At 39.8% G+C, this 144,179-nt stretch overlaps 2 protein-coding genes across 2 annotated transcripts in view; one reads left to right on the plus strand and one right to left on the minus strand.

Moving 5' to 3' along the window:
* Positions 1 to 4,289: 4,289 nt before the first annotated feature.
* Positions 4,290 to 105,177, minus strand: ELP3 (elongator acetyltransferase complex subunit 3). Its single transcript, XM_008705101.2, has 15 exons — positions 105,077 to 105,177; positions 101,876 to 101,975; positions 98,987 to 99,125; positions 83,320 to 83,390; positions 82,455 to 82,518; positions 81,021 to 81,089; positions 77,740 to 77,894; positions 62,883 to 63,044; positions 58,852 to 58,978; positions 46,660 to 46,853; positions 34,941 to 35,031; positions 32,530 to 32,595; positions 30,683 to 30,910; positions 29,427 to 29,508; positions 4,290 to 5,506 (listed from the first exon to the last, which is right to left on the minus strand). The coding sequence occupies exons 1-15, from the start codon at positions 105,093 to 105,095 to the stop codon at positions 5,427 to 5,429; spliced, it is 1,647 nt and encodes a 548-aa protein (XP_008703323.1). The 5' UTR covers positions 105,096 to 105,177; the 3' UTR covers positions 4,290 to 5,426.
* A 15,452-nt stretch (positions 105,178 to 120,629) lies between these two features.
* The window catches only part of NUGGC (nuclear GTPase, germinal center associated), a 40,576-nt gene continuing 17,026 nt past the window's right edge, over positions 120,630 to 144,179 (plus strand). The window contains exons 1-9 of the mRNA XM_008705102.2: positions 120,630 to 121,192; positions 122,031 to 122,253; positions 122,703 to 122,933; positions 126,536 to 126,745; positions 131,962 to 132,137; positions 133,534 to 133,552; positions 133,842 to 133,931; positions 141,838 to 141,943; positions 143,166 to 143,299. Coding sequence (XP_008703324.2) covers positions 121,065 to 121,192; positions 122,031 to 122,253; positions 122,703 to 122,933; positions 126,536 to 126,745; positions 131,962 to 132,137; positions 133,534 to 133,552; positions 133,842 to 133,931; positions 141,838 to 141,943; positions 143,166 to 143,299 — 1,317 coding nt within the window. The 5' untranslated portion in view covers positions 120,630 to 121,064. The remainder of the gene's footprint in view (positions 121,193 to 122,030; positions 122,254 to 122,702; positions 122,934 to 126,535; positions 126,746 to 131,961; positions 132,138 to 133,533; positions 133,553 to 133,841; positions 133,932 to 141,837; positions 141,944 to 143,165; positions 143,300 to 144,179) is intronic.

Below are 144,179 nucleotides of genomic sequence, written 5' to 3' on the forward strand. Positions count from 1 at the left end.
CCTTTCTCACCCTCCCCCTGCTTTCCCAGCCTTCCTTTCCTTTTCCTCAGATGGACGTTAAGGATCCTTTGCTTGCTGCCTGAGCGCCCCAAATACGTGGTGGTCTGAGACCCTGGTTCTTGGAAAGCTTGACAACAAGGTGGAAACAAGCCTTGACCCCAGGCAGCTAAAAGCCAGGCTGGCTTTTCCCAGAGGTTCAGGTGCTGAGCCCCTGTCCACCTGCCCTGGTGGGGACAGCAGGAGCTGTCATCTTCCTGTGCTCCTGCTGCTAACCTCACAGATAAGATCAGCTCTGTGACAAGAGGATAACCTTCCCTGCAGGGCTTTAGCTGGCAAAGGAATCTGACTCAAAGCAGTCACTTCCATCAGGGGAGGAAAGATAAGGTATGGTCACCTCTAATCTCCATGAATGTTCACGCTCCAGTGCCTTCCCGTGAACCGGCAGCTTGACATTTCTCGAGATCATGGGACTTGTTCACAATCGGGTGTGCTGCAGCTTTCTGAATGAAAAAGGCGAGTGCGGACAGGTGTGCCCCTGCCCCCGCTCCTGCAAGGTGGGTTGTGAATGAGGGACTGAAGGACTTGGGGGCAGACACCGAAGAAGCCTGCCGTGGATGAATGAATGCTTGCAGAGAAAAAGTGTGAAGAAGCAAATCTCAGTGTTGAATCCACTTCTGTGTGCCGTCCCCATGCTTAATGCAGGAGTCTAGCTATTTTGACAGTGAGAATATAAGAGAGTGTGAGATATTCTGCTAACAACAGGATATTAGTTATAGATATATTAATTACAGGTAGTCATTAAAAAGGATTAAATGGATCTCTGTAGAGGCACGGGAAGATGTTTACATTTTGTCAAGTTACAAGGCAACACGCACAGCGTGACTTTATGTGGACCAGATCACACGTGTGCGGGAGATGGACGGAGGACATTTGTCACAGTGTTTCCATGGTTGTCTTTCACGGTGGGAATCGCAGGGGACTTTGGGCTTCTCTGTTTCGATTAGTTACAATGAGCATATATAATTTTTAGAACCACAAGCTATATTCATTGAAAAAAAAAAGCAGACTCTTTGCTTTGCCTTCTGTCTTGATGACGTCATTCACTTCACTACGTGCAGCTTTAACAACTGGGATGACGACAGGGTTTTCCTCACAGAGGGTTTGTTGTGAGGATGAAATAATACGAAAGCATACGCTCGTTGCTGGCTGAACAGCTTTAAACAGAAGTGGACTGAAATGTTTTCCCCCTTACAACAGGAAACGTGGGACCGAGGGGGGTGAGGAAGGCTGAGTCACTGACTTGTGCTCTGATCAGAGCGGACCGGGGCTGCCGTGCTGGGCCGCTTGGGAGCTTTCATATTCCAGTGCATTCGACCCAGACGCTTCAGGACTGGACAGACGGGAGCTGGGCAGTGTGGCGGCCCTGCCTGTGACTCGAGGCCCCGCGGTGAAGACACCAGCCGGTGTCCTTGTCACGTGGGGAGTCTGGCATTCACCTTTGGGCGAGGGCTGCCTAGTGAAGCGTGGGAAGGGCCTGAGCATCGTGGGACTGAGCAGACGCTACTTCCTTCCCTTGAAGGAGTTTTCCGGGTGGACGAGGAGGGTATTCTAGGCTTGTACAATAGTGCCAGGAAGGACAGAGTGCTGCGCATTCAGACATGAAACAGCAGCCAGTTTGTGTCTTCTAACAGGCATGGATTTGATTGTTGATGTTAAAATCAGTTTCTCTGAAGGGTCTGTAAACTTAGTTTTTGAAACTGCTGCCCAGAATGAAACGGAAGTGTATTGCTGGCGTACGTGACTCTACTCTAATGTGGTACCACCCTGCTCTGCATGCTGAAAGGCTGCTGAACTCCGTCGGGGGGGCTCCCTGAGTGGATGCAGCCACCAGCACCCACAGGGGAGACTGGCAGTCCATGTTGATATTGGACAGTGTTCTGGGAAGCCCCCAGAACTACAGTGACTTTTATATTTTTAAAAGATTTTATTTACTTATTTGAGAGAGAGCATGGGAGTGAGAGCATGAGCAGGGGAGAGGGGCAGAAGGAGGAGAAGCAGACTTCCCGCTGAGCAAGGAGCCTGACTCGGGGCTCAATCCCAGAACTCTGAGATCATGACCTGAGCCAAAGGCAGATGCTTAACCCACTGAGCCACCCGTGCCCCAAGAGTGATATTTTAAAATGCTTTTTGCTATTCCAGGTCTCAGCTAGTCTCTTGTCTCTCAAAGCATGGATCTGACAATTTGCAACCCTAGACTTAGATGAATGCGATAGAAGGACCAACAGAGGATGGGAGAAAAGGCCTCAGAGCACCAGAGATACTATTTTTCTCACTGGTTTCTAGCAAAATTAAGAGATTCTAGCAAAAAGCCACATTCTATTGCCAACAGACAAGAAGCTCCCTTTTTAAATGGGCCAAATAGTGTACTTTGTTAGATGTGAGTAACAGCCGGTACTTGCAGGGTTTTATGTTGAACAGAACCTATAGTATGGGCCTTACATACAGGAGCTCATTTAACCCGCACGACTACTGCGGGAGGGAGCTACTGTCATCTTTGGGAACTTGCTGAGAAACAGAGTAAGTTTACGAGCCCAAGGTCACACTTCTATCGAGAAGCCACTTCACTAGAGTAACAACTGTTTGTATGTAAGAGAATGTCATGTTTATGCATTGTGTCTCCAGTGTGACCACATCTGATCCTCGCACTTGCCGGAGGAGCTGGGTGTTTATCTCACACTAAAAGGGGAATCGTAGGGGTACCTGGGTGGCTCAGTTGGTTAAGTGACTCTTGGTTTTGGCTCAGGTTATGATCTCAGGGTTGTGAGATCGAGTCCCACATCAGGCTCCACGCCTGGCACACAGTCTGCTTAAAACTTGTTCTCCCTCCCCCTCTGCCCCTGCCCCCGTACTTTCTCTAAAAGAAATAAAACTAAATGTAGCTCGAAAGGTGAGGGGGCACCCCCAGAGCTTCAGGGTTTTCAGAACCTAGGTCTTGAAGCTCTTTCTTAAACTCAGGGGTCTGTGAGTTCTTTATGAACAAATTGTGTTTTCAATTAGATGACAATCTCTAACACACGTACACACACACCTTTGGAAATAGAAATTTGCAATTTGAAAGATATTTTCATAGAACAGGTTTTAGTTAAGTTATACTTTTCAGTATTCCTTTGGGTCAGTAGAAATCTTTCCATGAAAGGGACTTGATTCATTCCCAACTTTGAGAAACTGTATCTTTACCAGGCCCCTTCACTTGGTGATAGATTTTAAAAATAGGTTATTTTCTATTCAGATTTCAGTCTGTTTTTGATATGGCTTAATTAAAAAAACAACCCTCCAGGTGATTTAACAAGGTGAACTGAAAGCAGAGCTATTTGACTAGGCTTGAGGTGGTTGCTAAGGTTTGTTGCATCTAGATCAGAAACACAAGCTTTATAGCTTTCCAGCTGAGGCTGGCAGGACTCCGCCCACCCGGCCCTTCTCAGGGAGCGGCCCGGGGGAATGAGGGACTCACCGCTTGTGCGGAGGCAGGAGGCAGCAAGCACCACACACGCCAGGAAAAGCCCTGGGCAGTCAGAAGAGTCCCTGAAGCCTCTGGTGGCAGAAAGGCTGCAGGAGTTCTGCCTGCTCTCCCTCTCTCCCATGGAGCTTTGGAAGTTCTGCAGCTTTTACACAAACTTAGGAGATTCACTCCAAAGAAAGCTGAGGACGAGCTAGAAAGAGGTGTTTTCCTGAGCCCTGAGATGAAAATCCAGATGGAGCACTGGCTGATAGCCACTGGAAATGGGCACGTTCCCAGGCAACTTTTTTTTTTAATCTTGCTCTAAATTATTCCTTTAAACCTTTTTACAATTTTACAAGGGACCTGTTTGTACGTTACACACGCAGATCCCTTTAGGGAAGCAGGACAGTGAGGGTGAGCCATTGGAGGCCTCGAAACTCTTGTGCTGGCCGCGGTCACACTGCAGATAGGGGCAGGGCTAGGCCCGCGCACTTGCCATCCCGCCACCCCCAGTTACGTGTGCTAACATCTAGTGTGGTGCGTGCCCCGTCAGTTCAACAGTTTTATTTTTAAAGGAAAAACAAGCACAACCGAGAAGTAGCTAAATTACGCGCGCAGCAAGCCTTCACAGCTCCGCAGCACGCCCCGGGAACGCCAGTGCCGGCCGCCGTGTGGCAGCTGAACGAAAGGGCACGCAGCCCCCGGAGGGAGTAAACAGCGTCACGGATGCCGAGCAAATGTCACTACAGGTGTAACAGGCAGAGGAAAAACACCGTAGGTGATTCTTCTCTGTATGCTGAAGATTTTATTTTTCGAATCTTTCAGGGGAATCAATTCCATTTACTAAACCTTTGTAAAATGCCACAGAAGCCAGGGGGCAGAAGGTTAAGCCATGCTCTTAAGAACTGGCCCTCTCCAGGCGGAGTCTCCTTCGCAGATTACCTGGAAGTTACAAAGAGGCAGTTCTAGAATATGAACCTTTTAGATTTAGGCTCATTTTCCACTTTTTTGTTTTCATAAGAGTTGAACTCTTACCTTTCTTCGTTTAACGCAAACCAAAACCCAGATGGAAGAATTACAGTGCAGGACACGCCTTCTGTGGAAGCGCATCTGGACTCAGGCCACGCCCACCCACACAGGGGCCGGTCAGACTCCGCCTGCTCAGGACAGACAACAGGGGAAGCCAGACGCTTCTCTGGGAAGAGCTGCCCTCGCTGCCTTGCAGGTATCAAGAGTGTGGGGAGTACAGACAAGAAAAGCTGGGAAATAAAGGGCGTTTGTATCGTAGATAGGAGACTCCCAAGTGAGAAAGGCTGGTTTCAAAGCTTGAAACCCCAACCAACACCTTCGGTTCCTCTCTCCCCATCATGCTGTTATTTCAAACATCAGCGCAGGAATCAGAGTGATTTTCATTAAAACAAAAGCTCATTTTCTTGTGCCAGAATGTATATAAAATAAAGGGCCAGAGATCAAAGTCTAACAGTTTTCATATGTTCCAACCTTTTTGTCCCTACAGTATATAAATAACCTCCTCCCAAGTTTATTCCTCAAATGACAATGGCTAGTTTTATTTCATCAATGACGGTGTCCAAATGAGTTAATTTGCTTTCGTCACTGTGCATGAGTCAAAGTAGGTCAATTGCAGGCTTCATGCAGACTTTAGAAACTGGACACGTGACTTGAGAACACGCAGGAGAGGGCGTGCAGGAGGTCTGAGCACCAGAAGCTTGGTGGGCTTGGTCAGCAGACGTCCAGCCTGGCTCTGCAAGCAGTTTCCAGTCTCCGCAGCTGTAGGATGAGGGTGAAGCTCCTTGCCAGGGGACAGGGTGGGTCCATTTGTTTAGCTCAGCCTCTCTGCTGAGTATTCAAAATACCTTGAACTTTATCTTCTGCCGGGGAGGAGACTGCATCAAGGTGGGTGGTGTGGTCACTGCTTTAGCGTCTTTACCATGTATGGCCCTTGTAATCTGTAGCCAATCTTTCGGTAATAATTCCTGGTGCCAACCCCTGGGAAGCAGCAGAAAACCGAAGTCAAGCAAAGTCTCTATGAAGCATAACTTTAGTAAAACCCTCAAGAGCCAGCAAGCACTCCCCCTCATTCACAGACCAAATTCCAGTCCAGACTGAATCCCAATCTTAACAAGTCTGAAACATTTTTATTATTTTGAAATCAAGCCGCATTAAAATACAGCAACTGTATTTTAGAGCCTCGCGTGTTTCAGTCCTGTGGACACGGCACATGAGAGGAGGTGGAGCGTGTGTGAGATGTTCCCACTCTCAGCGGAGCCCAACAGTAGCGCCGTTTCCGGGAAGTTGGGAGAAGAGGCTGGGAGGCGGGACCTCCACAGAGTGCCTGGAGGCAAAGGAGCTGCGTTGTAGTGTCAGCACATCGGTCACATTAAATCAATGCTACTTAATTTGCATTTTATGAAAGTTTTGTTTGTATTAACGGTCATATTTATTTTCATGTACGAGTAGCGTAAGTACCAGGAGTTTATACCAGTTTTAAGTTTGCACGTATTTAAACAACATAGCTGATTTGTCAGTACGAAAGATCCATGAACTTACTTTCTTTAGAGAAACACTATCCTGAGCGATGCCTCTAAACTAAAAACAGTATAGACGTAAAAGGATAATGCACGGCTTCTCGGGTATGTCTACGGGAGTGGGTAAGAGGCTGGGCTTTCCATCGGTTTGCTGTGGGTTGCAGACCTGGACCCGTCACTGCATGTATAGGTCTGTGGCCTGCGCCAGTTACTTCACTGCCCGGATTATTTGATTGCCTGTCATAACGTACTTATGTTTTAAGGATGTCAAATATTAAATGAGACAGTCTATGAAATGTGATTAGTTCAGAGTCTGAAAAAGGCCGATTCCTCAGAAACCCTGGCTGCCGTTGTTATTCTTTTAAAGCATTTTATGGCCTGGTACCTGCTTATATTTCTAGCTTCATCTCTTGCTACAACTCTCTCCCTAAACACTATGCTTTCACCTTGGTGAATTTAAAATTTTTCCAAGTTCTCTGCGCATGTCTGACTCTTTCTCTAGCTTCCAGGTCTATGCTCATGCTGTTCCCTCTAATAATTTAACAGAACCCGAGGAGGGGGGTAGTGGAAACTTCCATTTGTAGGTCAGAAGCACAGGTAACAAGCTGGACTTGCAATCGGCAACTGAAGGCAGACATTCTTGTGGGGCTGAGCCGTCCACCTGTGGGATGTGACGCCACCTCCAGGGAGCCGGTGTCGGAACGGAGTTAAGTTACAGGACACCCAGCTGGTGTTGCAGAACTGCCTGATGTGTGGAAACCTGCTGCATCTGGTGTCAGGAGGGTAAATATTTACAGAGCACCGTGTGCACTGTGATTGAAAACAACAGCGTTTTTCTTCACAGCGCTTTGCCCCCCACGGCTCTCCCCACGGCGGACTGCGTCGCTGCTCTGCCTCCCTGTGTGGTGGAAGTTCTACTGATCTGGTTCCTCACTTTGTATTCCTAGTACGGAGGACTGTGCCTGGAATCAAATAATTGTTAGCTCTTTCAAGTCTAGCCTAACTCTTTAGCCCAACATTTGCTATTTAGGAACAGGCCTTCCCACCATGTTTTGTTTCCCATCCCCTTCAAAATTTTTCAAGTGTTTAGAAATTGGAACTGAAGCTGGCACGACGGAGGTCACAAAACTGGCCCGTGAGAACAGGTCACTGGAGACTTTCCCTTTTAAGTGGAGGATTACTGATACTCCACCTCACACAACTGCGCCTGTCTCTGCGTTCTAATCATTACTTCTGTTCAACACTGTGGCTTGGGGTAGAGCAAGGGGAAAACAAAAACACAGTCCAGGTCAGGAGGCAACTCAGACCCCCTGAATACAGCAAGAAAGCTGAAAACCCCCAGAGGGGCACAACCTCTCCTACAGTTCTCTATTCATAAGCATATCCTATAACCCAGCAATTACACTCCCGAGTGAAAAATGAATGCTTACATCCAACAAGACACATTATTTAGAATATCCAAACAGGAAATATCCCAAGTATCTATCAACAGAATGGGTAAACTGTATTTCCACACAACAGAATGCTACACAGCGATGAAAAAAAGAACTTTAGCATATCTGTAAGAACATGGATGGACCTCACAGACCTAGCGTGGATGAAGGAAACCAGATATAAAAGGGTTAACACAAGTTCACCTGGTAACACGAAGTTCAGACAGAGGTAAAACTAATTTTATGGTCCTAGAAGTCAGAGTACTGCTTACATCTAGAAGATGATATGGACTGAAAGAGCGAAGGAGAAAGTCTTCTGGAGCGCTGAACATGTTCTAGTTTAATCTAGTAGTTACATGGAACAAAATCTACACGCAAAAATCCATCAACTGGTATGCTTAATGTGTACTTTTTGCATGTAATATCTCAAAAAAAACAAAACAAAACAAAACCAAACTCCAGAGGGACACTCCATTTAATACATGTTTCAATGTATTTTGAGAGATCAATTTGTCTGGAGAATTCAGAGAAATAAGGCAGAAGGAATAGGATGAGTGGGCCACTCCACACGTAGCCCCCAACTTGGACAAACCGCCAGGAAACCCTTGCACATACTTCCTCTATGCACGAAGAAGCTAGAAATCATGGCCCATCTCTCCATGCTAGCTGCAGCCCTTACTTGCTGTCCTGTTGTTTTGGTAATCATGCTGTGCTTTCTTTTACTTGCATGTCTAGCTCCCCTCCTAGAATGTAAGCTCTTTAAACTCAATGACTTCCATCATCAGGGCTTAATAAGCGAGTGGCATATAATGAACATGTGACAAATGCTTGCACATATACTGTACTGTATTCAGTTAGTTATTATGTTGTGTACACACAAAGAAATGTGCTCCTGGGGGATGTCTTTAAAAAATGAAAAAGAAAAAAAAATTGCCTCTGTGTGGTTAGGTGCCAGGTAGTGGGAATGACTCAATGTAAAAGGCATTAAGGGCAGGACTTCTTCACCTAGTTACAAATTTTCTACCTTGTTAACTTAAAGATTTAGAGGCAGCTTTTCAATTTATACTATGATCTCCAATAAAACTGCCCCCAAATGTGTTAGAAATATTTCTGGCTTTTTTATATTTTCTAATTTCACAAAGCAGATGCCATTTTCCATGGACTTAATTCATTATGGAGAATTTCAGATATATAAAAGTAAAGATGATAGCATATCGAACCTCCACATACCCATTACCCAGCTTCAACAATTATCAGTTCGTCAACCAGAGTGCTAATGCTTCTAGCTCTCTACTCAGGGGAAGTCACAAAATACAACTGTCTCCTTCTGGTTCTGCTCAGCTTGGTCACTGGAGACATGTTTTGATTGACTTCTTTCAAATAAAGATGATGGCATCTTCCTTACCATCAATTGCCAGACTGAAGCTGTACCGTTGGTCAGAGTGCCTTACTTCCTGAGACGTGCCACAACCTGTATCTGTCCGCCGCAACCAGCTGCAGAGGTAAGACAGCAGCCGCTCCTGAGACAGGACGAGCCAGGCCTTGGATAACTGCAAAAGTTCACTCACCTTGAGTGTGTCCCGATTTCCTAAGCGTGCTGCTGAAAAGAACAGCTTTACAGGGGTCCAACTAAGCATTCCTCAGCCACGATTCCCACTGAGCATACAGGCTCCCTGAGCTCTCTCTTTCTGCCTTTACACAAGACACGGGCCCTAGAAACCATTACTAGCTTGAGAAGAGGCATTCTGGCTTTGTGCTTTTTTGAAAGAAAGCTATATTTTCAAGCTCCTATCCTTGTTTTCAGTAACATGCAATAGCACTGAGATGGAAAATCTACTTCTGGACCCTCTGGGAAGATTTAAGAATTTGGGGGAAAGAAGTCTGACCACCAGTGGGTCTTAACCAACGAAGCAAAAATATTCCCCATTTGTATTTCTTTATGCCTCTCGTTACTTAAAAGATTCCCCTGGCCCCCACTCCACCCCCTGCTGTTTCTACAATCTGCAGAACAGACTGGTAAAAGCATTAGTAGTCTTAGCCAGCTTGGAGGAGAACACACCATCACCCAGGCTGGGTGCAGGCCACACCCTGCTCCCATCCCCCCTCCATGCGAAGTAGGGCTCCAAACAGTCCTGTCACAGTAACTTTCCTCTTGTTATTCGGCCAAAAACAAGCAATTACGTGTCACAGCTGACGTCAGCCAGCCTCCCAGACTGACGTCGGCAGGCTGTGTCACAGGGCTCAGCGTTAACGCTGCTCCTGCCTTTGAGGAGAGACGCAGTGGGCTATTCACGTAACAACCGAGTTCTCGACTCAATCTCCTGGGTGGCTGCGAAGCCCTGGGCTGGGGGACGAGCAGGACTTGAACCGACCGACACGAAGCAGCCCTCAGGGTGCCCTATGGCCAGCTGTTAGTAGAGCAGTCAGGATGGGGACAGTGGGGGTGGGCCAAATGCCTGCTTGCTTTCATCCTCCAAATTCTGTAACCCACAACCAGAAGTTACCTGTATCGTGGGAGCCTGTTTGCTACTCTCAGAGGCGGGATAAATGTTCTATCATCACCACTTTGCAAACTGTGATGATGATGAAATGAGATTAGGTGAAAGAAGAGTATCTTGAAATGTGCTGGAGTGATACTCTGTGATTCTGCTTCAGTGACCAGCCTCTAGTTACCTTCCTGGCTTCCACCTGTGCCCCAGGACATACACCTCTTTTGGGAGAAGAACAGAAACCTTGTTATGTCTGCAAGAACTTTACAAAGAATGTAGCCCCAGGACAGAGGTAAAGACAGGTGATGCCGTTCACTCCGATGGGGTGACAGGAAGAGAGAGCTGTCTGACTAGGTGGGAAAGCCTCCGTTCCCTTTCCCAACTATGATCTGGGGCTTATTGCTCCAAGGCTGGCTGCCAAGAGCTGCCCACCTCCTGGGAATCTGCCACCTAGGGGAGATCAGGGGCTATAGTATTTCTGTGATCCTATTTCTTTACCAAATGCCTTCAAGTCTCAAGCCCCTCACAGTGGGTGAAAATGCCTCTGCTTTTTGACCCCCCTCTCCTCTCTTTCTTTGAAGATGCACACCATTTAGCTTAAGTTCTGCAAACTCTAAATATTGAGGAAAGAAAGGAAATCATATAAAGTGTACATACATGCCAACTGCCTCAGCCACTGGCTAGAGGAGCAGGCTAATTATGGGTTATTTAAAGCTCTTCAGTAAAAGTGGGGGAATAAAAATCACAACCTTAAGATTAATGAAAGAGGAAAATGGAACAAATCTGTTTACTTAAATTCCACTGATTCTACTTTAGAAAACAAAGGGGGAAGAAGTAAGCAAAAGGAGTAAACTAGTCAATGTGGTACCTGAATTGGTACAAAACAACTCTTTGCTTCTCCATATTACTGCAGCCCTTTCCTTCTAAAAGGATAAATCCAACATCAAAGTAGAGGCTGAGAAAACTGAAAACACATTTTCCCTTCAAGAGATTTAAGTCATGAGCAGGAGATGAGCCTACACCCCAACCAACTCCATTTCAAAACAAAGGAAGCAACAACTTAATAGCTGATTGAGTACAAAGTATAAAGCTGGGGGGGGGGGGAGACTTTCTCGAGTGCTTACAAATGCCAGGCATTGCATCTAGATGCCTGACACACCAACTTAAACACCTCACAAAGGGGCACCCGGATGGCTCAGGCAGTTAAGCATCTAACTCTTGACTTCAGCTCAGGTCATGATCTCAGGGTCTTGGGATCGAGCCCCGCATCAGGCTCTGTGCTCAGCATGGAATCTGCTGGAGATTCTCTCCCTCTCCCTCTGCCCCTCCCCTGCTGGTGAGCATGCTCGCTCTAAAATAAGTAAATAAATAAAATCTTAAAAAAAAAAAAAACCTAACAAGGTTGGAATTACTATCCTATGAGGACTGTGAGTTCCAGAAAGGGTCCTAAAAAAACGTCTCAAGAGTTAGGAAGCAGAACTGTAATTCAGACCCAGGTCCCTTGTCTCCACAGCTCACAGTATTTCTGATAAGCTACAGCACTGGTGGCACTGGTGCTGTGGGTAGTGCAACAGTCCCTTCCCCCACTTTGGCTTTAAACATCAAGTCTGCTCTAGTAGCAGCACAGAACAGACAACTAACTGGCTTGTCTTCATCACCTTACCTCTCATATCTGTGTCTAGTTTGTCAGTATCGTTTTTGATAGATCACTAGATGAAATAAACACGGTGACCTTATTTTCATTTCACTAATAGGGCTCAATAAGAAAAGTGACATAAAATGGTCTGATAACATAGGCAGGCAATAACAAACTTTGTAAGCAGATACGGCTTACAAATGTGAGACCTACTGTCACTTTTCAGTAACAACTTGATAAATTGTGGTCACCCTTTCTAAAATGAAGAAAAGTACCATACAGAGTTTGGACGGAAAAAGCAACAAAGATGGAACAATGATGGAAACCAGATCCCAGAGGAAGAGCAGTCAACTCAGGAGGAGTATTAAGCCTATAGAAAAGAAGGTGACTTCAGGCTGGACTGTGGCACACTAAATGATGGGGATCAACTTGCCAGCTGAGAACAATTTAAAAATTTAGACAAATTCAAAATGCTTCCACTAAAACAAAAACAAAAACCCCAAAGGTCTAACAGTTATTATCAGGCAGAGAACAAGGTGAGAAAAGGTGAGCTTTAAGAAGGGAGTAGAGCCTTTTCTGCCTCAGTGGTGTGTGCCAGTCCAGGAAGGGTAGCTGAGAGCCACAGAGACCAGCTGGAGACAAGAGGGACCGGACAGGAGTCACGTGGCCAGCAGCAGCAGAGAGCTAGCGAGAATGCTGCTCATCTCACTCCTCCCCATGAAGGGCTGTGCTCTGCACTGAGAGGAACTGAAAGCCAGAGCTGCTTCTAAGACTCAAGGAGATGAAGGAACAGACGGGGGGTCTGAATCCAGGGCCTGGTAAAGGCAGACTCCAGCGTAACAATCCCCTTTCTGGACTGTCTCTGAGAGGCTCAACTTTGAAGTGGAGAGAGGGACTGCTGGGGAGGGGGTCATTCACACGACCTGGATAACCCTCAAGCCCTGTTCTTGGACAACTAGTGCTCTTAGATGCCCTGGTAAAAGGAAACAGAGATCCTCCTTGGAAGAAGCTAACATCACCTAGGTCTTAAAGTATTCTTGAAAGCAAATTCTCTCATAAAACGCACAGCAAATAAAAAATGATGAGGTATACTTTGAAACAAGGCAACAGGGTAACAAGAGACTGTAGGTACTCTAGATCTGGGGTCATCTAATGCAGACTGTAGAAGAACTACGCTTACTACGTTCGTTGAGATAGAAGCTGAACTTAAGACTGTTTAAAAGCAACAGAAAACTATAAAACATGATAGAACAGTTGAAAAAAATCTTAGAAATTGGAGAATTGAAAAATAAAATGAGGACTAAGGCATCAATGAATGAGTTTAGCAGTAGGTTAGACTGAATTAGAAAAACTATCAACAATGATACACGGAGAAACAAAGCAATGGGGCTAGGGAAAGAGGGTATGAGACACAATGGATACAATGAGTAGGTCTAACATATGTTTAACTGCAGTCCCAGGAAGGGGGTAGAGAATGGGATACAGTCAATATGAGATAGAGGCTGAAAATTACTCAATTAAAAAAAAATCAACTCCCCAATGAAAGGACCCCAAGCAGAGAAAACCCATACTCAGAAACACCATAGTAAAACCAGAGAAAACACACTCTAAAGCCAGACAATATTAAAAAACAAAAACATAAAAGCAGCCAGAAAGATATCCTCAAGACAGACCTGAGAGTTCTTAACTGCATCATTAAAAGCCAAAGACAGTCGAAAGACAGCTTCAAGGGGCTGAAAGCAAATAAATGCAAACCCAGAATTCTTTACTTAGTGAAAACGACTTTCAAGGAGGGCTTCAGAGGGGAGGGGGGCGGGGGAGTGGGATAGGCTGGTGATGGGTAGTAAGGAGGGCACGTATCGCATGGTGCACCGGGTGTTATACGCAAGTAATGAATCATGGAACTTTACATCAAAAACCAGGGATGTACTGTATGGTGACTAACATAATGTAATAAAAAATATTATTAAAAAAAAAAAGAACAGATAATGACATGCCATACAATCAAAACTTGAATAATTTGCTCCCAGCAGATTACTAAAGTAAATTCTTTAGGCATAAAGAAAATAATACTTGCAAATTACCTGATTACCTATCAATAATAAAACATAAACTGTGATATATCCACATCATGCGATCCTATATATCAAGCAAAATAAAGAGCAAAGAAAGTAATAAATACAACAGTAAATCCAAATGAATACTGAGTGTATATAACAATAATATTAGTAATAATAATGTCTTGTGGATTTTTGAAAAAGTATCACACATGGAGAAACTTCAGAAAATATCTGACCAATAAACATATGAAGAAGGAGTCAACTACATCACTTATCAGGAAATATAAATTAAAACTACAGAAAATACCACCACATACATACTGAACAACTAAAACTCTTATATATTCCTAGTGGGAGTGAAAATTGGTAGCAGGATTGAAAACCACTCTGTAGATTCTTATAAACACACGTAACTCCCTGTAATCCAGCAAGCCACTGCTAGGTGCACTGTCCACAAAAATGTGTGCACATGGGCCCCAAGATACATATGTAAGAATATTCATGAGCCCAAACTGGAAGCTATACAAATATCCAGCGAGAATCACACAAACTGTGAGATGTTTGCATAATGGAATCCTACATATCACTGAAAATGAGTGTAAATGAACACAGCCACATGCAAGCAGCAAGAACAACAACAAATTCACTAAAATGATTCCATTTATCTAAAACTAACAACAAAACTAAACTATAGTTAAGGGATTCATAATTAGGTAGTGGAGTATAACAAGAATACATGGAAGAAAATACCAAAAAAGCTGGGCTGCTGGTGGAAAGAAGAAGGAGGTGGGAGGAAAGGATGATGGGAGGGTCAAGAAGGGGCACTTCTTGGATGCCGCATATGTTCTTGACCTAAGTAAGGACGACATAGGCATCGGTTAAACAATTCACTGTTTAGCAGTTAATGAGCTTTCCTATTTGTTACAGTTTACAGTCAACTTTTAAAAATGACAGAGAAGATTTAGTAATTTTAACTACGTGAATGCTTGTTTAAATAAGGAAATAAATTCTTCATGCATGTGGAATATCAAAAAAACTTAAGTTTAGTGAGTCCAACTGGACAAAGGAAGAACATGAAATTACTAATGTGATTTAATACAGGAAGAAAAATGGAAGTTTAACATCAAGTAACTATTGAGTATGTACTAGGAGCTGGAAATGAAAAGTTTCATCTCCTCGAATTCTTCAAGGAAAGAAAAAAGCTGACCTAATTTAGACGCTTTCATGTCTGAAGCAGGAAAATGAATTTGAAATCTGGAGGAGTGTTCCAGTTCTTTGACACTACCTCTGTTAAGACACAAGGCTGTCCCCATCATTGCTAGTCATGTGTTGGACTGAATTAAAATTTAGCCCACATCACATTCCTAAAGCCAAACTTGAAAAGAGAAAATATGCTAAATCTATCCTTTGAAACTTAAATCTGATTTTTCGGAGTAGGTGCAAAAGACTGAGAGGATGATTCATGATCATTTTTAAAAAATCAGTGAAATAAAAATAAACTTTTAATTATTTTTGGGTTCAATTAATCAACTATTGAGTACTTGATATATGTCTAGCAACATTAATACAAGGCAAATTTATTCATTAGTTTCATTCATTTGCTATTGAAATGAGACTTTATTACATCTCATTGATCTCTTAGTTGGATGGCAACATTTCACTCTTCAACAATGCACACATACTGTTGGGGAAAGGTTTTTATTCTGAACGTTTGAAAATGAACCAATTAACTCAATGACCTTAAATCTTTGAGAGAGGTTTTTTTTCCTTGTTCTAAAATTTTTTTTTTTTTACAGTTACCCACATATAATCTTAGCTCTTCAAAGCAGCTGATTTTTGCAAGTCATTAATACAGCACATTAGTACCTTATTCTCTATCCTCTTGGAGATGATGAGAGATACCAGAATATGAGTAGAGCTATAAGATCCAACCTGCTACCCAGCAGCCTAAAAGTTCCTCTATCCATTCTGAAATGGCTATACTAAGATAATAACAAAGACAAATTGAACAAAGAATAAAAGTAGGTAACTTATAAAGCAGTTACAGAGAATCTAAATGAAAGCTACGGTGTTAACTTAGAGTGGGGTGATGGTGGTGGCTTATCCTATAAGCTCTTAGAAAGGTTTTATTTTCCTTCATAGGGTGTCTGATATAGGAGAGCCTTCAATCTTCTAATTCAAAAATGGAGTGGCTCTGTTCATATCAGTGCAGAATATTTGTATATCACAGATCATTCTCACTACTTTGCTCATGTCCCAAATCATTAGTGTGTCTCTGCAGAAATTAAAGACTGTGCCATCTATAACCTGGTAGGAAGTGGGATCCCTTCTATTTATAGTCTTTTAAAAAATAGACTTTAAAAGAGCAAATGGTGGAGTAAGACACTCCAGAGATCAGTCCCTCCACTAAAACAACCACTAAACTGGAAAAAATAGAACCAACTATTTTGGTACACTAGAAATTAATAAGACACTTACATCTGGTGCTTGATGGAGGGGCTGCTGAACTTTGACAGGAGAGCAGCAGATGTAAAGCACCTACTATTCTCCATTTCTACAGTGGCTGGCTGCAGCCACGGTAGGCAATAAGCCCTTTTTCTCTAAAAATTTGGGGTTGTATATTTTGTTTTGTTTGGAAGCTCCTGGGGGGACAAGTGTCTTTGTTTTGGCCCCTCTATGCTGTGCTGGATTCCCTGGGATGTTTATTGTAAGATTTGAAGAGACATACACCACCCTCCCCCATTTTTAGAGATCCAGATATTTAAGAAAATCCCTGTTGGGTCACAGGCTGACTGCAGAGAGAACGGAAATTTTAGTGGGCACATGCAACGAAGAATCAACTTTACAAAAACAGTTTGGAAAAGTCACTATACAAATGGATGACTGCAGACCTTAAAAGCAATCCCTGCAGAGGGGGAGAGTCTGACTCTTATAATATTCAAATGTGCAGTTCTCGACAACAATAGAAAACCCAGGAAAAAAAGAATTTGACAGAAGCTGTGCTTAAGGAAGCCTAGACACTGGCCTTACCAGGCAAAATCCACTGTATTAAATATGCTCAGAAGCTAAAGGAAACCACGCACAAAGAACTAAAGGAGGACAAACAACAAAAGCAAAAATAAGGGGACTGCACAAATTAAAAAGCTTCTGTACAGCAAAAGAAATAATTAACAAAATGAGAAGACAACCTACAGAATGGGAAAAAATATATGCAATTCATATACTGGCTAAGGAGTTAATCTCCTTAAAGAACTCATACAACTCAGTTGTATCTGATTATAGAAAACAATCTGATTACAAATGGGCAGATAAACTAAACTGGCATTTTTTCAAAGAAAATATCCACATGGCCAACAGGTACATGAAAAGGTGTTCAACAACACTATTTATCAGGGAAATGCAAATCAAAGCCACAATGATATGACCTTACACCTGTCAGTACGGCCATCAGCAAGAAGACAAAAGAACAAGTGTTGGCAAGAATGTGGAGAAAAGGGAACCCTTGTGCACTGTTGGTGGGAATGTAAATTGGTGCAGCTGCTATGGAAAACAGTATGGAGGTTCTTCAGAAAATTAAAAATAGAATTACAAAAAAAAAAAAAAAGGAATTACTGTATGATCCAATAATTCCTCTTCTGGGTATATACAACCAAAGGTTATGAAAACAAGATATTGAAGAGATATATGCACTCCACGTTCACTGCAGCATTATTCACACTAGCCAAAATATAGAAACAACTTAAGTGTCTGTCAGTGGGTGAATGGATTAAAAAGTGTGGCATATGGTACATAGTACATGCAATAGAATGTTACTCAGCTGTGAGAAAGAAGAAAATCTTGCCATTTGCAACATGGATGGACCTTGAGGGCATTAGGCTAAGTGATATAAGTCCGACAAAGACAAATAATGTATGATATCACTTATATGTAGAATCTAAAAAAAGCTAAATTCATAAAAACAGTAGAATGGCAGTTGCTAGGGGCTGGGAGGGTGGGGGAATAGGAGACATACTGTATAAGGGTATAAACTTGCAACTTGTAGATAAATAATTATTGGAGATTGAATGCACAGCACAGTGATTACAGACAGCAATATTATAAACATCTAAGAGACTAGATCTTAATTCCTACCACAAAAAAGAAATGATAATTATGTGATGTGTTAAGAGGTGTTAAAAATACTATAATGTGAATCATATTACAATATATAAATTTATCAAATCAACATGTTGTATGCCTTAGATTTATACAATGTTATATGTCAAATACATTTCAATTCGAAAAGAGAACTAAAGGAAATCAGAACATCGCATGAACAAGAAGGAATGTCAACAAAGAGAAATTATAAGAAGAAACCAAACAGAAATACTGGAGCTGAAAAGTACAATAGCAAAAAATTTTTAAATTTACTAGAGGAGTTCAATTGCAGATTTGAGCAGACAGAAAATAGAATCAGTGAACTTAAAGATAATGTGACTGAATTTATCCAGTCTAAGGAACAGAAAGAAAAAGAACAAGGAACCCAAGAGACCTGTGAGACACCATGAAGCATACCAACATACACATCACAGAAGTCTCAGAGGGAGATGAGACAGATAAAGGGTAGAAAAAAAATATTTAAGGAAATAATGGCCAAAATTTCCCAAATTTGATAAAAGACATGAAACTACACTTCTAAGAAGCTCAACAAGTTCCAAACACGATAAACTCAAAAAGATCCACATCGAGGCACATTACAGCCAAATCATCAAAAGCCAAAGAATCTTGAAAGCAGTGAGGAGTAACTCATCATATACAAGGGATCCTCAATAATATCAACAGCTGATCTCAGAAACCATGGAGGTCAGAAGGCATGGGCTGACACATTTAAAGTGCTGAAAGCAAAAAACAAACCTGTCAACTAAGAATTTTACATATAGCAAAATTATCTCTCATGGATAAAGAAGAAATTAAGGTATTCCCATATAAACCAAAGCTAGGAAAGTTTGTTACCACCAGACCTACCCTACAAGAATCCTTCAGGCTAAAACAAAAGGACATTAGACAGTAACTCAAAGAGGAAGGAAGGAAGGGAGGATCAAAGAGGAAGGAAGGAAGGGAGGAAGGAAGGAAGGGAGGAAGGAAGGAAGGAAGAAGAATGAAGAGTGAATGAATGAACACTACTGAAGGTTAACTACACAAGTAAATACAAAAGCCAGTATTATAGTACTGGTTTGTAACTCCTTTTTTTCCCTATATAATTTAAAAGACAAATTCATAAAACAATGATTATGAATTTGTTAAGAGACTTACAGGTATAAAGATGTAATTTATGACAGTAACAAGGCAAAACAGAGACAGAAATGTATAGCAGTAAAGTGCATACTATTAAAACTAAATTCGTATTATTCAAACTAAGTTGTTGGAAGTTTAAGATGTTAATTGTAATCCCTCAAGTAATCACTAAGAAAATAAGTAGTAACCAAAAGAGAGCTGGGGTGGATATACTATCAAAGATATTTTAAGTCAAAAAAATTTACAGGAGATGAAGAAGGATGTTATATATTGATAAAAGGTTCAATTCATCAAGGTTTAACAATTATAAACATATTTACACCTAACAACAGAGCCCCAAAACACATGAAGCAAAAATGGACAGAACTAAAGGGAGAAATAAATAGGCCTACATTAAGAAATTGAGACTTCAATACACATTTTCAATAATTTCCTGAAAAATAAGACAGAAGATCAATAAGGAAATAGAGGACTTGAAAAACCCTTTAAACCAATTAGACCTACAAGACATATACATAACACATCACTCAACAACAGCAGAATATATACTTTCCACAATGGACATGGAGCGTTCTCCAACTTAGATCATATATCAGGTCATAAAACAAATCTTTTTTTTTTTAAAGATTTTTTATTTATTCATTTGACAGAGAGAGAGACAGCCAGCGAGAGAGGGAACACAAGCAGGGGGAGTGGGAGAGGGAGGAGCCTGACGTGGGGCTTGATCCCAGGACCCTGGGATCACGCCCTGAGCCGAAGGCAGATGCTTAACGACTGAGCCACCCAGGTGCCCCATAAAACAAATCTTAATAAATTTAAAGACTGAAATCTTACAAAGTATGAAAAAAGTATAAAGAAAAAAAGACTGAAATCACTAAAATCAGAGATGAAAGAGGAGACATTACTGACTTTACAGAAATAAAAAGAATTATAAGAATACTGTGAACAACAATATGGATGTGTGTGTACACCAACATATTGGATAACCTAGTTAAAATGGACAAATTCCTAGAAACACAAACTACAAAGACTAACTCAAGAAGAAATAGAAGGTCTATATAGTCCTATAACAAGTCAGGGGATTGAAACAGTAATCAAAAACTCCAAACAAAGAAAAACCCAGGACTAGATGGGTTTACTGGTGATTTCTATTAAATGTTTACAGAATTAACACAATCCTCAAACACTTCCAAAAAACTGAAAAGGAGAGACACTTCCTAACTCAGCCTATGAGCCTGGCAATACCTTGATAATGAAGCCAGACAAACACAGTACAAAGAAAACTACAGATCCCTAACCTTTATGAATGTATATGGAAGAAAATACTTGCAAACCACAGATCTTAAAACAGTATCCAGAAAATATGAAGAATTCCTAAAATTCAACAGAAAGACAACCCAATTAAATAATGAGCAAAGGATGTGAATAGATGTTTTTCTGAAGAAGATACACAAATGACAAATAAGCACAAAAAAGATGTTCAACATCACTGGTCATTAAGGAAATCAAAGTTAAACCACAATAAAATATCACTCCACACCTACTAGGATGGTTATTTAAAAAAAAAAAAAAAGGAAAATAACAACTGTTGGCAAGGATGTGGAAAAATCAGAACTCTAATGGAAAGTAAAATGAATGATGAAGCCATTGTAGAAAAGTTTGGAAATTCCTGAAAAAGTTAGAAAGAATTACTGTTTGATCCAGCAACTCTACTTCTGAGTATTTACACAAAGGAACTGAAAGCAGGGACTCGAGTAGATATTTGTACATCAATGTCACAGTACCATTATTCACAATAGCCAAAAGACGGAAACAACCCAAATGTATATGAATATACGTACACACACACACACACACACAGACACACACACCATACACACATGGAATATTATTCAGTCTTAATAAAGGAAGCAAAATCCTTTAATGTATATAGTATGGATCAACCTTGAAGACATTATGCTAAGTGAAATAAACCAGAGACAAAAGGCCACATACTGTATGATTCTACTTTACAGAGACAAAAAGTAGATTAGAAGTTATTAGGGGCTGGGGAGATGGGAGAATTGGGAGTATCAATGAGTACAGAGTTTCTGTTTGGGGTGATGAAAATGTTTGGAAATAGGGGTGATGGTTGTACAACATTATGACTGTAACTAAAACCAGTGAACTGTATATTTAAAAATGGTTATAATGGTAATTTTTTGGTCATAAATAATTTACTACCTCCTCAAATTAAAAAAAAAGGCTTTAAGGTTCATTAACTATTTTCAGGTGTTTGTGGGGGAAAGGGATGTAGATAAGAGTAAGATATCTCTAAAGAGAAACCATGTACCCTCAGCCTAAAGATACTCTTCTATATTCCATAACCTAGAAGAAAGATATAAATGGCCAATATCATAGATCTAAAGGATCAGATAGTATTTAGACAGACTTGTAAAGGGAAATAAAGAAATGTCCTCATGGAAGAGAGATGGCAGACAAAAGGTTAGATGCAGGGGCTACTTGTGGGGGCCTGCCAAAGCCTGCTTAGGACAGTGTTAGGTATAATTGTGCTGCCATGACTGGCTCTATGAAAATCTGATATTGGGTTTGGGACAAGAACCCTTGACTGACTGTATGCCTGTTAATCTCAAGTTACTGAAAACGTATTTAACTTAGGAGGCAAAAATAGCTGTCACCAGATCATCTCTTTAAAAGTGGATGTATTTCCTCTCCCTTTAAATTCGGGTTGGCCCAATGACGCTGGTAATCAACAGTATGGGGCCTAAGTCACATTGTGGTAGGCAGTCTCTAAGATGACTCCCAAAGGTCACTATCTGCTGGTATTCAGTCTTGCATAATCCCTTCCCTTTCAAGGTGGGCTGGACTTGACTCTCTTCTAAGACTAGGTATAAGGACTGTGGCTTCCATCTCAAGGGGCTGTCTCTGTGATCACTCTACTGGGGGAAGCAAGCTGACATGTGATGAGCAGCCCTATAGAGAGGCCTATGTGGCATGGTGAGGAACTGTGGCCCTACAACCAACAGCCTGTGAGGAATTGAAGCCTGCCAAAACCACACGGTAAACCTGGCTGTGGATCTTTCAACCCCAGTTAAGTCCTGAAATGATTACATCCCCAGCTGACACCTTACCTGCAGCTTTATGAGATACTGTGAGCCAAAGAGGTACCCAGCTAAGTCACTTCTAGATTTCTGACCTACAGAAACTATGCAATAACTGCTTGTTGTTTTCAGCCACTAAGTTTTGTGGTTATTTATTACACAGAAACAGATAATGAATATAAGATGTGCCGGGACTTCTAAGCCCAAATCTTTGTTCCCTTCCTCTTAGAGCCCAGCCTTTCACGCTATGAGATGTGCAAGTCATCTGGAAAAGAACCAAGGTGCTCATGTTGACAGTATGAACTGAGCACCTGCTACTGGCTAGAACTGAGACTCCAGACAAGCCAACCTAGTCAGCTGACAGCCATTTAAGCCCCCCCCAGCTAAGGCTCTAGACATCATGAAACAGAAATGAGCCATCCCTTCTATGCCCTGCTGAATTTCTGACCCACAGAATCACTAAGAAAATAAAATAGTTGTTCTATTAAGCCACCAAATCTTGGTGTGGTGTGTTACACAACAAGAAATAACCAAAACAATCACTAATTAGCAGGATTTGCAATAAGAGGTAACAGAGCACACAGGGTCTAGATCTGGGGCTTCTGGACTGGTATACCAAACATCAGTGATTCATTCATAAATAGTGGACAAACTGGACAACTGGATGCTCAGAGGATGGGGGGAGGGGATAAAGAAACATATCCCACCACCACTATCTAAAACCCTAAATCTACCAGTTAATGTCTTGGAAATGTGAACTATTAGTCAGAGACAACAGTTTAAGCCAGGCTGACCAAAGAATAAAAAATTCCCTGTGTTATGCTCTGTTGGAATTAGAAATACTTAAACTAAAAGACTCCATAAAAGCAGCATCTTAGTTGCTAAGGAAAGCAGCATCAATGTTTTCCAGCGTTAGTGATCTGCTCACCCGAAGGGGAAGAATCTGCCAAATCCTTGCCTCTAATCTAAAAGAGGAAAATTTTATCAAATCGAATAGATTATAGCAATGTCAAATATTCACAGAAAAGAACAGAACTAATCATATGAAAGTTACATTGATAAAGAGTTAACATTGCAACAAACTAAAAACAGACTTTGTGACAGACAGCAGATGATGAGTAGTCTAGACTAGACCACTTTGGAGAAGGTTTCCTGCCTCAGAAAAAAGTCTGTGAAGTGTCTAACTTTACAATAAAGGCAGTCAAGCTTCCAGACCTCACGGGAATATTATTAGGAGCCACGTGACATAACACTATTCCTCTTCCCAAGCAGAAGCGCACAGTTGTAACTCCTAATATCCAAAAACTAAGAGGAACAAGAATGGGGAGAAAAAGCAACAAATGTGCATCGACATTAGCAAGGCTGTCCTCTGGGATGCTCATGTGCCTATTTCTGAGACACAAGGCGACTCGCTAGCAAGGACCTGGGAAGAGCAACAGCACTTGCCAGATGCTGTCCCTCAAGGGCCAACAAGCTACTACCTACCCGGATCACTAGCTCCGGCCTAAGAAACCTCACCATAAATCCAGCTGCTGGAGAGATCCAAACAGTGGAAACTCACTAGTGGCTTATTCAGGAACACTTGAAAAACATGCCTTAATTAATATAGTCATGAGATACCAAGGGAGGGATGAGTATAATGCACTCGATATGCAAAGTACTACAATCTGGTACCTGATTCATCTACAAATGAGTAAATGTCAAGTCAGGGAATAGAGTCCTGAGAGGAGCTGGGCAACAATGTCTCCACAGTCCAGTGGCAATACAGACACCAATTAGCAAACACTTAGCTAATTTCTTATCTAGCATCATCAATGCTAGTCTGATTAATAATGATGCTAAAATTAAGAAAATCCTGGTAGCAAAGCAGTATTTTATGTTGTATCTATTGTCTTCAAAAAGAAAGATATTAGCCACCACCATGATAAAATCCTGTGGGAACATGAACCAAAAAAAGAAGGATGTATAACTGTTAGAATACTGAAGTGTGAGAAACAGAGGAATATACAGAACCCTAACAATGTGCATTTAATTAGGGAGTAATTTATTAAAAGAGAAATTATGTAAAGGGATGAGACAGAAACAAGAGCGCACCATCTCTTCCCTTCCTTTCTGAGAAGCGCTATGCACACGCGCATGTGCAGCACAGACCCGTCTGCCTTTCTTTGGCAGGCTTCCTGTGTCCATCAGCACACAGATAAGCCAAAATGAGGAGAAGCTTTCCTAGGCATTTTGGTAAGGATTATGAGTCCATTACCAGACAGATCTAGTTACAAATGCACACTTCTTTCCACCTAGATTATCATGCAAAGAATAAAACTACCCTCACCTTAAATTAAGGGAGAAGGGGTTGCAGCCTGGAATACAGGTGAGGTTTCTGGGGTCCAATAAGTAAATCTAAGCCATCTGTAGTTTAATGAAACCAAACGACTGTTATTTTCTGCCCACATATCACTAAACACTGGCTCTGGGGTACCAGACCATTCATTTCGGTCCTGGGAAACCATATTGGGTTATATAAGGTACAGGCACGTTGATGTTTTTTTCACTGGTTGGAACTATAGATGTAGCCTTAGGATCATATTCTGAGCATCATGATTTAGAATGATCTCATCTCCACAGGGACTTGTTTACTCACTCTATGTTTAAGGCTTAAGGTTTACTCACCCTGTATATTTACCTTCTTCCCTTCCCTCTTCTGTGCCTGTTTAATGGGTTTAAACAAAATGGCTAACAGTCTCTGACTTCAGTGATTTCTGTCATCAACCATTCGGACATTTTCCTCATTTCTCACCACCACTGTGTGATCTATCAGCCTTGTACAATTCTTGGCCAATGGCCATATTAATTTTCTACTTGAAAGAACATAAATAGAATACCGCTTATGACGAAGGTACTAGGGGGAGCTTGGGGAATAGCTGTTCGTCTTGATGCATAGCAATTAGCTTGGCAAACAGAAACGGTAACATGATTGGATCTGATACCTAGCCAAAATTGCCAAAAGAAAAAAAATCATTCTGTCAGGGGTATTAAGTGGCTTTTTAAATAGTAGCTATCAACAGTTATATTTGCCCTTTTGGAAGTGGTACGGGCAGTGTGACATCAGAGATCTCCGGTTTCCATGGTGATTATTAGTGATGGCATTTCAAATGTTGTAGTTAGGTTCTATGGTATGATCACCTGCACTTTACACCATACGACAGGGAAAGAAAAAACTGTTTCATCTTAACGTATTAGAAAGAACGTTCATCATCCACATAAACATCACTGCTTTTAAGTTGATATGATTTGTTAATCTTAAGCAGATGTATGTTGATAGAAGCTACATGAGTAAGTTGGGGAGAGACACTAAAGCACTTGGATGTAATGGGGACTAATTAATTGCTTGGATATTTAGCAGTAATTAACTGCCTACGCATTATTTTGTAAACTGGTTGCTCTTATCCTATCGATTTACCCATTTTTGTATGTAGAAAAAGATTACTTTCTTATTCTGAGGCAATTAATCATGAGTTGAGATGTAAGTAGAGAGAAAAATTTATCTTCCTCTGCAGTTAAGGATAATTTGTGGGGTGAAGACTGAGTTAGCCGTGCAGTCCAATAGCAACATTCCTCAACGACAGGGCAGCATCTTGTACTCCCTGGCCTCTCAGCACTGGGTCCTTGAACTCAGATCTTCAACACGTTTGGTGATTTTGATGTTGATGAAGCCAAACATTTCACTTTTGCTTTAATTTTCACATTTAGAGTTGATGGTTAACTTTAAAACACAGTCTACTAAGACAAATATACATACTTAAAAAAATAGGATGAATAATCTTAAAAGTCTAAGAAAGTGCTTCATTTGACTCCAATAAACAAGAAAATTTTCAATTTTCTCATGTAAGCTATAAAGTTAATCTTTTTAAAAAAGGATCAATCAGCTGTAAAATATTCAGTATATACCCTCTAGAAATAAAATCTATTGAGGTAACAGAGATAAAAACCAATTTATTTTTAATAGGGAAAAATAGAACACATGGAGTCTTTCTGACTAGTGTTTCAAATCAGATCTACTGTGCAGTTAATCATACTGTCTAGAGGCAGAATCAAAGATTATAAATCCAAGTAACAAAAAATCTGCTGGCAAGTTGAGGGGAAGTCATAATGAATCCGAATGTAATTAAAAAAACCCTCTACATAAGTGCATTACTCTTACAGTCACAGTAACCAGAATGATAAATGACCTGTCTCTCCCTTGCTCAAGCTACTAGTTATGCCAGGACAGAATATCTAGGCCACCACTGTGTACAAAAACCTACAGACCAGAACAAGGATGGATTTACAAATCAAGGACAAGGTCAGAAAAAACACAGGACGCTTAGGTCACAAAGTATCACCAAATTGTGACTGAAGTCAATATGCATCCACAAATCATGGATAGGATAACCTACCTATGGGAAACTGTATAATCTTTATCATCAAATACCCAATGCACAAGGAGACAGAACTCAATAACTAATGAAGTTGAAGCGCTTCCTAACATGGTTTTAGAAAAGAATCTACTTAAGATGTAATCAGTAAAACATAATTGGTTACTTTGAGCCCTAAAAGAGTTCGTGAAGACACTGAGGGGCAGAGTTTTAGACTCTAGAACTGTGACAGATAACCTACCTCAGTTGTTTTTAGTAAGGAAAGAAAGGTCCATGGAGATCAAGTGAAATTATCCAAGATCACAAGGAGTGCTACTGTCAACACAGGAATGGAATCCAAACCCTCTCCCCGCCACGTGTCTCCTCCTATACAGCCCGTCTAATGATGCACTGTGAGTAAGCACAGTGCACAAACACCCCTGAGATCGCAGAGTTTTTCATTCCAAGGATCCATTTATGGAGAACAACTGTTTGACTTTTTAAAAAAACGAATTAAAATACACACACACACACATACACACACACACACACACAACCACACCCACTATACTCAAAGTAAAAAATGAACAAACATGGAAGGAAAAAAGCAACATAAAAGACGTGATAATAATACATTAAATCTGCACAACTCAAAGTTCTGCATAATGGACATCTCAGGTGTCTGATTCAGAAACTTAACTGGAATAGTAATATATTTCTAAATTAGAGAAATAAAATGCATCATACAGAGAGCAAATGTTCTTGGCTTTTTCATTTGAAAGGTGATCAGATGTTGAGTCAAAGAGAAAGTCAAGGCCCTATGTGATTTCCTCAATAGAAAGCAATGGTCCAGCTTATAGACTAGAGTAACAGGAAGTAATGCTTCCTTCCTCCTACAGAACTCACTTTGGTTCAAAAAGACAATCCAGGACTGCTTCTACAGAAACTGGCCAAAAGAAACCCCCTATACAGAAATCTAGTGGTCCTATTGTAGTGCTGATAAGGAGAAAGGTTCTTCCCTATTTTCAGTAAGTCTCTTACTATTTTAAAAATTCTACAGGCAGATGATCTGAAATTGAGCTATTATTTAGATTATGATAAAAAGCCATAAAGAGAACAGATGCGGATTTCCACTTAGAAAGACACCCTGCTCATAAAAAACAGTAACTGAGGCTCTTATGGGCAACTGAATAGAACCTCAGGCAAGTCAGGGGCCCTCTGTGCATGTAACACTTCTAAAAAGAGATGGATATTATGAAGGCTAATTAAATAATGTGGAGAAGTGATAGAATACCAATGCTCTTCAGTTTTAAAATTGATGATGTTCCCACAGACACCAGAAAACCATGTGATTGCACAGCAGACTGTGGGAGCACAGGCACTGCCAGGGCCACAGAGACTATCCTGACCTTAATGATTTGGAAGAGAATATGAAAACCTTGCTACTCAAAGTGTGGTCTGAAGAAACAACAGGTGTAAGTATCACTGAGAGCTGGTTAGAAATATGACGTTCAAGCCCCATCCCAGACTGAATGAGTCGGAATCTACATTCTTTTTTTTTTAAATAATATTTTTTTATTATATTATGTTAGTCCCATACAGTACATCCCTAGTTTTTGATGTAAAGTTCCATGATTCATTACTTGAGTATAACACCCAGTGCACCATGCAATACGTGCCCTCCTAATACCCATCACCAGCCTACATTCTAACAAGATCTCCAGGTGAAGCATGGGCACATTTAAGACTTGAGAAGTACTGTGCTGAAAACACTGGCAGTGCTCTAGGCAAAAGGGACCACTGAAATTTCAGGTGCTCTCAACCCTCCACAGTTGTGTGTAGAAGGAGTCCTGAGTCAGGCTGGCCCTTCCTGGTACCAGGAAAGGTTGACTTCTGAACAACCACAGGTTAAACAGTTGAGAGGTAAACATTTTTTTATTACAAATATCAGTATCAATCAGGTGAGCCTCATTTAGTTCCCTCTTCTTTAGTGAAATTAAAGATAACAGAGGAAAATATATAAAAAGCTAAGCCATGTTAAGAAATGCTTTACTAATCTGTCTGGATTATACCAAAAACCACAGCCAGACTAAATGATTAAGTGAGCCTGGGTCATTACATTTTCATAATTATAATTGTTAATATCTAGGCAAGGGTATCGATTTATTGATTAGCAACAACTTATTGATTTAAAAAAATATATTTCAACTTTCGTTTTCAGAAAGATTATTTAAAAGATTTAAAAGAAAATAATCTGCCTTTAAGAGAGAATGTTTTCTAATGGGAAAACAAATGCTGGAGGAAAACAACCAATGTTCTGATCATAGCTTTCTCCCATGTTAGCTTCTGATTGGGAAGAGCAGTTTTTGTAAGGATATAGTACTAAAGTGTAGGAGTGAAAGGGTATATATGTTATTTTTGCTCCATTCATACTAGAATTTCCTTTTGTGCCCACTTCCCCAATTACCTGATGTCCTAGACAAAGTATGGGGAAACTTCCAAACAGGGGAAAGCTGTTTCCCAGAAGCAAAGTCACTGAGGACAATATTTAAGGAGCAAAGAACTCTACCTTTAAACATCTCATACTGGCACCTGAGTTCCATTTTCAGTTTCTGAACAACAATATTGATAATGGCCATATTGGTTTACTTTTTCTTGGATCCTTACCACCAAATTTCATTTTCTCAGACAGAGTGGGCACAAAGTGTAAGAGAAGAAATGACCATAACTAGTGGGCTAGACAGAGGACTGGTGTGACAGACAGCAAGGAAGACAGGATCCAGATTACTGGTCTTGCCACTCAGAAATGGATGCTTCTGAGATTATGCCACCAAACTGCTTGCAGGAATTCTGTGTTTGACCATAGGTCTTTCACTATTATACTCTGCCCAATTGTGAATAATCATAAATAGGGGCAAGAGAGGCCTGAGATCGTTTTAATTGTGATACCAAGTTAAAAATGCGACTGAATCATCACCTCTGTTTTCCTCTAGTTACCTGATATAACAGCTATTTTCCCAGATCCGTGTTCTTCTCTAGCTATTCTTTCTGCCTCCTCCATCAGCAGCATGCCAAATCCCTGGAAAGAGCAAAAGAGAGGTTAGGGAATTAAGAAGGAAGTCATTAAGAAGGGTCTGCAAAACAAAAAGGCTAATATTCAGTAGTTGCTAAAATCTGCTAAAATAAGAGTGACAAAAAAAAATTATGGGGATAAGAAAAGAGAAACCATTCAATTATACCAAAAATACACTATAGCAGACTAGTAAAAAAGGCAATAATTTTGCAATAAAAGCCATCAAAAGGTATTCTGTGGATGATGCAATCTCATCACAGGAAGGGGGCAATTCCCTCTCAACTTCCGTCTCTTTTTAAATAAGCTCTAGGCAATCTCCAGGTGATGAAGTCTGGGGCATCTAATCTTGTCTCTATTAGTCACCCCTCCAATTTCTAAAAGGTTTTTGAAACCAGGCAATATTCTTAAATCACCAAGTTTGGGGTTTATGCTATATCCACCATTAGTGGTTTTAAGCCATTTTCTGGAAATCTGAAAAAGTGAGTTATTTGTTTATTTAGGTTGTTTGTAGGGAGTGGAATAGCATTTCACTATCTATCAGATACAGCTTGCATCTATGAAGAGCTTTAATATTTCACAAGTGCTTTTACATTATCATTGGCTTTGATTTCATAATACATAGTTGAATCATAAGAAATCGCTGGTATTAGACCATTTCTGACTTCCAAAAATAGCAATTTTATTTGGTTCAATCTAATACTATATTCTACTTGACTGAGTCTCAAATTTCTCTCTCAATCCTTTTCCTCTCACACCCAAAAGGGTACAACTTGGAGAGAAAACAACCCTGAACATAAAATTTTAGTTCCTCGGTTTTTGTACTTGTCTTACTTGTCCTACTTCCTCTTTCACGGTCTCTTCCTCTGTACCGCCCAACCCATTCTTTTTCACTTTTCCACCTTTGGGCAATTTTTTTCTCCTTCCTTCATTCCTTCCTTATTAATCTATTTTTGAGAGAGTGCATGCACTTGTGAGAGTAAGTGGGGGGGAGGGGCAGAGGGAGAGCGAGAATCTCAAGCAGGCTCCAAGATCAGCAAAGAGCCCAATGCAGGGCTCATTCTCACGACCCTGAGATCATGACCTGAGCCGAAATCAAGTCAGATGCTTAACTGACTGTGCCACCCAGGCATCCCTGGGCAATTTCTTAATTACAGTCAAATAGAAATGGAATACAGGATACCTGATGCTGAAATTTAGTAGGATCTCGACTGCTCACAGGGACTACACTTCCATACACATGCAGCTCTCGAACTATGGAAACACCTCCAACCAGTTCAAAACGGAAGGTTTCCTCTGAACACTTTCGTAATCGCAGGAGGCCAATCAATATGTCTTGATCTGGGTCTTCATAAGATAAGAATGTTTCCCAGCCACCATTTGCAACATAATCTCTCCTTACCAATTCAACCTGTTTAAGAAAAATTATAAAAAATTTTAAATTAGAGAAAAACATATTTTTTTAATTAGAGAACAAAATTCATTGTTTTAAGTGTTTACTTATGTAGGCTAATATACCCAATTAAGGATAAAGAATGAATAATCATAAATTATGTTTCTTTTTACTTGTCTACTCTCACATATCAATGATTAAATAAGAGTTCATGCCTTGTTCATGGAATATTATAAAAGGAAAACATATTTGAACTTCATTAACCTTGAGTTTCTTGCTGCGATCGGACTTAGTAAATGCTTCTCTGTACTTCAATCTTTGATCCTCCATGAAGAGTCTCTAAGGTAAAATTATACATTATATCACATCTCTAGCTCCTGGGAGCACCACTGAGCCCCAGAACAGTCAGGTGGCTCAACAGTTTCATGTCTAGCCTTTATCTCTTCCACTAAAACCTGCTTTTGGGGGGAAAATGTGTTATTGGTCACTTGTTTCTTGATGGGATTTTAAGAAAGTATGGTATTCCTTTAAAGGGATGAGCCCTTTAAAATATTATGCCTAGTTAGTTATAAGATTTAAACACCAAAGAAAATTCAAGCACTGGAAAGTAGCTTTTGGGGGAAGCCCTTTTGGGAGCAATCTACATAGGCTTTTGACTCTTCAACTCATTGTTCAAGTGGCCCTTGAACTTTGCATCTACATAAGCAATATGTAACAATATGCATAGAGAAACCTACATATGTGGACATGGTCACACCCAGACACATTCCAAAAATGGGTGGATTGTACCCTTAGTGAGGTGAACAATTCAGACTAATGCTTATGTTTCTTCTCAAACTTAATGTTTGCTAAGTAACTTAATTGCAAAGGAATTTGGAAAAAAGATGAACTGTGTTTGGGTCTACTTTTTCCTCACAAGGTCCCAAATGTTAAAAATATCAATGCAGGTATCATCTGGTCTTTCTCAAATGGGGTTCCACAAGAGAGTTAACTCCCACAGGAAATGTGGCACACAGCTAGGCATTATAGGTATATAGGAGAGGAGTTAACTCATTACAGACATGAATGCTTTGGGCATTAAGCTTAAGTTTTGTGGAACCCTGTGGATAAGGGCCCATCCACTCATTTGATTACCACCAATGGGATAGAATTTAATAGCTGTACACACAGAAATAAACATCACATCCAGCTCTACGTGAAGGTAGCCACTAGCTGCATGTGGCTATTTATATTTGAATTAATTAAACGTAAGTAAAATTAAAAACTCAGTTCCTTAGCTGCACTGGCCACTTTTCAAGTGCTTACGAGTCACATATCACATGTAGCTGGTGGCTGACACCATATTGGATGGCGCAGATTATAGAACATTTCTAACCCTGCAGAAACTTCTGGTGGATTGTGATGATCCAGAATGAAGCTCAGACTTGGTTTTCCTAGCCTGGTTCTTCTACGATTCACCCACCCTCATACTTGCCTTTCCTGTCTTGACATCCATATCTGATCCTCAAATTAGTCTTTGCTTAGTTTACTTATTATTAACTTCTAAGGATCAGTCCTGTTGGTTAGAAAGCGTGGGTCCAGGCTTGCCAAAGATTTATGAACAGGACCCAATCTCTCTATAAAATGAAGAAACTAACCTGGTAGGGCCGTACTTTGTGATGAATTTCTTGGATTCCAACCTCTCTGGTTCTTACATCTCGACACTGCCAAAAAAAAAAAAGAGAGAAAAAAAAAAAAGGTGGATGAGAGGGGCAAATACAAAACTGTGGTAACTAATTCAATTTTTATTCACACCTTTCCACCAAACCCTGGGCTGGAAATTCAGTTTGGACATAATTTACAATGAGAGAAAAAGAACTAAATTTAAAAATAAAACCATCTTTAATAAATCTAAGGATGGGGGAAGGAAACAAAGTATAAAGTTAGTACAGTAACGTTTTAAAAACAAGCTTAGAATTCTGAGATCAATATATAATACTCAAAGTAAATAACATATGTCCTAAAATCTGAAAATAGGTTTACCCAGGGGACATAACTATACCTGAAAGTACAATCCAAAACTATGTATATAGAAGAATAAAAAGCAAATTCGTAATTTTTTAAAACCTTCACCATTTTATGGCAGTTAATATTTTTAGCATCACCATGTTCGTATCATTTTACAAAGGTCAAAAAGAGGGATGCTGAAAGACTGGTGTGGGTTTTTTTTTTTGTTTTTTGTTTTCTTTTCAGAGAAGGGCATTGTGGAAGAAAGGATGGGAGGAAGGAAGGGAGGAAAAAAGGAAGAAAAAAGTCTCAGCCATAGTCGCGAGAGTATCACTAGGAGGCACGGAGCTGCCTGCAGATGATACGCACGCAGTGCCTGGTCTCTACACGGCCAAGCTCATGTGACGCGACTCTCACTTCTAGTCCACAACCCAGTGTGCATATTACACAGCTTGACATTTATAATTACAAAATTCTTAAAGTATTCTGTTATATGGTATATTTTCCCCTACAGAACAAATTGTAAAATTATTGTCCGGATTCTAACATTTTCTACCAGTGAGAAAAGATCATGCTAGGAAATGTGATGGTGTCATGCAAGCTATATTACCAAAATAGCATATTTATGAAGTAGTTATATACGTATAGAACTCCATGAGAAAAATAAGAGCTCATTATTCAGTTCTATAAAAACAAAGCTATTTCCATGTCCCAGGAACCAGCCGAAGATGATAATGCTTTGCTGATGTAGCGAACAAGAGTCACAAGTCTCTGTAATTACAAATCTATTACATTTAGATGTTGTCTTTAAGCTACAGCAATTCTATATAGTAGTTTGCATGTGAACACACCATAGTTACGTGCCTTTGGAGAGGGGCTATGAGAGAATACCTTTTGGGGGGGGGGAGCAAGGGCAGAGGGAGAGGGTGAAAGAGAATCCCAAGCAGTCTCCATGCCCAGCGCACAAGCCTGGCATAGGGCCCGATCCCAAAACCTTGAGATCACAGGCCAAGCCAAAATCAAGAATCAGAAGCCTAACCTACTGTGCCACCCAGGCACCTGGAGAATGCTTTTTAAAAAGCAGAGATAGGTGTGTGCTTATTTTCTGGCAAAGACATTGCCTATGTGAAGCAGATGTCTTTGGGCTATCACTGAATTTCAGTCTTCCCAGTTTAAGAGAGGCTATCAAGGTTTAAAAGGGACACTGGGTTAAAGATGACAGCTAGACGATGAGATTATCAGGATAACCAGGCCAGGTCAGTCACTTTGGTTATGGTATTCTCAGAGAAGAGAGGGGTTGGAAGACAAGGACGGCTGGAAACTGGGAAGCAGAATAGGCATAGTCTTGTTTGGTGCTACTAATTGCTATAATACATTGGACAAACAATTCCAAGGCAGAGCCCAGGAATCAATGCTCAGGCCTTGACCCCACTCCCGGCTTTTTCTCTTTAGCAGCAATAAGGAAGGGTTTCTAGGGCACTGTGAATTTATGTCATAACCTTAGGGTGATTTAAGAGTCACCTGCAGAGACTGTTGCAGATTCCTGGGCCAGAAGAAAGATGTTTAGTAAATATCTGTGAAAGAAGTAAGTACCTGAACAGACATGGGGGTGGAGTGGGGCACGTGACATTGGAATATGTGGGCAACAGCATTGTTTGGTAATCATTTTATCCATGTAATCCTTGTTTCTTCAAATGTATGCTCGTATCGTCTATCACCGCTAGTCAAGAATCAAATACCCAGTACTTCAAAAGAAAGAAAAAAAGAAGTACTTCAAAATTAAAAAAGAGAGCTGAGCACACATAGCTGGCATCTGAGTAGGTAAAAAAGCAACTCTTAAATCAGCAAGCCTACATTCTTTTAGAAGACAGCAAAGGGGTGCAAGGGGTAAGATGCAGCCTTTGCAACCACTAGTTTCCAGTTCATGTTGCGGAGTAACAATGCGTTCAGTATGTGAAACTTTTTGACCAAACTTGTGTCTGTAAGTATGTGTCAAAGTTAGTATCAAAATGTTTTGTGCTTCAGATGACTTTGATCTCAACAGTTAGGATCAGACTCTTACCTGTATTCCAAGGTCTTTCATTCTTGCAAATGCCAGCTCTCTCAAATTACCATGCTCTACTCCTGAACTGACTAAGGGCATTGGAATATCTCTGCAAAAGAAAGACATTAGCTGTTGTAAAATATAAATCATTCTCTACAGTAGTAAGGCAGGGATATTACAAAAAGGAAACAAAAACCTACAAAGCAGATCAGAAAAGCAGAATATTGTAAACAGGAAGCAAGGTTCAGGGCTTCTCTGCCCCTGTTTTCCCATCCATGAAATCATGATTTTCACCTACCACTCAGGGTTTTTGTGAGAAACACCCGATGAAAATCACTTCATAAGATTACAAAGTGTAAAACAAATGTCTGAACCATCAGTAATGATTTTTGGCTGAAGACATGTATTTGCACTAAGAGAAACAAGAAATACAACTGTCTTTTTAAATAAAATCCAATTTGTTTAAAGAGGAGAAATAACAATTATTATTAATGCACTGCTTTATTAATAGCTTATAAACACTTGCCCATACAGTTGCTGAATGATAAGTAACCAGGAAGCTCAAAAGCCTGGCTCAACCAACAACTGGTCTCAAAGAATACTCCCCCGCCCCTCCCCATTTCCTAGAAATCTAAATTAGAAGTGACTCTGCATTAGAAGATTAACAGCTTGCCTAAAGTTAAGAGGAGATAAATTTTATTCCCTGGCATTAATACAGCATGAAGTGCCAGGCATCTAGGAGATTTCAATCAAAAGGTGAAGTTATAAGCTCTATTTTAGTAGCTCCCAAAACCCTCTTCTAGACAAAAATCTGAAGATAAAAGTTAAAAAAAATCTGAAGAATATGCCTAGCACATCTGTTTCCTATTCAAAGACAAGTCTCCAATTTGTTTTGTCTAATATCTGGTTCATTAGAAGAAAGATTTGAAGAACATACCAAATATCTTTTCTTCTCATTTGCTCTTGAATCAACTCGAGTCATGTTAAGTATATACAATTAGCTAATTCACCCATTTGATTCTAATAAGATTTCTCACTCTCTCAAAAGTATCAAAAGCCCATCAATTAGCATTAAAAGCTATATACAGTGAATCTATTAGGCTCTGGAAGCCAGTAGAGTTTCCATTAGACATTACATAAAGCAACGATAAGTCAAAATTCTTTAAGAAAATGACACACCAGGGAGTTCAGAATGAGAGTGATATTAAAGAATATATTTTAGAGTGATTAGTTAATATATATGGTTTACTTACAGTTTTTGGTGAAAAAAAAAAGTTTCTATCTTTGGAGCTATAATTTCTTTAAATCAAATACATTTTAAATTAGATGCAGGGGTGCCTGGGTGGTATAGTTGGTTAAGTGTCCGGCTCTTGGTATCAGCTTAGGTCATGATCTCAGGGTTGTGAGATCGAGCCCTGCATGGGGCTCTGAGCTCAGCGAGCAGTCTGCTTATGACTCTCTCTCCCTCTCCCGCCTGTCACACACACTCTCTCTCTCAAACAAATAATCTTAAAAAAAATTAATTAGTAATCAGAGGCAACTAAATGAAGGTTAGTGAAGTAAAAAAAAAAAAAGGTTTATTTCAGCAAGGAATGCACAAATATACTGTCCTAAATATTAAAGTTCAAGTCTTCTAAATGCCCTTTTATACCCTGAAACATTTTTTAAGGTTTTATTTATTTTAGAGAGAGAGAGAGCGCATGCAAGTGCACAAGTGGGGGGAGGGGCAGGGGGAGAGGGAGACCCCACTCAGTGCAGAGCCTGATGTGGGGCTTTGGGGCTCAATCTCGGGACCCTGAAATAATGACCTGATCTGAAGTCAGATGCTTAACCAACTGAGACACGCAGGCACCCCATTTACCCTGAGACATTTTATAAATAACTCACAAATACATGTACTTTCATGACTTAAAGGTAAAATTTAAAATCCTGCGATATATAACATTAATCTGATAAAATCAGTGGCAATCACTGTTAGTACCCATCATAGGACAGATACATTTGATTCTAGTTATTCACTGCACTTAAATTCTATAAAGTGCCATGGGCACTGTAGTCGCAATTATTCAAACACCGCTCTTACAGAAAATGCAGTGTTAGGTTTCTGTGAGCCTTAGTCACATTTTCTTCAACTGATCAATACATAGAACCCTGTTTTATGTTTATTTCGTGTAAAGATACTTTACTTAACATATATCTGATTCATTAACATAATACTTGTGGCTAGCAGCAGTATAATTCATGCCTTAATGAAGCTCATCTAATATTTATTTTCTTCAGAAGGCTCATTACAGCTTTTTTTTTTTTTAAGATTTTATTTATTTATTTGACAGAGAGAGAGAGACAGCCAGCGAGAGAGGGAACACAAGCAGGGGGAGTGGGAAAGGAAGAAGCAGGCTCCCAGCAGAGGAGCCCGATGTGGGGCTCGATCCCAGGACTCCGGGATCCCGCCCTGAGCCAAAGGCAGATGCTTAACGACTGAGCCACCCAGGCTCCCCTCATTACTGCTTTCTTGTGCTTAGGAATGCCAGACAGCACTTCAGCACTATTGGGGCCATTTTAAACAGCAAAATCAACACAAAGCACAAAAATGTGAAAAATGGGTTATTCAGAAGATTGCAAAAAAGGACACCTGTTTACAGTATGAGAGCTCAAACAAGTACACAGTATCAGAACAATATCTTGTTCCTCATCAACCCTCCAGCTACTAGTCTAACATACACCGATGACACCTGTTCCACCGTCCCTATTATGACCGTCAAACTGGTGATTATCTATCATCCCTTCTGCATTTATTAGTTGGGCTTGTACTACAATGAAGAACTTTCTCTTCTCCACTTATTTATTCACTTATGAACTCATGGATTCCTTTTTTATTCAAAGAATTGTAATCTGATGCTAATGTTATTTATTTTGTTGCTTAAATTAGATTTGGCCAGTGGGTATGTATTCAGGCTGGTTTCTGGGTCCTTTTGACATGTCCTCATTCTCTGAATATTTCCTTACTTTCTGGAACAAGACGTTCCAGGTTTATTTTGTATGTTTGCTGCCCCAGCCATTTTTCCAAGCAGCCCTGATTACTTTTACTGGGGAATGGTATTTAGAAATCAAGATCTGGGCATTCGCTGTGCTCATCACTACTGAGGTGTCATTGCCTCCAGATTCTCTCAGTGTAAACAACCAAGAAATTTATGTATATACATACACATTTGTATGTGCATATAGGCGTTCATACATGCACACATGTAAACATACATCTATAACTATTTCTACATGTAAATTTTAAAAATCTGTGAGTTCATGCTGATAATTACAATTCTAATCCAGTGTTCAATTTTCTACCTTTCAATGTTTATAAATCCCTTCAGACAGTAAGAAATCTGGCTCTCTTATCTTTAGTATATTTACTTATTTGCTAAATCAAACAGTTTTTTGCTCAATGTAACCAATCTCCTAACTATTCAAGCTGCCACCACTGCACTCTCTTACCCTTACTCTCCATTTCTTCAGATGACAGACATGCTGTGGTCAATGCCTCCGTAGGCGATGGGAAGGAGAGATGGGAAGGGAAAGGAAGATGGGCTCTCTACAAATATTTTAAATAATGAACCAGTACTTTTTTTTTAAAGATTTTATTTTTATTTATTTGACAGAGAGAGACAGCCAGTGAGAGAGGGAACACAAGCAGAGGGAGTGGGAGAGGAAGAAGCAGGCTCCTAGCAGAGGAGCCTGATGTGGGGCTTGATCCCAGAACACTGGGATCACGCCCTGAACTGAAGGCAGACGCTTAACGACTGTGCCACCCAGGTGCCCCATGAACCAGTACTTTTAAAAGACACTAAAATTTTCAAAGGAAGTAAACTCTCTAAGGCATTGGTTTTATCATATAGTGTTGTTAAGTAAAATTATATGACAGAAATAATTACCAACAGGGCTGGCTAATAATTTGTGGGGCCTAGTACTATGACAACAGCCTCTTGTTAAGAAGTTGTTAATAATTTTAAGATGGTGAAAGCAAAGCATTAAGCCAAGTTCAAGGCCCTATGAGACTGCACAGGTCACACGTCCCAGAAGCTGGCTCTGGTTACTGTGAAGCACAAGTCAGAGAGGACCTGATAATAAAGGGCTTTATAATGATGCTGACAATTCATAAATATCCTTAAATTTATGTCTATCACTACAAAAATGCAACATGTGTATTTTTAAAGATTTTATTTATTCGTTTAAGAGAGAGAGTGTGCACGCACAAGTGAGCACAGCTGGGGGGGGGGAGGAGCAGAGGGAGAGGCAGACTCCCTGCTGAGCAGGAAGCCCTGACGATGTGGGGCAACCGAGATCATGACCTGAGTGGAAGGCAGACGCTTAACTGACTGAGCCACCCAGGTACCCTGCAACATGGTTTTAATAGTCTTTGGCAGTGACATGCTTGGAGTATACCAGATGTGAGTTCTTCCTCATTAAGGAATAGAAATGTGGCAAGCTCCACTTTCAGTGATAAGGTCTTTTTCAATGAAAACAAAGGGAAAGAATTCTATATATCCTGAGGTTCTTCTATGTGCAAAGTAATGTATTAAGCAATCTGGAATATATAAAGATAAACAGATACTGTTATAGTGTTTTAGGAGTTCAAAGCCCAGGTGAGATTACTGACCATCTGAACTCTATCTAGGTAGGAGTTAAAATTATTTTTAGGTTTCTCAATTTGTTTCAATCTAGTTTCACTTTCTTGACTTGAAAAGAGATTACACTCAAGAATATTTATTCACTTTTCTATTTCGATAGGTAACATTTTAAGCTTAGAGGCACTAATATTTGCAATTTGCTCATCAAAAACCTTTCAAAGTGATGTCTAGAGCTTTTTTGGTCTGAAGGTTCTCGAGCTTCAGAAGCATGTTTTGGTTGCAAATTGGTATTCCTATTCTAATGCTTCACAGTGATTTAAATACCACATCAGGGGAGACAGCTGTCAAAAAGCCTGCGGGCAGCAGCACTTTAATGTGGCTCCATCATGTGTCTGGGCAGAATTTTACATTTAATCATTCACTGCATCCTTCAGGGCCACAATACAGAATCATCTATTAGAATAGTGCTTCATAAAAATATCCAGTAAGATGTTACTGACTCAAGTGTCATAAAATTAAAAGTGTAAATTATAAATTAGTCAAGAAAAGAAAAGGTGGGGAAAATATCCAATTTATCAAGTATCTATTAGTAAAATATAGTACTAAAAAAAAAAGCCAAGTATAAAACTTTGTGTTTTCTCTTGAAATACCTTCTCTCCTACCTTCCTTCCTCTCTCCCCTTCTAACACCCATCTGAAAAACAATTCCTAAAATCTTCTCCCTGTATGTTTAGATTCTGCAGTCAACACTAAGTTTATTACCTGTAGTTGGCTGAAGTTGTCACTAGGTGACCCTACATAGAAATAGCCAGATACCCTAAAGGCACAGAACGCAGAGACACATACGATTTGCCTTTACTATGGTTTAAACTAAAAATAAACTATAATTATTAAATTACCTACATTCAACACTCTGGGAGGAGACTTTTCTCCCTTGCCAATGGTTTCTTTAATCAGTTTTCTAAAAGTTTCAAACTGAAGCTAGAAGGAACATTGCAGAGTCAAAGCCATATGATTCTCTTTGCCCAAATCAGGTTTCTCAGTTACTTAACACTGTCTAAAGATCCAGCCTTTTCTTGTACACCTCTGTATATAACACTTGAGCTACCCACTAAAGCTTTCTTTAGCACCACTATTTCAAAATTTTACCATCCAGCTATCAATACAAATTTCCTTCTAGAGGTCCAGATACCAAATTTGAGCTATAACCAAATATAAACATGAGTAAATGGAATATAAGGTTCTTAAGCTGAGACATGAAGCTGTTTACCAGAACACAGCTATCGGTCTGTTATTAAGTGTTAAGTGTACTATGTGAACATGGCTTTTTGTCTCGCTAGTCTTCATAACTGTCCAGAAGAATGAAGATAATTCAAAAGGCCTCTGAAAGGTAAAACTGAGATTTTCTCTGAGTCATCTTAATAAAAAGCACCATCTCCTTTATGATCCAAATTCCATGACTGGCAACTGATATATAAACAGACAACTGATTTGAGAAGAAGCACAAATAATAATCAGTTACATGAAAAGAATGTTAATCTTCATTAATAACTACAGAAATGCAAATTAAAACCCCCAAGGTAAATAAAAAATACAAGCATCTGATTATATAGAAATTGTGATAAAAATCAATAACTACTTATAACTCTAAATTGATAGCTTATCCTAATCCGTTTGGAAAACTGTATCAATATACATAGCAAAAACCAAAAAATTCATTTATACTCCCCTTGTTTCAGAAAGTATATTCATCATCATCTTACTTGGTTCCTTTATCATGAGTGATCCTTCTCCTAGATTATACTAACAGATGACTTCATCGAAATTGAAAATGGATTTTTCTATGTACATGGATTTTAGCTGTAGTGGAGGTCAGGATGATGATTAAAAAAAAAAAAAGGAAGAAAGTTGGAAGCAACCTTAATGTCCAACACCAGGGAACAGTTTACTAAATGAGACAAATTAAAATGCTAGTCTACGGTGCTGCCATTAAAATTATAACTATGAAGATTATTCTAATTCTTTAATGAGAAGTGGAACACAAAAATGCAAACAAAATATTTGCCAGTGTATAAAATGTATTGCTATGTAAAGATGCATCCCAATCATACAAGGACATTTTTGGAAAAATAACATAAGCCTGTTATTAATATAAATTTTGGAAGTGCTTTTAAAGTAGCTTTAAAAAGATGTCATTTTGTTCATGTAAATACAGTGCTTTATGGCTGGAACTTAAGTAGAAGTTCTGGATAGTTAGTAATATTCTACAAACTCTGTTGGAAAAAAAGTATAAAATCACATGCTCCGAAAGAAATGTATTGGGATCAACGAACAGTGGCTAGAATTTCAGTGATTACTGATAACAAAAAACAAGGCAATATAAAATAAATTTGAATAATTTTGCATGCAGTATACACAAAGAAAGTAAACAAATAAAAATGGGTAAAAAGCAAGCAGCAAAACAGAAATCTGAATGAACTCTTACGCAGGTAGCCATAATAATAGTTCAGTAATATTCAGTGCAAAAAATAAGGTAATGTATTTGAAAGAATTCTGTCCAAGCTTATTGGGAAACAAATGCTTTAAATTACTGCATGGTAAGCTACATAAAACAAAAAATTCTCATGGAAACTTGTTTAGCAATATCATAGCTTAGAAACACAAAAAATATAAAAATAAAATAGAAAGTATCATAAAGATTTTAATCTTTATTCTAAAAAAACCTAGAAAATAATCACATTCAAAATTAAGTAAATTATCAGTTCCCAAAGCATGAAAATCTGACATCACAGGTAGACTCTGGATGACTCTCTCCACCAAAGGCATTTGCTGTGTTAGGAACTGAGTCATCATGATCTTGAAATAAATTCTGAGTGAGCCTGAGGACATTACTAATTCCATGTTTTAAAAGAGATTGTACCTCTTGTTTTACAGCATTCTGTTAAGTTTTAATTCACCCACACATTTGTAAGGTAATAAAAGAGTGTCACTTCAAAATCTTAAGCCTACACCCACCTGTACCATTTGTCCTGCATAAATCTTTCAAGTGATGTATTGATAGAGAAATAGAACTGACAGTTTGGCTTCTTGGAATTAGAGCTGGGGGACACTTCTATTGCTGGATTCTCCAGAGAGAGCTGCAATGGGGTCATGATAGAAGAGCTGAGAACAGGGTTTCCTTCATCAGCCTCATGTTGGTTATCCATAATATTAGGCCCTTCTCATCATACAACCTTTGGTTGTATTAACTGACATGTTCTTAATTCTTCTGGTCACGACAATTTTCCTTCAGAGATTATTTTGCTGCTCTTGTTTTCTCAAAGTCTTTATTTTCTTGGTTGGTGGTAGGCCAGGATAATGTCCCATGGTGATATTCCATAGTCTATAAAATTAAGCTTTTAATGTTATAGCAATGTTTCTGTTGCTTTTGACTCACTGGTTACAGCAGTAAGAAATTTAAATCTGAAAGTGAAGGGGGAGAATGCAAATTCTTCATCTGACTGTGTGAGCTATGCCTTGTTACTTATGGTAAGAAAACTATGGTGTCTATCACCGGCCTGGGGTATTAAGGAGGGCACGTATTGCATGGTGCACTGGGTGTTATACGCAAGTAATGAATCATGGAACTTTACATCAAAAACTAGGGATGTACTGTATGGTGACTAACATAATAAAAAATTATTTAAAAAAAAAACTATGGTGTCTATGGCTGTGAATTTTCTGTCTATTCTGTGATATTTGCTGCCATTCTCTGCTGCTGGGAAGTATTATCTTCTGCACTCTCTGGTTGCCCTGTAGTGTAAGTGCCTGACATTAAGCTTTCTGTAGTGTAAGTGCTTGACATTAAGTTTTTGATTGCTGAGGCATCCATTTCAAAAGACATCCATCCTGAGTAAACATATTGCCAGCTGTGTGACACAGCTACTAGCAAAACAATCAGATAAGGATTTAGACTGGCCCTTCCCCTGATAAGTTCCCTCTTTCAGAAAGCCCAGGGAAGCCTAGACAACTGACCCTCTGAGTGTCCCCATTTCTTCCTTATGACACCCTAATTCCCATTCTTATTCTTTCAATTAACCAATAATGAGTGAACCCACAAAACCCTAGACACTTCACCCTTGGATCCCAATAAAGGCAGAGGCCCAGGTTCGTGCTTTTCCCCCATTCCCCCTCAAACTCACTGTGTACCTATTTGGGTTTGCTGGGTACCCTCCAGGACATTTGAGTAACAATTTTGTTTCTCAAAGTCCCCTGATGGTTTTTGCTGATGTGTGTCCTGCAGTTATAATAAGCAGCATAAGAGCAAGTCCAGCAACACTGACCCCATGTGGTAAATATGTGTTGGGGCTCACTATGAGTAATAAGGGCCAGGTGACTACCTGAGGTACTCGGAGCCGATAAGATCACTATCATTAAGTTGAGGTGAACACAACAGATTTGTCGTCCTACTCCGCTCCTGGGAAGTAGTATGTATCCTCACTTGTATCTAGTTGCTGAAGTCAAACGCAAATAACCTTTTTCTTTTGTCTTTGTTAATACTACTTATTGCATCTTTGCTTTCTATTGTATTAATTTACATTTTTTGAAACAATCTCAAAGTTACAGAAAAAGTCCCAAGTGCAGTACAAATAACTATTTTCCTAAATTGTTTGATGGTAAATTGGGAACAAGATGTTTCAACACTCTCAGAATACTTCAAGTATTTCCTACAACAGGTATATTCTCTTACACAACCATAATACAGCCATCAAAATCAGGAAATTAACACCGGTACTTTACTACTGTCTAATTCTGGACCCCACTGCAGGCTTACCAGTGTCTAAATAATGTCCTTTATAGCAAAAGGGTCCAATCAGAACCTTGTGTCGTATTTAGGTGTCATGACTTTTTAGTCTCCTTCAAAATGAAACTCCTTCCTTAATTCTTTTAATTTTGAAGATTTCACACTATTTTTTAGAATATCCCTCAATTTGGGACTGTCTGCTGTTTCCTCATAATTAAATTCAGATTATGAAATTTTGGCTGAGTAACACAGAAGTGATACCGTCATACCATCATGTGGCACATAACTGACTTGTACTTTTACGGGTGATATCCACTTTGATCAGCTGCCAGGCTTCTCCACAGTCAAGTTACTTATTTCTGCTCTGTAATTAATAAACATGGTGTAGGGAGGCATTCTGAAACAACATACAATCAATTCACATTATTCGCAGTAGCTATGTTCTACAAAGTTGCCACGAACACTAGTTAGTGAATATTAAAGCACTGCTTCCTAGGGGAAATACAGGGCTAGGTTCCTGTGAGCCTCTGGTCACAACATTTTCATTAATTGATCAACATATAACCTTGTTTCACATGTGTTTAAGAACACCTTATATATATAATTGTTGATTCAATACTGAACTGCCAGCCAGAAGTGCTATAACTCAAGGCTGAATGAAGCTTACCTAACACATGTTATTTTCTCCATCAGGCACATCACAGCCTTCTTGCACTTAGGAACACTACACAACATTTCAGTAGTACCCTTAAGGGTCATTTTAAATAATGAAATCACCAACAAACAGCACAAAAATGAAAACAAAAACAAAAAAAACAAAACCCGTGGCAGTAAACAGACTGAAAAAGACACACACACTGTATTTACTATTTTACATTTGCAATTATTGCTATATCTACCTATATGTTGAAAACCATGAGTTCACACCAGTATCTTCTATTCTAAACCACCATTCTAATTTTCTCCTTTTTCACACTTGTAATTTCCATTCCAGATAACACAAAACCTAGCTCCCATTATCCTTAATATTATCTACTTCCTAGATCAACCCTCTGCAAGTAACCAATCTTCCGCTGCTGTTCTCTTCTCTGCACCCCCCCCCCCCCAGAGGTATGTTCCTCACCTTGCTCCATTCTAACATCCTGTGCCAGACCAGCCCTCCGTGAGAATGCCCTTTTTACCACATTGGGCTGCCAGAGACCACACCCCACCAGTGCCTCCTCCACAAGAGCAGCCCGCACGCCCTGTGGCTCCCTACTTCTGTGCGGACGCCTGATCGTACTGACAGAGCACCTTCTAATGTCTTTTGAACTGAGTTGTTTCAGAAGGGTTGACAAAGAAGGGGAAGGACAATGCAAACAGTTTTGGCAGCTGAGTTTTCCTCAGCACTTGAAAGAAAAAAATAGAGATCATATAGGCAATTTAGATCTTTAAATTGGGCCAATAATTAAAAAAACCAAGAAATCATTATGTTGTGGCAGAAGTATGGTGCAAATATCCTTCAACTTTTAAAACAATCTGCTTATTTTCAGTACTCACTATTTTATATTATTAGGAACACAATTTTTGTGCTCAGTGGAGTAACCGTCACAGCAACTGATTGTACACGCATTTGCTAGTCACCTTTTCATCTTTTGTTTGTACTAGAATCTAGGCAGCTTTTGGCAAGGTGGTGGAAATGCGCCTTCCTGACCAGCAAATACAGAATGGCTTTGTCAGGATTGTAGGTAGACAGGTCACTTTATGGCTCCTAAAATTTTTCTTCAGTGTTATATTTCTTGTTAAATAAATAAATAAATGTCATGAATGCAACTGAGATCTTAGTTTTTCTCTCCTCTAGGAAAAAAGCAGTTAAGATCATTTCCTTCATGTCATCAGGAATGGGTCACTCTTTCTCCACATTTACATTAATACCTGTAAAGAATGATTATTGCTACTCTTTCTTTTTTTCTTTATAGGCTCTACGACAGGGATAACAGACACATGGCTACACTTCCTCCTTCTGTACTCACTACTGTATCCAGATTGAAAGTAGGCCTGGAAAAGGAAATTCTGGAACCAACATCATGTGTATGTACCATCATAACTCCATCTCCTGGCACATGAATCAATGGAGAGATGAATCCATGAATAAGTAAGATACTGGCAGAGTGGCGTGGACATGCTGTCTGTTCATTTCCATCTCTGTCAATGTATAGACAGCATTCCAGATCTCATCTTTAATTAAAACAAACAGATTCAAACCCCTCAATATTAAGTCGGTCTGTTCTCATTAGAAATGAAACAGACAGGCTCAGCAGTGATTATTTCTGGCATAAAAGATAACACACTACCTCTGCACTCGGTACACTCGAGTCCACGGAGGCACAAGAGCAAGGATCCGAGCCACCAATTCAATCAGGTCGCTAGGAGAATAACTCTTATATCTTCCTGATTTCCATAGCTCATAAAGCCCAGTTCCACGAATTACCAGGGTAGGGTAGAGTTTCAAACCATCAGGACGAAAAGCAGGGTTCTCAAAAAACTCCTGTGAATGGAGAACAGAAAATTACCACTCCATTAGTTATGTAGAGATTGATGAAGTTTCCATGGTCAAGTCTCAGTCCTGGGCCAGCTTCTCTCACATACCTACCAAGTCCTTAGACTGCCTTTCCTTTCCATCAAGGGAGGGGATGCAGACAAAATAGCAACTCATTGTTTTTAGTCTCACTGGAGCAAAATGTGTGTGTGCTGGGTTACAAAGCCCTCGTTAACAGCCCGTCTACTGCTGCAATCTCATCTCATGCCACCCGCACCACCCTGCCTTTCTGCCTCTGCAAAGGCAATTTCCTCGGTCTGGAAAGTACGTCAATTTTACTTCATCTAGCTAATCTCCAGGTCTCGGCATGAATGCCAATTCTTCTGAGAGGCCTTCCTGACCTTCAAATACAAGTTGCCTTGCTTGAAAAAAAATTCATATAAATTCTATATTACTGCTTTCTTAATATCATCACACTGATAATTAATTCGATGCCTGCTTTCACCTCTAGACTGTATATCCTCCTTTCATAATAGAATATACTTAATTGTTTAAACTTTTCAAAAGCTGTGACCGAGATCATCACTTGCCTGCAAAACCTAAAATATTTACTATATAGCCCTTAGCAGGAAGAGTAAGCCAATCCCTGGATATGCCTATTTTGTCTTCCGGCCAACTGGCACCATTCCTAACCTGGGATACACACTATTTGTTATCTAGACACTGAGAAATACATCTAATTTATCTACTTTGACATAGTCATTTCCTGTACTATATCATCCCAGCTGGCTTTATTTGGGATAAAGCAAGGAGACACGGGCATTATCCTTTCCATGACTTTGCACTGCTCGTTTGCTCTTAATTTAGCACAGTGTGTGACAGAAGACCGAAGGTGGACTCAGTTTCCTCTCACCCCACCCTGGCATTAGCATCTATAGAGCTAGCTGTACTATATCTTGTGACTTTAACAATGCTTTTTATCTTGTGCTACATTATTCTTAGAGAGCTTTCCGCTGCTTGCTTTTCAAAGAAACCTAACTACAGACTCTTCGATCTCTCTCATTGATTTCTGTCATATTCTTTTTTTTTATTTTAATGCTTTTTTATTATGTTAGTCACCATACAGTACATCCTTGGTTTCTGATGTAAAGTTCAATGATTCATTACTTGCGTATAACACCCAGTGCACCATGCAATACGTGCCCTCCTTACTAGCCATCACCAGTCTATCCCATTCCCCCACCCCCATCCCCTCTGAAGCCCTCAGTTTGTTTCTCATAGTCCATAGTCTCTCATGCTTCATTCCCCCTTCTAATTACCCCCCCTTTCTTTATCCCTTTCTTCCCCTACCGATCTTCCTAGTTCTTATGTTCCATAGATGAGAGAAATCATATGATAATTGTCTTTCTCTGCTTGACTTATTTCACTTAGCATTATCTCCTCCAGTGCCGTCCATGTTGCAGCAAATGTTGAGAACTCGTTCTTTCTGATAGCTGAGTAATATTCCATTGTATATATGGACCACAACTTCTTAATTCAGTCATGTGTTGAAGGGCATCTTGGTTCCTTCCACGATTTAGCTATTGTGGACAATGCTGCTATAAACATTGGGGTGCATATGGCCCTTCTCTTCACTACGTCTGTATCTTTGGGGTAAATACCCAGTAGTGCAATGGCTGGATCATAGGGTAGCTCAATTTTTAACTTTTTAAGGGACCTCCACACTGTTTTCCAGAGTGGCTGTACCAACTTGCATTCCCACCAACAATGTAGGAGGGATCCCCTTTCTCCACATCCTCTCCAGCAATTGTTGTTTCTTGCCTTGTCAATTTTTGCCATTCTAACTGGCGTAAGGTGGTATCTCAGTGTGGTTTTGATTTGAATTTCCCTGATTCTTAAATGCTGTATTCTTTGTGCATCATTGGTCTTAGGGATATTATTCTGTAATTCCATGTAATTTTCCTTGTAACATTTATATATTAACAATTCATCTGGCCTTTATAAGTATTCTATAGCCACCCAAAAGAACATGTATGCAAGTCATTCTATACCTAGTTTGAATCCGTATTGGAATATGGGATTTCAGAAAAGTAGTTCAAGTGCTTATATGATAAATTTAGAAGACAGGTGGGCTGATAAGAATGATCGATGAAATTGGTTCTGGACTTCTGGTTAAACATGGAGAATTGAAACATGCGTTTTCTTCCTTTCCCTCCAAAATCACAGTAATGTAAGAAACAAACTTTTAAAAAACTATAAACCCAGAAGAACAAAAAGAACATGACAGGAGATGGGGGTTAGGGGTTAGAGGACAGGACCAGTGATGGTAATAAATTTTTGGAAGACAGAAAATGGATGAAGATTGGTTAATGACTTGGCAAGTAAAAAAAACTGTAAACCAAGTATCTGCAAAAGTGGATACCAATGAAGGTTCAGCTCAGTCACATTAGAGTCCTAGAAAGGCTCATGGGTCAAAAGTACCATTAACCAGGGAGGATGGAAGAAATCGTGGGATCAAATCTGAACATGAAGAGATTTATCCCTTATTCCTTCACCCTGCCTATAGGTAGTCACCTGCCCATTTGTTCCCTGGAGAAACTGCGGGATTCTGAGATTTCAGATACAAAGAAGGCCTAGGTGAGGATAAAGGCTGAAAACAGAGATTAAGTGAAAGCCAGCACACTGACTGGTGGATGCCCTGCCTTGCTCCCTGGATGCCAGCAGCCAATCTTCTGTGACCTACTCATACCAGCCACCCTTAAGCAGGAAGTTGGAGAGTTCATCTCTGGATTAATCAAATGGCCCTAAATAGGAGTTCAAGATGCTGACGTTTGAGAATCCCCTAAAGAAAAGGAGGTTTGGGGCACGCCTGGCTGGCTCAGTCAGTAGAGCATGTCACTCTTCATCTTGGGGTTGTGAGTTTGAGCCCCATGTTGGTAGATTACTGAAAAATAAAATATTAAAAATATAAATAAAATAAAACCTTAAAAAAAGGAGAGCTTATTACATGACTATCCTTCAATGAGGTATACTAGCAGCTAGCCACCTAGAGCTTGCAATCTGTTCTTTCAGCCCCTTACTTTTATTTTTTAATTTTAATTAAAAAAAAATTTTTTTAAGAGAGGGAGAGAGGGGGGTGGGTGGAGTAGAAGGAGAGGGAAAGAGAGAATCTTCAGCAGGCTCCACACCCAGCATGGAGCCTGAGATGGGGCTCAATCTCACAACTCTGAGATCATGACCTGAGACGAAATCAAGAGTTGGACGCTTAACTGACTAAGCTACTCAGGGCCCCCTGGCCCCTTACTTTTAAAGTATGACCATTTGGCTAAGGACCAACAGAACCTTGGAGGAAGCCTAGAAAATAAAGGGCAGAACAAAACAAAAAAGAAAAAAAAGGAACTTGAAGGAAAGATGCATTGCATAAAGGAAAATAGAACTTAAAAAAACCCTATAATTCCTTCAAAGAGAGAAGATCTATTACATCCCTTAAACAAGAACAAGATGCTAGAGAAAATCAAACAACCAGAAGGTAAGAAAGAACTCTTGAAAATCAAAGCTATAACAAATATAAAAACATTTCACAGAAAAGTTGAAAGATAAACATGAGAATAGAAGCAGGAAAAAAAAAAAGGACAAATAGGTAAAAAATACAGGAAAATACCTGATGAATCTGGGAGAGCCAACATTTGCTTAATAGGAGTTTTAGAAAGAGAACACAGAAAATGAAAGGGGAAAATCATCCAGTGGTACCAGGAAATTTCCCAGATGACAGATCCTTCCAAAATCCAGCACAATTAGTTAAAAAACTCTTGCCAAGATACAACATAGTGAAATTTCACAACATATGGGATAAAGACAATTTCCTAAAATATTCCAGAGTTAACAAAACACCCAGGTTACATAGATCATAGGATTAAAGAATAAGGAATATAGGATTAGGAATAAAAACAATATTGAGCTCCTTAACAGCAATGCTAGAAGCTACAAGGCAATGGTCAATGCCTTAAAAAAATGTTTTTACACAATTCTGTAAGTGTGAAGGTTGCATAGTCATTTTTTGAGCACACCAAAGGCTTACTTTCTATGACAAATCTTTCCTAAGGAAGCTGGTGGAAAATGTGTTTTAGTAAAGGCAAGGAATAAACAAATAAAAAGGGTTAACTTGGAATCCAGAAAACAAAGAATCCAATCCAGGAGATTGGTGAAGAGAAGCTCTCCAAGGAGGACAGTTGTGAACCAGGCACAGAGAACTGCCAGTCTAGTTTGGAGGTGGAAGACAAGACATCCGTAAGTCATGTCCGCCAGGCTAAAAAAGGAACTGAGAGAATATCGGATTAATTAGGCCACTGATCGAGAGGTCTTAACATTGAGTGGGTGGATACCCTTGAAAGTTACAAGTGCATAGAGAACTAAGTAAAAAAAAGACAATTATTAATTCTAGAAAAAAATCAAAAGGTTATTCAAGAAAAGAATGTTAGTATATTACTTGGCTCTATGTCAGTAATCATTTATGTAAAAAACTATAATGTAAACATTGACTACTAATGTAACTAAAATAGTGACGTAACAATATTGGGAGAATGGGAGCAGAGTATAAAAGAATTAACTTTGGGGCGCCTGGGTAGCGCAGTCGTTAGGCGTCTGCCTTCGGCTCAGGGTGTGATCCCGGCGTTCCAGGATCGAGTCCCACATCGGGCTCCTCCACTGGGAGCCTGCTTCTTCCTCTCCCACTCCCCCTGCTTGTGTTCCCTCTCTCACTGGCTGTCTATCTCTATCAAATAAATAAAAAATCTTAAAAAAAAAAAAAATTAACTTTTCACCTACGATAACAGTAAGACAAAAGAATCCACCCAGCTACAACAGCTGAACGTGGTAGAGGACTACTAACTGTGTTTTGATATGATCTCTGTACGATTTACTCAATTTTCAAATAATATTTAACAGTGATTTTATTATTTAACAACTTTTACATTATAAAGATAAAAAAATTAATCTGATAAACATTCTGGTGCAATGCGAATGTAATACCAGAAGGGAACAGGGCTGGTGGCAGGGTGACTTAGTTCTGAGAAGCTGTTTCACTGTGTAGGTGAGCTGACGACAGCATGAGCTGAAGTAGTGGCAGTGGGGACTGGGAGGAGGGGAGCGCTGAAGGATATGCAGAGAGAGTGACTGACAACCTCCTGTGGAGTTAGATTCAGGGTATGAAGGGAGAGTCACAGCAGCAAAGATTTACTGAGCACTCACTATGTGCCAGGTGTGTTTCTAAGTGTGTCACATGCATTTTTTCAGCTAATCGTCACAATAGGGAGATAATATAATTAACCTCATTCTTGAGATGAAGAAACTGGGGAACAAAGCAGTCAGTCTCCTACTAAGTACTGGGGGCCAGGATCCAAACTAAGCGGTCTAGCTCCAGAGTCCAAATATTCTCTACTTGCTCCGGAATGACTCCTGAATTTCTGGCTAGGGAGAATATGTGGATGAAGGGGCCACCAAGTATGAAAGGAAAAAAAAGAGGATGAGACTGCTGGAGGAAAGGATAAGTATGTCCACGCTGGACATACTAAGTTCTAACTACATATAAGATATCTGGTGCTAGTTCAGAGTATTAAGTAATTGGTCTGAGGAGCCTAAGGCTTCAGGCTGGAGAGAAAATGAGACTCACCAAAGTGTAAGTGGTCGAGTTAGAACAACAGAAGAAAGGCAAGCAGATAGAAGAGAGCTAAAGACAGAACCTACATTTCAGTGGTGGGAACAAAAAGAATAGCAGAAAAGAAAGAGTCCTGGAGGTAAGAAGAGAGCCAAGAGACAGAAGAGAGCCAAGAGACAGAAGAGTCACAAAAGCCAGGAGGGTGAGAATCCCAAAATGGAGACAGTCTTTAATGACAACAAATGCTAAGACTGAATAATATGACAGCAGAGAAGCACCCTTTGCATCTGGAGATTGGCAAGTATTTCACAACATTTGAGAGAAGAGTTTCAGTGGAGGGTGGGAGCCAAACTGCAGTGGGTCTGGGGAAAGAAGGGGAGGAGGAAGCAGAGACACGAGCTTTTGTAAAATGATCTGGGTGCACTCAAGGAAAAGGAAAGGAAGGTATTGCTGTCTTTCATTGTAGGTCTTTTGGTACAATCTGACTTTTAAAATTCTGCATGTATTCCTTTGATACAAATAAAAAATAACGAAAAGCAGAATGAGGTTTAAAGTTTTAAGATCCAATTGACTTGTATTTCAGGTCATGCATAGTCATTCATAGTCAAACTTCTCTTCACCTAAAAAAGCTACCACTAAAAGATGCCATGGAAAGGGTGCTTCCCTAAGAGCTTGGGTTCGACCTGAGACTCACCTCTGACTTGACTCAATCTCATCAGGCCGGCTTCCTCAACTGAGGAGACTACAACAAGTGGTCTTTTCTGACAGAATGCTGCAGTGATAAAAAGCTTCTGCACAGCCAAGAAACAGTTAAAAAAAACTAAGAGGCAGCCCACGGAATGGGAGAAGATATTTGCAAATGACACTACAGATAAAAGACTGGTATCCAAGATCTACAAAGATCTTCTCAAACTCAACACACAAGAAACAAATAAACAAATAAAAAAATGGGCAGAAGATATGAACAGACACTTTTCCAATGAAGACATACAAATGGCTAACAGACACATGAAAAAATGTTAAAAATCATTAGCCATCAGGGAAATTCAAATCAAAACCACATTGACATACCACCTTACGCCAGTTAGAATGGCAAAAATTGACAAGGGAGGAAACAATTGTTGGAGAGGATGTGGAGAAAGGGGATCCCTCCTACACTGTTGGTGGGAATGCAAGTTGGTACAGCCACTCTGGAAAACAGTGTGGAGGTCCCTTAAAAAGTTAAAAATTGAGCTACCCTATGATCCAGCCATTGCACTACTGGGTATTTACCCCAAAGATACAGACGTAGTGAAGAGAAGGGCCATATGCACCCCAATGTTCATAGCAGCATTGTCCACAATAACTAAATCGTGGAAGGAGGCGAGATGCCCTTCAACAGATGACTGGATTAAGAAGTTGTGGTCCATATATACAATGGAATATTACTCAGCCATCAAAAAGAACGATTTCTCAACATTTGCAGCAACATGGACGGGACTGGAGGAGATAATGCTAAGTGAAATAAGTCAAGCAGAGAAAGACAATTATCATATGGTGTCACTCATTTATGGAACATGAGAAGTAGGAAGATCGGTAGGAGAAGAAAGGGAAGAACAAGGGGGTGGGTAAACAGAAGGGGGAATGAACCATGAGAGACTATGGACTCTGGGAAACAAACTGAGGGCTTCAGAGGGGAGGGGGGTGGGGGAATGGGATAGGCTGGTGATGAGTATTAAGGAGGGCACGTATTGCATGGTGCACTGGGTGTTATACGCAAGTAATGAATCATGGAACTTCACATCAAAAACTAGGGATGTACTGTATGGTGACTAACATAATATAATAAAAAAATATTATTATAAAAAAAAAGAATGCTGCAGTGACTTGTATCCTATGCCACTATCTTCAGTAACAAGCCTTTATATTAAAAACAAGTAACAACAAATACCGCTAGCCATCCCCGCCAAACAGTAACTCAATCAGACTGGCTCAGTGGGGAAAAAAAAGAACTCGTGTCAGATGTTAATGAACTTTGAAAGACTACTGGTAACTGACAGGAGATTCTGAAGAGAAACAGATATTCTTCAAGCATTTTCAGCAATCTTAGCTTGGATATTTAAGAGCAGTATAATTTTTAAAGAAATAAAACACCAAAAGAGCTAGTCACTTTGAGTAATAAATAAGTCCTATCTGAGGATAGGTGGAAAGGGTGAACTTAATGCTTTTAAGGTAAATTCCTGAATTTCCACCACAACAAGGACTTTCAGCTTTGTAAGAAAAAAGAAAACTTTATTTCTGAGTTCCTGCAAAACATAAGCAAATGCTATTTATCACACACAGCTACAAGCTCTGCACCTACCACTAGATAAGAGGGTGAATTTGTCACGAACAGATGCAAATAAACAGATACTAAGAGTAGTGAGCCAGAGCTGACCTAAACAACAAGGTGTGAGGTCTAAGCCAATTTATAACTAGCACACTGGAGGCATACAAACCAAGATATAGCTCTGATATCTCAGCAGGCTGGGTAGTAGCTTTATGGATTCATGCCAGGCAAGGCCATCCTGTCCCCTATAAAGATAACATTTGGTACACTTCTGTAATTATATGAGCGGACTCCCGATTTAGCAACCCTTCCTATGGAACAAAACACATTAACTGAAGAAAATAAATCTGTGATGGGACACAGATAAGACAATAAAATAAAGTAGGGAAAAAAAGTTTTTAAAGTATAAAATAGGGGTGTCTGGGTGGTTCAGTTGGTTAAGCGTCTGCCTTCAGCTCAGGTCATGATCTCAGAGTCCTGGGATCGAGCCCTGCATCGGGGTCCCTGCTCAGTGGGGAGTCTGCTCCCTCTCCCCCTGCTAGTCCTACTAATGCAGGAAAGGTTGTGAATTCCAAGTAGGCCCAAACAAGATTTCCTAAACAAAAACTAGTTTTAGAAGTTTTTGTGTAAACTTTTATTGGAGTGTATCTTAGATACAGAAAAGTACACAAACTCTTAAAGTATGTATCTTGACAGATTTTTACACATCTTATAACCAGCACCCAGACACTCAAATTAAGAAAAAGAATATCAAGGGGCGCCTGGGTGGCTCAGTCATTAAGCATCTGCCTTCGGCTCAGGGCGTGATCCAGGCATTCTGGGATCGAGCCCCAAGTCGGGCTCCTCCGCTGGAAGCCTGCTTCTTCCTCTCCCACTCCCCCTGCTTGTGTTCCCTCTCTCACTGGCTGTCTCTATCTCTGTCAAATAAATAAATAAAATCTTAAAAAAAAAAAAAAAAGAATATCAAAACCTTACAAGCCCACCTCATGCCTGTTTCCAGTTACAATTCTACCCAAAGTTTTTGGACTTCATATTAACAGAATTGTATGTTAGTTAGTCTTTTGGATCTGGTTTCCTTTGCTCAATTTTATGTTGAAAAGAATCAGTCATGTTGTTGCATGAGGTTGTAATTAATTATTATTTTTTATAGTATTTCATTGTATGACTACATCACAATTTATTTATCCATTCTATTGTTAATGGATACTTGTTCCACTCCGATGATATTACCAACAGTAATTTGTGACCATTACTTTTGGTAAATAAATGTGTAGGCATTTCTGTTGAGTATAGATCTAGGAGTACAATTGCTGGGTCGTGGGATATGCATATATACTCACCCTTAGTAGATAATGTCAAATATGATATACCAATGTGTTAGCAGTAAATGAAGAATTCTAGTTGCTCCATACTCTTAGCAACACTTGATTTTGTCTTTTTTCATTTTATCTATTCTTAGCTTTTCTGGTGAGTATATAGTAGGAACACATCATAGTTTTAAATTTAATTTATTTTAAGATTAATGACTTTGAGGACTTTTAAGTATGCTTATTGGCTATCTGAATACCCTATTTGTGAAGTGTTTGTTCAAGTGTTTTTGCCCGTTCTCCTATTGGGACATCTGCTTTTTGCTTATTGATCTGTAGAAATTCTTAATTTTAAGGCAATATAATTTTGCAGACAATTTTCCCTCTAGAGAGAAATGTTAGCTCTATTTTGTCATTCATTTATTTGCTGGGATGCAGTCAGAAAAGGCATACAGTCTGTTCATATTCCCTTTTGAGTTTTTCTGAGAAGATTACAAACAAGAAGATAGATGTTTACATAAAGAATTGTCTTTGCAATATTATCACTGAACTATTCTTTATTTTGAAGACACTAAGGAAAATGAATAGTAAGACTCAGCTATTTGCGGTTATTTGAAACATGCCATATCTTTTTCTAAGGATACCTAAAGTTTTGAATTCTGACTATATCTCTGGTCCACTTAGGAGCTGTGCTAAAGAAAAGTCTCTTTTAGGGTCTTCAGGGTCTTTTAGGCTTGGAGTCTGGGTACCTGGCTATTAACTACTGAGGAGAGGCTATTAGACTCAAAATCTTTACACAGCTAACATAGGGGAATTAGTAACAGGTACATTTATGAATTAGTACTATCTTATAAATAGGCCTTCAGTTGTAATTCACTGGCTTAAAAATTACAAAGATAAACTACTGACAAGCAAAGAATTATTAAATATGTCACAAATAAGGCAAGGTGAATTCCATTTTTCTAAATAGAGTAAAATAAAGTATTTTTGTGAATAAAATAACCTGATAATACTTTCACCCTCTTCTCTAAAAGACTATCCCAAAGGCACTTTCCCTAGCTGAGAATCTGAAGGAAAAAAAAAAAAAAAAAGAGTTCTGATCAATCTCATTTCCCAAAACAATGGGAACACAGATCAAGCAAACACGTGATAAAGTGACAACCCCCCTCCCCCAAACAACAAAACAAAGAAGAAAAACCCAAACCAACCAACCCGGAGTTAGGTATTCAAATTTAAAGAACAGAAAACCTAGGAAAAAAACACAAGTATTTTCTTTCACTATTCAATAAAATCCTGGAAGAGAAAAGCAGCTCTAAGTTCAGAAGCATCTGAAGAAATCATAAAGGATGGATTTCACAACAGATACAAAAGTGAAAGCCCAAGACAGAGTGGGCAAAAATATTTGTAACAACTATTTAAAAAAACCAGCGAGGGGCATGTGTGTCGCTCAGTCAGTTAAGCGTCTGCCCTTGGCTAAGGGCATGATCTTGGGGTCCTGGGGTCAAGCCCCATGTCGGGCTCCCTGCTTAGCGGGGAGTCTGCTTCTTCGTCTCCCTCTGTCCCTCCTCTCCTGCTCGTGAGCACGCTCTCTCTCTCAGATAAATAAATAAAATCTTAAAAAAACCCAACCAACCAACCAAAAAAACTCCCAATGAATCCAGAATGTCCTTACCTAGAAAGTTCATCTAAATTAACATTAAAAATATTCATATCCAACAGAGTAATTAGAGAACAAAAACACACAATTCCAAAAAGATGAAAGAATTATGATTATTACATGCAAACCTGAAAAATATATTACTATAATTACAAAATACAAGTTGAAATGGCACTTTAATCCACCAAATTAGCAAAGGTAGAAACATTATATCTGTGTGTGTGTGTGTGTGTAAATACATACACAGGAGAGAATTATTTGAGGATTAAAAGATAACCCTGTTAAAATGACTGTAAATTGTTACAACCCTCTGAAAAGCAACTAAGTAATATGGTGAGGTTCTTGAAGTGTTTATACCTTTACCTGATAATTCTACTCTAGGGAATTTATCCCAAAGAAATAATCCTAAATACTACAAAAAGTTATAGGCATAAAACTGATCACCTGCAGTGGTATTTACAATGTAAAAAAACTGGCAATACCTTCAATTTAAAAAAAATTTGGAAAGAATTAACCAAAGTATGGCATATTTATTCAATGGAAATTAAGTACATATTTAAATATGTTTTTTTAATAATAATATTTTTTTATTATATGATGTTAGTCACCATACAGTACATCCCTGGTTTTTGATGTAAAGTTCGATGATTCATTAGTTGCTGGCGATGGGTAGTAAGGAGGGCACATATTTAAATATGTTAACATTTTAACAGAGACCAGGCTATATAACACAGATAAATGCTTGCATAACATTAAGTGAAAAAGCCATTAAAATAATTACTTACCATATATGTAAGTGTAAGTGTGTGTGTGTGTGTGTGTGTGTGTATAAACCACCTCAACCCTCCGAAAAGCCTAAGCATAAAAAAATCCTAGAAGGAAGTATATTAAAATGTTAGGGTTTTATTTGGTGTTGGGGCTGTGAATGACTTTTCTTTCACTACAGTGTTTCTACTATGCTATAATGAGGACCTACTGCTTAAATAATGAGGTGGAGATTAGTAAATAATCAAAAAGGACAGAGGGCAGATAGAGCAGCATGCAGAGCACTCTAAGTTAGCCTGGTTTAAGGCAATACTTACTGTGAACTGTTCAATGTCTCTCTCTAGTCCCACATTTGGCAGATCAGGCATCATATGAGCCACGACTTTGAAACCAGAATCCTTGGCAAGGTGAAACGACTCACATACTGCCTTCACAGTGTGGCCCCTGAGGAAAGAAAATTCGCTACCTGTTATACAAATAAATGGGCAAGAGGGTTAACACAAGCAACAGAGGGAAAACAATCTGAGACATGTAATGGTAGTTTTAAAATGAAGAATAGTATGATTGGGAAATAAAAATCTCAGAAAATCATTTTATATCTCTAGCTCTGCGAAGGCCTGGAAATAAATCATTTCACTTCGAAGATATTTCTCAGAAATTCCCCACGTACTTACTCAAGGTTGTGACAGTAAATGACTGGGTTGACCAGAGTTAATGTACACTAAAATTATTTGGACTATAAAAAAAATATTTGGTTTAGCATCATCAGCTGAAGTAAGCTTACTAATGTAAATATTTAAGTTAAAAACAAAAATAATGAGCTCAAAACCATGCAGAAGCAGCCTCTTGTTACGCTCTTTCCTTTAAAAATCTTTTGAAATTATTTGGAGAGAGAGATGAAGAATGTCACCTACATACAAAATAGATTTCATTTTGGTGGTCTCCAAGGTCCTTAAAAAAGTGAGAAGAGTGAATGATTTGGTGACAAGGCAGAATCATTTGGGGCCAGCTGGATAAATCATCTTAACATTCTAGTACCACATCCAAGTAGGAAGCAAGCCCTAATAACAGTTTGGGGCTACTATAAACTGAAGCCCTACGCCAATCCTTTCACTTCCAGGACATTCCCATTCACCACACACACAAAAATCCTAGTAACATGGACTCCATCCCACTCTGGATGTTACCATCCACTTCCACTAATCCATTTCCAATCTCTTTTTGCTAGCCACGTTCCAATTTATATGACTAGGTGAGGTCTCTCTTCTGATACCCCAACCAAATATCCAGTACTCTAAAGTTCTACTGTACAATACCACTGTCCCTAGGCACATGTAGTTACTCAGTTTATACCTGAATTAATTAAAATGAAAAATTCAGTTCCTCAGTTGCACACTATCATATTGGACAGTGCAGATGTGGAACACTTCCATCACTGTAGAATGTTCTGCTGGACAGCTCTGCTCTTAAGCAAACCCCCAACTGGTTGTTCTACAAGTATCTAGAACTCAGGACATCCAAACACGAAACTCACCTTCCCTCCAAGACTCCTCTACTTCCCATTTTCTCCTACCCCCATTTCCATTCAGTCACCAAACACGGTCATTTGCTTCTTTTCAAGACATCATTTCTTGTTTAAATGAGCACAACAGCCTCTTAACTGGTCTCTAACATCCAGCCTCTAACTGGATTAGGCACTTCCTAATCCAACTCCATACTATGATCCTTCCAAAGGGATCTAAAATGCAGATATGCTCCTATCACAACTTACCTTACAGCCTGTCCTCAGATTAAAGCCTGTCCTCATAGCCCATGGAATGGGAGAAGATATTTGCAAATGACACTACAGATAAAAGACTGGTATCCAAGATCTACAAAGAACTTCTCAAACTCAATACATGGGAAACAAATAATCAAATAAAAAAATGGGCAGAAGATATGAACAGACACTTTTTCAATGAAGACATACAAATGGCTAACAGACACATGAAAAAATGTTCAAAATCATTAGCCATCAGGGAAATTCAAATCAAAACCACTTTTCTGAAATCCCATATTCCAATACGGACTCAAACTAGGTGTAGAATGACCTGCATACGTGTTCTTTTGGGTGGCTATAGAATACTGATAAAGGCCAGATGAATTGTTAATATATAAATGTTACAAGGAAAATTACATGGAATTACAGAATAATATCCCTAAGACCAAATGATGCACAAAGAATACAGCATTTAAGAATCAGGAAAATTCAAATCAAAACCACACTGAGATACCACCTTACACCAGTTAGAATGGCAAAAATTGACAAGGCAGGAAACAACAATTGCTGGAGAGGATGTGGAGAAAGGGGATCCCTCCTACGTTGTTGGTGGGAATGCAAGTTGGTACAGCCACTCTGGAAAACAGTGTGGAGGTCCCTTAAAAAGTTAAAAATTGAGCTACCCTATGACCCAGCCATTGCACTACTGGGTATTTGCCCCAAAGATACAGACGTAGTGAAGAGAAGGGCCATATGCACCCCAATGTTCATAGCAGCATTGTCCACAATAGCTAAATCGTGGAAGGAGCCGAGATGCTCTTCAACAGATGACTGGATTAAGAAGCTGTGGTCCATATATACAATGGAATATTACTCAGCCATCAAAAAGAACGGTTTCACAGCATTTGCAGCAACATGGACGGGATTGGAGGAGATAATGCTAAGTGAAATAAGTCAAGCAGAGAAAGACAATTATCATATGGTTTCACTCATTTATGGAACATAAGAAATAGGAAGATCTGTAGGAGAAGAAAGGGAAGAATGAAGGGGGGTAAACAGAATGGGGAACGAAGCATGAGAGACTATGGACTCTGGGAAACAAACTGAGGGCTTCAGAGGGGAGGGGGGTGGGGGACTGGGATAGGCCGGTGATGGGTATTACGGAGAGCACGTATTGCATGGTGCACTGGGTGTTATACGCAAGCAATGAATCATAGAACATTACATCAAAAACTAGGGATGTACTGTATGGTGACTAACATAACAGAATAAAAAATTATTATTAAAAATAAATAAATAAATAAATAAATAAATAAATAAATAAATAAAGCCTGTCCTCAGATTAAAGCCCAAACTCCCTGGGCTGACTTTTAAGGTTCCTCATCATTTGGCCACCACAACTTACCTTTTCAGCCTCACCTCTTACCACTCTCCCACCTCGTGCTCTACACTCTTAACTAACCCACTCCAAATCCCCTGAATAAGCCATGTGCTCCCATCCTCAGGAGTTTGCTTATATGTTTCTTTCTGCCTGAAATAATCTTCTTCTTCCCCACCTGAGTCATACTCTTCCTGTAAGTCTCAGGTCTGATGTCATTCTTTTTAGGAAGCTTTCCTGACCTTCATGAGACTCTTCCTATCTCCCCGGGTACAACCCTTGATCACTGCAGCAGGCCCACCAGTGTTTCCGGTTTAAGACTCCCCCTACAAGGGTGCATTCTACTCAGGTTAATCTCTCTTAAGCCTGATATCTGTGTAATTCTTCCCTGTGCTCAAAAGTATCCAACAGACTTCTAGTACTTAAAGGAAAGATTCCTCTCTCTTTAGCCTGGCATCCTTCTGGTGGTTTCTAAGATGCTGACCAGTGCATGTTTCCCTAGTTCCCTTTTACTTCCTTCTCCTACCACAACCCCCAATCCCATCTGCCCCTCCTGGTAAAGTGGCCCTTAAAGTCCAGCTGAACACATACCAACTCCCCGAAGCCCGCCTTTACATCCACAATCGATCTCTGCTGCCTAGTAAACTGCTGAAATCTTTTGTTTTTCTCTAATTTACCAGTTAACCATAAAGTTCCTTGTACAGCTAATCTCTCATGTATATCTTTTCTCCTCAACTCAGTGATCTATTTCTAGAGTTCTACGAGAGAACTTCATATGGCTCTGTTAAACCTTACTTCTATCCTTTCTTACCCTCTCAAATTTCTCAAAGTTTGTACCCACTGCTCACCAACCCTTCTCTCACTACTCTGCTTATCAGCCTCCACTTCACGAAAACTTATCTTTTACATATCACCCTGATTTCCTTCTTGTTCAAACCCTTCTCTTCGTTTCCATGCTCCTGTCCGCCTCTCCTGCTTTAGATGGCTGACCTTGAGCCCTGTCTTCTGTTTTCCATATGGGAAAGGCTGTTTATGACAAGACAAGGGGATGGAAATTAAGAGCAGAGACAGAAGGATGACTCTGAAAAGAAGGAATACCTATACCCCTTTCTCTAAGATTGGTAGGAAGGAGGAGAGGATGAGTATGAACATAGATATGACCAGTGGGAGTTAGAAGGAGGCTTGTGTGAAATCATTTGCCCCCATCTTACCTGTTGGTATCTCTGGCCACATCTTCGTAGACACTCTGCACCCCAATCTCCAACCTTGTGCAGCCATAGGTCAACATGTCACTTAAATGCCGCTTCATACAATAATCTGGTCTGGTCTCAATAGTAATTCCGATACACTTTGTGAGGCTTCTCTCAGAATACCTGCAGAGCAAACCTAAAAGTAAACAACTTACCACAGCTTTAGGACATTTAAAGGACTGTTTTCTCTTAGTCCTTCCTATAAGACAGTGGTTAAAAGCGTGGCCTCTGGACCCAGACTGTCTGAGTTCAAATCCTGCCTCTGCTACTTCCTAACTATGCAAACAGGAATGTTGTTAACCTCTCTGTCCTTTGGTTTCATTATCTGCAAAATGAGGCTAATGGGAGTCACACCTCATAGGACCGACATGAGTGAACTGGCACACAGTACTGTTACCATCACCACGTTCATTCTTATCCTCCTACAGTACGCTACTAACCACAGTTTCCTTGAAAGCTGTGATTTCAACTGTGGAAACCCTAGCAATCCCTTTTCATATATGTGAAAATTATCTGCCTTATTTATTTCCCATTCCATATTTTATGTCATGTTAAATAAAAAAAAAAGGAGAAGGTATGTATAATGATCATAGGAATAATTCAGATAAAATGTCTTCTATATACACACAAGTCATTCTGCCAAGCCTATTAATCTTACCAATGATTTACAAAATTAGGCATCATTTTTCTCTTTCACTAACACCAGGTATCAAAGTAGTGAGTAACACTTTAGATTCTAGTTGCTTGAGTTAATGGCTTTATTGCTGGCCAAGAGTCCAGAGAAGTAAAAACGACTTGCTGAGGGGACTGCTGATGTGAGGGGAGGACCTAACATTTATGGAGGCCACCGTGCCAAGCGCAATGCTAGATACTCAGTACATATGGAATGCTCCATCAGCTCTATGAAGTGTGTCTTCTTATCTCCATTTCACAGATGAAGAAACAGGTTCAAAGAGATGAAGTACCTTGTCCAAGGACATAGAGCTCATAAAATCCAAGTCAGGATTTGAAATTCGGTCCACCTGACTTCCAAATCCTTATTCTACATTTCATTTTACAGCACTGCTTAGACAATTCAGCAAGGAACATCAGATTTCTCTTTTCAACTCTCTAACGTCCTAGAACCCAGTGATTCTTTTTGGTGCACCCTTCTACAACTTTCTCAATTCCTTGGGAGGGTAAGGTAAAAGGTAAACCTCTTTATTTTTTTTTTTTTTCGTTTAATTTCCTTCCTTTCAAAGAAGTTCAAAGTTCTTTCTTGAAGTACAAAAATCATAACATTTCCAAAATTTTGTAACTACTCCTTTAGGTTCACTTCTTCATTAACTGTCAATAAAAGCCAACTTAGTCAATGTTAATAACAGTTATTAACGAAGTTAAGAATCACTGAACTGGAGGACTGATTCTGAAATTTTTCATTCTTGACATTCAAACTCTTTTGCACTGTTTACTACTGTATTCCAGAAGGTTTTATACAAGATTACCACTGGCAACAGAACTAAAAAGTAAATAAGTAGTCCAAAGTTACTAAAAAGTGAATCATAAGAGAGAAAAAGGGCTCAGATTTTATCAAATCTTGCCTAAGACAGGATACTAAATCATTATGCTTCTTTGAAATAAATCTGAAAGTCCCGAGCCTCTCAGAAAGGTGGGTACCAAGACCTACAGTGACAGGAGTACATAATGCCGTGGCTAAATATAATTTTCTTCAAATATCAATCATTGTGTTTGGGGAAAACCATATTAAAAAGTTAAAATACTCCTATGTTATGGAGAAAGGAAATCACATGAAGATTGATTTAAAAAAAAAGGAAAGCAAGAAACTCTAAATTAGTGTATTTAAGAAAGTGAGTAAGAACATATTAGAACCAGGCATTCCAAAATTGTATCATAGATCTCCCTATTAACACTGTTTCATAAAGCCTCCAATATTTCTTAAAAGAAAGCTCAGCAACACAACAGTACCTTGGAAAACTGGGGAAAAAACTAGAGGATGGGCAACTGTGCAAGTGGGAATCTTCGTAGGGGAAAGAGAAAAATCACCAGCTAATCTTTCTATTGTCCAGATCATGGAAGGCATGCAGACACAGAGAAGAAGCCGCTGCAAGGACTGTAAGGCTTCTTCCTAAGTAGTTGGAATATAGTATAAGGACAGAGACAAGCCTTCTTCTCAAACAATAATTTAACACCACTTCAAAAATGTCTTTCCTCTTAAGAGAACTGTCATTACCTTTGGCAGGAGAAGAAATGGAAAAATAAAAAGAAAAAATTCAGTTTCTAAAAGCTGACATTTTATATTTACGAAAAGCTTTTACTACTATCTTTTCAGAATTTTATTTCATTTGAAAAGCAATTAAGCAGAAACTCTTAATTTGGATGACAAAAACAATGGGGTATTTTCCTCAAGAACAGAGTTCAAGGTCATCTTTCCTATAGGAAAGGAAATCCTATTTTTATTAGGATTTTGTTAATGCTACATTTAGTCCTACAATCACTGAACCTACCTCTTTATTTAAGAGAGGTGTAAAGATATTAATGATTGTTCTTTAATATGCAAGTATTTGCATAAAGGCTTTCAACTAGTCTAAGCAAATTACAACTTTTGGGACGACTTTCAGGGCCTGCCATAAACCTCCATTATCATTTTAGGTAGCCATCCAACAGTATGCCTCTCGTTTAGTACCTTGTTCAACTTCCATACCTTCTGGGGGCCACAGAATTCTTAAGTTCTTGGGCACCTGGGAAATGTGCTACACATTTTCCAACCCTGATCATGAACTTTTAAGAGACCAAGTCAGGACTCATATCCAATTCCTTCTTCTAACTTCAATTCCACTGTTCTTTTTGTGATATTACAGGGTCATCTTAAATAAGTCTGGACCCTACCTATGTGGGGCTATGATGAATCCTACACTTTTTGTATGCCACAGTAGTGGCACCAACTATAGAAGATAATATGCTCTGCAAAGCCAAATATAACTTAAACCAATAACTTATGCTGACAGCATTTTTTTTTTTTACAAGGTTGGGGCGTAGGGGTGGGGTGGGGTGGGACAATACCTTCAGAGTTTGAATGTACACAAAAACTAAATGCTACCCGGTCTTCAAAACATAGCTCAAATACATTTCTCCTTCCACAACATCTTCCCAGAGCCTCTCATAACTTTGTGCTCCCATTCCCAGAGCCACCTTGACCATAATATGAATACAGTTTGCCTTGTTATTTGTGGATATTTATCTGTGCATCTAGACAGGAGGCTCGAATATGTTTCAAGGTAACTGCTTAAGGGCTTCAGCACTAAAATCTTTCCTTCAGTGTAAAAAAATACAAATACAAAGAATGAATAAATGAATCAGGCGTAACTGAAGACACAGGTCTCTCTTTACTCCCATAGCAGCCTCTAGATAATTCTGCCGGTTGGTTATCTTTCCTCTTGCAAAGAATCAACCCTAGAGGGTGCCTCACACTGGACTAGGTATTCTATAGAAAGGAATAATACACTAGCTCTTGTCCCAGAGATGCTTCACAACCTAGCTACAAGAAAAAGACAAAGGTAAAATCAAGAACTACTTAAGAACAAGGAGCTAGAAGAGGCAGAAATATATATTATTTCTTGGTCTATTTATGGAAGGAAAAAAGTAAACTATAAAAATGATATCTATTATTAAACTCCTTGCCTAAAGGGCCCCAACAAAGGGGACACTGAAGGAAGACAGCAAACCAATGTTAAAGTCTCTCTATTATCTTCTGGAAACTGTTTACATGATACACTCCAGGAAGGCTATGGCATCAAAGAACACTTCTCATTGCTATCAATTTGTTGCAGTCCTCTGTTAAAGCCTCTGTCATTAATAAGGTCAGATATATCTTAGTCTACTCCTGCGTGAAATCCACTAGAGCTCTAGGCCCAAATTCCTGAAAACCTTATAGAACCCTCCTGCATGGACCTCAACCTGCTTAAATGAAATGGCAAAGTAAATAAAAATGGTACATAGATGAAATGTTAATTTTCATTAGTCATAATGTAAAAAACTCTCTTCCATATCTATAATCCCAAAATCGGTATGTAGAATCTACAAAATTCTTGGACAGCCAAAGATCTGTGTGAATTGCCAAATAACATCTGGGATTATTGATGCAATTCCTCAATAGTAGCATCACAGAACAAATTCTTTTTTGCTATAATTATATCTGGAAAATATCTCAATAAAATTTTATGCTCTGTACAATGACTGAGTTGGGTGTTTGATGATATAAAAATAACATCTTTTTTCCTTTTCCCTTTATTTTTTGAGACGGTGGTCAATTTTGCTTCCTGGATATTGGTTGCTATGTCAAGGGGGTCTATAAAACAGTAAGGTTCTGTCCAACACAAACCAAGGAAACAGAATTCTGATTTTTAAATGAGTACAACCTATGACAAACTAACCTGGTGACCTTGTGGTTTAGAGACTAATCAGGGATCCTTGCTCCCTATCATGCTAGTTGACAAGGTATAAGATATGTATAGGCAAAACAACCCATAACATTTTGGGTTTTGATTCTTTCAACAGCTGACAAGAATGCTATCAGACAGCTGAAGAACCAACAGCAATGCATTATTAATAGAAAAAAACCACAGTTATTACACATTCTCTTAACATTACATTTACATTCAAATTTAACAACTATATAAGGACTATAAATGCATTATAGAAAAGCTGTCGTTGCCAGAAAATAATTGCTAGATAAAAAATAACTTCCAAATACATCTTTTAGATAAACATTCTCATTCCAATAGAAATCTTCAAACTACAGGATGTCAGAGAAAGAAGTAATTTCAGACATAATTTAGTCCCACCTCATTTTTATAGATGAGGAAACTAAAGCACAGAACACGTTAAGTGGCTTAAATCAGGTAATAATGTAAGATAATCACAGAAATAAATGTGGAACCTAAGTCTCCTGATTCTTCATGCACAGTTCTTTCCACTGGGTCATTTCATAACGTTTCCTTAGTACTCTCTATCTGTAAGACATTATGCTAGCTATAAGGGATCTTCTCTCTTAAGAAGACATTCCCTATTAAAGGAAATAGGAAGGGGTGCCTGGGTGGCTCAGACAGTTAGGCATCCAACTCCTGATTTCAGCTCAGGTCATGATCTCAGAGTTGTGAGATTGAGCCCCACATTAGGCTCCTCGCTCAGTGTGGAGTCTGCTTGGGATTCGCTCTTTCCTCTCCCTCTGCCCCTCCCCTGCCCTCTCTCCCTCCCTCCCGCAAATCAATCAAATAAATAAATAAAAATCTAAAAACAAACAAACAAACAAAAAAACCCCCCAAAAACAAAAAACTAAAATCATATAGAACAGGCTCTCCTTGACCAAAATGGCATTAAATTAAAAATTGACGACCATGAGATATCAAGAAAAACTCCATGTTTTTGGAAATTTGGAAATTAAACAACCCATTTCTATATAATCCATGGGTCAAAATATAAAGGATTTAAAAAATATTTTGAATAGAATAATAATTATAAACAACATATCAAAGTTTATGGGATTCTGTCAAAGCAGGGCTTAGAGAAAAACCTAATGGTTTCAATACTTACATCAGAAAAGAAAAAAGGTCTATAATAATGGCCAGGCCTCTATACCTTACTAAGTCATAGAAAAAGAACCATAAAGTACCCCAAAGAAAGTAGAAGAAAACAAACAACAAAAAGTGAAGCGGAAATCGATGAAGTAGAGGACACAAAGTCAAAAGTCAGTTCATTGAAAAGAACAACAAAATTGATAAACCCCTAACTAGACTAATCAAGGAAAAAAAAAAAAAAAGAACACGGATTATCAGTATCAGGTTTGAAAGAGGGGTGATCACCAACATCCTACAGACATTAAAAGCATAATAAGGGAATTATGAACTTAATACCAAAAAGTTTGACAGTCTGGATGAAGCAGACAAATTCCTTGAAAAATATAACTTACCAAAATAGATACAAATAAAACAGAAAATCTGAATATCCCTAGTTAGGAACTGACTTAATCATCTAACACCCTTCCATAAAGAAAACTTCAGCCTTGGATAATTTTACTGGTGAGTTTTAACAAACACTGATGGAAGAAAAAACATTCATTTTATTTGAACTTTTAGAAAACGGAGGAGGACACACTTCCTAACATACTTTATGGGGCTGGCATAATAATACCAAAAGCTAACAAAGAAATTACGAAAAAGAAAATTACAAACCACCCTCTCTCATGAACATATACACACAATCCTTTCCAAAGTATTAGCAAAATTATATATAAGAAGGATAACACATTATGACCAAATAGGGTTTAACCTAGGAATGCAAGGTTAGTTTAAAATTTAAAAAAAATCAAAGTAATCTACCTGATAAAAATATAGGAGGAAAATTATGTAATCGTCTGACTAGATAAAGAGAAGTAATTAGACAAATGAATTAATGATAAAACCGCTCAGCAAACTTCTTCAATCTAATAAAGGTACCTACAAAAAACCCCTCAAGTAACACTGCAGTTAATATTGAAATGTTTCCCCTGTGTTACTGGGAATAAGAAAAAGAGGCCCACTCTCACCACTTCTATTTACCACTGTCCTAATGTCCTAGCCATTACAATAAAGCAAGAAAAAGGATGCAAATCCAAAAAGAAAAATTAAAGCCTACTGTATTTGCAAATTAAGTGATTGTTTATGAAAAAAATCCTAGCAAATTTACAAAAACAACTTTTAGAACTAAGCAGTGAATTTATTAAGGTAATATAAGGTAATATACAAAAATCAATGGTATATCTATATACTATCTGTAAACCATCTGAAAATGAAATTTTTAAGAAGTTCAATTTCTGTAGCATCAACAGACACAAAAATATTTTGGAATAAATTTAACAAAAGGCTAATAACATCTCTACACTGGACATTTCTAAGAGAAATTAAAGAAGACCTAAGTAAACGAAGAGACAGACTATGTTCATGGATCAGAAGACTTAATATTGTTGTCAATTTCCTCCAAATTGTTCTATAGTTTTAACATGATCCCAATCCTAACACACTTTTTAGCAGAAATTGACAAGCTGATTCTAAACTTTATACAGAAATGCAAAGGAACTAGAATATCCAAGACAATCTTGAAAAACGATAAAGATGACTCACACTGCTTGACTTCAAGATATACTATGAAGCTACAATAATCAAGACAGTGTGTTATTGGCGTAAGAATTAAAAAATAGATCAATGGGACAGAACAGAGCCCAGCTCCACGTTTATATTCCATCAATTTTTGACAAAGCCACCAATATAATCCAAACGGGAAAGGGAAGTTTTTTTTTTTTTTTTTAAAGATTTTATTTATTTATTTGACAGAGATAGAGACAGCCAGCGAGAGAGGGAACACAAGCAGGGGGAGTGGGAGAGGAAGAAGCAGGCTCCTAGCAGAGGAGCCTGATGTGGCGCTCGATCCCACAATGCCGGGATCATGCCCTGAGCCGAAGGCAGACGCTTAACCGCTGCGCCACCCAGGCGCCCCGGAAAGGGAAGTTTTTAAACAAGTAATGTTGAAACAATCAGAGGTCTACCTATATGGGAAAAAAGAAATCTTGACTCCTACCTCACATTACATATAAAAATTATTCAAGATGGATCATAAGCCTAATTGGCTAGCTAAATATAAAAAACTAAAACTAGAACTAGAAGAAAACACAGGAGAGTAACTTCTTGTACTGGGAGTAAGCACAGGTTTAATAAAGACAATACAAAAGGCAATAACTATTAAAGCAAAAAAATGATAAATTAGACTTCATCAAAATAAAAACTTCAGCTTAAAGTTAATCTTAATATAATGAATACTCAAGCCACAGACTGGGTTTTCATATTTGTAAAATATAGATCTAGCAAAAACTGGTATCCAGGATTTATAACAGCCCAATAAAAAACAGGCAAAAGATTTTAACAGATACTTCACAAAGGAAATATATACAGAAAGTATAAGCACATGATAAAGTGTTCATCATCATTAGTCATCAGGAAAATGCAAATTAAAGCCACAATGAGATACCATTACACACCTACTAGAATGGCTAAAATTAAAGAGACTGACAACACCATATGTTGGTGAGGATGTGGAACAACCAAATGCTCATACATCACCCTCGGGAGTACAAATGGTACAACTACTTTGGAAAAATGTCTGGCAGTTTCTTATAAAATTAAACATAAAACAGAGCAGTTCTACTTCTAGCTTACCCAACAGAAATAAATACTACATTCACAGTAAGACTTGTACGAGTATATTCATTTAAGTTTTATCATAATAACTGCTAACTGGAAATAGCCCTGGTGTCCATCAATAGAATGGACAAGCTGTGGTCTATGCATACTACTCAGCACAACCACTGAAATACCCAACAACATTGATCAATCTCAAAATATTAAGCTCAGTTAAAGAAGCCTTACACAAAAGCGGATATGGTTATATGGAAGGGGAAAAAAGGGAATAACAGCTGCCTTTGGGAGATACAGGTGAGAATTCACTGGGAAGGGGCACTAGGAAACTTTCTGGGATGATGGTTATGTTCTATATCCTAATAGGGTTTTGATGCACAGGTATATACATTTATTAGAACTCATCAAATGATATACTTAAGATCTTTGCACTTGATTGTACGTAACTTTACTTCAAAGGAAAACACAGTGGACTAGTAATGATGTACATAATGATATATTTGGAAAGAAGTGTACTGAAGTCTGCAATGTATTTTGAAATGCATAAAAAAAAGAGGGATCCATGGATGAGTAGAAAAATGGATAGCTGGATAAGTATGTGATAAAGCAAGTACTGTAGAATCCAGGTGACAAGTTTGTAGTGCTCACTGAAAAATTCTGGGTTTTTGTTTGCTTGTTTCATATAAAATACTGGGAAGAAAAACAGCAGTTAATATGACTGAGATCGTATTTTAGGTTGAACTGCCAATGTCAAGGATCCTGGTCACCATCCATGAAAATCTGGTTGACCAAGGGAGGAAGTAAAAGAGGTCAATATATAAAGTGAGGGGTGGGGAGTAAATTAGAGCCAAAGCCAATAAATGCAAGAAGTCTGAACTGTGCCTGAAAAAACGCCCAGCGCAGCAAGGCAGAAAATAGTCACATTTAAGCCTTCTGAGATTGCTTTTGCTCTCTTCTTAACTTCTGCAAGTCTATGAAACTGTCTTCTAGGCCTAGGATCCAGCATTATCTAGCACTCTAGCTTTTCCAAGATGCATAAGGACACAGCTGGAGGATTTAAAGTCATTGATGAGGGGCAAAATAGAAGAAGGAACGGAAATGAATTAAAAATTCTACTGGGAGAAGGTATGACTCACCCACTTCTTGATGGGTAACTACCCTTTGAAATTGCATCTATTGAAAACAGCCAAGAAGCATTAAAGATTGAATGTAAAATTGCTTCTGGGCAGGACTGATTAAAAAGGAATAAAACTATTTTAAAAGGTTACTCTGAGTTATTTGGCAATATTTGCATTCCAGTGAATGGGTGACTCAGATCCTAATGCTGGTCCTTTTCATCTCCAGAGCTATGATTTTTAAAGGACAACAGTCACCAGTAATTGTTGCTCTCTGGAGACAACTGACGTCTCAGTCTAGCTGATAGAAATGAGTGATTACCACTCTGCTTGATTTTATGCACCTTCACAGAAACCACACCTGCTTTGTCCTTGAACTCTTTTACTTAGCTTTCCAATTTTTCTATTTGCAAGGATAGAACATACTTTTTGCTACTAACTTGCTGTAAATAATAACCAGGTTCACTTTTGGGGACTTTTCCTTACCTTAACTTTTAATCTTTTAAGTAAAAAGCAAAACTTTAATCAGGTTTAAACATCGCTTAAACTTTGATCAGGTGAGACACTGGCTACCAAAGGAGGGTAACATGAGCTAACTGCAATATGAATGAAGACTTTTAACATTAAACATTATGGACTCGTCTGTCACTGTAATTTTTAACCTAACTTAGAATTAATCTTTTAAATTAAAACCTCTGCTATGCTAATGAAAGTCAGTATGGTGTATCTGTACTCAGCAATAACAACTAATAGCAACTAATCTTAAAACAAACATAAAGCTCATTACTTTACATCTGAGAAAGGTCAGCCACAAGGGGTTACCCAGCCAGTCTTCACAAATACCCTGGGTGCAAGATAACACAGAGAACAGAGAGGTAAATAGCTCATCCAAAAATTTTGAAGAAAACACATTATGTCCCAAACACAGTATCTCTGGGTTGCTCCCTTTCACAAAATGTTAACATTTGAAAATGGTTTTCTAGGTCTCTAGTTCTATAGTACAAACCAGACTACCATTTCTTTAAACTATGTAACATTTCCCTAAAAACTAAATACAATCTTTATTGTAGGGAGTTAGTAGCAAAAAATCTACCTCAACAAAACAAACAAGATGTCACAAATCAGCTTTATCCAGATTATCTCATAAAACTATAGAGACCAGGAGAAAAGAACAAAACATGTCAAATATGGGTTGGCATGATTCAGTATAACACTTATGGATGGTTTTATGGCTCCCAGATTGTACTTTTATTACTTCCCAAGAGCCATTCATGAAATTTGTTGCAATGAAGACTCAAATTATATGTAAATTTTCATCTGAAAGTAAAGTGTTTGTTGCCCTCTTGAGGTAAATTCAAGAACAGAAATAAAACAACGCTGGCTTGGCCTAGTCCATTACAGAAAGAAGCGTTCTTCTCCAACAGGCTTCTTCTACAAACATATCATGATCTGAAGCTGGATAGTTATAATATAAACTCTGTTTTTACCCCAATGACAGACAACTTACAAAAGGCGCTAAAATATTTCTGCAAAAATAAAGCTAAAACTTCACACCAAGAATAAAGCAAAAATTTTAAAGTTTCAATTGATAAAAATGTCAAACTAGCTGCATCCTAAAAATTCATTATGCAGACTTCCGTTAACCTAGCTCATATGACCCAGGGGACCCAAACTATAGATGGTGAAAAGCTCTGTCGCAAACTTTTATGGAGGCTGGGAGGGTGGGGTAAGTATACTCAATTCCACTTAATAAACAAGGTCTTTAACACGAGAAGAGTCGCACTGAGAAAAGGATATATAATATCTAAGTGTGGGTAGACAAATTCAGTGGTCTTGATAGATTATCCTGTTAGGGAATTCTCAGAGTTAAATGAATTTAAGTCAGTAATTCTGAGGTACTGTTGCCATTTCGATGTCATGAGGCTTTGAACTAATTAATGTTGTTTCCCCTCAAATTACGTTTTATTCTAAGCTATCATCTGATTTTCAGTATTAAGAAGAATGAGTTGGATTACATCATTAGTCCTCTAAAGTCTCAAAGACTTCAGTGTTTTACAAAGCATGATTTATATTCATGAATGATCAAGGTTTTGAATAAGCAGTAAAAATACGGTCATCATCTCATCTTGCTACTAAAGATCCTGTAGGAGGAAGAGATCACACCAGCCAGCTGTTGTTAAAAGTCCAGATTCATGGACATAGAATTAACCCGTCACATTCTCTAGAAGCAATCGAAGTATGCTCCTCACACACTCTCCCAGTTGCTGAACTCTTTATACAGATCTCTCGAGATACCTTGTAGCTAAGGGGGTAGGGAAAGTAGGAAGGACACAAAAGATGTCCCTATTCTAAGAGGTTGCCCTACCTAAGTTATTAGCTGTCAGTATTTGACCTACAGGTTGAGCATTCTTTCAAAATTCATTTACACATTTACTTATGGCTACTATGTGCCAAGAACCATTTTATTTACAGGTCAATGAAAACTACCCTTAGGTTCATTCAAACCTTGGTTGCACTTACCACTCTACAAAAAATTCTCTAAGAGAGGCACTATTTGAACAGCTTTGTAATTACCTATGTGACCCTCCCTACCCAATGTAAAAGAGAAGCTAGAAAAGAGCCTGAATGCAGGAAGAGGAGTGTAGAAAAAAACTCAAGAGATCCTATTTCTTCCAATATTTTGAAGTTCTGATGATGTACACACGTGTGCTCATATACACACAGACACACACTTTCATACATCTTTGTACCTAGCATAGTTTCCTGGATTATAGCGAAGTTCAGGCTCTGAAAGCAAAGCTGCCTGGTTTCACAGCCCCACTCGGCCACCAACTACCTGTGTAACTTTGACAAGCTGCTTAATCTCTGTGCCTTAGTTTCCTTACCTGTAAAACAGGGATAATTTAAATACTCAACTCAGGGCGCCTGGGAGGCTCAGTTGGTTAAAATGTCTGCCTTCAGCTTAGGTCACGATCCCAGCGTCCTGGGATCGAGTCCCACATTGGGCTCCCTGATCAGCGGGGAGCCTGCTTTTCCCTCTTCCTCTGCCCCTCCCCCTGCTTGTGCTCTCGTGCTCTTTCTCTCAAATAAGTAAATAAAATCTTTAAAAATAAATAAATAAATACTTAACTCAAAGGTTTACTGTGAGTTTTGAATAAATGAGTAAATATTTATCACAATGCCCAGCACATGATATACAGAGTAAACATGAATGTCCTCCTTTATCCCCATCTCCCATGTTCCTTCCTCCTCAGCTCTAACTAATGCCCATAATAATCATCACTCTACTACCGCTTCAATGCATTTACATTTTCTAAGCATTTACACACATTTCCATGTGCTTACTTTTCCATGCATTTACATTTATGTGCATGTAAAACCGTTCACAAAAATGATGGGATCCCTACTGTAAGAATTGTTCTAAAAATTGCTTTTTCACACAGTATACCTCAGAGACCTGTAACTCTTCCACATTAGGTGAACTTATCCATCTGCATGGCTATAAATGCCATGTATAGGTTGATAACCCCCAATTTTGCACTGCCAGCACAGATGTCTCTTGTATAGTCTACCTGAATCTCCACTTGAATATATCTTAGGTATTTCAAACTTAGCATATCCGAAGTAAAATTCTTGGTTTTCTCCCATATACCTGCTCTTCTCTCTGTCTTTTCCATCTCAGCATATGGCACCACCCATCAACCATTTCCTATAACCAAAAGTTGGGTATCACACTTGATTCCTTCCTCTTTCTTACCCCCAACCCAATTCAAAGCCCTGTCATTTGCAACAATGAAACAGAGTTCTAATCCATCCTCTCTTCTCCATCATTACTGCCACCACCCTCAACTGAGCTATGATGGATATAATATTCTTTTTTTTTTTTAAAGATTTTTTTTTTTATTTATTTGACAGAGACAGACAGCCAGCGAGAGAGAACACAAGCAGTGGGAGTGGGAGAGGAAGAAACAGGCTTCCAGCGGAAGAGCCTGATGTGCGGCTCGATCCCGGAACGCCAGGATCACACCCTGAGCCGAAGGCAGACGCTTAACGACTGCACCACCCAGGCGCCCCGATATAATAGTCTTCTATCTGGCTTCTCACTTTTCCTCTTGTAATCCTTTAATCCATTAGCCAGTCAACAGACAGAATGACCTTCTTATCAACCTGAATGTGTCACTCTCCTGCTTAAAACCATTCATCTACTTCCTACTGCATTTCAAATAAAATTTTAGCTCCCCAAAAGCATTATATTCTCTGGCCCATACTTCACTCTGCAAGCTCACCTTATGACATTCTCTCCTTTGTTCACTGGAGTTTAGCCACACTGGCCTCCTCTCTGTTCCTAGAAGACCCCAAGATCATCCCTATTTCAGTGACTTCGTCTTAGTTTTTCTGCTCTTGGCCTGATTCCTCCTTATATTTCGGGTCCCAGCTTAAATATTACCACTTCGTCTAGAGAATAATCTTATTCTTTATCAGAGTAGTCTATTTCTACCATAGCATTCCTGTTTATTCGTTGAACTAGTAGAAATAAGCACCACAAGGGCAAGGACAACATCCTTCTTATTCCCAGTGCCTAAAGCAGTGCACAATACCTAGTGGGCCTTCCATAAACATTCAGTAAATAAGAGGGACTAGTATATGGTAATTAACTAGGTTTTCCTGAAACTTCAGAAAATAAAAACTACTTCAAGACTCACTTTTTAAATAACTGAACTATATATAAAACATTAGTATTCTTCTTGCTAAAAACTGAGATATGAGATATCAAAAGAATGTATAATTCTCTTTTGTCAACTACAATGAATAAGTCATATCATTCATGAACGGAATCATTTAGTAATTATTAAGAACAGAAGTTATTAAATAAAAAACACTTGTTTTGCTGACTTCATGGCAGCCAGATGTTTTACATAAAGTGTACCCCTAGTGCTCTTTTTGAGTGGTTAAATGTCTGCGAAAAACTCAACCACTCAAATCAAAACTACCCCTGTAGTTTAGACCAGCCTAAGGTTGAAAAACCTTCAGTGATTATATGAATCACTCTTTCTCAGAGAATACTAATGTCAATGAACCATACTCACTTATTAAAAAAAATAATTTTTTCAATGAAAACAATCCTTCCCCACAAAAGGGATGTAACTATGAGAACTAGGAACGTGTAAGGTGATGGATGTTAACTAAGCTGACTGTGGTGACCATTTCACAATATATGTACGTCCTTATGCTGTACACCATAAACTTTTACAATGCTGTAGGTCAATTACATCTCAATAAACTAGAAAAAATGTATTTTAATTATAGCCGATCAAAAATATGCAAACAAAAGGAACAAAATTCACCCCCACCCTACCCCCCGCCACTGCCAAAAAAGAACTAGGAATATAGATGTAGAGCAGAAGGAATTCTCACAGGCTGTGGCTAGGAGGATAAGTTGACAACCACTCTGGAGAAGACAGTAAAATAAGGATTTCTTACTTGACTGCCTCGTAAATATTGTTGGAGGTATGTCCTGATAAGGCATCATGTAAATTTCGAATAAAATAATCTCTGTATTCTTCTGGAAGGGCCATAAATGTTCCACCCATCACAATAAACTCCACTTTATCCACACTGTGACCAAGTTGTTTTAACTGAAATACATATAAATTCATCAGCATTAGACAGATATGGTCAACTACCCTAAGAAGGCACTGCAAATTTCTAATTTTATTTTGTAGTGTTTTCATCAGTATAGTTTAAAAATGAAAAGCAATTAAACATATTTAGCAAATTCTGTGGATTAAAAAAATAGACTCCAGAGTCTGAAAGAAAAAAAAATTATAGCTCATTGAGGGAAAGGAAGAATTAAAAAGAATCAGCAAGAAGCTTAACATCAATACCTATGTGGAAATTAAAAAACACATGGAATATAAACTAGAAAGCAGGAAGAGCAAATATAATAATATAATACAATATGCAATATAATAAACAAATATTTATTGATTATGTATTTTTATGTCAGAACTTCTGGTAAGCCTTGGAGATGAAAAAGATGACTATATGAAACATAATCAGGACTTGATGCCAATGGAAGAAAAAGAACACTACATTAGAAATAAAAATTAAGAAGGCAGTTTTAACTCAAAACTTTAAAGTTTTAAATCAATTGTGAAGATTATGAGCACAGGTGGCACTGCTCTCTGGAGGGAAAAAAGGAAAATAAAAGTCCGATTGATGAAATACGAAATATAATCTCTCTCTACTAGGGGAGAGAATGGTACAGATTTTTCATTTTGTCAACTATAATAAGCCAAGATTCTAAATTTTAAAAACAGGTATTTAAATTTCTTAGGTTCTTCAAAAAATTAAAAATAGAAAATCAGTATGATACAGTAATTCAACTACTGAGTATCTAGCCAAAGAAAACAAAAACACTAATTCAAAAAGATATATGCACTCCTCTGTTTATTGCAGCATTATTTACAATAGCCAAGTTAGGAAAGCAACCCGAGTGTCCACTGATAGACAAATGGATAAAGATGTGGTATATAATGATGTCTGTATGTTGACTAACATAACATAATAAAAAATTAAAAACAAAAAAAAGATGATGTGGTATATATAGGAAATATATATATTTTCTATGGGTATATAACTCACCCATAGAAAACAATGAGCTCTTGCCATTTACAACAACATGGAGGGAACTAGAGGGTATTGTGCTGAGTGGAATAAGTCAGAGAAAAACAAATACCATATGATTTCATTTATGTGTGAAATCTAAAAAACAAAAACAGATAAACAAAAAGCAGAAAGACCCATAAATGCAGAGAACACACTGATGGTTGCCAGAAGGTAAGTGGGTGAGGGGATGGACAAAATGGGTGAAGGGCAGTAGGAGATACAGGCTTCCAGTTAAGGAATGAATCAGTCATGGAATGAATAAGTCACAGGGATAAAAGGTACAGCATAGAAAATATAGTCAGTGATACTGTAACAGGGTTGTATAGTGAGCGATGGTAGCTACAGGTGTGGTAAGCATAGCAAAGCAAAGCAAACTCGTTGAACCATTAGGCTGGACACCTGAAACTAATGTAACGTTGTGTGCCAACTACAATTAAAAAAAAATTTGTTGCCACATCTTAGGCTTGAGAAAAACTGGGTCAAGTGGACTACCAACTTATGAACTCAAATTAATGCACTATGTAAAGGATGTCTACACTTAATATGGACAAAAAGGCACCTTTTAAAGTGTTTCTGAAAATGGCAAATAAGAATTTATACATATGTATATCTTTATGTATGTAAATCATATTCATACATACATACACATGCAAATATGTATTTAAGTATACATGTAAGGTGTGTGTACACACACACACACACACACACACTCACACACTAAAAGAAAGCTATCTGTGATTGTTTACAGAGCAAAATCATTCTGGTAGCTTTTTCAAAATATCTTGCCAGGACCCTAAACCACACTTAATCAGAACTCCAGGGGTGAAATGCTGGCATATAATTTGGAAAAGATACTCAGGTGATTCTAGTGCATTTAGAGTTAAGAAAAGAATCACTGGGGCGCCTGGGTGGCACAGCGGTTGAGCGTCTGCCTTCAGCTCAGGGCGTGATCCTGGCGTTATGGGATGGAGCCCCACATCAGGCTCCTCCGCTATGAGCCTGCTTCTTCCTCTCCCACTCCCCCTGCTTGTGTTCCCTCTCTCGCTGGCTGTCTCTATCTCTGTCAAATAAATAAATAAAATCTTAAAAAAAAAAAAAAAGAATCACTGCTCTGTGGTAGTTTCTAAATCTTTTAAAACCCATTTTCTTTTCGTAAACATAAAAATTTCATATGGTATTGAAACATTTTAAACATTTAAAATGAAACATTTTAAAAAGGAAACTGAAGCAATGGTCAGTTTAGAACATGGTAGGTTCCACCCAGGTGGAGTCCTCTCCTACAGCTGACAATCCTGATCCACGTGTGCTTGGGTGGCAGTGAAGTGCAAAATCTGAACTGGCTGGTATTCACTAATACTAGTTAGATAAATGCAGAAATGACTTAATGACCGTGGGTATACTACTTCCCATTAGAGATTCTGTAGTTGCCCTACTAGATGTTACTGTAAAAATTAGTGTTCACGCTTTTTTAAATTGGGTAAATTCAAAATAGAATTGTAAAAAAACTATATTAATGCTCAGATTTCCCAAACAGCAAGGCTATTTACACAGGACTTGTTTTTAATCAGTTACATTGAAGTATAATTTACATACAAGAAAATGAATTAATTTTTAAGTGTACAACTGGATGAATTTGCTTAAGTGTCTAGAGTTGTGTAACTACCACCACAGTCATGATACAGAACAATTTCACGACTCCCAAAAGTTCCTCATACTGTTTTGCAGTCCCACCCTGGCAAACCAGGCACAATACTTTTTATGTGGCTTATGGAAGCAAAAATTCAATCCATCCACCTACTGTCTAAGAACTTCCACACACCTACATTTGTAAATTTCATATGGTAAATGAGCTTGTAGAAGTTGAAAGAAATTTAGAGAATATAAAACCCTTAAAGAAAATAATAGAGTCTCTACAGGAAGTAGCGTTTCTGACCTTGCTGGGTATTGCAAAATAGTCTTCCTCCTTCAGATGGATATTAAAAACTTACCGAGGGGAAAGACACTCTTTTAGTTATTTCGGGTTCAACTCAAATCAAACGATAATACCTTCTGTGTACAAAAATCTAATTTAAAAATGCTTTTTAAAAACTTACCTGTTCTATTCGGTGTCTTGTCTGTAGATAAGGGTCATATCTCGCACGGATAGCTCGCATGGAGGTTGGCTAAGAAAAAAAGAGAAAAGTCTCCTGCTGGCCTCACATTCAATAAAAAATAAAAAGTAGTTTCAAAAGGACTGTATTAAAAATAAAATTCTCTTGTGCTCCTTCCTTCTTCAGTCTTGTTAGGGATCCAAACAATGTCCTGAATAGCATGCGGCTAGTCTCTACCCCACTGTCTTAAGTATCTAACGGCAGGGCGTCTCCTTGAATCGTATTTATCTTTGTGTAAACACTTACGAAATCTCCAGGCTCACTTTCTGCTGGAGCAGAAAGCGGCGGCTAAGGGACAGAAATGACAGGGAGCCTTTTCACCGAAGAATTCCTTTTGTATTTTTAAAAACTTGAACAATGGAAAACAAGTAAAAAGTGAAACGCCATATATAAGAAAAAGTCCAGTGGTTTGCTGGCTGCTGACCTCTTCTGAAGAGGCTGACTGCTTCAAAAGCCTGCTTGCTGTTCTCCTGCTTGCACCTTGTCCCTACTCTAATTCTTTACCCACACAGCATCAAATGATCTTTTAAAACACGACACTGGAACAGATCATCCCCCTGCCTTCAACCTTAATGGCTTCTCGTGACACCTATAATAAAATCCAAACTTTCTGCCCAGCTTACAAACTCCTATGTCATCTGTCTCTCCAATCTCATTCTTCCCCTTACCCACTAAGTCCTGGTACACCCCACTGTCGTTCCTGCTACGGCTCCTTGTTCTAGCTATTCTCTCTGCTGGAAATGCCCTCTCCCGCTATTCCTGCATGGCTCCTTCATGTCATTTGGGATTCAGTGCAAATATCTCTTCAGACAGTCACTTCCCAACCACCCAGACTAAAGTATCTACTCGGCTTCTACGGCTCTAACTCAATTTTACTTCTGTGCTTAGCATTTACTAGTACCTGACATTTTCTTCTTTTTTGTCTATCTCCATTAGAACGTAAATTCCATAAGATCAGGGGCTTTGTCCATTTTTTGCTGCTGAAGAAGCAGTATAATGTGGTGGTGAAAAACAAAGAATTCAAAACCTGGCTCTGTCACTTATTAGCAGTGTCTCTCTAGGCCAGGTGTTTAGGACTTCTAAGCCTGTTTCCTTATTCATAAAACCAGGATAATAACAGTGTCTACCTTCAAAATGCTGCTGTAAGGTTTCAAGTTGTAAAAGCACTTAGAATAGCTGGACATATATAACAAGTGCTTATATAAGTATTTTTCCAGTGACTAGAGCAATATATGTAGACATTCAGCAAATATTTGGTGAACACCTTCTATAATCAGGACAAAAAATATAAAAAAATTTAAGAAAGCCAGTACTTGTATGAGCACACAATAGGTAAAGTATGTTACATGTCCTCAGGACAACTTCACATTACTTTACCTCATATCCAGTATAAGACTGGGTTGAATATTCAAAATCTGAATCAGGTCCACCGGGACAGTATCTGCCAAAACAACCAAAAAATGATGTCAGACACAAAAGTCAGTTCAGACTGTCAGATACAGTCTAGTTCAAGTATCTGCAGTCTCCATAAAATCCTGAGAGCAAACAAGATTCATTTTCAAATCCTAATAGAAGAGTCCATCTTTGCAGTATCTACAATTAATATATTTTCTATGAACAAGTAAACACAATGAACATATAAGGAACATTATTATAGTCATTGTCAGAATGTTGCAGTCACTGTTATTTTAGAAGTTTAAGCTTTTAGGGACAAGGAACAGGATCTAAGTTTTCCTAGGTTTGGAATGGCTCACAGTGCTCGCTTGGTAACTATACTTAAAAAACCTTTCTCTCATTTAATCTTCCTACCTAGAATCATGCATGTTCTTCTGCCTATTTTTCCAATTATCTAAATTTAAGAAGCTTAAAAGTTATTTATAAGGACAACTTTTTAATCTGATACTTTTCTGATCCAAGCTCATTTTATACTTCTGACATTTAGAATTTAGGCAGTTCATATTTCCACGTTTCATTTATCAAGTTACAGACTGTCACTCTTGAGTTCTATAACCTCTGTTTTTTTGGTTTATTGCAACATATTAAAATCTTTGTATGTTTCATTTTTAAAGCAGTGAAACATCCTATCAATGGCTGCTTGTTTCAAAGAACTTTTAGTTAGTTTTAAAATCAAAATTAACGAAGTTTTAAATATTACCAGCATGCACTGATTAAAACTCTAGGGGATTAACTAATTCATTTAAAATACACATGCACACAACTTATGAAAATCATCCATACTTACACGCATATATTTCCTGTAAAACTGATGTGTGGGCATCTGTGGGGTTTGCACATCACAGCCACAACAGCAATCTACAAAAGAAAGATTAATAAAAAAGCTATTATGGAATAGTGAATACACAATCCTGGAGAGTGGCTATCTCTCAGAAGGAGGGAAAGGAATGCAATCAGAAAATGGCACATAAGGAAAAAAACAAAAAGAAAATGGCACATAAGGGGCTTCAATGTATCGGTAACACTGTATTTCTTAAGCTGAGCAGTGGTTAAAGGGTGATCTCTTTTTAATGTTTTTAATCTCTAAAATATACAAATGGACTTATATACTAGCTTGGATTATATTTTACCTATAAATTAGTGCAAAATAAGGAATTAATAATTTTCAAAGTCAGAGTGATTCTATTCTCTCACTCTATTTTACTAAAATAGCCTACAAGACAAATTTACTTTATGCAATAAAGATATAAAATTACATCTAAGCCTAACCTTTGCAACTCAACCTCCTCACGGATATACTGATCTCAATATTTAGAGCAGACATTATTAAACTAGGAGCTATACTTCAGAGTATGTACAAAATATTCTCAGAGGGGTCTGTCAGAGCCCTCCTGGTCTGAGGACAGTATGTGCTTCAGAAAGGGGATGATGACAGAGATAGAAGTATGGGGCACTGGGTGTTATACACAAATAATGAATCATGGAACACTACATCAAAAACTAAGGTGTACTGTATGGTGACTAACATAATAAAAAATTATTATAAAAAAAAAGAAGTATGGTTACATATGGGGGGAGTTGGCCAAATAAGGGTATAGACTAAGGTGAATATAAGCCAGGTTTCTTACTATCAGGGAAGGAAGTTATAAATATGAACAGGGAGAGAACTTGGATAGAATGGAAGGTATTGCTGTGAACTCTCAGTTTTCAATAAATATACTGATATACAATATAAATGCAAACGTGTTATGTGTATGTGTGTACACACAGGTATGTATGTATACGTATGTATTTCCTGGCTTGGATCACTGACTCGGTCTAGAAGCAGCAACACCCGAAGAGCAATGAGTGTATCAGCATTCAGATCTTGGTTTCTAAACACCCTTCTCCAGTGAAAAAAACGAGGGCTCCTTGGAGAAACAGCTGATTCCAGACGTGGCGCAAAGAAAGAACAAGGTGAGCCTGGAACATTTTATTATGACAGAAAGCTAGAAACTGATCAAAAAATGATGGGGACATTTTAGAAAGACACAGAAACCAGCCTGAAAGGGCTCTCACTGGTCAAATCAGGGATCATTTGTACATAAAAATAAATAATAACAGTAACAGATTATAACCCACCAAACTGGAAACCATTAATCCATTCATACAAATAAATGAATGAGTAAACTGAAAATCTGATAAGGAATAAAATACTTACATAGTTTCAAAGTACTTCACCACACAAAACTTTTTAATTACAAAATGGAAAAGATTAACTTTACAGAGGAGAAGCTTGGTAGACACTACCTTGATCAAAGCGAAAAATATCAGAATGAAGAACAGAGCGCTTCTTGATTTCAAACTATACTACACAATATGATATTGGCATAAAAACAGACACATAGACCAATAGAACAGGAATAGAAAGCCCAGAAATAAACCCCTCATATAGGCTCAGTTAATTTACAACAAAGGAGCCAAGAATATAAATGGGGAAAAAACAGTCTTTTCAATAAATGGTGGTGAGAAAACTGGAGATCCACATGCAAAAGAATAAAACTATACTACTATCTTACATAACACACAAAAATTAACTCCAAATGGATTAAAGACTTGAATGTAAGACCTGAAACCATAAAACTCCTGGAAAAAAAACACAGGCAGAAGTTCCCTGACACTAGTCTGGGTGTTGAAGTTTTGAACCTAACTCCAAAAGCAAAGGCGACAAAAGCTTCTGCACAGCAAAGGAAACCATCAACAAAAGGGAAAAGCAACCTACTGAACTGGAGAAAATATTTGCAAATCATACATCCAATAAGGGGTTAATATCCAAAATGTAAAACTCATCTCAATAGCAAAAACCACATATGATTAAATAATGAGCAGAAAACTGGGACAGATATTTTCCCAAAGACATACAGATGGCCAGCAGGCACATGAAAAGATGTTCAACATTAATAATTATCAGGGAAACGCACATTAAAACCATGAGATATTACCTGTTAGAATAGCTACTATGAAAGAGATAAGAAAGAACAAGTGTGGGTGAGGATGTGGAGAAAAGGGAACCTTCATGCACTGTTGGTGGGAATACAAATTGGTGCAGCCACTACTGAAAACAGTATGGAGGTCAAAATTAAAAATAGGCCTACAATATGATCCAGCTATTCCACTTCTCGGTATTTGTCCTAAGAAAATGAGAACACTAATTTGAAAAGACATATGCACCCCTATGTTTGCTGAAACATTGTTTATGATAGCCAAGATATGGAAACAACCAAAGTGTCCATCAATGGATGAACGGATAAAGAAGGTGTGGATAAAGAATGAAATTTTGCCATTTGTGACAACATGGATGGACCTTGAGGGTATTAAATGGTAGATGAAATAAGTCAGAAGAGAAACACAAATACCATATGATTTCACTTATATGTAGAATATAAAAAAGAAAACAAAATAAAACCCATATATACAGAGAACAGACTGGGAGTTATCAAGGAGGGAGGGGGCTAGGGGATGGACAAAACAGGTGAAGGGGGTCGACTGTATGGTGATGGATGGTAATGAAACTTATTGTGGTTATCATTTTGTAGTGTATACAATTATCAAATTATTATCTTATACACCTGAAGTTAACATGATATATATCAATTTTACCCCAATAAAAATGTTACATACCAATTTTACCTCAATGAAAAAAAAAGAACATTATCAGTGACAGGACAAATTGAAACTATATACCACCTTATAGGATACCATAAGAACGCATTATCACTTCTATGCTGTTCCTGCCAAAAATGCATATCCTGAATCTAATTATGGGGAAACATCTGATTAAGCCAGATTGAAGAACATGCTACAAAATAACCTGTCTGAAATCTTCAAAAGTGTTAAGGCAATGAAGTCAAGGAAAGACAGGAAGTGTCCAGACTAAAGAGACATGACAATCAAATGTAACACATGTCTCTGAACTGGGTTCTGTAGGTCATTATTGAAACAGTGGATGAAACTTGAACAAGGTCTGAGGATTAGATGACAGTATTTATCAGTGTTAAATTCCTGAATTTGACACCGTGTTGTGGTGATATAAGAAAATGTCCTTATTTGTAAGAAATGCACACTAAATTATTCAAAGGCAACTTACTCTGCAACAGATTCTCAAGCGGTTCAGGTTTATACTAGACCTTCAATTCTTCTGTAGGTTTGATTATTTTTCATAATAAAAATTAATAAAATTTAAGTCATTAAATAGTGATAGTGATCTAGAGAAAGTCCAAAATTTATAAAAAATTGCAAATCTGAATGAAAACTTAAATTTTCAAAGAAATGCTTTTATTTAAAATGAGCCACAACTACATATACCACTGATGAGGTCAGTCTAACTCAATCTTTAATTTAATTTAAATCTTTTATTGAGGGCCCAGTACATAGGCCAGGTTCTAAGCTCACAAAGCAAATGGCCCTTGAGACTACAAAAATATTAATGCACTGCTTCTGTCCTCTGAAATCAGACCTGTCTAGGGGAGCAAAAAACATAGAAAACAGGCTATTTAAAACCACATGGTAAGGGGGGCGCCTGGGTGACTCAGTCGTAAGCGTCTGCCTTCGGCTCAGGGCGTGATCCTGGCGTTGTGGGATCGAGCCCCACATCAGGCTCCTCCGCTGGGAGCCTGCTTCTTCCTCTCCCACTCCCCCTGCTTGTGTTCCCTCTCTCGTTGGCTGTCTCTCTCTCTGTCAAATAAATAAATCTTTAAATAAATAAATAAATAAAATAAAATAAAATAAAAAAATTAAACCACATGGTAAGAGGGATGTAGAAAATACTAGGAATGCCAAAGAAGGCAATGAATTAGCCCTTACCAAGGAAGTCAGGGAAGCCTTCCTGAGATGCTAACAATTGTGCTGATTAAGAATTAATTGATGGGGTGCTTGAGTGGCTCAGTTGATGATCTCAGGGTGGTGAGACAGAGCCCCGTGTTGGGCTCTACGCACAGTGTGGAGTTTGCTTGTCCCTCTCCCTCTGCTCCTCCCCTCGCTCGCACTCGCATGCACGCACTCTCTCTCAAAATAAAATAAAATTAAATAAATAGAATAAAATAATAAAGAGACAGGGTAAGGTGGGGCTAGGGAAGCAAAGTGCTGTAGTTTCCAAACAGTTTTTAAGCAGCAGCACTCTCCTTTGAAGTAACATTTTCCTTACAACCTCAATTTATGAAAGACATAAAAGCTACAGCCCTGGGTGAAATGGCAATGTACCTGCTCCTATGGCGTCCCTACTCATTATTCCCCATAGTCGCTCCAAAAGACTTCTACAGAACTCTACTTTTGCAATTTAAAAATTACCGGTAAGTCGAAAAAGCAATGACTTTGGAGTCAGTCAGGGAGATGTAGGTTTGAATCTTTTCTCTGCCCCTTACTATGTATTTTCTTATTTTGAAAAACGCAGACAATACTACCTACCCCTCAAAACTGTTTTGAGGATTAAATTAGAAACACAGTGGCCAGTATGTAACAGGTGGGCAACATATAGTAGCTGTTGTTATATTTAATACTGATACTACTACTACTAATAATAATCATGGTATTCTAAGGAAAACAAACAAAAACTCAAATACAAACTCAAAATGGATCACAGACCTAAACGTAAAATCAAAACTATAAAACTTCTAGAAGGTAACACAGGAGAATATCTAGGTGACCTTGGGTTTTGCAATGAGTTTTTAGATCAACACCAAAAGGATGATCCAGAAAGAAAAAAACTGGTAAACTGGACTACATTAAAATTTGAAAGTTCTGTTCTGATAAAGATACTCTTAAGAGAATGAAAAGAAAGACTCAGAGAAAATATTTGCAAAACACATGTCTGATGAAAGATATGTATCTTAAATATACAAGGAATTCTTAAAATTTCACAATAAAAAACCAAACAACCCATTAGGAATAGGCAAAAGATCCAAACAGACACCAGGTCAAATAAGATATACTAATGGCAATAATAATATGAAAGATACTCAACATATGTCATTTGGGAATTGCAAACTAAAACGAAATACTACCACACACCTCTTAGAATGGCCCAAATCCAGAACACAGACAATACCAAATGCTGACAAACATGTGGGACAACAGGAATTCTAATTGTTGGTGGGAATGCAAAATGGTACAGCCACTTTGGAAGACAGTGTGGCAATTTCACAAAGCTAAACCTAGTCTTACCATATGATCCAGCAATCATGCTCCTAGGTATTTATCTAAGTGAGTTAAAAACCTATGTGTACACAAAACCCTTCAGACATGTTTATAGCAGCTCTGTTCATAATTGCCAAAAATTGGAAGCAACCCAGATGTTGGTGAATGGATAAACTGTGGTACATTCAGAAATGGAATATTATTCAGTTCTAAAAACAAATGAGCTGCATCAAGCCACTAAATTAAAAACACGTGGCATAACCTTAAGTGCATATTGCTAAGTGAAAGAAGCCAATCTGAAAAGGCTACATATTATTTGATTCCAACTGCATCTTTCTGAAAAAGGTAAAACTACAGAGAGAGTGAATAGATGAGTTTACCAGAAGTTTGCAGCAAAGGAAAGGATGAATAGGGGAGTTTTAGGGCAGGGAAACTATTCCACATGATCCTGAAATGGTGGACACATGCCATTATGCATTGGTAAAACCCACAAAATACACAACACTGCTGAGTGACCCCAGTATAAACTATAGGCTTTACTTAATAATAAGGTAGCACTATTGGTTCATCAATTATAACAACTGTGCCAAACCAATGCCAAGGGCAACCTAGGGAGGGAGGAAAGGAAGTATATGGGAACCCTGTGAACTTTCTGCTCAATTTTTAGGCAGACCTAAAACTGCTCTGCAAAAAACCAAACAAAAAACAAACAAAAAAACAAAAAACAACAACAACAAAAAAAACAAAACTCCAGAGTAACAACAGGAATAAAAGCATGAAGATCAGGATGTGTAGCAAACAGGGAATGACAATCTTACCTGTGTATGTGCTTCTGGTATTTTTATATTTTTAAATTTTTTAAAGTTTTTAATTCCAGTTAGTTAACATCCAATGTTGTATTAGTTTGAGATGTACAATACAGTGATTCAACAATTCCATACATCACCTGGTGCTCATCACAAGTGCCCTCCTTAATCCCCACCACCTATTTTACTCATCCCCCTAAACTCCTCCCCCCGGTAACCATCAGTTTGTACTATACACTTAAGGTCAGTTTCTTGATTTGTCTCTGTCTTTTTTCCCCTTTGCTCACTTATTTTGTTTCTTAAATTTCACAAATGAGTGAAATCATATGGCAATTGTCTTTTTCTGACTGCCTCATTTCGCTTAGCATATCTCTAGCTCCATCCATGTCATTGCAAATGGCAAGATTTCATTCTTTTTAATGAATAATATACCATTGTATATATATACACCACATCTCCTTTATCCATTCATGAATCGATAGACACTTGGGCTGCTCCTGTAATTTGGCTATTGTAAATAATTCTGCAATAAATATAGAGGTGCATGTACCCTTCTGAATTAGTGTTTTCGTATTCTTTGGGTAAATACCCAGTAGTGTGATTGCTGCTTTGCAGGGTAGTTCTATTTTTAAATTTTTGAGGAACCTCCATACTATTTTCCACAGTGGCTGCACCAGTTTGCATTCCCACCAGCAGTACAAGAAGGTTCCTTTTTTTCCCCACATCCTTGTCAACACCTGCTGTATCTCTGTTGTTGCTTTTAGCCATTCTGACAAGTTGGCCACCATTGTGGTTTTGATTTGCATTTCTCTAATGGTAAGTCATAATGAGCATCTTTTCATGTCTTCTGGCCATCTGGATGTCTTCTTTGGAGAAATGTCTGTTCATGTCTTCTGTCCATTTTTTAATTGGATGGATATTGAGTTGTATCAGTTCTTTATATATTTTGAATACTAACCCTTTATCGGGTATGTCATTTGTAAATATCCTCTCCCATTCAATAGGTTGCCTTTTAGCTTTCTTGATTGTTTCCCTTCAATGTGCAAAAGGTTTTTATTTTGATGTAGCCACAATAGTTTATTTTTTGCTTTTGTTTCCCTTGCCTCAGGAGACATAACTAGAAAAAGTTGTTATGGCTGATGTCAAAGAAGTTACAGCCTGTGTTCTCTTCTGGGATTTGTAAGGTTTCAGGTCTCACACTTAGGTCTTTAATCCATTCTGAATTTATTTTTGTGTATGGCGTAAGAAAGTGGTCCAGTTTCTCTTTTGCATGTTGCTGTCCAGTTTTCCCAATACCATTTGTTGAAGAGACTGTCTTTTTCCCAGATGTTCTTTTATGCATTGTCAAACATTAATCGACCATATAGTTCTAAGTTTATTTCTGGGCTTTCCATTCTGTTCTACTGATCTGTGTGTCTATTTCTGTGCCAGTATCATGCTGTTTTGATTACTGCAGCTTTGTGACAGGACTTGAAGTCTGGAACGGTGATCCCTCCAGCTTTGCTTCCCCCCCTCCCCAAGATTGCTTTGGCTATTTGGAGTCTTCAGTGACTCCGTAATGAATTTTACGATTGTTTGTTCTAGTCCTAAGAAAGATGCTATTGGTTTTTTGATAGGGATTGCATTAAATGTGTAGATTGTTTTGGGTAGGATGGAGATTTTTAACAATATTTGTTCTTCTAATCCACGAGCATGGGATGTCTTTACATTTGTGTCTTCTTCAATTTCTTTCATTAGTGTTTTATAGTTTTCAGAGTACAGGTCTTTCACCCCTTTGGTTAGGGTTATATCTAGGTGTCTTATTATTTTTGGTGTCATTGTAGACGGGTTTTCTTAATTTCTTTTTCTTAAGATTTTATTTATTTTAGAGAGAGAGAATGAATGGGGTGAGGGGGCGAGCAGGGGAGAGGGAGAGAGAGAGAAAGAATCTTAAGCAGACTCCATGCTGAGCTTGGAGCCCGACATGCTGAGGTCAGAGCCCGACACCCTGAGATCAGGACCTGAGCTGAAATCAAGAGTCAGATGCTTAACTGACAGCCACCCAGGCACCCCTTAATTTCGCTTTCTGATGCTTCATTATTGATGTATAAAAATGCAATGATTTCTCTACATTGATTTTGTATCCAAACTTTACTGAAATCGTGTATCAGTTCTAGTAGGTTTTTGGTGGAGTCTTTTGGGTTTTCTACATGCAGTATCATGCCATCTGCAAATAGTGGAAGTTTTACTTCTCCCTTACTGATTTGGATGGTTTTTATTTCTTTTTGTTGTATGATTGCTGCTGTTAGGTCTTCCTGTACTACGCTGAACAGAAGGGGTGAGACCGGACATCCGTAACTCGTTCCTGACCTTAGGGGAAAAGCTCTCAGTTTTTCCCCATTAAGGATGATATTAGGTGTGCGTTTTTCATATATGACCTTTATTATGTTGAGGTATGTTCACTCTAAACCTACTTTGTTAAGGATTTTTATGATGGATGTATGTTGTACTTTGCCAAATGCTTTTTCTGGGTCTATTAAAATGATCATATGGTTCTTTTCCTTTCTCTTATTGATGTGATGTATTTGTTGAATGATTTATGAATACTGAATCACCCTGGCCACCCAGGAATAAATCCCATTTAATTATGGGGAACAATTTTTTTTTAAATGTATTGTTAGATTCAGTTTGCTAGTATTTTGTTAAAGATGTTTGCATCTATCTTCATCATGAATATTGGCCTGTAGTTCTCTTTTTTAGTGGTGTCTTTACCTGGTTTTGCTATCAGGGTAAAGCTGGCCTCACAGAATGAATGTGGAAGTTTTCCTTACTATTTTTTTGGGACAGTTGGAGAGGAATAGGTATTAACCCTTCTTTAAATGTTTGGTAGAATTTACCTGTGAAGCCATCCAGGCCTGGGCTTTTGTTTGTTGGGAGTCTTTTGATTACTGATTCAATTTCTTTGCTAATAATCAGTCTCTTCAAATTTTTCATTTCTTCCTATTTCAGTTTTGGTAGTTTACATGTTTCTAGGAACTTATTTCTTGTAGGCTGTCTGATTTGTTGGCATATAGATTTTCATAGTATTCTCTTATAATTTATTTCTTTGGTGTTGGTTGTTATTTCTCCTCTCTCATTTGTGATTTTGACTCCTTTCTTTTGTTTTCTTCTTGATAAGTCTGGCTAAAGGTTTATCAATTTTATTGATTTTTTTCCCCCAAAGAACCAGTTCCTGGTTTCACTGATCTGTTCTATTATTTTCTTAGTTTCTATATCACTTGTTTCTGCTCTAATCTTTATTATTTCCTTCCTTCTGCTACTTTTAGGCTTCGTTTGTTCTTTTTCTAGCTCCTTTACATGTAAGAGAAGGTTGTTAATTTGAGATTTGTCTTGCTTCTTGAGGTAAATCTGTATTGTTATAAATTTCCCCCAGAGAACTGCTTTTGGAGCATCCCAAGGTTTGGGATTGTTGTGTTTCCATTTTTATTTGTGTCCGTGTACTTTTTAATTTTTCTTTTATTTCCCTGATTGATCCATTCATTGTTTAGTAGCATGTTATTTAGCCTCCATGTATTTGTAGCCTTTCCAGATTTTTTTTTGTGGTTGATTTCTAGTTTTATAGTGTTATGGTCAGAAAAGATGCATGGTATGACTTCAATCTTCTTGAATTTGTTGAGGCTTGTTTTGTGGTCTAATATGTGATCTATTCTGGAAAATACTCCATGTACACTTGAAAAGAATGTGTATTCTGCTATTTTAGGATGGAATGTTTTGAAATATCTGTTAAATCCATCCGGTCCAATGTGTCATTCATAGCCACTGTTTCCTTGTTTCTGGTTGGATGATATGTCCATCAATGTAAGTGGGCTATTAAGCCCTCTACTATTATTGTATTACTATGGATTAGTCTTTTATGTTTGTTATTAACTGTTTAATATATTTGGGTCCTCCCATGTTGGGTGCATAAATATTTACAATTGTTGTATCTTCTTGTTGGATTGTCCCCTTTATTATTATATAGTGTCCTTCTTTGTCTCCTGTTACAGTCTTTGTTTTAAAGTCTATTTTGTCTGATTTAAGTATTGCTAGCTTGGCTTTCTTTTGACATCCATTTGCATGATAGATGTTTTTCCATTCCCTCACTTTCAATCTACAAGTGTTTTTAGCTCTCGAGTGAGCCTCTTATACGTAGCATATAGATGGATCTTGTCCAATATAAGTATCACTACCCTGGATTTCTTTTGATATACATTTGCACGAAAGATGTTTCTCCATCTCCTCACTTTCAGTCTGCAGGTGTCATTAGGTCTAAAATGAGTTTCCTGTAAGCAGCACACAGGTGGGTCTTGTTTTTTAATTCATTCTATCACCCTAAGTCTTTTGGAGCACTTAGTCCCTTTATAGTCAAAGTCATTATTGATAGGTATGTACTTATAACCATTTTATTCCCTGTTTTGTGGTTGTTTCTGATGTTTTTCTTTGATCCTTTCTTCTCTCTCTTTCATGGTTTGCTTGTTTTCTTTAGTGATATATTTGGATTCCTTTCTCTCTATTCTTTGTTAATCTACTAGTTTTTGATTTGTGGTTACCATTAGGTTTGTATATAACATCTTCTGCACATAGGAGTCTATATTAAGTTGATGGTTGTTTAAGTTTGAACCTATTCTTTACTCCTCTCCTCCCCATGTTTTAGGTATATTGTGTTATATTTTATATCCTTTTATTCTGTGAGTTCTGTAACTGCTTTTTTACATAAATATTCATTTTTACTGCTTTTCTGTTTCCTACCTTCATACTGTCACTTTTGGTCTTCCTTTCCACTCCAAGAGTCCTCTTTAATATTTTTCGTGGGGCTGGTTTTAGTGGTCATGAACTCCTTAGTTTTTGTTTGGGAAACTCTTTATCTCCCCTTCTATTCTGAATGATAGCCTTGCTGGATAGAGAATTCTTGACTGAAGATTTTTCCCATTCAGCACTTTTTTGTTTATAAAGATTTTGTTTATTTATTTGACAGAGAGAGAGAGACAGCCAGCGAGAGAGGGAACACAAGCGGGGGGGGTGGGAGGGGGAGAAGCAGGCTCCCAGTGGAGGAGCCTGATGTGGGGCTCGATCCCAGAACACCGGGATCACGCCCTTAGCCGAAGGCAGACGCTTAATGACTGAGCCACCCAGGCACCCCAGCCATTCAGCACTTTGAATATATCATGCCACTCTCTTCTGACTTGCAAAGTTTCTGCTGAAAAATCTGCTGATAGCCTTATGGGGGTTTTCCCTTATGTAACTGTCTTCTCCTGCTGCTTTTAGGATGTATTTTTTTAAAATCAATCCTTTTGCCATGTTAATTACATTATGTCTTGGTGTAGATCTGCTTTTGTTGCTTTTACTGGGCATTCACTGTGCCTCCTGGATGTGGATATCTGTTTCCTTCCCCAAATTAGGTAAGTTTTCAGCTATTATTTCCTCAAATAAAATCTCTGCCCCCTTTAATCTCTCTTCCGCTTCTGGGATACCTATAATACGAATGTTATTACATTTGATGGAGTCACTGAGTTCCCGAAATCTATTCTAATTTTGCATAATTCTTTTTTCTGTCTTTTGTTCAGCTTTTTTCCATTACTTTGTCTTGTAGGTCATTAATTCACTCCTGCTTCTTCCATCCTGCTATTCAGTCCATCAAGTGTTTCTCATTTCATTTATTGAGCCCTTTATCTCTGCTATGTTATTCCTTATCTCTGTGTTAAGTACCTTGCTCACGTCTTCTACTCTTTTCTCAAGTCCTGTGAATATCCTTGCTTTAAGTACCCCATCAGGCATGTTACTTATATCTACTTTGCTTAGATATCTGGCCATGGCCTTATCTTCTTTCTTTCTTTTCTTTTTGTCTAAGTCTCTGTGCCTGTTTCTGTATGTTAGGAAAGTCAGCTAAATCTCCTGTTCTTGAGGATAATGGCCTGATGAAGAAGTCCTATACTGCCCTGCTGTGTTATGTCCCAGGGCCTGGTGCTTCTGGGACTGTCACCAATGTGTGCTGCATGTGCTGTGTTGTTTTATCCTGGCTGTTCTATCCTTCAGGCCAGTCATTTTCAGAGGCTATCTTTGCCTGTTGTGAGCGGTGCTTGGCCCCTGACCTGAACGTAGTGCATTTTAAATAGGTGTGTTCTGGTCTGCTTGTGAATGAGACCTATTACCACAGCTGTCTGAACAGGGGCTCCACAAAACTCCTGAGTCAGGAGACACAGTGTAAGCAGGAATTTGGGCCCGTCTTTTGGGGGAGGGGACTGGCCAAGTTGGGACTGAGGCAAGTGTGACTGGGAAGGGCAGTTCCACAGGACTAAAGGGAAGTGGAGCTTGGTATAAGCAAATTACGTAGTGAGTGTGGGCGCTGCACTGATTCCCAGAGGTGGCCCTGTGCTTATGCTGAGGGATGGGGGAGGGAAATGGTCTTAGTCAGTTCCTTGTTCCTGGAGGGGTCTCTCCTCGAACTCTGCTTCTCTGGGATGTGCTCTGAGATGAGCAAATAACCGCTGCACTGTGTGCCCCAGGTGCTCTTCAGATCACTGTTTCCACACTGTATGTCATGGGTTGTTTGCCTGACTTCTAAGACCAGTGCAATGCCCTCTGGGCTCTATACCAGCCAGCCCCATGACCTTTAAAATTCTAGTCTTTAAGCCCCACTAGTTGCAAGAACTCCCCAAATTCAGCCCTCTCACTTGCCAAGCCAAATGCTATGGGGATTCATTTTACTTGTGGGTTCCCTGGTGGGACAGTGTTAGGCTGTCTCTCACCCTTCTCTGCAACTGTGGCTATCTCTCCACCACAGCGGCCATCATCTCTTTCTCTCCCAAACCGCTTCTCTGCACTTACCACCTTCTTCAATGTAGCCTCTTCTCTACCTACCTTTAGTTGTGTAGTTTGTTCTGCAATTCTTCAGGTCAATTTCTGGGGTATTTAGGATAATTTGATAGTTATCTAGTTGTATTTGTGGGATGAGGTGAGCCTAGAGTCCTCCTACTCTGCCATCTTCCAACCTCTTCCTCTATATCTGATATTTTTAATAGTTCACTCTGGTGATATTGTCAATGACAGATCTGGTACTGGTAAGAAAAAGTAGACAAGTTAGACTGAAAGTTAGACTGAAATAGTCTAAACAAGAAATAATGAAGGCCAAAATATTCCTACCAACGGTGGTAGGAATGGGCAATGCATTTCACATCTTTTAGAAACTGAGTGGCTAGAGGTACCATGAACTAGGATGGAGAAGAAAGATGAATGAGCAAGTTTGAGGTTAGTTTTGGTTATGTTACACTTGAGGGCATATAGGCACTCAAAGGAGAGATGTTTAACAGGCACTCTGACAAAAGCCTGAAACTTGAGGAGTGGTCAGAGCTGGAAGTCAGCATATAAGAATACTTAGAAATGTCAATGGATGAGATCACCAAAGGCACGTACGGTACTTAGAACAGTGGACTCAGGACCACAGAAAACATCAATTTTTAGAGGCAAGCAGAACAAGAAGAGACCTCAAAGAAAGAAAAGAAGTAACTAGAGGTAGAAGGAGAAGGAGAGAGAATGGTGTCATGGAAGCCAGGCTTATTAGTGAGGTTGAAAGGTTGATAAATCTTTGTCTTCCACAGTGGCAAGTTCATACATAATGCTGAAAACTAAAAATTCAAGACTTATCTATAGAGCATGTTACTTGGGAATATGGAAACAAATGTCAAGAAATCAGCTAAGAGTTAAAAGTGCTTGCCCTGAGGGGAAAAATGGGAGGTGAGGGGTTTGAAACTATAGTTGAACAAAGCAGGGGTTAAGAGTGACAATCCCTCAACTCAGTTGAATATCTGCATATAACTTTCGAATCCCCAGAAACTTAATTACTTTCATAGCCTACTGTTGATCAGAAGCTTTACTGGTAACAGAAACCATCAATTAATACACATTTTGTATGTTATAGGTATTATACACTGTATTCTTGCAATAAAGTAAGCTAGACAAAAAGGAAATATCAGGACAATCATAAAGAAAATACATCTATAATACTGTACTTATCAGAAAAAATCTGCCTGTAAGTGGACCCATGCAGTTCAAACCCATGTTGTTCAACTGTATTAATTTCTCTTAACCCTTTACACTAGGTACAAATAATTAAAACAAAAACACTTGCAAGTACAAGGGAGAAGACACCAGGATTGCTGATACATTGTGTATTAAAGTTTTAGGGTTTAATTAGCCACAAATGCAATATGATCCAGGAGATATGGCCAAACAAGTCAACAAAAACTGTAATTACCACAAGTATAATACTCCCATCCAAATAAGAGATTGAATTTCTATGATCATATCAGAAACACACAATTCAATTCTGGGTATTATGTTTTAAGAGGGTCCAAATCCTATCTTTCACACTTATCCTTTTTATCCTAAAGCCCCTACCTTAATTCCAGCTCTTAACATATTTCACACCCAGACCAAATCAAGAGTCTCCTAACTGGTCTTTTTGGCTCCAAGCTACTCTACATCTTGTATCCAAATTAATTTTCTGAAAAATTTTTTTGTTCATATTACTCTCCTCAAGTATCTTTTAACAGTTTCCTATAACCCAGCTTCTTTGCAGGACATTTAAGATCTTTTACAAGATGGACCCCAAACTAACTCTTTAACCTAATGTCCTGCTGCTTTCTCAAATGAATTATCAACTCCAGTCAGTCTGAGGCACTCACTGTTCCCTGCACACATCATACCTCTTATAACACCTCTACCTCTGTGCCTTAGTTCCTTGTGCCCTTGCTCCCATTACTCTTCTCTGCTTATACGGGCTCCATTTATGTCAAGTGAGTGCCATGCTTTCTCTTAGGCTTTCCCTAGTCTCTTTTACTGCAGGGACATCTTTGTCCTCTGGACTTCCATAGTGCTTCCCATTATGTCAGTTGCTTCACAAATACCATATACAGAATGACTCTGTACCATTAACTACCTTTTAAAAGTACGGGGATGGCTCAGTCAGTTGAGTGTCCTACTCTTGATTTCAGCTCAGGTCATGATTGTGAGATTGGGTTTAGCATCGGGCTCTGCACTCAGCAGAGTCTGCCTGAGTTTCTCTCCTTCTCCCTCAGCCCCTTCCGCTGCTCATGTGCTCTCTCTCTCAAACAAACAAAATATTTTAAAAATAAAAGTACTTTTTATAAGTATCAATTGTATTAAAAGCCATGAGCTCAAAATGGCCGACAATATTTTATCATATCGAGATAGTCACCAAGCCTCCATTTATACCTTTAAGGACATCAAAACATCATCTACTCCTTTAAGCACACTGAATGTTTTTCCTCGCTATGACCTCATAACATTCTGCACATGTCTCTATTGCAGCACATATCATAATATATGGATTTTATTAAACTGAATCCCCCTTTTCCACCTCGCTACCTGGGTGTTACATAGAGGCAAGGATTTCTGGCAGAATAGATATGCAATCAACATTTCATGAATCAAATTACTCACCCCACTGGCAGTTCTGATGGGTTTTGCCTTTAATTTGGGGACTAAGACCTTTCGATACTGAGGTGGGACTGCAGCGATGATATCCACCAGGCGGGGCTGTGCTGAAAGGCCATATTTGGCAGCTGTCCTGGTTTTTACCCTGGAAGTAAAGTATCTAGCATTATCAAGATCGTAATATTTCAAGGCATACTACCAAAAGAATGACCTATAAATAACATCATCAACTCCTGTCACTCCCCTATCCTTTCATCCAATGACGACAGTGGCTTTAACATTTCTGAGTATCAGAAAAATAGAAGAAAATCAGGAAAACATATCAATGACTTCTTCTTAACCTGGAGTACAAGAAAGAAAACAAGATGACTACAGGGAAGGCTCCCAGGAGAGTGACACAACATAGGTCTCATTCAACAAAGTGCTCTAGCTTCACAGGGTTCTACCCTTTTCTCAACCTCAACACTACAGCATCTGGGATTAATTCTGGTGTAAGGGACTGTTTATTATTACACTATAGGATGTTTATCAGATTCATCGGCTTCTACCCACTAGCACCCCACTTCCCATTGTTAACAACTAAAAATGTCTCCTGACATTGTGAAATGTCTCCTGGGCGGGTGGCAGACGGGGTATCATACCTGGTTGTAAGCCATGGTCTTGACCAGACCAACGAACAAAAAACAACTTAAAGGAAAGGTGTGAAGAACCAAACAGTAAAAAAAGTATATATTTTTAAAAGTGTTTTAAAACTTTTTCTAATGTAACGTAGTACATACATAAAAAACAGAACATAAAACATAAACATACGTAAACATTTAAGAAGCAAACACTTCTTTTACTACACTCTGAGGAACAGAATATGGTCAGTGCTTCGGAAGAACCATTTACCCCTTCCCGATAATAATTCTAGCCCTAATCCCTCAAAATAACCTTCAGCCCAACTAAAAATCTCTTGCTTTTCTCTACAATTTTATTGCTTTCTCGTTTCTTGCATGCTAGCAAACCGTAACGGTCACCTTAATTTCTCATTTTAATCCATCTAAAAATATTGTGAGGTATTTGCATCATTTTCAAAATAAGTTAACTCAGTACCTGATTTGTAAAGAGACTACCTAAGTACTTGGTATACCAGAAGGTATAAGGCATAGTTGTTGCACGCTCTACGTTTGCATGTTTGCATATTTTCAGATAGGCATTCACAAAAATTAATGTGTAAGTGATAAAAATATATGTGATGAAACACACATATGATAATGAATGTGTCCAGAGTTCAAGAGAGGAACTCAATGTGAGCTGGGGAGACAGTCATGGAAAACAGGCCCAGAAAAGAGTTAGCTTTAGACAGGCAGTGAAGACATGGAGATGCCACTGAGAGCAAACAGGCTGGCTTATGTGAAGACACAAAAACAGGAATGCACATATTTTAAGATATATGGGTAGACTTGATAGAAAGCAAGAGACTTTCAATGTAAAGCTACAGAAGTTTAAAAAGATGGGAAAATTGAAGCCAGACTGAGAGGCCTTACATAACGGGCTGAGGAATTTGCATTTAATTTCATAAATATTGGGGACATAGTGAAAATTCCTGTACAGGGAAATGACATGATAAAAGAGGAGACAAGGAACAATGAACCCAGCAGGAGATAGAGACAGAAAGCATAAGCTATTGCAGTACTCTAGAATTAAGTTCAAAAAGGGATGGAATAGGGAGTTAAAAGTGGAAATGAAAGTGAGAATCATAACGAAGGGAAAGTAGGCAAAATTTAAATACTAATTTGACCTAATAAAAACAATCTGAAGAGGACACTAGAGTTTCAAGCCTGGGTGAAGATTAACACAATTAAGCAATGAGGACATATGCATACAGGCTGGTTTTAAGGAAGATGCTAGCATAAACTTTAGATGTGCTAAATTAAAGAGACCAAGAAAAATATAGAAGAAGTAGAAATGTTCACTAGAAATAAAACACTTGTATAATTAGAGGTATAGCCAACAATGACAGAAAAGCAACTTCTAAAGACAGGGTAGAAAAATCACCAAAATATAACTCCACAGTCAAGAAAGGATAGTTACTTATTTATTCCTTTAGCAAAAGTTTATTAAGCACAATATTCCAAGGAAGTGATGAAACACTGCAGTATCTCAAGCGATAGGAAACAGTCTTAAAAAGGCCATGCTGTGGTGACTAGATCACTGACAACCCACTTAGGAATGGGGAGAAAACCCTTTCATTAGAGCAGATCTACACAGTGATCATCTAATGAAAACAAAAGACACAGAGATGAAAGACTACTCTTAACTGAGGATGTAGCAAAGTCAAAACTGAACGTGACTGTTGAAAAGAAACAGATGAACAGGTCAAAGAGGCTATAAAGTAGGAAAGGGTTGGATGAGATCAAGGATCCCAAAGGCAGTGTTTTCCTGAGAGAACTACTGCTTCTTTGGAGACAGGATGTGAAGTGATGTAGCACAGAAGACAACACGGGCTCTGGGACAGAACCGACGATTTAATTCCAAATCCCAGTTCTGCCAATTACTATTTCTTTCCTCTTAGACAAATTATTTAATCTTTCTCTGTCTCAGATTACCCACCTGTCAAATGAGGGTGATGTAAGTACCTAACACAGTTTTTGAGAGGACCAACTGAACTAACACAACACACTACTAACAGTGATTAGGACATAGTGAGCACCCAATAAATATTGGAAGCTATTAGTATTATTGGGCTATGAGAGAATTTTGCCATAAATGAGTGACAGGACAGAGCAGAATGCTAAGTTCTCAATTAAAACATAAAATGTGAGACAGAAAACAAGTAGTATTTGATAATTTCAGTAAAAAGACCTACCACCTAAGAACAGGATTGCTTTCTTTTTTTATAAATCCACTTACTTATTCAGATCGATGTCTTTCCCCTGTTCATGGGCTTCAATCAGTTGTTTAATAACATCTCCTATAGTCAGCATCATCAGCTCGGCAGGGCTGAGATCTCCTGGAAAAATAATAATTAACAATGTAAAAAATCGTATTATCCAGTAAAGTTTTTTGTATTTATTTTTTTCTTCCAAAATTATTCCAATCATCCCAGATGAATAGCTCAAGACACCAAACTTTATAAGACACCAAACTTTATAAGACACCAAACTTCCACTGCTTACAGTTTTTTTATCACTTTTGTATCTTTAATTAAAACAAACCTGCTTCACCTATATATGGAAAGAAGTGACTTTAGAAGTACAAACACTGTAAGAATGACAGATACAGAAAAGAATAGAGACAAACACGAGGAGAAAGAACCTAACTGCACAAGAAAGTGCCAAAGTGGTTAAAATAGCTTCCTTTTATCTCCAGAATTATAACGACATTTAGATGCATTATTTCATCTGACTCTCAGAACAGAACGCAGTAGATAGAACAGGAATATTTGCTTGTCCCACAAAAATGCCACCAAGGGGTAAAGCTGAAACTCAAATTCAGGTATCAACAGAATTAATATTACAAAGCAAGGCAGTACTACTTTGTAATACAAAGGAATCTGGTTCTATATTTGCCTAGGGATCTTAATGCATCTCTGATATAGTCTGTCCACTATCATGGGCTTCTGGCAACTGAAGCTGACATGACAAGTGGAAGCTGACATGTTCTTAAATGACCCCCTCCCAATTATAGTAGATTGGTTCAAGGTTGGGCACCTACCCAAGTAAGACCAATCTGAGCTCTTTCCTCAAGGTAAAAAATGCCAGTCTCCCGCCAGTGATAACAGCTGTGAGACTATAGCTTGGGAACTGCTACCAAGCATACTTCCAGCCTGCAGAGAAAGCTAGTGTGCAGAGACGATGGAGTCATCAGAGAGAAGTATAGATGAGAGAGCCCTGGCAGTTATGGAGCCCCTTCATTTACTTTATCTCATTTGAAACCTCACAACACTGTAAGGTTGATATTGTCAGCCCCTTTTATAGATGTTAAAAATTAAGATGCCATTGTAAATGGTATAGTTAAGACTTAAATCCAGGTGTTTTGGCCACAACTTCCACACTTTTTTCACTATACTAAGCTGTCTCTAACTTAATGAAGCAAAGTTAACACATACAATGTTGAGAGAAAAGAAGTCCATCTATAACTGAAAGCTAAATGCTTTCGAAACCACGTAATTCAGCACTCCAGAGTTCCAAAAAGGCACTTCAAGGATCACATAACAGAGGTAGGGTTGGTGGTGGTGCTGGAAGAAGAGGGAGAGGGAGGAAAGGAAGGAAAAGGAGGGTCTCTTTGTTCATTAAACCAATTAAACCAAAGCAGCTTGGCTTTTGCATCTTTAATATATTGAAGCTCTATGTAATAATTTGGAGAGGAAAAGAGGATTCAGGTGATAAAAATAGATAAAAGATTTGAAAGCTACATGTATAGCTCTTGAGTATATAAAAAATCAACTAGAGAAGCAAATTAGTAAGAAAAGGCTTCATAGAGAAAATGGCACAGGGGTCTTTAAAGAAAGGAAAGGAATGGACAAGCAAAACAGAGGGCAATCCAGAAGGAACAATGTCAGGTACAGGAATTTCCTATCTTTGTGTGAAGGAGTGTTGTCTAACAAGAATACAGGCTTTCTGACAAGGTTCGATAAAAAAACAGATTACAGGGTACACTGACTACTAGGCAAAGGCATTTAAATGGAGTGTAGAATTATATATTCTCAAGTTTGGGAGTAAGACGAAAGTCATGTTTTCAAAAAAGTATATAAAATAAAGAAAATGATATAAAAATGATTCAGAAGGTGAAAAGAATACATATAATTTGATACGAAACAAAAGCCTTTTGAATGGCAACAATGTAAAAAAAAAAAAAAACCCACAAGATTTAAAGTAAAAATTTGGACATTAGGCTCCCATCCCTAACCCCTACTGGCTGTGTGATAATGGGAAGATCAAAGACTTCTGTACTCCCATTTCCCTGCCTGCCAAATTGGGATAAAACATACACATTTGACAAGACTGTTGTAAGAATTAATTGAAATAACATACAGGAAAGCCAATGTACTATTCAAATATTAGTTACTGATGAAGGTGGCTTAGGAGGATGGTGGTCAAAATGACTAGTAATAAATTAGGCAGGGCTTAACGATAGATGAAATGAAGACTGTGAAGCTGTCTGGCCTGACAGTCTGAGGAAGAGCAAGGCAGAGGGAGAAGATGACTAACTGGGGGCATGTAGTTTGATTCCACAAGACAACTGAAAGTAACCTGGACATCTGGAGCTGTTGTTCCAGGAAATAGTAGTGGATGCCCAGAGGCATAGTGATTAAAGACAGATTTAAAAGAAAAAATTGTGGTTTTTTGGGTGCACACAGCCTGACCATCAGTTCCATAATTTTGGGCTGGGAAAGTTACTTAACTCCTTGAATCTCCCGCGGGAAAGATTCCACTTTCCGTCACAGTGGAAATGATACCGACTTCAAAATTATTAGCAAAGGCTCAATAAACAGTAGCTATTATTATCATAGCCATCAATCATGATTAGCCCGACTGCTCACATGAGAGTACAGAGATAAGTCTAGCACTTGTGAGAAAATACTTGAAAATTTGATTCCATCCTGTTGAAAACGAAAGATGGAATTGCTCCATGCTAATTCACGAGGTAGTATAAACGAAAATAACTACATAACTGTCCTACAGAAAACCAAGAACTCAAGAGTTTGTTTTTTAACCCAGATCTTTTTAAAAAATTTAAAGAAATAGGTGAAATGTACCATAAAACAAATTTTAGCAAATTAAGAGACCCAAAAGCACGTTTAATCGACCGACCACGTTAACTCCTTGGAGGGCACACTTTGGAATAAAGCTTTTCCTGCCATCTATGCAAAAGACACCAACTCACTGCCAAAAAAGGAAGAAGGTAAAGGTAGGCTGGTAAAAAGCACAACAGGTAAAACGAAAGACAAGGGGCCGGAGCCGACACATGGACTGACCCTAGGGTGGCAGGGCGACTGGCTCAGGCAGAGAATTCCCGCGGGAAAAACTGCGTTCAGCATCTGACCGCTCAAGTGTTCGCCCCTTCCCTATCACCCCGCTTGCCCCCTCCGCCTCTTCCACGTTTCCGTACCTTTCCGCTTCTGCTTCATTTCTCCGCGGTGGTAGTATCTGCGACCACACACAACGTAACTACCAACGCGGATCCTAGGGAAAGTTGACAGCCACAAAGCAACCCCAGCCTGTCGTAAAATGACGGTCAACGTATCGTAAAGCTGTTCCCAGAAGACGGCGCGGGCAAAGGCCCGCCCCGCCCCCCAGCGGCGGCTAGCGAAGCTGCAGGAGGCGGGGCAAATGTGCAGCCGAGATGGTTTCTGCCTGGGGTTTAAGGGCTGTAAGATGGGACTGTCTGCACGCAAAGGACAGCTTACGCGTTAGGGAGCTCGACCTGGAGGGTAGAGCGACCGGACAATACTTATGAATAGGGGCTACGCCAGCAAGCCTAAATCAGAGTGTGGATATGGGTGGTCTCTAAGTAAGGAGTCCAGGGAGCGCTAAGTCCAAGGAGGCTGGGCTAACACCCCAGTGGGAGATAGTCTGAGGACGAGCCATCTAGTGTGTTGGAAACCAAATCAGAGCCTGGAACAGACCATGCAGGAATCAAGTAACAATCTGAGGTGCAGGATTTGACGCCAGTTAAACACCTTGGTCTCAGATGAGTGGCACAAATTATCAATAAACATCGTAGAAGCTGTGGAAATCTCTCCAGAAAAACTAGCACATGCACGAAGTTTTGCAGAGTTTGGAGGGAGGACTTGGGAAAACGTTTTCCTGAAAGCCATCCATGATCTTTGTTCATGGGCCAGAAATTTAGAGCTCCTCTCATTAACATAAAGACAGGAATTGGTTCTTTTTCCAGTCCCCTTTCTTCCCACTAGAATTGAGGCAACCCCAAGTCTTTGACCCCACCATGACACTGAAACCGTTCTGGTCAAGTTTTGTGACTTCCCATCAGACCAAATTCAGTAGTATTTGTCTGTCCTTATTGTTATCCTGGTACCAATGGACATGTTATCTTCCTTGAAAGTCTTTCATGATAGGACCATCCACGCTCTTCATTTTTCTTCTATTTTTTCTCATCTATTTGGTGGACTCCTCCTCTACCTCACTTCAAAATATTGGTGTACCACAGGGTTCATTTCTCAGCCTCGTCTCTCCCAAGGTAATCTCCAGAGTACCAAAGCTTTAAACACCATCTATCTGCTCCCATTTTTATAGTCCAGCCCCAACTTCTTCCCCATTTGACATCTGGTTAGATCTGGGTATCTAGATTCAGACATCTCAAGCAACATGTCCAAAACAGAACTCTATTTTTACTCCAGATCTGCTCTTTTCCCACTCTTCCTTATCTGAAGTCACCATCGTCCACCTTATTACTCTCTTGCCTCACAAAAGAGAACAAGTGAGGTGAATAGTACAGTGGTAAATTTTAAAGAGAGAGTGGGACTTATTGAGAATGTGATATTTGAGCTAATATTTGATATGCAGATATCAGGGGGAAGTGTATTTTAGGTAAAGGGAACAGTTAGTGCAAAGGTCCTGGGGTGAGAGGATGCCTGGTATGTTCATGGAAAGTAAGGAGGCCAGTGTCAATGGGACACTGAGTGAGGGGTGTGTAATAGAGATCAGAGAAGTGATGGGGTGGGGTGGGGAACAGAGCAGTTTATATAAGATCTTGTAGGCCATTGTAAAGCCTTTGGCTTTTACTCTAAATGACATGGGGAGCTGTTGGAGAATTTTTAGCAGAGATGTGATCTGATTTATAATTTTTAAAATTATCTCTATTTGCTGTGTTGGGAATAGACTTGGAGGTCGGGATGGGCAGAAGAAGGGAGATCAGTTAGGTGGCTGTTATCATACCTATGTTGCAGATTCCTAAACTTGGGTGTACATTAGAATCACCTAGAGAGTAGTGAAAAATCCCAATACCAATCACATCCCATACCGATTAAATAAAAATATCAAGGGGTGGGAGCCAGTCATGTTTTAAATATCCTCAGGTGATTCCAATGTGCAACGAAGTTTGAGAACTACTGACCAAGCCCAGAAATGATTATAACTTGAGCCAGGGTAGTAGGTTGTGGAGGTGATGAGAAGTGTTCAGATTTGGAAAATATCTTGAAGATTTCAACAAGCTTTCCTGATGGACCAGATGTGGGATATGAGAGAAAGAAAGACATCAACATCAAGGTTGACACTGAAGCTTTAGTTGCCATTAACTGAAATGGAGAAGCTTGTAGGCAGAGTGGGGTTTGGCGGGGGTGTGAGGAGGTCAATCCAGACATATCATGTTTGGGATGCCTAGTGAGCAGTAAGCCATGAAAAAGTTTCAGGCTGGAGATACCAAATGAGAGTTACAGGTACATAGGTGAAATTTAAAGCTATGAAACAGGGTAAATGTGGAAAAGAAAGAGAAGGCCGAAGACCAAGTTTTGGGGGCATTGTATTCTTGGCAGGTGGAGGAGAAGAGGAATAACCAACAAGGGAAGCTGAGGAAAACTAGGAGAGTGGTGGTTACCTGGGAAACAAGTGAAAGTGTGTTAAGGAGAAGGGAGTGATCAAATGCTGCTGCTGAAAGGTCAAGTCAGATGAGGGCGGAAAACTAAGATCATCTGGGACTTTGACAACAACAGTTTTATGAAAGTGTAGATGTGTAAGCTTGACTAGAGAATGTATTTGATAGATTGAGGGGAGAGGAATTTGAGAAGGTGAGTTTAGACAACTCTTGAAGGATTTTGCCCTCAAGAAAAACAGAGAAATGGGGTAGTAGCTGGCAGGGAAAATGGTGTCAAAGAAAGTATTTATTAAAATAATAAATAACAGGGGCGACTGGGTAAGTCAGTCAGTTAAGCATCTAACTTCAGCTCAGGTCATGACTTCAGGGTCCTGGGATCGAGTCCTGCATTGGGCTCTGTGCTCAGCACGGAGTCTGCTTGCCCCCTCCCTCTGCTCCCCACCACTCATGCTTGCTTTCTCTCTTAGATAAATAAATAAATTTTTAAAAAATAAAATAAAACATAATAATAAATAATAGCCAGTTTTTATGCCAGTGGGAATAATCCAATGGAGAGTGAAAATCTGATGAATTACAAGAGGAAGGTACTTTTCCTAGTCCTGCAGTTGGAGAGAAGTGCACAGAAGATATTTGCTTTTAATGGGTGCGTGGATAGTCCCTCTAGTAACAGGCTGGAAGGCGGAGCACATGAGTTTAGATTCTGTTAGATGGTTATTGTGATGATGGGGCTCTGCGAAGTTTTCTTTCAATTGCTTCAGTATTTCAAGTGAATTCAATGAAAATGCAGCCTGGTAGATTTTTCAAACTTTTAACAGACCTAGCATTCAGGTGTCTAACAGCAGGTATGAAGGACAATCATAAATAACCCAGGCATCTTTAAAAATGATCAAAATTAATTTTAGTTATTAGGTGCTTTAGTAGTACCTCTGATTTAGAATAGTTAATTAACTATTGAAGCAAAGAAACAGCCAGTAGGGGGAGACCTAAGCATGTGTGACATGAACGTAAGCGGAAGGTGTGATTTTGCCCAGAAACAGAAGATCCAAATCTAATGATGGTATTCACGTTGATATTCTTTGCTTTGAACTTTATACTGGTATTTCTATGATTTTCTTGTGGATGAGGCATACCATCTTGCTAAAAGTTCTAAATATTTATCTTTTTTTAAAAAAATATTTTATTTATTTATTTGACAGAGAGAGAGACAGGCAGCGAGAGAGGGAACACAAGCAGGGGGAGTGGGAGAGGAAGAAGCAGGCTCCCAGCGGAGGAGCCTGATGTGGGGCTCCATTCCAGAACTCCAGGATCACACCCTGAGCCGAAGGCAGACGCTTCACGACTGAGCCACCTGGGCGCCCCTCTAAATATTTATCTTTAATTCTTTTTAAGCTCTTTGCTTTCTGAATCCCCACTTTGTACTAAAAAATACCTACAGTTACTGAGAGTTGTCCTCGTAAAGACTGAGTCTGCCTTTGAAGGTCAAACACAACCTGAAGCTGAAGGTCAAAAAAATGGTTTTTTCCCTGTACGTGATGTGATTGTTTAGGTTGCCAAACACAGCGAAGTAAAGTTCTACTTTCTTCTCCATTAGACAGCATTTTAAAAATATTTGTTTTTCTGGGTTTTTAAAAAGATTTATTTATTTATTTACTTATTTATTTTTACACAGAGAGAGAGTATGCACAAGTATGGGGGGGCAGAGGGAGAGGAAGGGAGAGAATCTCAAGCAGACTCCTGCTGAGCACAGAGCCTGACATCAGTAGGGCTCGATCGATCTCAGGACCCTGAGTTCATGATCTGAGCTGAAATTAAGAGTAGGATGCCTAACCAACTGAGCCAGGTGCCCCTGTTTTTCTTTTTTTTTTTAAATATGGATGTAAAATTTAAGTTCCATAGAGATCTTTAAAACTATATGACCCTCATTTCTACAAACAATCCAATGTTGTTTGGTTTTTGGTGAGGTTACCAAGAGTTAGTTAATCTTTACCACCTCATGATATCGATCTCGAACAGTGATCTTGTATTTCAGGGTGCAGGAACCAGTGCATTGTCTCTCTTGGGGCTGGGGCATTTTTCCTATCTGCTCAAGTAAGATCCATCAGAATAGGGTGCCTGGGTGACTTAGTTGGTTAAGCATCTGCCTTCAGCTCAGGTCATGATCCCAGGGTCCTGGGATCGAGGCCCAAGTCGGACTTCCTGCTCAGTGGGGAGTCTGCTTCTCCCTCGATCCTTCCCCCTTGCTTGTGATCTCAAATAAATAATGTCTTAAAATAAAGATCCATCAGAATAAATTTCCCCCTCAAAGAAAGGATGCTGCAGGATGAATGTTGCAATTTATTTGGAAAGAAAAAAATACTAATACCTGCCTGCTTGTAGGAATAGGGCAGAGAAGGATGTAAGATCCCCAATCACACAGAATCGAAGTTTAAACGAGAGGGGGAAATAGCATGAATCAATTTCTGAAGGGGGAGATCGTCATAAATAGCCCTCGGATGGCAAGTCAGTTTCACTTCTGCTTGTTTGAATGTGGCTTGTGACTGTGGCCACAAAGGGCTATATACCCCAGCTGGTTCCACATATCTATACCAAGGCAAAGAAACTGCCACCATCTCCTCTGTGGACTCCTAGAGCTGAAGCAGAAAAAGTGACATCTGGTAAGTTGTATCTCTTATGTAATTTTTGCTGTAATGTATGGTTGGTTTAAAGAAATAGACTTCAGATTTATAGAAACATTGAGAAGATAGTACTAAGAGTCCCCATGTAACCCACATCCAAGTTCCTCTCTTATCTTACAACAGAATGGTGCATTTGTCACAATTAATGAAACCATATTTGTAGCATTATTATTAACTAAGGGCTATACTTTATTCAGATTGTCTTAGTTTTCATTCTACTGTCCTTTTTGTGTTGTAGGATCCCATCCAGGACACCATATTACATTTCATTGTCATGTCGTGTTAGGCTCCTCTTGGCTGTGACAGTTTTTCAGAATTTGTTTTTGATGATCTTGACAGTTTGGAGGAGTACAGGTCAGATATTCTGTAGGCTTAACCCCTATTGAAATGAATCTGTTTTTCTCATGATTAGACTGGAGTGATGGGTTTAGGGGAGGAAGATCACAGAGTTAAAGTGCTGCTCTCATCATATCATGTCAAGGGTACATACAGACAATTTGATCTCTGACTGTTGTTGACCTTCATCACCTGGCTGAGGCAATGCATCAGGTCTCTCTACTGTAAAGTTACTTTCCCCCCTCCTTTCCATGTTGCCCTCTTTGGAAGGGAGTCACTCTGCAAAGCCCTCACTTAAGGAGTGGGGGGTTATGCTCCCTCTTCTTGAGGTTGGAGTACCTACATAAATTATTTGGTTTTTTTCTATATGGAAGACTTGTTTCTTCTCCCTCTCATAATTGTCTTACAGTAAGTTTTTTAATGAAGGAAAGTGGGTTTCACTTTCTGATTGGTTTAAGTGAATTTTAAGGCTATGCAAACACCAATGAACTAGAATCTGGAGAATCAGGTTTTTGCTTGAATTTTACATAAGAGTGTGATCTTAGGCAAGTTACTAATCATTCCTTCCTTCCAAAAAAAACCCAGCCAGTTCAGTCATCATTAGGGGTAGTATTAATGTCATATTTATTTATTTATTTATTTATTTATTTAAGGAAGATAGAGAGAGAGCACAAGCGGGGACAGGGGAGGGACAGAGGGAGAGGGGGAAGCAGAGTTCCCGCTAAGCAGGGAGCCTGACACGGGGCTTGATCCCAGGACCCTGAGATCATGACCTGAGCCAAAGGCAGATGCTTAATGGACTGAGCCACCCAAGTGCCCCTATTAATGTCATCTTATGCCTCATTAGCTTTGGCAAGCTTGGGGGAGCAGTATGAGAGGATTGGAATTCATTCTGTTGGACTCTGATAATGTACATTATGAAAATATCTGCTTATTTTTCTTTCTTTCTTTTTTTTTTTTTTTTAAAGATTTTTTATTTATTTGACAGAGATAGAGACAGCCAGCGAGAGAGGGAACACAAGCAGGGGGAGGGGGAGAGGAAGAAGCAGGCTCATAGTGGAGGAGCCTGACGTGGGGCTCGATCCCGTAACGCCGGGATCACGCCCTGAGCCGAAGGCAGACGCTTAACCGCTGTGCCACCCAGGCGCCCCGTCTGCTTATTTTTCTTACCTCTTCTTGAGGGGGTGGGAAGGAAGGAGAAAATCATGTTATTCTAGTAACTCCTTTACTATAGCCACCTCTGGGGACTGCACGTCTCAGGTTGCACATACTAGCTCATGTGTTAATGCTGAAAATATAATTCCTATCCTTTGGGATTCGAAAGCTCTTGTTTCACTTTTGCATTGGAGCTAATGTGTTTAAATTGCTTTTTTGGCACATACCTAGCTTGGAAGAACAGTGCGATGTCCAATAAAATGGTTAAGACATGTTGCCAATACCAAAGGTATTAAAACTTAAAAAGAAAGGAAATACATCCTAAACGTCACCAGCATTCCATAAGTTTATTAAGAATCTCCTTCTCCTTATTTCATACTCCAGTCACCTCTCTATGGGAGGAGGTAAAGACTTCACCAAGGCCTCTTGGAGGACAAAGAGATAGAACTCTCCAGGTGATTGACTGATCAAGGTGGACAAGAATGGAGTCAGTTTATCAGAGAAGGCGGCATATGTGCTCTCAAAACTAAATAGACATGACCCTGGTGAATCCTTGTACTAATTTCTAATTTAATTGTCTTCACCAAATATTCTAAAAATAAATAACATTTGTACAGATGCTTAAGTGCCTGCAGACCAACTGTGCATGCAATATCACATTTAATCATCACAATGAACTCCTGATATAGGTCTCTTTATATTCCCATTTTATATGTGGATAAACTGAGGCTTACAGAGCTTAGGTGATTTGCTCAGTGTTACATTGGAGTTCTGGAACATGATCCCCAAATAAAGACATTCTGAAGCCAAATCCTGAGTAACTTCCACTACACTGTTCACATTTTGCAATGTAAGCCCTGTGTGTGTAGACACCTTCCCCGGTGTAGCCCCAGCACCTAGGAACAGTGCCTGGCACATAAGAGATACTCAACAAATACTTGAATAAATGAATGAATGAACATAATTCCTGCCATTATTAATCTTACATCTAAGATACATTTAAAAGATATACCTCATTCCTTCCACAAATATTTATTCAGTGCTTACTATGGACCAAACCCTTCCCACATTCAATAAAAGTGGGGAGTAAACCAGTTAATGATCAGAATACCCCGTAAAGGAAGTTTGCTAAGTTAGGAGACAGAAATGCAAGGATAACAAAAATCATGTTAGGAAGGGTTAGTGATGTGAAGCAAGGTAGGATGAGATGAGATTCTGGCTGAAGGAGACGAGCTAGGGGAAGAGAACAGGATGTTTACAATTCTTAAACACATTCGATTCTGCAACAGACACGGAAGGAATGCAGTGAAAGTGTTCTACTCAGTCTCTCCCCCTCACCTCTCTCTCTCTCTCTCTCTCTCTCACACACACACACACACACACACACACACACACACACACACTGGGTTATTTTACGTCTGAGGGCACTGAAGAATTAATGTTCAATCGAAAGCTTCAGTTTGAGTCCCAAGTACAATTTTATCTAGTAACTACTCTCAGTCCTACTCAACAGCCTTCATCCCCAAAATGACTTTGTCGTGTATTTGAAGGAACCCCTCATTTGTGAACGCTGTTCCCTCCATTCTCCTGCACTTAAGCTCCAGAGGCTTTATTTATATAGTACCTGTGAGAGGCTGCTCCGTGGAATGGAGAGAACACTGAACTTGGAGTCGCTCTGACCTTGGACAAGTTCTTTCCCCTCTCTGGGCGTCAATGTCAATATCTGTAAAAGAAGGGGCTCAAGAGCATTCTTTATTTAATTCAACTATATGAAGCTGTTCTAGTCAAGGAAGAACTATTGCATTTGTGCATTTGATGTCCAAAAAAAAAAAAAAAAGACGTCAAGTAAACACAAACAAGAAATGGAGAATGGGAGAAGCAAGAATAACTGTCAAAAGTCACAATTATTTAACAGGAAATGCGTTCTGTGCAACCTTCCCATATCTAGCCAAATATGCAGAGAGTCTCATTTAAAAGATGCTATTCTTAGGCTCTGTGCACATGAATGTAAATAAGTACTAAAATCAAAACTTAAGTGCTAACCGCATCGTTGAAATACAAGTGAAATAAACCACACGTGAAAACCTTGTCTGTTTGAGCAATAAATTTGAACTCTTTTCAATTGCTTCTCAACAGCAGCCAAACTTGCACAAAATGCAACCACCATTACTGCCTCTCCTTGAGGGTAAAGTCAATCTGCACATAATTTGAGGAAGGACTGTGCACCCATGGGTCATTTGCTCCTGAAAGCGAAATGAACCTGAAATTACAGGAATCTCGGTTGTGTTGCTTTTGATTACACAGGAGCCCTAATAATTGGTAAAGTCTTGGTTTCAACGGCAGGTGACATTTCAAATTAAGGCTTTTAATCTTTTTGGCATCCAACTACATCAGAGAATATTCACATTTTAAATACTAGTTCCATCTCTCATTCGTAGATGGGGAAACTAAGACCCAGGGTGATAAGATGACTTGTCTGAAGTCCTACCAGCTACTTTGGTGGCAAAGCCAGAACTCTACATTCCACACCTGACTGGCAGCTTACCGCCCTTCCTGCCATCACCTAGTTCAGCTCAGTGACTATGTACTGAATGTCTGCACCATACTACCCTTCCTATTGATACATTTGTTTATACGTTTTCCTTTGAAGTGCCTGGTGTTTCTTTCATTCTGCTTTCTCAGCCTTTTTGTTGGTGATCCCTTCCCACTTTCCAGTGTCTTAGTTTGCTGATCAAATGGTCCCTTCCTGCCAGTCTTTGAACACTAGCAGAGGGAATTGGAAGCCCCATTTGCCACAACCACAACTCAGATCATTTCCCATTTCTCCACGTTTCAATTAGGGAATCACAAATTACTCATGTACTGGTACCATAGATGCCCCTGCATTGGGAGGCTCATGGTTCGGTGTCTCCACTGCATGCAGCAGCTAAGCCCAGCCCAAACCCGAATAGCTACATGCTAACAGCCCTTGCTGGCCATTGTGTACTGTTGATTTCATAAATGAAGTTAGATGAACTGAAGTTCCTATGACCCTAACGGAAGCCAAAACCAATGCCCAGGATTTGGCGAACATGTCTGCCTCTCCTCTAAATCGCCTTCTCTCTCAGACTGAAGGGCCTTCGTCTCAGTGTTTATATGGTGGCAACACTTACCAACTTGTTAGTTCTTTTGCACTTCATCTGACTTCTCTATTTCTTCCTGGATTGTGGCTACCAGAAAACAAGTTATCCTGGAGGTCTACAGTCGATTTGTCTATTGATAGGACCATATATTTTGTTTTGTTCCCAGCGCTCCCTATGATATGGTGCCTAACACTTTGTGTGACTGTGGCTCTTTGAGCTGCTGTCTTCAGACAACAACAGCTTTCTTTCTTTCTTGGGGTAATTCCTAGTTCTGTATCTAAAGGTATTGATGGGCGGACCCTGGCTGGCTCGGTTGGTGGAGCACGACTCTTCATCTCTAGGTCATGAGTTCAAGCCCCACGTTGGGCATAGAGCCTACTTAAAAAAATCAAGTTATTGATAGGCATTGCCATATACTTGCACATGTTATAGCTCACCTACCCATTTGTTTTCCTATCCTACCTAGGTTTCGACGTGATTTAACATTTCCAACTCAGCATTACAAACCAGGAGCTGCTTGTGTGTCTCGTGAATTCTTGTGACTTCATAGAGGACTTCTACCACTAGCTTTGCTGGTGAACACTTCAAGTAAGAACAGAGAATCTTGGGATTTGAAGAGGCTTAAAATTCATCTAGTCCGATGCCATTGTTAAGTCGTCATCCCAGTATGGGTTCAGATACCTTTAGGGGCAGAAAATTCCTTCCTTTGGAAGGGAGCTCATTGCATTTTGGACAACTCTAACTACTGGAGAATGTGAGGCCAAAATGGCCCTTCCATGGAAGCTAAGAGCCCTCGTGGTCCTCTCTTGGGACCACAGAAAACTTGTATCATTTACCTCATATACGCGACTCTACGGTCATGCATTTGCAGACCAGTGTGAAGTCCTCTGCACATCTTCTGCCTTTGCAGTGTCATCCCTTTGTCAGACTCAGTATTCCCAACACTCTTCGTGGTTGATGCTGCTCCATTTGCATACGTGTCCTCTTGTTCCTACTCTTTGCTTTACTTTTTAAGCCAGGACTCTAATTGTATCAAAAACTAATTTGGTTTAAATAAAAACTTAAAAAAACTAATTGGCTTTAAACATCCTATGGTGTAGAATCTCATTAGAAGCTTCCCATCCATTATTTCCTTCCTTCCTGCTTCGCTTCTTCCTTCCTTCCTTCCTTCCTTCCTTCCTTCCTTCCTTCCTTCCTTCCCTCCCTCCTTCCTTCCGTCCTCACTTACCGTCAGTCATTACACTTCATGATGGAAATGCAACACTGAAACAAACGTAGATATGACCTCGAATAGCTCTTGGTTCAGAAAGGAGGAAGGGGCAAGAAAGGATTATAACAGAGGTGTGCTTGGAGCAGTGGTGACACAGGAGGGGAATGACTGGGAATCAGGACAGTTTCACAGAGGAAATGCTAAAACAGGATCTTGAAGAAAGAGTAGGAATTCACCGGGAAGAAGAGGGGAAGGGTACTGCACACAGAGAGAACCGCCTATGCTACACTGCACGGATTAGGATACCTGCCTTGGAGAATCGTAAGGAGTTCGGGGTGGTCCGAGAGGGAGCCTCAAGATAAGGAATAGAGAGATGAGGAACTCCACCTAAGGCTCAGGACCTTGCACGTAGTAGGGATCCCCACTACATCCAGCCGACACCAGCCAGGCTAAGAAGAAGAGGCTGTTTTGACTCTAACGGCCCAGGGGTCCAGTGGCAGTTGCCAGATCAGGTGGGATTTTGCATTTTTCAGAAGGGCCGGTGACTCTCTGCTTTTGAAGTACATGGCTGAGTGATCCCCACAGCAACGTCAGATATAAGAGAGGAAGCCCTTTGGGTGCTCCCCACCTGTGTTGCTCAAATTCTCCTCTATGTGTGGAGGCAAAGAAGCTGCAGGGTAGCATACCCTACCCTACCCTTAACAGCACACTCTGTTCTGGGCCTCTCTGGGCCCCGTTCTCCCTCCATGCCCAAGCTCTGTCGGTCTAAGACTGCAGACAGGTGGGATCTGACACTTCTTTTGGATGTCTCTCTCTTCCCCCCACCCCCTACCCCTGCAGATGCCCCCAGCCGTGGTGCTGCATGTAGAGCCGAGGAGGGGGTGTCTCCCTTGTCGAAGTGGAGTGGGGTGGCAAGGAAGACCCAGAGAACCTAGTTATCTCGTCTCTCCTGGTCCACTCAGGAGCTCCCAAAGCCACTCCAGGGAACCCTAGGAATACCAAATGTTCCATCCACCTTCCAGATTCTTGCTGAGACCTGCTGGAACTAAATATAACTGAACCTGAGGCTTATCTGATTGGGCCACTGATGTCACCCAAAGGAGCAAAGCCATATAAACTCACTTTCGTGGTTCTGGTCACTGGAGGTTTATAGTTATTTCAGAGTGGGTTGTCTTAAAGATCTCAGATAATATCTGCTTAAAGTTCTTATAGATGTAACTACTACTGAAAACCAATAGTCAAACGTGGATTTTTGTCATGTTCAGATCGACATGTAGTGTATGAGGTGTTGTGAGGAGTTCCAAGATAAGTTAGAATGGCCATTGCCCTCTAGGAGCTTGGAATCTAGTTGGGGAAACAGCATAAGCAGATTTACACATTGTTGTTGTTGTTATTGTTTTGCTTTTTGTATTTACAATTTCTGCCACCCCCGCCCCCACCCTTGTACTTTGTATATTTTTTCAGGCTGGTTCTCCTAAGTGGACAAAAGCAGACATTTGCATAACAGGTGATGGAAGACACTGAGGATTTTGTGGGTCAGGGACCACATCCAGGTAACATCCCTGCAAGATCCCTGATGGAGTAAATAGTTCCTATTTATTGTTATATAATGAAGGCTGATGGGTTGAGACTGTATTTAATTATAGTCAGTGTTCCTTCCTCTTTATTCAAAAGCTGCTTTCTTATGACACTGTTTAATAGTGAATGAATATAAATTATTTCAACAATCAAAATAGCCTATTCATAATGTAGTGGACTGTCTGACTAGCAATTATATTTATATACACCCCCCCCTTTTAAAAGGAAGTTCCTTTGGATTTTCTGGATTTTCTGAGGATAGTCTCTCTTGGAATGGGCAAGGTAAGGCCCCTGGAATCATATCAGCTGCTTTCCTTAGAAGGAGAGATATAGCATGAATGCCTTTGGAGCCAGCGAGGGTGGCCTCCCTCTCTAGAAGGCTGACGTAGGGCCCCTGGAGTCAAGAAGGGAGCCTTCCCTAGGAGGATGCAGGACAGTAACCCCTATGTGCAGAAAACAGGGAGTATCACATTGTGTTTTGAGAATTGAGAGGAAAAATTCCTCACTCACAGGGGATAAAATACCGTAGGGGCAAGGGATACACGGGTTTCTGGGTCAGTGGAGTGGTGGCTAGCAACCGAGGCGTGGTTGGGCACATAAACTGAAAGAACAACAACATCGGGGCACCCTTGGTTGAGCTTAGCCCTGAAAGAGCTTGCTTGGAAGATGCATGGCACTCTCCTACAACCCTGGGGATCAAGGAGCCTGTACCCTGTGTCCGGCTTTTAGGGATCAGTTTTCAAAAGCGACACCTTGTGGCAGCAAGAAGCAACAGCAGTAGTAGAATAGCTTTGGGCTGTCCCCACTCACCCTACTGCTCTTTTTCTTGGGTGATTCAGTTTAAAATGCTGGAAAGGGGGAGGGAGTGCTTGAGCAGTTACAGGGAATGAGAAGAGATGTGACCAGTTCAGACCAGTTCATTCCAGTTATAATCTATATAGAAAGACTACCCTTAAATGGTCTAAATCCCAGATAGAATTCTTTCTCCTTTCCAAGTGGCTTTTCATTTTAGAAATTAAAGAAAAAGTTTAAAACCCTACTGTTTTATCTGACATCTTAGCCTTTGCTTTCATTGAGAAATAAGCTTCTGATCTTTTATCAGATTAATTGCCAGTGCTTATGAAATTGAAATAAAGACCATGGATACATGGACCCATCCCTTGCTTTATACATGTGGCTAAGATACTACACACATATTGTTTGAAAAAAAAGAGTTCCTGAGTTATAAAGTCGAGATCAAGGCCCGACATCCTTGACTTTCCACATGCAGGTTGTAGAAACATCCTGGAATCCTGAGAAACCTTTTATAACATGGACTAAATTATTCTTTGACCTGTAGCTGGCGTAGGGTGGCCTGAGTGGCAGATTCTTTTCTTCCCTGCTTCTTCTTCTCCAGTTCCAACCACTGAGCCTGCAACTTGGCATTTAATTCTCTGTAGTCCTTAAACTAAGCCATGTTGAACTCTTAGAGCTGAGCACAATTAAAGAAGTTAGAATGTCTGAGACAGAAGGGTCTGGAATACAAGCTCTTTCAGCTCCCTGTCTCTGCAGGAGCATGAGGTGGCAGAGAGTCGGGCTTTGGCAGACAGCATCCTACCACACTGCAGTACTTTCTGGGGGGTGAGCTGGCTCCAGGACATGGCAGAATTCATGCTGGAAGCCGTAAGGCTGAACCGAGGGGGAAGGCCGGCTGAAAGGTCTAGAAGTCCTACTGTCTGGAGCCCGGTGGTGGAGGCTGGGCCTTCTGGGCCCAAAGTGAAACTTCTCCTCTGTGGTTCTTCAGGGAAGATGACCTCCCAATGTCATGCTCAGTTCTGGGACCTCACGCCCCCGTATGAGCTTGGAGGGCCATGACTCTTGGGGATCAGCTCTTCGGGTTCATCTTATGGCCATTTCCCACTCCATAAAGCACTCGGTTAGGATCATTTCCAGTAAACTTGACCCCACAGACCCACCTATGGCCCTTTTCTAACCAGGTGGAGACCTTCAGGGGGTATTTTCTAAAACTCATCCAAAGCACAATGCTTTGGTGTACCCTTTCCCGAGGATTATGGACCCTACCAGCCCTTCACTTCATAACCGAGGGAAATCATGAAAGTGAATAAATTTCCAGAGAACTGCAAAAATTTGCTTCTTGGGGATTTCTCTTCTTTTTTTGTGTAAGGAAGCAGCTGCTCATGACTTTCACTGAGGAAGGCGGGAAATTCTTCCAAATTTAACCTCTAAAGGGCATCCACTGGTAGAACGCCCTCCCACACTATTACATTATGTGTGTTTGTGTCAGCCCTCTCATCTTCCAGATGGTCAAGGAGAAGAGATTTGCCCTGGTCATGTGGCCTGTTCTTTCCTCTGCACTCTGCTCCTGATCAATTTCTTTCCCAGTCTGAAAAGACCTCCCAGAGGCCTTTCTTCACCCCACACTTAGTCCTATCTTGGGCTTCTCTGTACGTAGTTGGCGTTTAGTGAAGAATATCCAGCCATTTTGGCTTCTCTAGATTTCCAAACTTTTCATTTCAACATACACTCTGGGGAGATACGTCAGACTGCATTTTGGAGCTAGATGCAAAGTCCTATGACTCTGGGAGGTAGGAATGGGACTGGATTGGTCCAACAGCGCCTGCTTCTGCTATGAGTTTACAGGCATACAGAGCTGGCAGGAGCCTTCTTAGATTCTTTGGGTTTGTGTAGTGATAGATGTCAGGCACGTATGCTATGCCCCCAGACCTTTAATTTTATATGACCTCTGTTTATCTCTAGTTGATGATGATGTATTTAAAGAACCAATGAGAAAAAGAAGACGTTCAGATAGAGACCAGCGGTTCCGAGCATTTCCCTCCGTGGAACAAAGTGCTCTTAAGGAATGTGAGTGTCATGACACTGCTGTGTGGCTTGTTTTAATGTGGCTCTGTTCTTTTCCAAACGTGTAAAAATGCTCAAAGGAGGAGAAGGTTAAATTGGAAAGAAGGATGAAATATTTTCAAATGATCATGATCCAGAAAAGGAGGTCTCAGAGTCTGCAGAGATCTGTAATTTGGTAGTTCATCTCTAGAAGTCTCTGGATAGGAGGGTTGTTGTCAAAATAACCTCTTCCTGATTAGAAGAAAGACTGAAAATGGTTGGTTTGGTGCCTCGGTGAGTTTTTCTCTGATGCCCTGGAATTTTTCTTTTTATGGTCAAGGAGAGAAGAATCTAGAAGGGCGATAGCCCATGGCAAAGCATATGCTGACTTCTGGTACAAGGAGTTTCAGAGCAGGCTGGCCCCTTGGGAGGCTCTCACAATCAGTAATTGCTATCTTCTATGAGCAATTATCACTAGTGTCAGATAATTTGCTATCATTTTTAACTGGCTTTTCATTTCATTTATTTTTTTCTTTTTTCTTTTTTTCTTTTTTCCTTTCTCTGTGATACTGAGCATGTTCCTCTTTTGGAGATAATAGTACTTGATCTCTGCCAGGTACATACCAGGTAATATGTCCCTATTGATTCCAGATGAAAAATTGGAGTCACGGACCAGAAGGGTTTTGAGCAACACTTATCAGAAACTTATTCAGTCTGTCTTCCTGGATGACAGCATTCCTAATGGAGTCAAATATCTCATGTGAGTCTGATATCAGCTACCTGTCAAATCTTCCATCCATTCTTTCCTTAGATGATTGTAGATACTTTTCTCCAACAATGAAAGGGAATTTTCAATTAGAAGTTAAGCAAAGAAGGCTGAACGTTTATGTAGCTATGGGATTGATTGATTGATTGATTGGTTTATTTATTTATTTATTTATTTATTTATTTATTTATGCTATTCATTGGGTTGCCACTCCTGCTAGGTAAACTGCTAAATACTTTACATATATCAAATTTCGTTTAATTGTCCCAATACTCCTGTAAAGTAGGAACTATTATTATCAGTTCCAATTTTACTGAAATTGTGGCTTAGAGAAGCCAAGACACTGACCAGTCACACTGTTGATAAACGAAAGGGCCTGAATCCAACCCAGGCTGTGTGAAACTCTAGCCTGTGGCCTCAAGCCCTGGGCTGAGCTGACTTGAAGGACTTGACTGGTGCCAGGGCTGAATCTCCTGCTCAGTAAGCCTCTGGGCCACTCCCTACTTTACTTCTGCCTAAAATTTATTTCTAAGATCAAGACTATGTAATCTCCATAGAACACAAACCAGGATGCTTCACATCTGTGTAGGGATTATGGAGTTTGTATAGAATTATCATTACCCAGTATTTTTGCATCATCCCCTTTGATCCTCATGACAACTCTATGTAGGAAACAGGGACTAATATTCCCTTCTGGTCAAGAAAGTAGCAGAGATTCAAAAAGATGTATGACTTGTCTAGGGTTGGAACTCAGTTCCTTCATGTTCTATTTTGATATTCTTCCCACTATGCTTTGATGACCCTGACCACGTGCATTTAAAAATCAATCCAGAAACAGACTTCTTGCCTTGATTGAAAAACCATCATTGGACCCGATCTACATTGGATTATTTGGAAGCACGGGGGCTGGGAAGAGCTCCCTAATCAATGCTATCATCCAGCAAGCAATGTTTCTACCAGTATCTGGAGAAAGTATATGTACATCATGTATTGTACAAGTGAGCTCTGGATGCTGTGAGCAGTATGAGGCCAAAATCCATCTTCTCTCTGACCAGGTAAATGTCTCCTTCCTTCCTTCCTTCCTTCCTTCCTTCCTTCCTTCCTTCCTTCCTTCCTCCCTTCCCTCTCTTCTTTCCTTCCTTTTCTTTCTTTCCTTTTCCCTCTCTCTTAGAGATTAACATTATATTCCTTGTAAATATAGTTTATGCCTTTGTCAAATGAAAAGAACATAGTACAGAATGAGAAAGTTCTGTAGAGCGAGATGGGGGTTCTAGCCTGTATCCTGTCACTGCTGTTATGGGACTTTGGGCAAGCCATTTCCCTCCTTGGGTCCCGGTTTCCTTAATGACAAAACAAGGGGTTTTGATTAGATGATCCCTTGCTGAATTAGATGATTTCAGTTTCTGACTATGCAGCAACCCCCATAGGAACATTGGACTCCTCCCTTTTTTGTTGTTTTCCATATCTGTGTCATGAGGGGCTTGGCCCTACTCTCCCTTGGCAGGAGTGGAAGGAAGAGCTGAAGAACTTGACCAAACTCCTGCACAGGACAGAGGAACTGGATAGAGAAGAGGCAGACGCGTGGGACAGGGATGATGCCGTGGAGGAAGCCATCTGGAAGCTACAAATGTTTTATGGAAATGGAGCGGAAAGAAAGAACTATGAAGAGTTACTAAGGGCAAAGCCCAAAGGAAAGATTCCCACCTCCAGAATCATCACCCTCAAGGCAGAAGAGGTAGCTTTGAGATTTCTTTATTTTATCATGAGTCACAAGTATAATAATTGAATCCATTTAGGAGATTTGCTCAAGGCACAGTGTTTTTATTGGAAATGAGTTGATACCCAAATCAGAAGTATCGCTGCCCGAGTTCTCTTTCATTATTTATGGCATCAAGTGAGAAATGTTAGTGTCTGACTGGGGGGTCTTTTGTGCACAGGGAAGACTATTTACAGTTACTTAAGGATTAATTAAGGATGCTTGGGGCTATGAATGCTTAAAAACAAAACCACCCAATTTATAATGGCTTAAATGAATAGGGATTTATTCATTTTCTCACATAAGAAGTCTGGAAGCAGTTGGGTTTGTGGGTTGGTTCAGTGGCTCTACAATGTCAAGATCAACACCTCCCGGTGTTGGCCTTCCCTCAAACTTGTCTCATACTCGCAAGATGGCTACTGAAGTGCTAGACTTCACAGTTGGCTTCATGAAAGAAAGAAATGGATAAACAGTTGGCACCAACCACATCCCCCCCTTCCTGGGAAAGTAAAGCTTTCTCAGAAACACACCCAACAAACTTCTGGGTAGATTTTCTTGTTCAGAACTGGTCTCTGGTTCCGTCACACGGCCTTTCCTAGCTGAAAGGGAGTCTAAAGCAGGAAGCAAATGTGTTGTAACTGGCTGGGACCAATCTCAATCCACTGCCCAAACAAGCAAACAAACACCATTGTGCTAGCACGGACAAAGGACAGGGTGGATACTGGATATGCAGCTAGTAGAACAATGCTCTCCTCACTTCTATAATCAATATTCATTTTATCAAATCAAAATTTCATTTTAAATTAAACACTCGTAGAACTAATATGTAATTTATTACAATTATACATTTAAAACACAGTGTTTCTTGTCTCTTAAAATTCTCTTCTCTTAAAATATTGTTATTCTACTTATAAATCTAGCATTCTTTGTATGAAATAAGAACAATTACTTACACTTGTTCTAAATTTTAATGTTCAATTATCTCCTAAGGTTAACATAGCAAGGCCTCCTTAAATAGCTAATGCTTACTTACATAATTAATCGAGTTCCCTTAGACTTTTTGTGTTATAGTTCATATTTAATATATTCCATTCTCTCAAAAATTTTTAAATACTTGACCAGGCACAATTAGAGGTCAAATAAATTAAATCTTTCAAGGCACTTAGCTCTTGTATATCTAGGAAATCCAACAAATCTAATAGTCACTTCTTACATTTAAATGGGTATTAATTACTGTTCAAAATAATTACACTCCTAATGTCTAAAATACAGACTGAGCATGTCCAAAGAAACACAATGATTACAAAACTGGTTACTTTATCCATGGGCACACACAACTTACAACAAATAAGTTACACGAAGGTACCAACATAGTATCCATTTCTTTACTACTCTATATTTAGAAATATTCCTTCCCAATGTTAAAAATTTACCCCTTGAAACTAGGAATTGAAATACTCATCGAAACACAAGTACAGGGGTGCCTGGGTGGCTCAGTCGGTTAAGCGTTTGCCTGGCTCGGGTCATGATCCCAGGGTCCTGGGATTGAGTGCTGGCTCCCTGCTCAGCAGGGAGTCTGCTTCTCCCTCTGCCCCTCCCTCCTTGTGCTCTCCCTCTCTCAAAAATAAATAAATAAAATCTTAAAAAAAAAAAAAAAGAAACACAAATTACATCTCAATGAGTTAGGGCACAGAGTCGAAGTTTGAGTCTAGGATTCTAGACTGCAATGAGGAAAGTTGAGTTTGCCTCCCAGAATGGTTTGTCCTGAGCCAGTTTATTGGGTTGAACCTTCTTATACAAAGGGACTTTTCAAGGCCATGCTTTTTCTTTCACATTGCCCTTAATGTATCCGCTTTATTTTTTTAAAGATTTATTTATTTAGGGGTGCCTGGGTGGCTCAGTCATTAAGCGTCTGCCTTCAGCTCAGGGCGTGATCCCGGCGTTCTGGGATCGAGCCCTGCATCAGGCTCCTCTGCTGGGAGCCTGCTTCTTCCTCTCCCACTCCCCCTGCTTGTGTTCCCTCACTCTCTCTATCAAATAAATAAATAAAATCTTAAAATAAAAAAAAGATTTATTTATTTATTTCAGAGAAAGAGAGAGCACGAGTGGGAGGGGCAGAAGGAGAGAGAGAATCCTGGGCAGACTCCCCCCTGAGCCGGAAGCCAGACATGGGGTCAATCTCATGACCATGAGGTCATGATCTGAATTGAAACCGAGTCGGACACCCAACCAACTGAGCCACCCAGGCACCCCAATATGTGTTTTATTTTTAAGTTAAATATCTTAAAGAACTTTACCATCTTTTTTTCATAATTTCTTGTTATTTGATAAGAATTGATGAATTCTGTGACTCCCTACCCAGATTGCAACAAATACCCTGATTTAATCTCAACTCTCTTAAGAATTTCTGTTCTTTCTTTCAGGATTATTCTTTAGATGTTTATTAACAATGACCAAAAAAGGGGCACCTGGGTGGCTCAGTTGGTTAAGCACCCAACTCCTGATTTCGTCTCAGGGCATTGGGATCGAGCCCCATGCTCAGCAGGGAGTCTGCTGGATATTCTCTCCCCCACCCCCCGCCCTTCTCCCCTGCTCACCCCCCAGTGCTTGCTCTCTCTCTAAAATAAATAAATAAATTCTTTTTAAAAGGCGACCACCATACATCCCAAATCTTCTGTCCTTTGAAGTAGTATCCCGGTAGAGATTTGCTGCCACACATAGTTGATGGCATGAATGTGTCATTGTCCGAAGACATGTTTAGCTTAGGAACAAAAGGCTGAGAACATTTCCCCATCCCCCCGTCATTAAAACATTCTGGAAACGCCTACACACCAAGATATTTTTTGTACTTGGAAGAGAAATTTTAAAAACCTTTTTTAAAGATCAATTTCAGACCAATTTTCCATGTGGAAAATATGGTCACCATATCACCATCAATTTTCTATACAGGGCTTTCTGGTAATCCAAATGTTTATAGTAGCCATGGGGGAAGAATGCCCTCTCTCCAAAATGTAGCAGTTGCATATTAATAACATTAATTTTAGAATTGAAATGGAATTTTGAGGATGAAATCATTATCCAGTGAAGCTAGAACTTTGCTGAAGCCGCATTCTAACTGGTCTGGCTTTTTCATCTGTACATTAAGGAGCTTGCACTTTCTTTTTTTTTTTCTTTTTTTTTTTTTTTAAAGATTTTATTTATTTATGTGACAGAGAGACAGCCAGCGAGAGAGGGAACACAGCAGGGGGAGTGGGAGAGGAAGAAGCAGGCTCCCAGCGGAGGAGCCTGATGTGGGACTCGATCCCGGATCGCCAGGATCACGCCCTGAGCCGAAGGCAGACGCCTTAACGACTGCGCTACCCAGGCGCCCCATGGAGCTTGCACTTTCTGATCGCCAGGGTCCCTTCTGGCTCTCAGAGCGTAGGCCCTTGCAGATGGGATCACAGGCCTCCCAGTGCCCATTGCCAGTGGTGTTTCTTACCACTACTCAGCGTACCTTCGCTAAACTTCAATCACAGCTGATCCAGGACCGAGGAACTGGGAGGATGTCTGGTGTGTGTGACTTTGTCCTTCTTCTCCAGGCAGGAGAGCTGTCTGTCAAACTGGACCCGTACATCCGGACTCAGAGGAGAGACTTGGTTGGAGAATCAGCTGAGACACAAATCTTGCCCTTGATCAAACATGTGGAAGTGACTCTTCCCAAATCAGAGCTGATTCCAGAAGGTGTTGTATTGGTGGACATTCCAGGCACTGGCGACTTCAACAGCAAGAGGGATGAGATGTGGAAAAAGGTGATTCTCTTTCATGTGACTTCGTTCGGTCCTCCCTCAACTCTTCCACCCTTTCTAAAGCAACAAAGAATGCTCTCAGTTCAGCTGCAGGGATCGTATGAGTTCAGGATGGTTAAATGTTTCTACTTTCTAGGTTCTAAGCCTCAGGGCAATGACAAGAGAGGGGTGGCCAGAGAAACTGGGGAGAGAGGAATCATGAGGTAGGCCTGGAAGCTAGAATGAGAGTATGTGGTACAGGGGAAAGGTCAGCAACCGAACAGAGTGGTCTAGGAGTAAGCAGAGGAAATGCAGACAGAGGGGAGAGGGAGGCCAAGGGGTGGGTACAAAGTGGAGAAGCTGAGAGCCAAGCACCAAGGAACCAGGAGGCTGCTAACGTGTTTAGTTGTAAGGCACAGAGGCCCGCTGAAGCAATCCCAGGTTAAGAGGGATTCATCAAAAGAGTATGCAAGCCTCTCCTGAGAGAGCCAGACCTCAGGGCCACCTATCAGGACAGACGCTGCCATTTTCTCTCCCAGCCTTTGCCTGGCTCTCGTGACTATTCTCTTTGTGCATTTCTCTGCAGAGTCCGGCTTTTCACTTAGCTTTCTCTACTTAGCCCTTCGGATCCACGTTGTGGAGGATGACCACCCAAGCCCTGTCTCTAATGACATTGTAGTTCACATGCCTACGACTGTCTGACTTTAGTTTATGTGCTTTAGTTCAAAGTCCTAAGAAGGAAAATGGGACAAGTTACTGTCCAGCTAATGATTAACCCTCTCTAGGTTAAGCATCTACCCTTAGTGTAATCAGCTGTGGCTGAAGATGGTGGCCGAGGGTTCACCCTTTCAGCCAAAATCTTGGGTAGGGTTTCAATTCCCGGCAAATGAAGCTGGAGCTGACCAGGCACCCCCAGATATGTCTACAGCCAGAGAGTTAAGCCTTGGGGTAGTTAGACCTGTACCTAATGATTAGAGGTTGAAATACTTTTAAGAATTTATCTCTTTGTTCATTTGCTTTTCATTCATCGAAGACATATAATATGTAAGACAATGTACTTAGCACTGAGAACGCACAGATTATAGCTAATAACAACAATAGCAGGCATTTACCGAGCATGTACTTTGTGTGAGGTACTGCTCTCAGTGAAGTAAGTTGCCCATTATCACCCTGGGGATTTTAACCCAGGCAGGATGGCTTGAGAGACTCTCTGCTCTTAAACCCTGCTATAAACCTACGTGGGAAAACAAAGCTAAGTTAAAAGATGCGGAGCATGAGCTTTAATGTTAAGAAGCATGTGTGTGTGTGTGTGTGTGTGTGTGTGTATTTGTGTGTAATGTTTGTCGACGAACAGCAAGAGTAGAATCTTGCCTTTTGGAAGGATACACACCCAACTGTTAACAAGAGTTTCCGTGCTTACTCTTTACTCTTTACTACACACACCTGTGTATTGTCTGTATCTTTTGCACGAACGTGTATTAGCTTTATAACTAGAAAGCTGAAAGCAAAATAGACCAATGTTGAATGAGAAGCAGAGCTTTCCTGCAAGGGGCTTAGAGTCTAACAGGAGAGAAGACACCCACAGATGACTAAATCTCCGGCAGAACATGGTGTACGAGAAGGCCAAGGCGAAAGGAACACTCAAAAATAGGAATTACCGTCAACAAGAGACCTCATTCCTTCAGCAAACACCCACTGGGCCTCTCCTCAATCTTGCGTTAGGTTTTGGATGGCCAGAGACAAAGTCCTTGTCCTTGGCAGTCTTGTAATCTGCAAGGGAATCTAATTAGTCATATTAATTAAGAAACCACGTTACTTAACAATGAGAGCACAAAGTGATGAATTCTTTTTGCATGTGAGGGAAGCTTCGGAGAGGGCACTTAAGCTCAGCTGCCACCAGAGAAGATTGTGGAGAATGGGACCCCTGGGTACTGTTCTAGGCCAGAGAGCAGCAAAGACCCAGAGGAATGAAGAGTGAAGTGTTGGGGGGAAGGATGAGTCCTCTGGGGTGGCTGGAAGGAAGGGGTGTGGGGTGTAGAGGACAGGGGCACAGAAGGCAAGCCTGGAAAACTTGGGGGTTGGGCTAGAATACTACCCTTCCTGGGGAAGCTTGAAGGACAAGGGGGACTGGGGCATGTGATAGAGAGAGAAAGGTCATCTTTAGGCAGAGGAGCTCAGGAGCACTGGGTGGGAACACGGGGATGAGGCATAGGACTGGAGCTGGAAGGGGACTGGGAGGGAGGGCTGGGATCAGTGAGTCAAGACCAGCCCAACACTACAGAAGCTCCATCGGAGAGCCATGGACTCTCTGCTCTATGCAAACGTTAAATTCTGCAGATCCTGACTGTGGGCCGGGGGGCTTTGAGACTGATGTGCAGTCAAGATCGGGATGATAGGATCAAGATGACAGCTTACAGATAATCGGCGAATGCCCTGATTTTACAGATGAGGAAATAAAAGCTCAGAGAGGGGAAGTAATTTGCTCAAGACCACACAGCTACCAAATGGCAGAATTTGAACCAGAGAGCAGGTTTCCACCTTCCCGTCTGAGGCTCTCTCCCTCCCCACATGACCTCCCCTAACAGTACTTTCCGATAAAGGCCGTCCCAACGTCCTTCCCCTTGGTAGTCTGCTCAGGTCCTGATGTGAGAGCCTTTGTTTCTGCAGGGTCTCAGCTCTGGGAGTGGAATTGCCAGCCTTGGCTGGTTCTAGGCTAGGCCCAGAGAGCAACAGCCTAGGGAGCCAGCCAGCCTCTCTCCCTGGATGGAGCCATGGTTGCTGCTAGTTATGATACGCTGGGCAGCCTGTCAAAGGCCACTCAGAACAGAGGAGCCAGCAGATCTGGCTCAAAACTCCCACTCTGAGGAGGTCGGGCTACAGAGGCGATGGTTCCCAGCCTGCTCCGCTTGGCCTCAGCTCCCCTGCATTCCTGTGGTTTTGTGAGATTCTCCCACAAGGAGTGAGTAAAGACTCCCCTCTTTTTAGGGAGAATCGAGCCCAGTGCCCCCTCCCCCGTCCCTCTAGCTGCCAGCCTTGCCTTCCCTAAGCTAAGATTATTATGAGTGTCTCTGTCTGCCACCTTGAATTCATGACACTTTGGGCGTATCACCTGAGCTCTCTGAGGCCCATTCTCGTCATGGGAGTAAGTTGGGGGGGGGGGCGTGCCATCCCACCCACTCCTAAATCCAGTTGCTCTAGGTAAGCTTTTCCGTGTCTTCTGGGACTCTAACTTGACCAAATCCTGGCAGTCAGAGCCTTGCGTAGGGCCTGAAATTGCAGTCCTCTTCTCATGCTAATAAACATTTAGGAAGCAGCTGCGGTTTCCCAGGACCCTGGGAATTTGCAGCCTGGTATCCTACGATCTTCCACAACCTGAGTGAATAGCTAGAAGCTTCCCTAAATAGATTATAGCTTGGAAAGTGGGAGGGAGCAGTTGTTTTATTTTCCTGCCTAAATGTGGGTCCATGCGCATAAGGAGGAGGTTCAGGGCCCATAGTTGTATGGTCTTAAACTGATCTTTTGCCTCTTGGGGGCCTATTGTCATCTCTGTAAAACAGTGAAGTTTGTCTCACTCTAGAGACTGATGGTTTTAAAATAATGATCCTGAAAGCCACAAGATCCATGGACGGAGGGTTGAGGATGCTGAGCGGGGGTCGGGGGGGCTCTGAACCCCCCGTCTCCAGTTCCACTAAAAGCAGGCCAATTTTAAAAACCAATTGGAAATCTTCCTAAGATTTCACTTGAAAAAAGGCTCCACTGCTAAAAACAAACTTGAAACCCAAGATTTCTCAGCCTCAACACTGGTGACATTTTGGGCCAGGTGATTCTTTGTTGTGGGGCTGCTGACCTGGGCACTGAAGGGTGCTTAGCCTCCCTGTCCTCTACGCACACCCACTAGCTTACCCCAAGTCGTAGCAATTAAAAATGTCTACAGGGGTGCCTGGAGGCTCGGTCCGTTAAGCATCTGCCTTCCACTCAGGTCATGATCCCAGGGTCCTGGAATTGAGCCCCGCATCAGGCTCCCTGCTCAGCGGGAGTCTGCTGCTCCCTCTCCCTTGGCCCCTACCCCTGCTCATGCTCTCTCTCTCTCTCTCTCCTTCTCTTTCCCCTGCACGCGCTCTCTCTCTCTCTCACTCAAATAAATAAGTAATTAAATAAAATCTTTTAAAAAATATATTAAAATGTCTCCAGAGACTGCCAAATGTCGTCTGGGGTACAGAATTGCCCCAAATTAAGAACCATTGGCATAAAGCAAAATAATGGTTTAATTAGCAAGTCACAAACTTGTTACAACTCTATGTGCAAAGTGCTGTCCTGAGGAACCTCGAAAAAACTCAATCCCTGAGCTGGACCAGCTTTTCATTTATATGAAGAGGCGAGACAAGTGAAGGACTACAGTCAGAGAAATGTCACAAGGCAACACACGATTACTCGTCACATAAAAGTTGCATATCTAATAGAGCAATATTTATGATTTTGATCAACTGCAATTTCGTGTCCATTGCCCTTTGCACCTTGCATCTTAAGGTTTCTGGCTCCTTGCCCCCACATGGTGGCAGTGTGCTGAATATGCAGGGGCAGTCAAACATGGAGATGATGCCCTGCGCTGATAACTTTGGAGTCGATGCATGACCAGAACTAGTTCTGGAAAAACAATAATTTTCCCTAGAAGACTACTGAAGTAATGCAAGCCATTGATGGATCTGGGGCAGGAGGTCTGATTTCTTGAATTCTGTCAATCACTAATGCCACAGATATCTATGAAGCCTCTAGGAGGGGCCGAGCACTGTGCCTAAGGTGATGTGAATTCCAAGCTGAAAAGTGCAGCCTCTTCCCATCAAGTACCTCACAATCTAGGGGTGGGGTGGTACAGAGAGCCGATCCTATACAATAACTCTGAGAGGTACCATGGCAGGTAAGTCCAGGTGCTGTAGGATGCAGAGGAGGGGTGGCCAATCCACCCTCATGTAGCCATTAGCAGAGTCTCAAAGTGCAAAGGGAGGTCAAACAGAGGTCGTGGCAAGTGCAAAGTTCCCGAGGGATAAAACCAAGTTACATCTGAGAAAATTCAAGAAGCTCAGCCTGGCTGCTACATGGAAAGTATGGTGGGGAGAGCTGAGAGGGGGTACTGGAAGAGAGATGGGGCAGAGCACAAAGGACATTAATGATACATTAAGGGGTCATGTCCTCTATAACTGAGACACCACTTATGTTTTTAAACCTGTGGTTACATTTCACAGACCATTGATAAATGCTCAGTGATCTGGGTGATCAGTGACATTGAAAGAGTTTCTGGAGGGAGAGCCCATGAAGACCTTCTGAATGAGAGCATTAAAGCCTGCCAAAGGGGCTTCTGCAGGGACGTTGCGCTGGTGGTCACCAAGACCGACAAACTCTACCTGCCAGAATATCTAAGGTACCGGGCTGGGCTCTCGGACCTCTGGGCTTTCCTCCGTGGGTCCCGACTTCCACAACAACAGAGCTTTGACTCCTGGGCGTTTCAGACCCAGGGAAGTGACTACTGGGGATGAGAGAAGTCTGGGTGACTTCCTAGGACATTAGGACCCTTGGGTAGATTGTCTTGGGAATCTGAACATTGTGGTCCCTCTTCCAGAGTAGTTGCTCAATACCCAGTAGGCTGTCCCCTATACGGGGTGCCACTCGTGTGTATGGGGTGCAAAGAGCACCGCCTGGAGGCGTCCTGTCCCCCGCCGATATGGGAGGTGTAGATGCCCCCACAGAGAGTGGGCACTTTCTGTAACAATGTCTGGCGCTGCTCACCTGTGAAGTGTCAGATTCTGTTTCAGACTTTAAACCCATTTGGAGCAAGGTTCTTGATGTTTCAGAACTTTGGCCAAAAGTAACAACATTCTTACAGAGTCATGTTCTGACAAAATTTTAGTGGAAGGTGGTAAGCATTTTAGAGTTTAATAGATGTCAAAATATGCTGATTTCTGTGTGGATCTCTGTACCTCCGTAACCAAGAGAGCCGTAACTTACCTTCTCTGTTGGCACACTTTGACGTTGGAAAGGGGTGTTCTTAACCCTTACAGCAAGTATCGACTGGTCTGTCCTGGGTACACGGGGCCTATGGTCACCAGATAAAACGTTGTTAATGCTTCTCTGCTCTAATAAGAGCATCTTTACCGGTCACCTGTCATCTCTCCCTTACCCCCCCACACCCACTGAAACTTGACTCTGTGTCTCCAGGAATTCATTAAGCAGAGACAACTTCCCAGGTAAAGAAAGAGGCCACATCTTTTCCCCCAACTTCTTGCTTTCATGGGCTAGGTTGGAACTTCAGCTTCATTATTTTTTTTTTTTCTGCCTGCAGTCTCCCTTCACCCCGTCCCCTGCCCTAGAATAGTATCTCCAGCTCTCCCTTCCAATGCCAGCTCTGCAACTGAACATAATTCAGTCGGATTTATGAAACCTTTATTGAACACTGTGGTAGGGGCTGCACACTCAGAGGGGCGTAGGGCCTAGTCACTGAGACCGCTGTCTTATAAGGAGGTTAAAGGTTATAAGAGAGGGACAAGCGAGGTGCTACGGGGACCCAGAGAGACAGGGCTGCATTTTGATTGGGCCAGGGGGCGGGGTCACAGGAAGTTCCACCACCAACAAAATACTGAGAAACAAAGACACTTGTGTCAAGTGGACACTGCAGGTGGGTCAGAAGAGAGGACATTTGGACCGAAGAAAGCTTATGTGGAGGTATCAAGGTACAACCGTATATGCTGCTTTTAGGGAAAGTTGAGAGACTGCCGTGACACATGAAATGAGTTAAGTAATTGTTACAATTTTCGTTTCAGGGAAAGAAAAGTGGGAAATGTAAGTACGGACTAGTTATTTTTATTTTTTATTTTAAAGCTTTATTGGTATGTAATTGATGTACAAAAAATCGCATACATTTCATGTAACAACTTAATGAGTTTGGACATATGGGTGAACTAGTTATGCTTAATAATACTTTTCATGATTAATATTATAAAATTCAAAGACATGCACATTTGTCTGGGCCAACTGAAGAGATGCCCCCCAAAAATGTGCAGCTTATCACCGTATCACTCTTGATAACCCTGGACTCTTTGCCATATTTTCATTTCTTTTCCCAATCTAGCAAGCGATTTTGAGTCAGCGGGAGGCTGTTTTAGAAAGAAATGAAATGATAAAACTACAAAGGAATAGAATTCTCAAGGAAAAACTCAAGGTGAGTTAACAGATTTCCCTGTGTATTTTTTCTGCTTTTCAAGATTTTCAGAAACATTTCACTGTCTATTGGGTCTTGCATAGTAGCCACAGCAAAAGCTTTGGAGAAGACAATTTGGAGTTAATTCAGTCCTACTGGTTAATAGCTTTGTGACTTCCAGCAAATTACTGTTTCTCTCTGAGCCTCCACTGTCTCATCTGTAAAATGGGGAAAGGATAACATCTAACTCTTGTGGTTGCTGGAAGGATGGGATGAGCTTAGAGTCCACTGAGAAATATGCAGGTAAAATCAGAGATCACCGTACTGTTTCAGGGTGATCTGCTGGAGGAACGCATAGGGTGCTGTGGGAACCCAGAAGGATGCCTGGACCATCCTGGCACTTGGGGAGGCGGTGTTGCAGAGAGGTGCAGGGAAAGCTCCTCGTGCTCTTGGGCAGAATTTTAAAAAACCAGTAGTCTTTGGTAAGGTAAGGGAGTGGGAGAAAGGGCCTTCTGCCAGGAGCATTGGGAGATAAGGCCTGAGCTTTTTTTTTTTTTTTTTTTTCTTTTTTAGAGAGAAAGCCCGAGCAGTGGGGGTTGGGGGTAGGAGGGCAGGAAGGGCAGAAGTAGAGAGAGAGAAAATCTCAATCAGGCTCTATGCCCAGCATGGAGCCCGACACAGGGCTCGATCTCACTACCCTGAGATCATGACCTGAGCCAAAATCAAGAATCAGATCCTTGACTGACTGAGCCACCCAGGCGCCCCCCTGAGCTGTGTTTTTCAAGCTCGAGAAATTGTTCTGTGGGAATCTTGGTATTTTCTTAAATTATTTATGTTATTCTGCCACTAAAATAGTTACAGACGTAAAACTCCTTACTGTAATCGTCTTATACAACAATAAAACTGAAACCAGTTTTAAGATAAACTCTAAACAAAACATAGAAGTGATATATCAGGGTTAGTATAATGTGATAGATGTTTTGGTTTTGCTGAAACTAAATCTTCAGCGCTGGGTAATAGTAAAAACATATGGCCTGATGTCCAGTGCTATATTTAATTGCATTCTGTAGTTTGAATTCAATTACACTGATGCAGAAAACGTCTGATCTACAAAGTGGAATTGAAAACTTCAAAGCTTTTGCCTCTCATTCAGAATAACCAGCCCTTGTACTTAAGCCAAAACCTTTGACCAACCAATTCTTAAATGCTGGTTTTAATGAGGCAATAACTGAGCAAAGCTGCTCTTATTCTCTTCAGTTGTTCTCGTTGGCACTCAAGAAATATGCATTTAATGAGTACCTCATCATATTGTTTCTGGAAACAAAAACACAAAATACTTCAATACACAATTCACAGCTATATTTATTGCTAATAAATGTGGCGCGTTGGTGTGGATGAGATAGGGTCTGGACGACAGTGAGTCAGCTTGCCAGTGACTATTGTTCTCTCACCATACAAGTCCTTTTGAGGGACCACCTCTGAGGGCCAGGTGATACCTTAATTCCCCAACCACTTTACTTCAGTCTGAATTATTGTGAACCCTTCCCTTGTACTGCATGCCTTCACTTGGAGCAAATTTAATCTTAGTCATAGAAAATGTGAGGCATGGGGCGCCTGGGTGGCACAGCGGTTAAGCGTCTGCCTTCGGCTCAGGGCGTGATCCTGGCGTTATGGGATCGAGCCCCACATCAGGCTCTTCCACTATGAGCCTGCTTCTTCCTCTCCCACTCCCCCTGCTTGTGTTCCCTCTCTCGCTGGCTGTCTCTATCTCTGTCGAATAAATAAATAAAATCTTAAAAAAAAAAAGAAAATGTGAGGCAGAAGTTGATTATAAGGCAGTCATTGGTATAGATGTGTATGCTTATTTTTTATTATAAAAATAATAATTAGGAAAACATATTGTGAGAAACATGACAGACCCCTGAGACTCCCTTTGTAGACCTCAGTCTGGAAATACTAGGTATTTTAGAAAGACTTTTTTCTCAGCAGTAAGGAGAATGGATGGGGGGAGGGGCGTGTGAAGACTGGATGCAGAGACCCTTTGGGAGGCTTTTCCTGTAGTCCAGCTGGAAGTGCTAAGAGCTTGAGCAAGGCAGTCACCACAGGACTAGCGGAGAGGAGATGCTTTCTAGAGATGGTAGGGAGTTCGCATCTCCAAGTCTGGATGACGAATTGTATGTGAAAGAGAGCTGGGTGTTTACATTCTCAGGTACGTCCTTGGAGCTGGTTATCACACAGCATTTGCCTTTGCTTTAGGGTACCTGTAAAGAAAACCATCTTACTCCTCTTGTGCCTCTCCTTTCCTCTCACGCTGTTAACACACTCACAACACTTCTTTTTTTAAATGGAAGTACAGTTGACGCACAATATTATATTCATTTCTGGTGTACAACACAGTGATTCGACAGTTCTACACATCACAAAATGATCACCACAAATTAAGTCTAGTTACCATCTGTCACCATGTTATTACAGTATTAATGACTATAGTCCCTCTGCTGTACTTTACACCCCCATGACTTGTTTAGTTTGTAACTGGAATTTTGTACCTCTTAATCCCCTTCACCTATTTTGCCCGTCCTTCCATTCCCCTCCCCTCTGGGAACCACCAGTCTGTTCTCTGTATTTGTGAGTCTGTTTCTATTTTGTTTTGTTTGTTCATTTGTTTTGTTTTTTTACATTCCGCATAAATGAAATCATATGGTATTTGTCTTCCTCTGGCTGACTTATTTCACTTAGTGTAACTTCCTGTAGGTCCATTTGTGTTGTTGCAAATGGCCAGATTCCATTCTTTTTTATGGCTGAGTAATATTCCACTGTATATATGTGTAACATATCCTCTCTATCCATTCAGCCATTGATGGACACTTAGGTGGCTTCCATATCTTGGCTTTTATGAACAATGCTACAGTGAACAGGGGGATGCATAGATCTTTTCAAATTAGTGTTTTCATTTTCTTTAGATAAGTACCCAAAAGGAAAATTGCTGATCATACGGTATTTCTATTTTTAATTTTTTCAGGAACCTCCATACTGTTTTCCACAGTGGCTGCACCAATTCACAATCCCACCAACAGTGTACGAAGGAAGGTTCCCTTTTCTCCACATCCTCACTAACACTTGTTATTTCTTATCTTTTTGATACTAGCCATTCTGACTGGTGCAAGGTGAAATCTTGCGGTTGTAATTAGCATTTCATGGTGATTAGTGATTTTGAGCATTTTTCGTGTGTCTGTTGACCATCCATATGTCTTCTTTGGAAAGATGTCTATCCAGTCCCTCTACCCCTTTTTCATCAGATTATTATTATTATTTTTTTGGTGTGCCCTCACATGTGCTGTTTATATATTTTGGGTATTAACCCCTTATCACATGTAGGATTTGCAATATCTTCTTCCATTCAATAGGTCATCTTTTTGTTTTGTTGACAGTTTCTCTGGGCAAAAGCTTTTTAGTTTGATGTGGTCCCAATTGTTTATTTTTGCTTTCATTGTCTTTGCCTGAGGAGACAGATCCAAAAAAATACAATGTCCAAAAGTTTTCTGCCTATCCGTTCTTTTAGAAGTTTTATGGTTTCAGGCCTTATATTTAGGTCTTTAATCCATTTTGAGCTTATTTTTGTATATGGTTTAAGAAAGTAGTCTAGTTTCATTCTTTTGTATGTAGCTGACTAGCTTTCCCAACACCATTTATTGAAGAGACTATGTTTTCCCCATTGTATATTCTTGCCTCTTTTGTTGTAGATTAATTGACCATACAAGCATGGGTCTATTTCTGAGCTGCCTATTCTCTTCCATTATCTATGGGTTGGTTTTTGTGCCAGTATCATAATGTTTTGATGACTATAGTTTTGTAGTATGGTTTGAAATCTGGATGCATGATACCTCCAGCTTTGTTTTTCTTTCTCAACATTGCTTTGGCTATTTGGGGTCTTTTGTGGTTCCATACAAATTTTAGTATTATTTGTTTTAGTTCTGTGAAAAGTGCTGTTGGTATTTTGATAGGGATTGCCTTGAATCTGTAGGTTGCTTTGGACAGTACGGACATTTTAATGATACTCTTCCAATCCATGCTAACACACTTAACAACACTTCTGACACCAGTGTTGGGATTTTTTCCCACACTAAGCAATTCTCTGTGACACTATAATTTTTTATTTATTTATTTTTTTAGTTAACATATAGTGTACTGTTAGTTTCAGGGGTAGAATTTAATGATTCATCAGTTGCATATAACACCCAGTGCTCATTACATCATGTGCCCTCCTTAATGCCCATTACCCAGTTACCCCATCTCCCCACCCACCTCCCCTCCAGCAACCTCCGTTTGTTTTCTATAATTAGGAGTCTCTTATGGTTTGCCTCCTCTCTGTTTTTATCTTATTCTATTTTTCCTTCCCTTCCCCTATGTTCATCTGTTTTGTTTCTTAAATTCCACAAGTGAGTGAAATCATATGGTATTTGTCTTTCTCTGACTGGCTTATTTCGCTTAGCATAATAGCCTCTAGTTTCATCCATATTGTTGCAAATGGCAAGATTTCATCCTTTTTGATGGCTGAGTAATATTCCATTATATATATATGCGCCACATCTTTATCTGTTCATCTGTTGATGGACATCTGGGCTCTTTCCATAGTTTAGCTATTGTGGACATTGCTGCTATAAACAATAGGGTGCATGTGCCCCTTTGAATCACTATTTTTGTATCTTTGGATCAATACCTAGTAGTGCAATTGCTGGGTCGTAGAGTAGGGTGTCCTACAATTTAACTCAAGCTGAAAATATCTTCTGGGACATAGCATCAGATCCCACAGGTTAGGCACTCAGTCCCACAAGACTGCCCCATACTTCAGATGCCAACTGCAAATAATAGGTCCCTAGTTTATCCACAACTTCTGTCTGACTCAGCTACAAATTGAAGGTCCCTGTGACCATGTCCCCCTTGGATTCGATTATTTGCTAGAACGGCTCACAGAATGCAGTGAAATAATTACTTACTTTTACCAGTTTTTAAAAAATATAATAAAGTATAAAAGATACAGATGAACAGCCAGATGAAGAGATATATAGGGAAAGGCCTGGGAGGAGTCCAAATGCAAGAACTTCTGTCCCCATGGAGTTGGAGTACATCACCCTCTCGTTATACGGATGTGTTCGCCCACCTGGAAACTCGCTAAACACCATACAGTTGGGGTTTTATGGAGGCTTCCTCACATAGGCATCATCAATTACTCTATGTTTAGCCCCTCTACCCTCTCTGGAGAATGGGGGGTGGGGTGGAGTGGGGCTGAAAATTCCAAACTTCTAATGACCTGATCTTTCTGTGACCAGCCCCTATTCAGGAGCTCACCCAGAATTGCCTCATTAGAAAAAGAAGACACTCCTATCACTTTGGAAATTCCACAGGATTTAGGATCTGTGTCAGGTACTAGAGTCAAAGACCAAATATTAGAACAAGAGATGCATCTAGTGCTCTTACCACTTAGGAAATGACAATGGTTTTAGGAGCTCTGTGCCGAGTACTGGGGTCAAAGACTAATGTTAGAATCAAAGATTGTGATCGTATCCCTAATTTATAAGGAATTTAGGAGCCCTGTGTCAGGAACCAGGGGTGGGACCAATACATATGTATTTTTTCATATTATTATTACTTATTTTACATAGTTTGAAGATTATAATGGACTCAGGGCTTTTCACAGAAATACTGTGTTCTTTTTGATGTTCCAGTTCACCTCTTGGCCGATGGGAGCCTGTAACTTAAGCCGGGTCCTTTAGCCTTACCCAGACATTTTTTAAAAACATTTTTACTCTTCGGCAACAACAAGATACGCAGACTCCTTTTATTTTTCCCTGCCCCAAGATGTGGACCTACTCCTCTCAAAGAAACTTGTGTTTCTTTTAGTAAAAAATAATGCTAAAAATAAAAGTTGGGGTGCTAGGGGTCCATATCAAATGATTTCACACAAGCAAAAGAAGTGGGCAGGGTGATATCACTGCAAAGTTATTTTAATGACAAAGCTAGAAAAGATAGATTTTTTGACAATGGGGTCATGATTTATATTACTGATCTCAAGCTAACTCTAGCTTTACTATCCCCCTTTTGATTCTGCTTTCAGGTAGTATCACTTCTATTTTGAGCTAAAAGCTTTCTCCTTTCTCATATATAATATCTTCTTACGAACTTTAACATCTGTGGTGCTGTACATTGTCCGAACAAACCATGTGTGTAATTGTAACAGTGACTCATCTTTCCATGGGGTGATTTGATAATTTGATTAACACTCACCTCTTGGATCCTACTTTCCAGCTGTAACTGTTTCTACATCTTTTTTATAATAATATGGAACCTTCATACTGTAGTCATTTCACTGATACTATAAAAATATTTCTCTGTACTATAATAACAAGCATAAGTGTTAACTAATCATCAATAACTTTTAGAAGAGGTATACAGAATTTAGAGCAAGATTTTAAATAATCTAGACACAGTGAGGCATACTCCTTTCTTTCAATTGTTCTAAAACCCTACTTAAAATTAATTCCACATCAGTTTCAACTTTCCCTAAACTTTTTTGCTGGAGTCAAAACTCTATCAGAAGGGGAAAAAGTTAATCTTGGCAGATCCTTTGTATAATTTCAGCCCTGACTATTGAGTGTGGGGCTCCTGGAAGTCTACCCAGGCAACTCTATTCCCACCTTGACTACATGGGCTCACAGCTTGCCAGACATATGGTCTCTCACCTCTCCCAGTGGACTACTCACTCAGCGCTTTTGTATCTTTGCATCAGAAAGAGATGGACAACTCTCTACCGTTTTCTACTGCCCCCAAACACCCATGCACACACACAACCCTTTTGGTTTTTCTCTCTTCTTTCTTTCTTTTTTTTTAAAGATTTATTTATTTACTTGAGAGAGAGAGAGAGAGAGAGAGAGAGAGAGATAGCAAGGCGGGGCAGGGCAGAGGGAGAGGAAGAGAGAAACTTTAGCAGACTGGCTCAGCACAGAGCCTGACTCAGGGCTCGATCTCATGACCCTGAGATCATGACCTGAGCCGAAACCAAGAGTCGGATGCTTAACCAACTGAGCCACCCAGGCGCCCCTTCTTTTCTTTTAAGTGAGAATAATGAAAGATTATGGAACAATATTTGTGTCTAATCCCATTGTGACTTCTCCGTGACGATGATTTTCTTAATCATAAAAAAGATTTTCTCACGTTCTTAATTCCTTGATATTTAAAACCGTCATTTCCCTAAACATCACTCTGCTTTTAAATGTGTCTGATTACTCACTAAGGGCCCAGCTAAGAAACTTGCATTTTCACACACCTTTGCCCTGTGTTGTGTGGTGTAGGTAAACAACCCGTCCTCTGTTTTAAAAGAATAGAAAAGAAACAAACCAAAAAAAAAAAAGCCCTGATTTCTAGCTTTTGCTGATTCCCAAGGTGTAATACTCCCACCATGGCCAAGTTCAAGCTACCAGGGTGATGTCACCAAAGGCGGCGCTGGGGAGAGCTGCATACACTCGGCTCTCAGGAGCATGTGTAGCTGGCTCTAGCCCATCACTGCCTTTGCCAGAGGTGGGCTTTTTTTTTTTTTTTTTTTCATAAAACATCCTGGTACTTTCCCCCTCTCTGAACATTTCAGTGCACTTTGAACTATTTTCTCTACACATTTCCTTCTAGAATTGCTCTTCTTAGCTCCCAAGAGAATATTTTCTATGCAGCAGTTTTCTTACAACATCCAACCTTGTGAGGTATGGACAGATGAGAACACCTGACGAGCAGGTGTGCTGTGTTCCTTACAGGGCTCTTGCAGGATTGAGAGTGAGTGAGCTGAAGCTTGCTGAATGTTCTTATAAGGCTTGCGTGTTGTTTCCTTCACCATGTTTGAGTTACTCTGTTCTCTGTGTGTGTCTCTCTCTCACTTCAGAGAAAGCTGCCCGCTGATTCCAAGGTTCTAGAGGCTTCTGATCTGGTATACACAGTCAGCGCCCAGGAGTACTGGCAGCAGGCTCTCCTCACTGAGGAGGAAACTGGTAATTTATATATATTTTTTATCTCAATCACTAGAATTCTCAAGATGAAGCTCGGCATGCCGAATTTCCCTCTCTAGAACTTTCTGTGCCACATTTCCAGCTTGTTTCAGTTTCTATACCTATTAGCAGACATATCTGTTTTTCTCTTTGCATTGTTGTGGTGTGTGAGACCACAGTTCCTCTTCCATCCAAATTTTACCAAGAGTTGGTATAGGTCAGAGGCTGGGTTGTCATTTCCTAAGTATTTGGCTTGCAATTCCTCACTCACCCAGCTACTACAAGTATTAAAAGTATGTACCGAGCATCTATTGTATGCTTTGTCTCTGAGGAGGAAAAAGCAGAAGACATGACCCCCTTTCTTCACAGAACTTAAAATCTAGATGAGGAGCTAATACTAAGCCATGTGTAAAAATCAAGGTACAAATCAGGCTTAGTTAAATGGTGCTGTGAGTACAGTAGAAGCCCAGAGAACCCAGGGGTCTGTGTGACTGGCGCGCTCAGTGCAAAGTGGGCGAGCAGGCAGGATCTGAGCTTAAAATGGCTGAAGATGTGCATGCATTTTACCTGACATGTCTGCGTGGGGGCGAAGGGGCAGAAGGTGTAAAATGTTCCAGAAATAGGGGAACTTCTGGAACAAGGATATAAAAAAAATAATCAGCATGCCATACACAAGCAATGATATAGAAGAATTTCCACTTATGGGAATAATGGGGAGAAAAGTAGGATGACATCTGTTATCTTCTGACCAACAAAAGGTTAGGACTAAGATGAATTTCTAATCCAGAATCCCATTCAACAGAGATTCTCATCCTTCCTACAGCAAGCATGAGCGATTTTCCTATTATGGGTTATTTGATGTAGATGGAAAAGTCTAGAGGGACGGAAGAGCTGAGACTCTGGGATTGTGAGCACCATTGGTTCAACTCTTCATAAGTAGTGGTCCAGAGGGAAGTGCTAATGTTTCTAACCAGTGTGCACTTTTCTTGTTGGACTTGTACCACTGAATAAAATTAATATTAATCATTGCTGATCTACCGTTCATTATTGTTGATCCTAGACATGGAAAAACATCCCAGAAAACTTGGTGTAGTGGGCAGTCAGCCCATGTAGGACCTCAGCTGTAGCTAATTCAGACTGCCATTCTGATCCGTTCATTTTTGTGAATTTTCTTTGCTGTGAACTCTGGCCTTTTAAAATTGTTTGTGCTGCCTGTGAATTCCAGAAATCCCCAGGTTAAGAGGCTATATCAGGAAAAGTCTCCTGGACAAGAAGAGGAGGATGGTGACCAAGTATGTGACTGAAGCCTTTGGTTTATTGCTCCTCACAGACAGTTTCAACTGCACGGAAAACCTGCCGGTACGGGAGATACTTACGTGTGTGCTCTGACTCCCAGCCTGGGCAGAGCATTCCCTTTTACCAAGTTAGGAAAATAACTTACAATATTTTTTCTTTTCATATCAAGGGAAAATACTAAGCTCAGAAAATCTAAAGAGGACAAAGAGATAATTCGAGGGTTACAATGGTGACATTTGAGTAAAAGAGGAAGGAATGATATTTTGCCTGGGACAGATGGTTTGAGAGGAAAATGTAGAAATGACTAGCAGCTACTTTCACCTCTCCTGGGAACTTGAATAAGATGGAATGTGTTTAAACGATAACAGGAGTGATTTGTTTTGCCCTCGCAGAATACTGACAATTCTTGGTTAACCTACAGAGGCATGGTTATGCATACAGTCCAGAAAAATTTCATCTGTCTATGGATTTCCTTTATGCCCTGGTGCTGTCAGAATCTCAAAATCAGAGCAGCCTAGTACAATAACGTGGAGGAAGGGAGCTAGCAGGGACATTCGGCAAAGAGTTTAGATCTATAGCTTCACAGTCTGGAATGCTGGCCTCCTCAATGACCAGTTCCAAATTACTCTTCTCATAGGAACAGACAAATTTATCTCTTTGATAGATGATTTGGTTTTTTTACCCTAAAATGAGATGGATTGGCTGCTAAGTTAGATGCAGAGGAGAGTTTTGGAAAAAAAATCTGACACTGCAATCAATCACCAACTGTACTGCTTCTTTGTGAGGGACTGAATATACAAATGGGCAATTATATGTTAAAACAGAACCCTGACGCACAGCCTGCAGCAACCTGCCTAGGAAACCAATCCCTTATCTATAATAAACAGCTTAGGAAGGCAGCCTGCTGTAAGTTAGATTCATAGGGAGTCAGACTGCTATCTCT

This window comes from Ursus maritimus, unplaced genomic scaffold (assembly GCF_017311325.1).
Source record: "Ursus maritimus isolate PB19 unplaced genomic scaffold, ASM1731132v1 scaffold_11, whole genome shotgun sequence".
Lineage (NCBI taxonomy): Eukaryota > Metazoa > Chordata > Mammalia > Carnivora > Ursidae > Ursus > Ursus maritimus.

Bases quoted from the DNA above. Each gene is read 5' to 3' on its own strand.
- ELP3 (XM_008705101.2), bottom strand. The intron at 82,519-83,319 runs GTAAGTATGGAT...TTGTTTTGGCAG, and splicing joins TTTACAGGAAATATATGCGT to ATACTGTCCCGGTGGACCTG. The intron at 46,854-58,851 runs GTAAGTATTGCC...CTCCATTCACAG, and splicing joins GAGACATTGAACAGTTCACA to GAGTTTTTTGAGAACCCTGC.